Source organism: Python bivittatus, unplaced genomic scaffold, assembly GCF_059951505.1.
Source record: "Python bivittatus isolate LINGU-HERP-01145 unplaced genomic scaffold, Pbiv_v1 ctg000080_np1212, whole genome shotgun sequence".
NCBI lineage: Eukaryota > Metazoa > Chordata > Lepidosauria > Squamata > Pythonidae > Python > Python bivittatus.
Genome location: NW_028277035.1, coordinates 45929480 through 46073658, shown reverse-complemented (window position 1 = coordinate 46073658; position 144179 = coordinate 45929480). Strand labels below are relative to the sequence as shown.

General features: G+C 37.7%; 3 protein-coding genes and 1 long non-coding RNA gene across 6 annotated transcripts; 1 reads left to right on the top strand and 3 right to left on the bottom strand.

Moving 5' to 3' along the window:
* Positions 1-13169: 13169 nt before the first annotated feature.
* On the bottom strand, positions 13170-35292 carry RBM5 (RNA binding motif protein 5). Its single transcript, XM_007423985.4, has 25 exons — positions 35145-35292; positions 34365-34418; positions 30842-31052; positions 30405-30566; positions 29577-29646; positions 29046-29119; positions 26927-27010; positions 24247-24307; positions 24027-24092; positions 23122-23282; positions 22583-22680; positions 22071-22158; positions 21413-21490; positions 19750-19813; positions 19235-19326; positions 18722-18800; positions 18183-18274; positions 17576-17737; positions 16968-17114; positions 16811-16882; positions 16448-16627; positions 15905-15979; positions 15243-15340; positions 15027-15156; positions 13170-13816 (listed from the first exon to the last, which is right to left on the bottom strand). Exons 2-25 carry the CDS (start codon positions 34379-34381, stop codon positions 13691-13693), a joined length of 2487 nt encoding a protein of 828 aa, XP_007424047.1. The 5' UTR covers positions 34382-34418; positions 35145-35292; the 3' UTR covers positions 13170-13690.
* A 7055-nt stretch (positions 35293-42347) lies between these two features.
* RBM6 (RNA binding motif protein 6) lies at positions 42348-107133 on the bottom strand. 2 transcript variants are annotated; one of them, XM_007423986.4, is made up of 21 exons: positions 106960-107133; positions 102666-102761; positions 90238-91546; positions 89494-89583; positions 88112-88181; positions 80100-80173; positions 59066-59140; positions 58145-58205; positions 54894-55187; positions 54513-54673; positions 51255-51352; positions 49861-49903; positions 49161-49218; positions 48672-48763; positions 48438-48584; positions 48025-48114; positions 46267-46521; positions 44978-45052; positions 44449-44546; positions 43509-43638; positions 42348-42624 (listed from the first exon to the last, which is right to left on the bottom strand). In XM_007423986.4, exons 2-21 carry the CDS (start codon positions 102707-102709, stop codon positions 42499-42501), a joined length of 3390 nt encoding a protein of 1129 aa, XP_007424048.1. In that variant the 5' UTR covers positions 102710-102761; positions 106960-107133; the 3' UTR covers positions 42348-42498. The 2 variants fall into 2 exon arrangements, with proteins under 2 accessions (XP_007424048.1, XP_007424049.1); XM_007423987.4 differs by having other exon boundaries at positions 54894-55181.
* A 1309-nt stretch (positions 107134-108442) lies between these two features.
* On the bottom strand, positions 108443-116734 carry LOC148216688 (uncharacterized). Its single transcript, XR_015794832.1, has 3 exons — positions 116625-116734; positions 114979-115399; positions 108443-114601 (listed from the first exon to the last, which is right to left on the bottom strand). It is a non-coding gene; the product is annotated as an uncharacterized LOC148216688 (long non-coding RNA).
* On the top strand, positions 116729-135001 carry MON1A (MON1 vesicular trafficking associated A). 2 transcript variants are annotated; one of them, XM_088133994.1, is made up of 6 exons: positions 116729-116967; positions 124388-124531; positions 126486-126953; positions 127751-128516; positions 130557-130704; positions 131015-135001. In XM_088133994.1, exons 2-6 carry the CDS (start codon positions 124408-124410, stop codon positions 131075-131077), a joined length of 1569 nt encoding a protein of 522 aa, XP_087990120.1. In that variant the 5' UTR covers positions 116729-116967; positions 124388-124407; the 3' UTR covers positions 131078-135001. The 2 variants fall into 2 exon arrangements, with proteins under 2 accessions (XP_087990120.1, XP_087990119.1); XM_088133993.1 differs by having other exon boundaries at positions 116735-116967; positions 130980-134999.
* The last annotated feature ends 9178 nt before the right edge of the window (positions 135002-144179 follow it).

Genomic DNA, 144179 nt, shown 5'->3' with positions numbered 1-144179 from the left:
CACTTTGGGCTGAGTGGTAAGGAAATGGCTCCCGGGATGCCACTGACAATCTACTTCCCTTTAGGACTTAAAATGAACTTCCACTTCCAGGTTGTAGTTGCCAGAACATTGGGTGAATACTAAGACCATTTACCAAATGGAATTTACCACTATGCATGAAACTAACTCTTTGATAAATTAATTATCTGTCTTGTCCTACCAAATGGTTAAAAATGTTTACTACATATCTGCACATGTCTGGAATCCAGAAGAGCAGAGGTCAATTGTCTTGATTCACCATTTGGAAACACAACACAGATTATTGGTCTCCTGGTAGAAATGCATCTCCAGAAGCACTGACATTGCTCTCCTTTCTCCTAAATGGAAACTCTTAGACTTTGCCTACTGGAAGAAAAAAAAACTTCCTTGTCCTTTCTCCCAACATGAGGACAAAAAGCTCAGAGACGTAGGCTTTCTCCTGGAATGTGTAGCTTCTGTAATGAACTTATCCTCTTTGTCCTTTTAGACTTAGTATCTATCTCTAGATATAGTTAATGATTTGGTTCTACTCAGGCATGTATGATCTCTTAAATATGTATCCTAGTAAATAAACTAGAAATGCTTACCAGGATTAGCTCAAAATTTCCCTTCACTTGTCAGACACTTGATTACATTTGTTGTTAAAAAGTCATCTGGATACTTCCATGATCAAATGTGAGACTGCATTTCATTGTTGTCATGTGATCCGCAAAAGAATATTTCTGCTCAGGATCTGTAGGAATGCAAATATTATTTGCATTGATTTGATTATTTCCACTGTGAACAATTGTTTTTAACTCTCAATCTGCAATTTCTGTATGATTTATAGATGTGGCTAGTGTTAGTTAAGTTGAATTAAATGTTTGGTTTTTGAAGGCTGTCCAAGGGAGTGGACTGTTTTGATTGAAATGATGCCAGAATGTGAGAAATTCTGACAGTTGTATGCAAAGCAAAAAGAAACATCATTTTTTTTTTTGCTTTGCAGTCATGGTTGTTGGAGATCTTAAATAGCAAAAGTGACATGGTTAGTCTTTAAGGTGCCACAAAATTCTTTGCTAAATAGCTAGGAAATCTGAAGAAAATAAAATAATTTTTGTTTGTTTGTTTGTTTGTTTGTTTTTTGTTCCCCACAATAAAGTACTTTTTTTTAAATACATGTCTATGGCAGTAGGTGGAAATATGATGCTTGTGTGGGTTGTTTTATAAATACGCAAAACAGAACACACCACTGAGTGTTCTTCTCCAGAGCTCTGATAGTTCCCTGATGCATTAATTATGAGATCCAGGTATGTATAATTTAAGATGTGCTGAGTCTCTTTTCCTTTATATTGTAACTTTACTTCACTGAGATTTGCACCTGAAGGATGTTTTGGGGAAATCAGAATCAGTTTTCCCTAAACTTATCTGCAGTGCCAGTAGAACTACTAAGTTATGGCAATTACTAGTAACATGTTGGTAGTTTCTATTTTATAGGTGACTGTACGTGTTTGCCATCCCTACATAAATCAGTGTATTGGGTTTACTTGATGACTTGCCCAGAATGGTTGGAAAATTACTGCTGTGTTTATTAATGAGGTTTGAATTGAGAATGCTTCTTTAGTTTACACCTTGCTTGTTTGAAGTTTCTAAGTTTATTTGTTTCCAGTACATACACTATGTTTGATGAATTTGTATACAGATTTAATGAGGTCATATGTTTTAAACTCTTTTATAGCAGTTTAAGAAACTCTGGATCCCAGATGAAATCAGATGTTTTCTTAAAGTCAACGACAACTTTTTTCCATACTTTCATGTTTTAGAAGTTTGTTGATTGATGTCTATATTACAAAAACATGGTCAAGGATTCAGTTTTTCCATAAAGGAAACTGGTTTGGCTTAATTGAGTAATTGCATCAATCACTATGGATTATTACAAGGGAATTTCATTCATATACACCCTGTCATGTGTTATTATGTGCCTTGTGGTTGTCAGCTGAATCAATAAAGAGAATGTTCTTGTACAGCAGCATTTCCCAGTCGTGTGCTCTCCTCACATTTTGGACTTCAATTCTCAAGAGCCTTAGCACTCCTTAGGATATCATCCTAGCAATGACTGCATACACAGTTTGAACCCACTTCTGTGACAGACGAATACCGTGTTGATTAGACACGGGATCAACAAGAGTTTTCCCATGACAAAGAACTTGAGAAACTTTTCCCATGACAAAGAACTTGACAAAGAATTCCTTTTCACTTGTTGGATCCATGAAAACATCGTTCTAAATGTTCAGCAATATATGTTTACATTCTTTCTTTTTTGGGAGGCAGGGCTTACCTAAAGAAAAGCCCTTCTGCGTATTTTTTAAAACAATTGGAATTTGCAGTAGGGGATGTTTGGAGATAAATATGGAAAGTAGCCAGCAGGCACCTTCTGCATTAGGTGAATGTAAACCAAGGGTTACATGATTTTTTGTTGACAAACATATAGCAAGAAAAAGGAAATTCAACCCCTGCTATTCTCAGAGAGAAAAATAGGCCCTGGGACCTGAGAATACCCTCTGTATTCCCTCCTTCTGACTGGAGGAAACCAGCTCCTTCCTACATGGGGAACAGGGAAAGCCCATTTTGGGGTGGGTCAGGGGCATGACTTGGGAAGGGACATGCCAAGGGTGGAACAGACAGAACCAGGAACAAAGAATTTTCCAAGGGTCTCTTTGGCTTTGGGGAGGGAGTGTTAAAGTTGAAAGGTGGAGGAAAGGGGTAGGAGCTTTCCAAACCTACACACACACTTCTACACATTTATTGCAATATTTAATATATATGGTAGCCTAGCTTATGCACAAACCGTTCTATCACTTCTGGACTCATTTCTATTCCAGGGAGGAGAGTGGGAAGAGGGAAAAATAACACATCTTGGATTCTAGCACCTTTGCCCAAACTGTCCTCGCTGACATCAGGTCTGTTCTCCAGAAAATACAGTCCTTTCCATCAGCCAGTTTGCCTAGCAGATCTGCCTCTCAGGTCCTGTTTGTTCCTGCTGGCTTTCCAATTGCAGACTCCTCCTCCTTGATAGAGGCAGTAGCACTAGTCCATGCAATGCATATACAATTTCAGGAATGCCCAACAACCTCTTCTTCCATTACCTAATGCTTCAGCCCTTTTCTTTGTTTACAGCTACAAGGCCTGCATCCAGATATTTTAATCACGTATGAAGCTTCTCAGGGTCTACGTGACACTGAGCCTGACTTGGGGCCACAGAAAATCACCTTTAACCTTGAGACCATTGCACCATCCCAAGTCCATCAGGACAACTCACACTGTCACAATTAGAAGGGTTTTTTTTTAACATTTCAGGCTCTTTCCAAGATTTAAAACATTAAAATAACCCTGACCAGAAGACAATAAGCAATGACAGAAAATAGCATCACTCATTCGCAGTGCTTTGCTGTTGAATTTCAGCATTGTTTTGGGGCTTACCCCAGAATGCCAAACCTGAGGTAGATGGAGGAAGAGAACAATTGCCTTCAGCTTTCTCCTGGTTGTAGCAGATGGGAGAAGGCCCAGATCTGGAGTCCTGCCAGCTTAATGGGGAGGTGTGTGACTTGAAACCTTTCCTTCCTACATTACAGCTATTCTGTATCTATTTCATATTAAACCATTGTAATGTATGCATCCAAATTTATTTATATATTTATTTTACATTTCTATCTCACCACCATTAAAAAAGTCTCTTGGTGGCTTACGTAGTCTATAAAAATCAATTAAAACTTTGAGGCTCCCAAGATGGTGCCAGAAAGCAGCTTCTGTAGTGAGCTTCACACAATTCACAGAAATGAAAGACCTATTGGGGATGCTCACCTAGCTATCTGGATCATTCCTACATCCAATCTGCCCTGTAGCCAAGGGGAGTTCCTTTTTACAAACTGTAACAACCGACTTTCTTTTTTGTTATAGAGAAAATGCTATCTCTGTGGTCCCTAGGAGTCGAAAATGATTGGATGGCACATAATCAATCAATCAACTACCTACTTTGAGACAAAGGGATCAATTGATGATGACAACATTGATGGTACAAACTTTACAATAAGAACAAAGAACTCACCAAATGTGAGAATGAAAACAATAAAAATAGAAATTAAAGATGGCATGATAAAATCAGGGGAATGATTTCTGAAACAACTCCTTTAGTAGCTTCTGAAACTTCAGCAAGGAGTGGGTTAGCCTGATCTCTACCAGGAGACTGTTCCATATGTGCCCAATAGGCAATTAACTAGAAACCATTCTTTCTAAGAATCTTTTATTGCTGACTCTAAAGCAAAATAATAGAAAGAGGGATACAACTTTATATCTTTTTGGCTCTTCAAACACATTTTTCTCTCTGAATGAATAAAAGGCAAATCCTAAACCATGAGATTGCCTATAGTTACCATAGGGTGGCAGTTTTATGGTTTGGCTGCATCTGTGTAGAATAAGTAGGTTGTGATATACCAACGGCACTAGATTTATGACTAGTTCCTGGAGCTAGTTTGAGTTGCTGGTTTAGACTGAAAGTATTGCATGGCTAGGCCGTGGCATGCCTTAGAACAAGTGTGGACAGTTTATGAGTGGTCATACCTAGCATTTTGCAGAGAACAAGAGCCAGAGTAGGTAGAATCATAGCATCCATATGGACTTGGCCAGGATTTTTCTTCTTTTTAAATTATGTTAAGCTTATTTTAGGGCTTATGATAAAGGTTTTGTACATTTCCCATCAGTATGCTGCTGGTTTTCAGCGACTGTGGTCAGAGGAGAATCCAGAGAGTGAAAAAAAGGAAGGAGAAGTTCAAGGGCTTAAGAGAGTGTCTTTCCCCAGTTTATTCATCATTTGCTAAAGATAAAGCAACTAGGGGACTGTGTATGTAGGACCTTTTTCTGCTGTGTCCCTAGGGTGGCCAAGATGTTCCCTAAAATGTTCATAAATAATCATGAAAGAGGAAAATAAAAAGCAAATTGATGTCCATGGACATTCCAAGAGTTCTGAAGTTTTACATCTTGTATGCATTGTTATTTTAAAAGTAGTATCGTTACAATCTTTCATAGAACATCTTAAATTCTTATACTGTATAATTTGTACAGAAAGTGGATTACATTCTACGAAATAGTGAGATGCATTCACTAAACCTTTGCCCAGAGCCTGCTTTGAGAGAGGATGGGAACTGCCGATCGGCACATGAGCCAGTAAGAGGGGATGCTGGAACTGCAACTTCAGTGGCACTAAGTCTTCAGCACCTTGTGACCTAATGGTCACAAGGGGGCAGTGACAAATAGCAGAGAGAGTTGAGGATTTATTCTGTATACTCTCTTTTCTCATCACCTTGACTGCTTTTCACCTACGATAATAACCTTAGGTCACCTCCTTCTGCCTTTATACATAAAGTGGTTGCTTCCTGACTCTCCTCCTGGTAGGATGCAGTTAGCTAGGTGCTAGACTTTACCAATCCCCATTATGTATTTTCTCTCAATAAATCCTTCCCATTTCTGTAATAATTATAAATCCTGTTTCACTAATAATCACTCAGATCAGATTCTCACTTTCAGGAATACTCACACACACAGAACACTTAAACCTCCTATAACAGTGTTGTCCAAACTTGGCCACTTTAAGCTGGCTGGGGAATTCTGGGAGTTGAAGTCCACTCATCTTAAAGTGGCCAAGTTTGGACAACACTATCCTATAAGTTGGGCATACTTGTCCATTGGTACAAATGTTTCCTTGTAGTCCTCACCATACTTCTTTTGGCCACCAGTCTTGCTTTATGGCACTGGAGTCCTCTTCTTGGTCTTGGAAACCCACTTGTTGTATCCCATACTATTCTTTCTGGCAGGTACTTGACAGCTTTCCAAGTGTTATTCTTATAGAGCACTTCAGACTCTTCTTCTGCAACCCTTTACCATTTACCTTCTTCAGTGGCTGACATCTTTTTTAGGTCCTTCCCTGTTCAGTGTCCTTCCAGAGTTCTTTCACTTGTTCTCTCTTGCCAGTAAGCATACTCTTCATGGTGTAACACCTTTGTAGGAGTTCTTACAGGGCTTAGACTGTGATGCCTCAATTCCCCCTTCTGGCTCTGCCAGGCACTCGAATTCCAGTCACATGATGAGGATCTCCTTGGAAGGTTGTGATCTCTGCTTATTGTTTGCCTGGACGTGGAGGACAATACATCATAGTTATTCTCATTGTTCCTCTCAGCAAAATAAACAATGTAGTGTATCTTAAATCATTTATGTTGTAGGATCTTGCAGTATTATGAGTGTCCAACTCCTTCACATCTGCAGTTCAGTTTCCCTTTTCTTTTGGCACATAAGCTTACCCTGGGCTGGGCTTCCTTCAGTGCTATACCACATATGGTGCTACATCTGTAGCTTTCAACTGGAACATGTTTTGCAAATAGCTGGCTGTGCTAACTGCTTCTCCCCAGTATTTATCTGCCAATACTGCATCTCGCAGTGTCAGTCAGGGAACAGTTTTCTTCTCTGCCACTCTATTATTTTCTGGTGTACTGACCTTTATGCTTTTACAGATAATCCCTTACTGTTTCAGATACCATTGTATGTTATTTGCTATGGATTCACTGTCTTTGCACAACTGAAGCTTTTTCTCAAATTTATTGCTTACTAAAACCACACATTATTTAAATTTCTCCAGTACTTGACTTGTTTTACCAACAAAGTAGCAAAATATGAATCTTGTACTGTATACTCATTTATGTACATTTGGATATATTTGCTTCCAACTGGTGTAGTGATATGAATTGGCCTACAAATGTTGCTATGCACTAGTTGTAAGGACTCCTTTGTCTTTTTTTTCTTTTCACATTCATTGGCTTAACATCTATTTCTTACTATTGTACAACTTGCACATCAGTCTTGCACAAGGTTGTAACTTTAGTCTTTTGGCTGAACCTTCTGATTTACAAATAGCAACTGGGTTTTCTAAGCTTCATCTTCCTGTACCATGCATTTATTCAATGTTTGTGATCAGAATTCTTAGCTGTTCTTGCTTTTTCATCCATGCAGCCTAATTCAAATAGTCTATTTTTTTGGAAAGTGCCTCTCATAAGCAATTCTCTGTTCTCAATCACGTAAGAGTGATTTTCTTAAATCTTATACCATTTCCCTTCTATGTGACATATTTTACTAAAAGCAGACTTGTCTCCAGATCTGGGACATATAAGCCATCTTTAATCATTAAACTGCACACCTCTCTTTTACTTAATGCACAGTGGAATCTTACAGAGTCTCTCACAGCTGAGATCAAACAAATGGCATCTAGTGCTTCATGAACTCTCCCATTATTTGCTTTATCTGCTCTTTTACACTAGGTTAAGGGGAGTCATTGCTTTGGAATGCAGTCTAGCATGTTTGCATTGTCTCCTTTTACAAATGATTTGCAAAGACTCTGAGCCATTTCTAAAAAAGCATTTCCTGCCTTTTCTCCTGGTGTTACAAGATGATGGTTGACTGAAAGCTGCATCTTTTCCTTCAGAATTATACAGATCAGAGTCTTGCAAGAGAGTTACTATGAAATGTGTATCTGTTTCCTCTTTCAACTCTATTGTATGCATCTAATGTTTAATATTAAGGCAACAAGTATTTCTTGCTTTAATACACATGCTTTTCTTCTCAGGTTGACTTGCAATACCTTATCTTTGATTTATATGCAGGTGTAGATTCCCCCCATCCTCCAAATGCTTGTTCATAGCTTTCTGACGTGATAAGCTTTGGACACTGTGGATCTTTTCTCATGTAAGTCTGAGACAGTTTCTGAATGTCTTTGGCTTGATCTAAATCCCTTAAATATACAAGAATGGGATCACTCAAGGCCAGGCATATAATTCTACCTGCTCTGTCATTTGCAGATCCCACGCTATATGATCCTTCCCTGCTTCTGTGGGTCTCTCCTTGTCCAGTACAAAAGTGATTCCTTGTGACTTCAGGAACATTTTCATCTTGAATGACTAGAGGGAGAATTCTTTTCCTTCCAGCTTCTCCATAAGCTAAATCTTTATTAACTCCATTTCTAATTTTTTTTCCCCTCCTTTAAGCTTTTCTTTAGCTGCTTAAGAAAATTATCCTTTCTCTCTCTATTACAAAGTCTCTTTGCATATTCATTTCACTTTTATTGGAAGTGGAATAGTCTGTGCATGTGTGCATACCTGAGAACAGAAAACTGACCTGCGTGCTGATTTGTGAAGCAGGCTTTATAACTATAACTGAAAGAGACTTATTTAAGGAAATACATCATAGACATAGGCAAAGCCTGGTAACAAACTAGCTGCAACCTACCCAAGAAGAGAGTTGGACAGCATGTGCTCTATGCACGTGTGCTTGAAACAAAGGCAGAAGGAAGTGACCTGAAATTAGCAGTATCTTAGACAAAGAACAGTCAGAGCAACAAAGAGTTAACTTTCCATCTATATCCCACTGCCTGTAGCATTCAGTAGGTGATGAGGTGAAGACTAGTCACATTCTAACACATATATTTAGAATCTTGGCTGCAGAATGAATGGAACTTTTGTGCTTAACTTTGTCTGCATTGTGCCATTTGAATTCATGGAGCTGACCTTCCATTTGATTTGATAGTTAAATGTATAATTTTGCAGATTTACATTAGATTTTGCATTTTCAAGATAACTTAATCCAGAAGTTTCAAAATGCTGAAGCTATGGAATTCACCATGGCTAATTTCTTAAAATTTCAAAGTACAGCAGAACAAAATTGATGCATATCCATTCTCAGTCTACCTGAAAATTTCAAATTACTCAACTAATGAGTTCAGGCTTACAAAATTTAACATGAAACTGTATTTTCATATGTCTATGATACAAAAAATATTAGGCTGTACAGTAATGTTTGCTTTCTGTTCCCACAAACCTTATTTTAGTAAGTTTAAGATTTAAATCGATCAGGATTGTCACTGAGACTATAGAGATAAGTTTGTTGGTTAAAATTGACAATTATTATTTTCTTGGACTGCTATGGACATTTTCTTTAGTTGTTGGATAATGGGCAGGGCCTTTTCTTAGAGCACATGCCTTGGTGCAATAGGTCGCAAATTCCATTCCTGGTCAGGAAAGAGGCCATGGTTTCAAATGAGGTATAGATGGATAGAATCAAGATCTTCTGGTTGGACTTTGTGCAAGTCATAGTAGAGGTTTCTTACCCCCTCCCCAATTGTTTATCATAGCAATAAAAAGGCTTTTGTACAGACACACATGCACATACATCACTCTAAATTAGGCTGAAAAATATCCAGAGTAGATGTTTCAGAACAAAAGGACTGCAAGAGGACTTCTAGAACTGAAAGCAAATCCCTGGATTAAACATAGTTATACTTTAGTTCCATTGTTCTATAAGGTTGTTCCCTGACCACAAGCCATTGTTTTTCACCTAACTCTGGCAGGCCTTGAAGTATCAATAAAGTAAAGCTTGCAAACTTGCTGTTTTATCTGGCACTGATTGAAAAGAAAATCACTAGAATTATATCAACTAACCTTGAAATGGCCAGTTTCACGTACATCCAGTTTTTGTTTACTTAAGTCAAGTCTTTTCTCTTCCATATGCATACACTAGATGACTCAAGTTGCTGGAAGCAAATGGCAGAGCTCCCTTCATCTATTAAACTACCACCTAAGCTGGAGAAGGGAAGAACAGACTTACAAAGAAAGGGTTTGTTTACTTATTTAATTCTTAAATTTTGGCACGGAAGAAAGTAGAAATTAAAGCAATTTTTGCTTCAGATGTTTAAAAATGAGCTGAAATCAATCATCTAGTTTTTGGTAAAAGAGGGTAGGGTAAAAGAGGCTAGAGACTTTTGGGTACTAAAGAGATGCAAGTGAACAATATAATTTATCAAAAAATACCATATGACACTGGCTAATTTTAACAAGTTTGAGTCAAGCCACCATTCTGGAATATAGTTTGCCCCATTCATGATGTCAAGGATAGCAGAGACCATATTTAGTGGTGGATCTGTTCTATGTTTTGAAATACTGTTCAGTATAAAAACAGTGAGGAAGTAGAGGAAATTAATTTATTATAATTATCTATTCCATCAATGTGCCACCATGATTCCACTTTTTTATAGCATAGCATGAAAACACAAAAATAATAGTTTGGAAAAGTAAAAAGATAAAAAAATAACTGGATGGTACAGAAGTACAGTGCAGTGGGATAGTGAAAGGCAAATGCTGCTCTACAAGTTAATTTTCTGGAAAAAAAATAATTGCCTGTTCTATTTTAAATCCTGAGATTGGAAACATAAGGAAAGCCAGGGTTATACATGTCAAGATACTCTAATCTTCTCGTGCCACCTATAGGTAGAATGAGAAAATACTAACAATTCCTGACCCAAAGGAGTGGAAATCTATGTTCTGAAAATGGGGGAAAAGTAAGACAAGTTTTGGTAATGAAAACTGACATGGGCTAGGGCTTCATGAACTTCTCTGAACATGGATTTGGAAGAAGTGGTGACACCACATTCTTGGAGAGAATTAAGGTACAAGGGGAAGAGGTTTTCATTTTAACACTACCTTATCATGCTGACAGATAACTGGAAACCTAAACTCCCAAGTGACCAGCTATTCATCCCTGCAATGTGAAAGCTTTGCAGCAATTTGTGTTATTTTTGAAGCAGCAAATCTGCTCAGTGAATCAGGTCCCATCTTCACTGTAGTGGACTTCCAGACTTCAGGTCAGTGGATTTATAGTTGCCTTCAAGGCAGGCTGGAGGGCAAAATATAAAATAGTGCAAAGGGAATATAAAATAGTGGCACCATGAAACAGTATTTATGGACTAGCTTTTATTGATAATGCTTTATTAACTGTGATTCATGGCAAAAATAGCTTTTGGTAAGAGCAATGATTTCAGATTGTCTATAAATTGCCTTGAAGCAATCTTACTCAGGTCCCTAATAAACTTCCATTCAGGGAGCTAATGGGTGAAATCTATTCCTAAGATCCATCATTGGAGCTATACTGTCATCTAGTGGGGATTTTGTATGTTGCTTCTGTACAAGGTCCTATTTTGTCCTCTGTTGATAGAGATTTAAAATATGTATTTGTGACCTCTTTGTCGCAGTTTGTAGATGAACTATTCAGTGGGTGTTTTCAACTTGATAAGGAACAGCACCAAAAACAGCCATCTCATCACCTTGCTGCTCAGTCATCTTCTCAATGCGTGTTGTCTTTTTCATGGACAATTCATTCCAGTATCTTGTAGCACAGGTTCACTTATTTAGCTCTTTTGAAATGGGATGGAACCTAATTTGCCCTCCCATCTTCTTTTAAATACATGTCAAGTTATAATTAGGCCATAGATGTCAGGCCAATCAAGTCATTACCCAAGATGCTTGGAGGAACTAAGGGGATGAACTAGTAAGCTTGGTGGGCTCAATGTTACTGTGTCTTAGACTATGGGGCTGAAAAAACTTTCAGCAGTATTGGAACTTTTTTTAGATTGGTAAACATGCCAGAGTTATCACACCAAACTGAAGGATTCAAATTTTCAGGACCCTAGTCTGGTAAATTATCTGATTAAACATGGTTCAGTGATCACACATGCATTCAAATCACATGAATACCACTAAAGGCTAGAGAATCTATTTTTTTGTTTCCCCTTTCCCTAGGGAATTCCTATGTAGGGGGGGGTATTCTGACACCAAAACAAGCAGCCACTCGTTAACCCAAACCCCACACACCCTCAACCCCACCACCACACACCCCCAATCCCCCCCCCCTCAGATCTCTATAAATACCCACAAAAGGGTCACACCACCCTGGGCACAGAGAGAACTGCTCCTGTCTGTGCTCCTGCACTCTGAAGATGCCGGTCACAGGTGCTGGCAAAACATTAGGAAACAAAACTTCAAGAACACGGCCACACAGCCTGGAAGACCCACACCAGCCATCGTATTCCGGCCATGAAAACCTTTGACAATACAAAGCCTATATATCTTACATTATCTAATTATGAGCTACAGCTCATGGCTCTATAAAGTTCATGTGTGGGGATGTGCATCAGTAATCTCGAACAATTTGAGTGTATCATTTTCTTTTTAGCATATTAGCATTTGGAAAGTAAAGTACAAAGTAAAGAAATATCTGACTTTCAGATGGCATAAACTAGCAACAGTGATGTTCTGGAGAAATATATTTACATTTTTATTCCTACATTGTAATGGTACCATAATGTAGAGGAAGGAAAGTCGTTCTGATGGTGCTTTGATCTGTGCTGGAACACCATGGATAGTGATAACAAAAGGCAAACCACTATACGGAGTAGCCCCAAATTATATTAGAAATGGAGTCAAAATCACCTAGAGATGAAACTGAAGAGCCACTCAAATTGTCATAAAGCAAGGTAGAATAAATAGAATACCCAGGGTTCCTTTCCATGACCATCCTCCCACATCAACTGTTGTTCAGGGCCTATCAATACACCTTGTGCATGGCCAAGGAGCAGTAAGCCCTCTGTATTCCTAAAGAGGCTCAGCACTGCAAACAAGTTTTTCCTGCACCACAGATGCCATCCAGAGTAAAAATATTGAAGTAGCAGCATCCTCCACACTCCAAAGAATAAAAACCAATCAATCATCCACCAGAAGCCAAAAGAGGCCCGCACCCTTCAGAGGGGGGGAAAATGGTAATTTTCCTGACTGAAGTACAGTAATCTCTTCTTAAAACTGTCATGTTGCAAACTACCTGTGCATGGGGAATACTGAATCTGACCACAGTCTCCAAGGGGGGGGTCATTGCACACCCCAGCTCAGACTGAATGAACACCCTGAAGAAAATCGAGCCCCAAACCTCCAGCCTCTCCCAGGAGGCCAAGCAGATGCAGCCTATTTAGCAACCCTACATCTCATTTTCCTATGGGAAGAGCAAGGGTACCACAGGCTCTAAATGAGATCCCCCACAGCTTAGAGGAAAAACAAGTCTGCTGCATCTGCTGCTTCTGTCTCTACATGTAACTTTTCTATGATTAAAGTTTCTATCTAGTTTCATTGGTCCAGCACTGTATTTTGTTGCACAGCACCCCTGTTGATCAAGACCAAGCCGGTCCCCACGCTCATTCCTGATTTTCTGCTTATGATTAAACTCATTTATTTCACATCACAAAATAAACCCACCTTCCCTATGGAGAAACCAAGTTTGGTTCAGGCTTTATTTCTTTTCGAAAGAAGTCTGGACTGGCATCTAGAATCAAAATCTTCAAAAAATCTATACAAATACATATCTTACAAAATGTACAGGAAACTTTGCCAAAAATGAGAAACAATACAAAGTAAGCAGAGTACAGCAGTGTCAAATCATATTAACACTTCCTCAACTGCTCCACAGGACAGAAGTGGCTTTTAGATTACACAAAACTCTGAACACAACACATTAATTTACACTATTTACAGAAATGTATAAAGATGCAGTATCTTCTTTTTAATTCGTTGGGGTTCTTCCAACATGAAGCCACAGTGCTTGCGTTCTATGATCTATCATGTACCAAGGGAAGCATTGCATGCTGGAAGGAAAGGAAAACCTAAAACAGAAGTGATTAACTCCAACCCACAACTAATATACTGCAGTGCCTCCAAGGCCTTAAAGGTTTTAACAGTCAGTTTGGAAGAAGAGTGAAATGTTAAGCTTCCAATATGGACAAAACTTATTCCATTTCAGTGAATCGGGCAAACATAGCTTTCCGTACTGCATCTTTGTATGAGTCAGCTGTAGAAACACCGTAAGAACTACCTTTTGCTCCAAGCCCAGCTCCCCTCATTCTCACTTGAGCCTGCAAAAGAAAATAGACATTTTAACAGCTTCAAACAGCAGCTTGAACATTGCCCCTATAGTTGTATCTTGCAGACTTCAGATATCTGCGTACGAAGAAGGCATTATTTAAGCTCATTTTAGTAAAGTAACTAGAACCTACTTTTTCAACAGTTATTAAGTAAGATCTTTGCTAGCTCAATGGCTTCCAGCCTATGGTTTGGAGACCAGTCGTGGTTGCGAAAATTAGTTTCTGGTGTGGGCAAAAACAAACTAAATTGAAAAGCAACTCTATACAGTGGTACCTCGGGTTACGAATTTAATCCGTTCCGTGACTCTGGTCGCAACCCGATTTGTTCGCAACCCGAAGCAAATTTTCCCATAAGGTTCAATGTAATTACCGTTAATCCGTTCCGGCGTCCGCGGACCACGCGGCAGGGCGGAAAAACGGCTGCGGACTGCGCAGCAGGGCAGAAAAACGGCCGCGGACCACACGGCATAGGCGGAAAAACGGCCGCGGACCACGTGGCACGGGCAGAAAAATGGCCGCGGACCACGTGGCACGGGCGGAAAATGGCCACGGACCACGTGGCACGGCGGAAAATGGCCCCGGATCCGGTTTGTACCCCGAGGTGGAGTTCGCAAACCGAGGTAAATTGTTGCGGCCGGAGCTGGTCGCAACCCGAAAAGTTCGTAAGCAGAGGCGTTCGTAACCGAAGGTACCACTGTATAGCCAAAATGTCCTGAGATCATCAAATTTTGCAAGATTTTACTAGCAGTCACTTGTGTCTTAGTAACCCACAAGTGCTATATTACCAGAGGTCTTTGCTGACATTGTTGCAATCTGTGTGAAGAAAACAGAAGGGAACCACTGTCCTAATGATGCATTTAATATGTGGATTTTTTATCAAGCACCTGGAATTAGAAACTACATTACTGTCAAGATGATCTTAAAACATTATTTGAGAGAACAAATCAAAAGTATACTCAGAGAAGGCTAGATTCTATATAAAGTAATTTACTAGTTTTCACTGAAATTAAAACAAAACACTTCCATTAAATTATAGGATAATCTTCCACAGCAATAACTACCAATATGGCTCCTGATGGTAGCACCCAGAAGCCAACAAGATCTTTTTTTTTTTAACTGATCAGCAAAATGTTTAAAAATCTCTATTTTCTAAAGTTTAGCATATATTAAATTCAGTGTTCCAATATAGATTTATGCTCACCTCAATTGGGGCTGTGATGCCTTGACATTTCCTTCCTAATCCTGAACCTTCCCTCCACCCCATGGCCTGCAGCATTTTGTTCCCAATATTGCTATGGTCAATCCCATCTTTCGTGGGCTGTTCATAATTCCTGCAGAAAAGCAATAGTTAAAGCTAACAAAAAAAAATCTGGGGAAAATGTTCCAACAGTAATTGTAGTATCCTTCAAATACATACACAGTGCCTGCATCAAACACTTTTTTCCGCTTTGGCTCAGGTGGCTCTGGGATGCCGTATTTCTCACGTCTTTCGGCTGCCCTGTCTCTGTATTTCATCTGAAATTAGATAAATTCCATTATCGCATACTGTTATCCTCTTGCTTTGTGGTAAGAAAAACATAATAATTGAAGCAGGAAAAGACACAGGAAACATTCAGAAGCATTTGCTAATAGGAGGAACCTATTCCTTGCTGCCACTAGGGTGATTTTCAGAACCATGATTTGTTACCAAATTTTATGTTGTTAAAAAACAGCACTAAAAAGAGCCATATTAGAACGTTTTGAACGTAACAAACACAACAATAAAATGGTTATTCATGGCACAGTACAGAGCAACCACCTATCAGCATTTGATTAAATAATTCATCTAACATCTATACCACAAAAGACCAGAAAGCATGGTAATGTTATCTCCTGTGTGCCCCAATCAGTGTGTCAGTTGACAAACTAATATCTAATGTGTCTAAATGCCACAGGCAAGAAATCTGTGTTCCACTAGTTTCAAGTATGTTTAAGTTTTGGCTCAGATTGTTTGTTTTCCAAATCTGTGAACTGTAGCCAAGTTTGTGCGATGCTTCTGCTTGGAAAGTAAACTTGATTCTTTGTATTTATGGTACTAACCTCTCTCTCACGCATTTCCAAGGCTTCAAGTTCTTGCTCAGATAGCCTAGATCTCCTGTATATGTCCATATTTTGCTATAAAAAGAATAATATAACCAATGAACCTGATAAATTAAGACTGATTTAGGTAGCTAGTAGCATCCATAACCTTTCTGATGTAGAGTACTCGAACAACAATATAAACTTATATTATAAACAACATAAATTAAATAATTGAGACCATTAGTTTCCACTCATATATTTAGTAATGTTCCTTTTCTGGTTGAATGGAAAATTAAAATTGGTAATCGCATGTGTAGACCTCTGGGGGTTGCACCCAAGGCATTCCAGAGTTGCAAGCAGCCCAAAGCCTCAAATTGTGCATTTCTAATATCCCCTTCATTCTATCAATGTTGCTTGCCCATTTTGTATAGCACATTACTCCAGCTGCCTAGTTGCTGAAAAAGTGGCACACAAATATAAGTATGTATGTAAATAAATATGTCAATACATTCTGTAAAATTTCTGCAACATTGGGTTTATTGATTTGAAATAGGTCATTACCTTATGCAGGTCAGAAAGCTGCTGATGCCTGACGAGAGCTTCCTTGTTTGGAAACTGTCTTCTACATAACAAACATGCTAACTTTTTCCAGTCTGTTAATTTTTCTTCCTCGTTCTCCAATCTCTCCAAGAAATCTTCCTCATTATCACTATCCCCGCTGTAAGCAGCCACCAAACCACGCTATAAAATAATGATGAACATTTATAGTCAATAAATTACTGAAAGGGGCAGCAGTGAATAAACAGACTGCATCAAAGAACAGCGCATGATACAGGATTCAGTTTGGGAAAGCAGTGTCAAGCTCCTAAATATTTCAAACCATTAAAAAAGCACACAAGTGAGTATAGATTTCTATACACTCACTTTCAATGGATTATCATCATCACCATTCTTTATCACTTCTGTTATTATTTGCTGTCTCTCAGACAAGGTGCCCTAGAAAAAGAAGAAACCTGTAAATCCAAAGTCTGCAAAGGATGGACTTCTTTTGCATTCCCTGAGCTAGCAGTCAATGTTTTACCTTTTTCTCAAAGAGAGCAAAACCAGCATCTGCTGCTGCAGATTCTCTTCTTTCTTCTTCTCTTGCATTCAGAGGCTGAAAGCTGTTCTTGAAGTTCTCCTTCTGTTTGTTTAAACTCTTAGCCCAACGTTCCATGTCTTTAGCAATCTGAACAGGAAAAAGAGTACGTTGATTTAGACTGTGTGTATATTAAACCAAAATTAACATTTGTACTCCATATACTTCTTTTTCTGCCATCATAGCATTTCAGGTTATTTCTACATCAAGTGATCTTTGCAAATTATCTTGTGAAAATAGAAGTATTTGGAAATCTTTGCTATAGCTAACTTTCAACATGTGATCAGAAATTACAACTATTTTCCTCAGCTCAAACAGCAGTATCTCTGAACTAGCAATTAAATATAGTACAGTGCTTCTCAACCTTGAGAACTTTAAGATGCGTGGACTTCAACTCCCAGAATTCTCCAGCCAGCATGCTTCTCTTGTACACACATTTTCTCTTCCTATCCTTTATACTTCGTAACTTTCCATGGGATTCTTACATAAAAATGTATAACCACTTGTATCAAACAGAACTTAGGAATAGCAACTTTCATTTTAATTATCACCTGCTGAGCAGTTTTACTCTTGGGTTTCTCTTTCTTTTCTTTTCCTTCTTTAGCTGAAGGTGCATTAGTTTGCTGATATGATGTGCCTTCTGCCGCAGGCATATAGGTCTCTTTCTCACCGTCCCAGTACAGATACTGTTGTGTAACAGCATTGTAATAATACTGAAAAGAAAGCAAATTATTTTTCTCTCATGTTGAAAAAATTACTTTCTAACAAAGAACAAAGTTGAAATGAAGTTATATTAAGGAATTAATCTGCATCCATAATTTCTGCACTTAGGGATTACATGAATTCGTATTATTGAAAATCTCTATGCAGCTAGAGATTACTTCCAACGATACCTGAAATGAATTTGATGCTAAAGGCCTGCTAGTTAAAATGATCATATTGTACCTTTGAGCAAAAAAGGTATTTGTATGCTCCAGAACAGCAAACAAACAAGGTCCATGTACATTCTAAAACTAGCTGTCCAAAACAATGGCAGGTGTGTAAACTGGATTCTTACTATTACTAGACCAGTATCGCACAGCATATTGTTTCTCAAAGTCTCTGACTTCCAACTGAAGAATATCTTTACTCTTCAGAGAAAAAAGGAGAGTTGTTTACCTGAGAATTTGGATCATAATACAGTCCAGTCACAGGATCATAGTAGAAACCTGACGATTCATCATATTGATATGTTGAAGTATCTGGAACAGCTGTAAATTGAATGGATGAACTACTTAGAAGTTATTTGAATTAAACCACTGCTTTTTTTTAACCAACAACGTTATTTTGAATTCAAGAATGTGAGAAGTAGCTAACAAGCACAACATTTAATAGATACTGACAGATCTAAATGCAGGACAGAGAAAACATTGTCTTAGAATTCTGCTCATTAGTGAAACAAACGGTTTCTCTTTTGCTTCATCCCTTCAATGTCTATTTTACTTTAGAAAGTATTTTAATTCCCCTCCCCTCCCCTTTTCCCCCCATACACTCCCCAATCCTCCAGACAAGTAAGGGTTAACTTCTGGATTTACATCTCAAGAAAACAGTACTTTTTTGGAGTAACCTTTTCAATATAAACATTGAACTGTAAAGGAAGCAATAGTTATTTTCCACTATTTAATGCTTCATCTAGCAGTAGTTCATCTAGCACTTACCATACTTGGTGCCAGGAATTATACCAGTTGGAGAAGTGGATGGCACCTGAGAACTAGTACTTGGCTGCACAGCCTGTGTCTGGAGAATGAAACCCATGTCAGAAATTTAGAAAGCCACAACATTCATTCAAGAATATATAGATTTTCTTCAAGACACTTTTACATTGAGAATAAGCAATTTATGTTTATGTGTGCTTATTCAAACACACAAACACAGCTTATGCAAAATTTATTATAATTGCAGCAGGTCAACAGTTCTTAAGAACCCTAGTTTTGCACACACAAGACCTACATTCAATTTCTACTCAATTACTACCTCAGACAAGTCAAGACTTCTCATCTTAATTCATTTATCAGTATCTGTATAACAACTGAATAGGTAAGAACTGCAATTTAAAGAGTGCTATGAAAATTAAGATGAACACAAGGTGGAATTTTTGCATGAGTGTACATGCACTAAAGCTTTACACTAAACCAAGATTTCTGCAACAGAAGACAACAATATTTATTTACCGGAGTATCAGCTGAATTGGTCTGCTGATTATATAACTGAGGGCTCTGGGAAACAACAGCTGCCGTAGTTGTAGCTGCAGTAACTGGACCACCTGCCAACACACAGCTCGTGAAACATTCCATGCATATCTCAAAATCTAAAATAATACTGCTAGAACTCATTGGTGACTTGATAATAACAGAATGGGTTCCACTATTTCCTCAAACTCACACATGCCTCTATTTCCAGACTGTTTTAAAATGATTTAGCAATTTCATTTCCTGGGGGAAAGATTACCATTAACTATTATTGAGTATCTGCCACAATACTTCATGCAGACAAATGAAGTTAACTCAAGTCCCTTAGCTGGGGTCTTACCTGAAAGATGAATACTGCTCTAAAGACACACCTGGCAAAACTATCAATTTACCATAATTCTATTCTATCCAGAGTTGAATCAAGTCAATTCAGACTGCCCATACACAATTATGGAGAAACAGAAGTCTGTTTCTGTGACACAAAAAGGAAAAGTTACCAGAAGTTGTAGTTGTATCTGTGTCCAGCGTTCCTGTTTGATTCTGGTAAAACTGCTGGTAATCCTGTGAACATTACGCAAAGAATTAAGATAAAGTTATCCTTTCATAATATGGAATCCTATAGGGAATTGGGAGAAACCTCATCCCAAAAAGGTCAGTTACACAGGAGTTAAGAGAAATAACAAAATCCAACCTGTCAATCTAGGGAGTGGGCAGCAATCAGACCCCAGGAAAACCAAATGCTGAACAGCAAATCAGAATAATCCTTCTCAGGTGAACTTTTAAGGGAAGGGGGCCAGGATTATTTTGTCTTTGTTCTATGCTTTTCTCTCAGGTGAGAAAAGCTGACTCAAAACATGTAAGCATGCCTCAATTCCCAGAGATGTGGGAACTGGAGATCCAAGAAATATATAGGAACTTAAGAACTAGTGGAAGCTAGATGCAAATTAGAAATTAATTTTTATTTTGTGCAAAATGATTTGAGCTACACCTTTTTTATCCTTTAATTTATTCTGCTCGTGATGTATGTTTGTGTGTGTCCCTGGCTGGAAAAGCAGCTACTGAGATTAGCCTTGCAGACTCAACTGTTTTCTTGTATATATGCGTATGTATGTGTGTCTGTCAATCTATTAGTCCTTTACATCATTAGTCTTGTATACACAGGAAAGCCTTGCATCTGTTATTAAATCAGCCCTCTCATTTTGACAGGGAACTTAGTCTTTATCACATGCCCAGTTAAACTACTAAAAAGGGTGGAAAGGGAGGTTTGGCATTTCCCAATGCAGAGGAATTATCTCTGGAGTAAGTTACAGTGCCAGCATTTACCACGTTGTGTTTCCCCAGGAGCTGTGGAAAGGTAGAGAAAGATTTTAAGTGGCAGATCTATACAGCCCCCCTCATGGGAGCCAGGAGGTCCAGTCCATGGGCATGGATGTGGAAGCACACCCAATTAAGAATTCAAATCAGGTGAACAGAAGGAAAATTCCCCCTATAGCTACCCTTCTCCAAGCATTCCTTTGTTCTGAAGTTAAAAAGACGACTATCAGAAAGAAGGCCTTCTCAGTTGCAACCCCTTGGACACAGAATCCTCTTCACATAAATTCACATAGCACCAACATCAGATTCCTTTCAGGGCCAGGTTAAGAGATGATTATCATGATTATCATCATCATCATCATCATCTAAGGCCTTTTAAATTTCTATCATTTAAACCTTATTTTGGTTCTTCACCTAGTATAGCTTTTTATTTTGATTGGCTTTTGAACTGCATTTTTTCATGTTGACTTCACAATGCTCCTTGCTATTGGCTTTATAGTACAATACTGTGTATTTTAATAGTTAATACATTACTTCATTTTTAAAATGAATGAAGTTAACAGAATTTGGCAATCATGTCATACATATAGCAAACAAATAAAAGTACCCTGCTCAACTCCCAAAGCTATCTCTATATTCCTATCAGATGGGGCACAGGAGAAATTGTATAAAAAGAAGCCTGCTTTATTTTAGGGGACTTTTCACTGCCTCATCTGCCCAAATTCTCACCCTATGTCATAAAGTTTAAGAAGTCCTTTCAATCCTCCTAAGAGGTAGTTTAAAGAGTGCACAAAATTTTCCTCCTGAGAACTTTATGTCATAGTTTCTAATACTATTTACACATACCTGAGCATACTGATTATAACCATCCTGCCCAAGTTGAAGGTAGTTGAAGTCAACAGTGCCACCTTCTCCACTCTGAGGCTATAAATTAAAGAAGTCAATTAAACAGCAGATACAACAAACAGACTGTTCAAATGGATGCTGAAATCACTGCTGAAAATCTTGCTTGCTGAGAGATTCCTAACTTTTGAGACAGGTGGGCACATTTGGAATTTTTAGAGCATGGTCAACATAAAGGCTAAAAACAAAAATAAAAAAACACACTTATTCATTAAAAGGCAAATTGATGAGGTTGCTCCCCAAAACTCCCCAGCCTCCCAGGATGCTGAGACCTCAATTTAGCTCTTTTATTCCCCCTCCCTTTTCCTGGATATATTTACAAACAAAGCACTGAGCTGCAATCCATTACCATTTTTATTGCCTAGGCATTCCTCTGAGGAATATTCAGGACCAAAGCATTGATGGAAATAAACCTTATGTTTGATTTTATCACTCTGTTTTACAGCATGCTAATTCTCACTTTTTAAAAGAAAAAGAAGAAACGTTTAAAAATTAAAATAAAATCAGATAGACTCCCACGGAGTCTGGAAGGACCAAGAGGAGCATCCGTGGATGATATACTGGAACTCAGGAATTAGCAACTTTAAAAATCAATTCCTACCTGGGTTGATGACCACTGGGCAGCAGCAATGGCTGTACTAGCAACAGAGAAAGCACTGACACGATTGCCATCTGGGAGAAGCAAATCCCTGAAAATAAAAAGACAGTTAAATCCATTTCACAGGCAACTTTACCAGATATCATAAGGAGCTTCAAAACAAAATTATTAGCAAATTACAGTTTGCTTCAAATGTTGCCTGACAACATTTGCACTGGTTTTCCCTCTCTATATTTTCTGGAAATCAGGAACAATGTTACCCAGAATAGGAACATAACTCTGGAGATGTTTGTTTCCATTACTTATCCAAATAAATGTTTAAATTCAAACATTTAACTGAATTCAAATGCTACTACTAGGAAATAGGACTTCCATTTTTTGATGTATATACACAGAAAACCTGGTTTTCTTTGTAAGGCTTAACAGTTAAGACTGACATTTATGCAATAAAGCAGCAACATAAATTTCCAATTGTACCATTTGAAGATTTGAAAGACAAGTTTAGTATAGCTCACTTTCTAGCACTTTTTGCAAAATCCACACCAATTGTTTTGCCATCTATTTTCAGAGGTGGCTGAAGACTCTGCAAAATCTGCAACAGCTGAGAAGCATCCTGGGAAAAAGTAATTGTTGGTATGAGACAAAGTTCAAATTGATACATACAATCATCAAGAAGGAATTTTAAGGAAAAAACTCAACTACTGAAACTTTGTAAGAAAAAACCCCCAGCACATTGCATTTATTCATTCAATCCAGGTAAGAATTTGTGTTTAATTATAAAGGGAATTCAGAGCTTGACATTAAAAAACACTGGCTCAGGACATTAATAATTTTTTAAATTAATATTATACCCTCTATCTGGGGTTTATAAACCATGTACATATTTCTATCAGGAAGATAAATATGAAGATATTTGATTTCATTACTTATGCAAATAAAAAAGGTGGCACATATTTAAACTGAACTTGAATGCTACTACTAGGAAACATACATAAAAATCTAATACTGAATACACACAAAATCTGATACTGAAATAAAACAAAATATACCTTACCATGGCTGAAGACAACTGTACAAAAGCAAAGCCTCTATTCTGCTGGGTCTGTTTGTCTTTAATAAGGCGGATATTATTTACTGCCAGTGAAGCATATGGTGATAGAGCTGTCATGATTGATTCCACTACTGTATGAGGAGCTATATTTCTAAGAATAAGAGCTGTGGAAAGATGAAGATATTGTTGTAATTTGTTTATCCACGATCCAATAACAAAGAACAGATGTACATAAAAGTCTACAATGCATTATAAGTAAAACAAGGAAAACACTACCTATTTATGAAATTCTGAAAAAGACCAGATTTGTTGATATAATGCAGTTATGCATACGTTAGGTTATCCACCATAATATATAGTAGTACAATCTTTTCCACATTCCCCAAAGTAGGGGTGGGACAGGACAACCATTCCAGTTTAATTAGAATTTTAAAACAGTTAATATGTAATTCTCTTCTCACAAGTTTACAGGTAATGAAGTGGCTGCAGAGAAGGCAACACTAAAGAATGTGAGGAAGAACTATCTGGTGTGGCTGCTGACTGAAAGAGGAGCAAGAGCAATAGTGGGAAAAATGAAAATGTACTCTAAGAAGTGACAGTAGAAACTAACCAAAAATGAAAAGAAGCAGAGAAAAAGAAGTTATTGCAAAATTTAGCCCGAAGAGAGAGAGGTAGGATAAAAAGGCAAAGCTTAAATGTGCTCTTTACAGACAGAAGAATGTCATACTTCCCATAAATTGCCAGGTTACTCATGTTCTCCACAGCTTTTTGATTTTTATCTCTTGTGAATTTAAGTTGAAAATAGCTCCCAACAAAAAAATCTGGGTTGACTTCTGCATAAATGCTCATAAACACATACCTTTGCTAACCTATTTACAATACAATGTAACACGAGGGAATTAACTCACTGTCACAGTAGTAATCTACAGACTGAACAGCCTCCGGTCCTCCAGGTGGCACTTCCTGCTCTGAATCTTCATAGCAAAACAGGAGGAAAAACAAGTTTAATAATCAAACCCTTGTGTTGTGATATCAATAGACCTTTACCATGTCAGAAATGGAATTACATGCAGTTCAATTGTGAAATAAAAAAATATGTTTAATATAACTTATTCAAACAGAACTTACCAAATTTATCTGCTCCACAACGGAAGCATTTTAGTCGCCTCCTGAAGTTGTAAAGGCAGCACTAACAAATAAACAAACCCATTACATTTTAGATTATACACCTGATCAAACATTCTGTAGGACAGACCATATCTATAACAAATTGTTTTTAAAATACACTGTGATGGTGGTTTCATGTCATTACTGCATAGAACTAGTAGTGTCCGTTTACTACTCAGTAAGGATAGCACATCTTGAAGTCAGGAGTTTGTTTTGGCATCCATGAGCTTGATGATCAATTCAGCTCCACAGTCTGTTATATCCAGGACAATTAAAAGAGACTAGCTAGATAAAACTAACACTAAACACCATCTTGAGGGATGGTTCAATTCCTGGTACTACCATTTTAAACATTAAGTTCTGCATATTTTTAAGGTCTTAATTGTTCAGGGAGCATCCTGAAATATGAGAAATGGTGTTACAAAATTATTTTATTTCTAAAGTCAATACTCCGAAAGCAGCTTCAGTATTAAAATATAATTTCTGCATAAATGGAACAGATTACTGTAACAAATTTTAAAAAATCACTCACAGATATTATTAATTCTAATATTTTAATTACCAGACCTTAAATATTAAGTAGAGACAAATGGACATGGTAGGAGAATTAAGAGCTGCAACCCATGACTGTATGGTTATGGCAAGCTAGGTGCAAGCTGACTTTCAAGCAGGAATTTACACTTGCTGTCAGGAAGAACTCTTTGCAGCAGAAAATGCTTAATTCTTGATTTAAAGTTCAGGACCTCTTTTTTCTTTACCATTATATTAGTGTTCATTTAAACTCAAAGGCAGTAGAAAGATTGTTTCCCTTCTATGGGTGAATTTAAAATCTTAAATGCTGACCTATGTAAAAGTGCAACTGCTATTGCTGACTGAAAAAGAATGCATCTTGAGATTTTCCCAAACACAGAAGTAACCAATGCAATTTTCAAGTATCCTTCTTCAGACATTACACAGACCATATGAGCAGATCACTAAGAATTTATTTTACTGAAAAGTAGCAGGCTTAAGACGGGTTGAATCTGAATCCGTACTGTCAATTAATGAATTTGGGATAAACACTAATCCTATTCACTAGTATCTATTTAAAACTCTAAGCATCATTTCCAATGTTATAAGCTTAGGGGTGCAGGAACTTCCTGTTCTAGTGTTTCATCCCGAGCTCAGGAGAAAACAAGATGCTTCTCTGAATGCTGTTTCAAATGTTTCAGCATCTTTTGATTGGCTAAAAAAGTATTCAACCACAGAGAGGGCATTTAACTAACAAAGCAAGCTAAAGTTCCATCCCTGCTTCCTTTAACTAATAGACAAAGAAGGAAAAACAATTTATCCCAACTGCCTACTCATTTACAAAAAAAATTCATGGGGGATGGGGGAGGCGGAGGAGGCCCTGGGAAGGGCTGGAGCAGGCCACACTTGAGTTGGGGGAGGCTGGAGGACGGCTTGGGAGGCCTGGTGCAAGCTATGAATGTAGGAAGGTGGGGGGGTGGATAGCACGGCAGGGTGTGATCACAGGGAGGCCAGGGGGTGGATGGCGTGAAAGGGCGCGAGCAAAGGCAGGCCGGGGGGGGGGGGGCTGGCGCAGTGCAAGTGCAGGAAAGCCAAAGGTGGACAATGTGGTAGGGCACAAGCATAGGAAGGTTGGGGGAATTTACCAGTGTGACTTGTGACCTTCCTTGCTGGCTTGGAATGCAAACCATTGACTTTGCTTCTGGGAAGATTGGCAAATGGCGATCACTTGACTGTGGGACGCTGCAACCGTCATAAGTGCGAGCCAGTTGCCAAGCGCCTGAATCGTAATCACAGGAACACTGCAGCCAGAACTTTGGGGACTGGACGTTAAGTATCACTTGTTCAGCACTGACGCAACTTCAAACGGTCACTGAACAAGTGGTCAGTAAGCGAGGACTACCTGTAGTCAAATTTATGTCAATTATCTTTTTTTCCCCTCACTGTGGAAAAAGTAGAATTTATCAGTTGCCCTTTGTTTGTTGTATTGTATTTTACTGATAGATTACTTCAAGTCAATACACTGAGAAATGTGTTTTTGCTATGACATCGCTCATGGGCTATAACGAAGTAAATCTAGTGCTGTTTCTTCAGTCCTGTGGCTGTGCAGGCAGGCTCTCCAGGCTGATAAAGGATACTCAACTACTGCATCCATTGCTTAAGAAAAAAATGTTTTTTTTATTTGAATGTATAAGCCGCCCAACTCCCATGGATTCTTTTTATCCCCTTTGAGAATGTTTTAGTAGTTGATTGGTTAAGTAGCATTATAGCAGAGGGACAAAAAACAAGGGAGCAATAGGTTTATTTCAAATTCAGAAGTAGCAGAAGCATCCTGGCAGTGCTCACTCTTTCTTATTAAACCAGTTCTCATTATTTTAAAATACCATATCATGATACGGTAATAATCACAATTGCTATTTCCACATTAACGTACATGTTTTTATTAAACACTATTTCTTTTTAACACTTCCTATAACTTACTTCTTGCTAAGCTCTTTAATATTATCTGAGGTTAATCTACAGATATTTTATTCCTTACAAGTCTTACTAGAAGTGAATAGTATGAGAATGGCTAACTAGAAATTATTATGGAATCTATTAAAAATATGCCTTTGCAAGAACACTGCCTTACCTTGTTGCAAAGCCAGTCTTCAAATTTAGGTCTGGGATTGCTGTAATGCATTGCAATTTGCTTCCCTTGAACCAAGAGTTTTTTCTGTAAAAAAAGCACATTTAGTTATTCCAGTATCACAGAACATGCGTCCATTTTCCCATGGTAGAGCACACTTCGGAGGATTCAGTGCTCATGAATTAAATGGACAAGATATGGGGAGGATGCAGAGAACCAACCACCGCTTCCTACACTCTGCCCATCCAATCCTGCAGGACATGGGCAGTAAGAAAATGGGATGTGCAGTAAAAGCAAACAGAATCAGGGAAGGTTGATCAAGCTGCCAAAACTAAGTGCTGACATGGAACCAGGAAGTGTCTCTAAGGAGACCGAGATTCCTAAAGACATAGCGAAACACTGCTTTAAAATATTAAGTGACTGCTTCACTTCTTTCCCCAACACTAGAGTTTTAGAACTTCAAAACATATGAATTGCTTTCAGTTGTTTTCTTCATGATGTGCCCTTGAAAGTAAAATAATTCTTGTCAAGACAACCCTAATTATACTTCTAAGAAGCTAGATTAAGTCAGGAACTGAACACATGTTCAGCATAAATGTTTTCTAACAGATTATATGAAAACTTGTTTGGAAAAAGCTACCGTGTGAAGAATAGGAAGACACAATATCCTAACATTTAATAATCAAATTAGACTGCCACTGACTTTTTGTCAGTACAGTAATTGTTTCGCTTTCAGTGCCCCTTCACACTTAGCAGAGTACTGGATTACCTACTTAAATGTATAGAAAGAAGCCAAGTTTCTGAACTTTAAACTTTGTTCCTAAATATCCAAAACCTGTATCCCCTCTAAATCCTGCAAGTCTTTTATAGCTCTTCATTCAGAGAGATGCACCTTTAAATGTGTCCAGGGGGTGTGTATGTTGAAGAAACAATGATCTAATCTTAAAACGAGAGCTGACTTCAGTAAGTCAAATTCTAATAGAAATAGTATTAAGAGCTTAAAAAGATCTAACAGGCCTATGGTGCAAATTTCATCTTTTATTGCTAGATTAGGAAAATGAGAAAACGGCCCAGAACTGGAATATGCACACAAACAAAATATGTTGGCATATTTACAATGTATCATGTTTGTCTGAGAGTTAACAGCAACAGGGCCACTAGGGAGGCTCAACTAGTTTTTCCCTAACACTAGCGTGGTTATGTTGGAGTGGATTTGAAACTGATTCAAAATGAAAACTGATATAGCTTTGTATATATTAAAATTGTGATTTCACAATTTGCTACCCTAATTTGTCTAGGTATTCATTTATGGAACACAATTGCATGCTATAGAAATCATACAGAACAGCTGTTGCATGCAACAATTAGCTATTCCTTCAACGTAACTGTTGTGGTGGTTGGCCATGGTATGGACTTAAGACAAATGTCCTAACATTTAATAATCAAAAATAGCAGTAAAATTCACATTAAAATCTTTTTCAGACTTTGTAATGAAACAATACCTGCAGTTTTGCTCCTTATATTTTTAATTGTATCAGCTGCACAGGTCTAGCTTGAAAGCAATTCAGTAAAGGAGTAGTTCTGCTTTGAAGAACTGCTGAATTAAAATACCAAAGCATTTCAATGCCTTGGAAATATACATTTTAATTCTTTAATAAGTTTCTATGTTTCTCGTTTACATTGTTCATACTCATTTTATAAGCCCCTTACTTGCCTTTTAGAAGCATTACTTCATTTGTTAAATCATACTAAAAATGTATGCCTTTTCAGTTAGTTTTTTATATAATCTGTAAATTTCATTTCACAGCTACTGATAGCATAAATCAGAAAAGTCTCTAGCTGAATATGTAGTAAGTTTTAAGAAATAATAGTCAAAGACCAATCAAATTAAATGCTTTGAGGTAGCATACTTTTTATAGAAGGTAGATGGTCAAAGTGTAGTTTTGTGCAATGCTATGCAATCTTAACAAAAATTTTAATATATACAAAGCATTTCATTTTAAGGAAGTTATGATTTTAAGACAAACCACTCCTTCATTCAGTTTTTTATTTATTCCTTTTTAAAAACTGTACAGACTTGTTCCATGTTCAGGAATTATCTAGACTTTGTGAGTGAAGCAACCTGATTGGCTTCCATCCAGCTGGTAGCATCTTGAAAGTGATAAAACTCCACGAAGGCGAAACCACGGCTTACACCTAGAGACAGCATTCAGATATAGACGGGATACTTGTGTTAGTCAGTTCCTTTAAAACAGGTGAATCTCTCTCCAACTGCTTCATTACTTCATGACAAAGCAGTTTTATAAATGCGACGTCAACTCTGAATTTGCTTCTTGTTTTGCCATGGCAAGGAAACCAAGCTGCATTAATAGGCTACTTTCCACTTGAACGAGATCCATGTTTAAAGATAACCATGCAATGGATTACTAAAATTTATGAATCAAATTTATGGTGCTACTTACCGACATCTTTTTTAATATACAAAAAACTGAAGACTTCTTCCACTATCTATAGCCTTTCAAAAGGCTAAATTCCTTATCCATGGCAAACCTTTCATTTTGCTTTGTACTTGCAGGTGAAGGGGAGTTTTGGAAAATGTTTTAGGCCTGGGGAAGAGGAAGGCTGTGCCAAAAAATTAGGTTAATGCTCTCACCTGTCTTTCTCTTCATCAATCTCACATCTGCAGGCCGAGGGCCTTCACAGGATTCAATGATCTCTCGTATCTATAAGCAATTTTAGTAATACCGTTAGCATTCACAAACTAAGCAAAATTAGAGAGAAGGAAAACAACTAATAGCCGGGTATTAATATGACTTCCAAAATGTATAATTATTCGAAGTACTACCTTAGAATTTGAGTTAAGAGTAATCAAAGAATTTCACAGCTAAAATAAACTAGGAATCCTCAGGAAAATAGATTTGTACATCGTTATATGGTCCAAAATTTATAGATGCTATTCTTCAGCTATGTAAACTTATCCCTTTTATGTAGATGCTAACCATCTATGACCAATTTCTAAGATACTTCAACATAGAGATTTTAGATTTTAATTCCAGAATTTATGATACAATGATCTGCTTCTGAACCTCTTTGATTTACTGCTGCCAAAATAAAAACCTCTAAAATGAGCAATCCTCTGGAAATCATTTGGGGGAGGGACTATAATAAGAGGCACACAAAGGATTTCAACAAAGCTCTTCCTTTTAATCTGGGGAGTAGCTAACAACAAGTCTCTCTCTCCCACAGAAAAAAAATCCAGATTTTTTTTTTTTTAAGTGGCAGGGGAAATAATCCTCCTTAATTGCAAAAAATGTGGATACAAGGCATGGAGACTAGTTTCAATATTAATAATTGTTAAACATTCACTTCTGAAATATGAAAAAAATGTTAAGAATATTAAGACACCTTCAGTGCTGTACAGTCTATTTAAGAATTATTCTGCAAACTGAAATGTTTAAATCAACAATAAAATGTTACTTACATCATAGTCCGTAACAGTAATAGGGAGCCCACGCAACATGATGGTCTTGCTTTCTTTTTCATCATTTATGTCATTTCTATAATCATGTTCTCCGTAGTCTCCATCAGAATGATAACCATCTTCCGATTTATCACTATTACGTCGCTCACGTTCACGCTCTCTCTGTCAAATAATCAGGCAATTTAAGAAATGTAATACAGCAATGCAAAATTAACTTCACAACACTTTATTTAAAAAATTAAATTAATTGTGACTGCTGGGGATTACATGAAACATGCCTGTGTAGTTTGCTTGGCAACAAGGAGATAGTTTGCCACTGCCTTCTTCCACTTATTGTTAAGTCCAACCAGAAAATATACCACTGATTAATTTAGCAAAAGAATACTATACACTTATTATTTAACCAAAGTCCAAAGTATAGTAATCAGCTATCTCACCTCAGGGCTGTCATAATCTCTACCATCATAATCTCGGCCATCATAATCCCGACTATCATAATCCCGATAATCATCATATCTGTCGTTTCTACGCTCCTCACTAGATCTTTTATAGTCAGAATCCCGTCGACGGCTTCTGGAGTCCCGATCATCCCGATCTTCCCTATCTATGATAGATCCGTATCTTCCACTCCTTTCAGTTCTGCTCACGCTGCACAGAGAGTTTGTATAGTCAAAAAACTTGAAGGCTACAACATTCATGCAAGGATTGTATAATAAAAACAGACAGCCAAACAGTATGATACAAGGAAATTGCCATATAGTTGGAAACATCTGCCATTTTTGGAATATTTAATTACATTTTGCATGCATTCCTTTTCTTCTAGAAAGCCTGTGAATCTCAATCAAGATAACGGAGTTTCTATATTATATTAAAACATACTGATTTGTCTAGTTAGGACTTATTATTGTGTGTGTGTGTGTGTGTGTGTGTGTGTTTTAAATTTCTTCTACATTTAAAAAAGATGTTATATAAGTTCAAAACCTTACACTTATTTAAAAAAAACTTAGTCTGCAGCCAAATATATGTAAATCTTTTTGTCTATTTTTTTCATTCATTCCTACCATTTTTACTAGTGCTTGTTTGTTCTCAGGGATGCTTTATTTCAGCTGAATTTCTGAGAATTGGATCCACTTCATTAGAAAGATGTAAAAGGTTTCACATTCAGAACATTTTGAACTCATAATACCCTACAGGATCTAAGCAACTGTTTAAAGTTTGAAGTGAGTGAACACCCACTCTGAATCAAACAAGTAAAATTGTGGTTGTTTTATCCTGTTTTTATTTTGCTTTATCCTGTTTTTATTCTGCTTTGAATTGTTAGCCACCCAGAGTCACGTATATGAGATGGGCGGTCATATAAATTTATTAAATAAATAATAAATATAAGAAGAAGTTATTATATAAAAAACTAAATAGTTTAAAAAAGAAACCTAACTTGTATTTTTAAAAAAACCACTATATCGTGAAAGGAAAAACTGTAATAAATCCTATACTAAACCACCTAAAAAACCAAAGAGACAGAGTAAACCCTAAGGAAATAGGAGAATATGTTTGAACTCAGGCAACTATAGGTCATTAAACAAGCTAGGTACATGTAAGTGCTACTGTACTCATAGTGAAACATTTCAGAAAATTCTGGAACCTCCAGAATCAGTTCCTCCACTGGATAGAACCAATCTTCTTCTTCCAGGGATGGTCCAGAAATTTCCATAAGTTAATCCTCTGAACTGGAAGTGGTTCATGATGATCTGGACATGGTCTAGCCCCAAACTAATTCAGGATGAAATCTCTTATTTCATCCAGTGCACCAGAATGCCAGAAACTGCTTCCAGTTCAGTAGTTCTGGAGGTAAGCTTCCAGAAAACTACCACATCAACCCCAAAACTACAGGACCCAAATGGTCCAGAGCAGAAACAGAACATTCTGTTCTCAGAACAGTAAATTTTGCACATTCTTACCACAAGCCATGGAAAACAAATTGATAAAATTTTAACTGCAATAAAATTGAAAGGATATCTGCATCAATCATATTTAACACCTTATACATAAAAAAAACACTTATGATCTGATTCATGTTAACTACTTGATAAGGAGGGGGAAACATTCAAAATCTGAACAGCTTGTTCTCGTTTTTTCCAAACTAAGAATAAAATCATCCATAGTCCAGTTTTGGCCTAACAATGGAACAAAACAGTATTTTTTGACTGTCTCCAACTGACTTTTAATTCTTTAGGGTCCCTCTTTAATAAGTACATGACCTAATGATAGAGTAGACACTGGTTACACTCTTACTGTCACTGGCTGAAGAGAGGTAAGAGAACAGGTGGGATGAGGGAAAGATAAGCACATGCTGAAATTGAGAACCATTTTGAATACAATAAAAACACTGCTACTTGCCAAGTACATTTATTGTTTTTAAATTCTTTACACTGGGTCTAGTACAGCCATGTGCTCTCTTTTTCAGGAAAATAGTCAAATGCAAAATTGTACACTGTATTTTACAAATAGCGTTTCTATCTGTTCAGCTTTCAAACTACTAAATGTGAAAATAAGTTTGTACTCTACAAGTATGTGCATCAGAAATAAACCACAAGACAACAGCCTCAGAATCTATTTTGTTCACAGGTTACATCACAATGATTTGATTGCACTAATTGTTGATTCCATTAATTAGTATGGGAATTTTTCAGATACTCTGTTATTTCCTTGTCTGAATTTTCTATAGTCTGAGTGGTTGAGAGCACTCTTCAGATTACCAGCCCATTTTACCACCTCTTAAGATGAAAAATAATACAAGTACAAGACACTTATTTCTAGTTTCTATTATTCCTCATTACTAGGTATTCCAAAGTAGACTGTTTTGTTCCATGTTCTGAAGAATCTTTAATTTTTTTTTTTTAGTTTCATTCACACCTCTGCTGGAATCATTAAAAATCATCCAATTAATTTTGTTTTACTGAACATGTAAGTCATTAACACAATGTAAGTTGGCATTTCCATCCTAAAATACATTTGTTAGTAGCTGTTTTAATGTGATATAAAAGCTTTACTGCTATTTATTAACTGATTTGTTCAAGAGATGTTGGGTGTTTTAAAGTGCCATGTGTCAGGAGTTTGTGGGAATAAATTTGAAAAATAAATAAATAAAATCACAATTGAACCTTGAAACTTTATACTTCGCTTGCCATGTATTCCACTGAATATCCTGGAACTCATTTCCAAACATGCATAAGTCTGTCCTACTGAAATAGTATTCTCTGGACAAGGTAGCAATGAATGGTCAAGATAATTCTGCAATTTTATTCATAACCTTGAATAAACTGATTTAATATTATTTGGCTCATAATTCCTTGTTAAATATTATGTGGCTATGAAAAAAAATCCATCTTTATCATTTTCTGCCGCCCCAAAATAATTACATACATCCTTATCCATCATTTCAGCTGATACGAAGAATGCATCCATTTACATATAACAGGTATTACCATTTTATCTTGTTTACTCCAATGTACAGATTAACAGCTATTTCTTCTCTTTTCCTTTGAGAGGAAGACGACAGTGACTTATGGCCCAAAAGTTTATAAACTTTTCATTAATTGGTTTAGGAAAACACTTGTACCTTCCCTACCCCTAACTCAATGAATCTTGATCTGAGAAGAAATAATATAAGGAGCTCAGACTGACAGAGTGAATATTCATCATTTCAATGGGAATCATGAAGAAAACTACAGACTGAAGTGGTTTCCTTCAGACTCAGGTAAGAAAATAGTAGCCTAATCTTTATTAAACGGGCAGAATACATTCTGCTTTCCTCTTCATGCATTTAGTAACTGAGCTCCTGAAGGCCAGAATATTTGTATACTGCAAATCAGAACATCAATGCTGAACTATCAAGTTTCAATTTTATTCATCAGTCTACCTTCAAAATATAATCTGAATATTTAAATCAACATCACATACCGTTTGTCGGAACCCATCTCTTGCCTTCAATTCTTGATTAATCAGAATATCAATCTAGAAGTTTTTTTAAAAAATCAATGCATGATGTTAATTTTTTAAAACAATGGCTACATAACCTTGCTATGAAAAATATCTTTAAAACATCGTATATGCAAATTAAAAATGGCCGTCCAACTTTAAGCCTATGCTGCCTCTACGAAGGAAAAAAAGCTTAGTCAATGAAACAAATTGCCTACATTAAAGCGAATCCAGACATGCTCAAAGTCTATTTAAGGGGCACAAGCTCGCATAAAAATAGCAACTGGGTAAATTAACAGCGAAAGAGCCTCTACGTTCTGCGGTATTTCTTTCTACACAATGTGCAGGGTGGCATTTAATGGTGGCTGATTCTCCTCAGCCTCTGCCAGAAATACAGAATCAACCTCACCTACAAAGACTGGTAACTGGGAAAACAAATATGCGACTTGAAGAGTAGATATGCTCACCTGCCCCCCCCCAAGCCCCGAATAAAATAAGACAGGCGGATCGCCCCACGGACGACTCATATCGGGATCAATCAATGGCGGGACCCGCCCTCTGCAGAAAATGGACCGCAGGGCTCCTTTAAGCACCTGCCTCTCCCAACTGGCTTTTTTAAAAAGGCTACAAAGTGAATTAAAAGCCCAATGACGTCTTAAGAGCCAATTTATCATCGTTTGTCAAAAAACCAAATACGGATTCTTTACATGCTTTGTATTGAATAACCTTCCTCCCGACATAAGCTCCAGGTTCGGTACTCACCGTGAAAAGAATAACGGCTCACTGCCACTGCAGCAGCCGCAACAACTACAACAAAAAAGCGCCACAGTTTCTCTGAAGGACTGTAAAATGGCGTCGCAGTCGGTCTCGCCGTCTTCTACCCACAATTCTCGGCAACCACCTCCTTCTCCTGGAAGCTTCCAGCAACCAGCGTGCGCAAGCGTCGATCTTTGATTTCGCGAAGCATGCTGGGTGATGTAGTACGTTTCACTAGACCTCCAACGGGTGTCGCGCGGAAGAAGAACTCCGAGAACAGTTGAGATGGTGTTCTTGCGTTTGTTTTCGTCCCATCAGCATAAATTCTAGCTCTTTCTTTCTGCATCAGTGCCTGTGTGCTCGCTTCCTAGAGTTGGCCGGGCAGACAACCATCTTGTGAGACTGATATAGCTGGCAATCCCGGCCATTTCATAAAGTTACGGACGTAATATGAGAGGCCCTTTGTGGTGAACAAAGGCGTACGTTACTGGCACGCGACAGATTGACTTGCTGTTTGGGTGGCCTGGGCTGTACAGTGCAGATCTTACTACATCCACGCACATTGCTACCTGATGCCCGTTTCACTGATATTGGAGCCTCGCTTTAATGCAAATGAAGTGGCAGACTTTTGCTAATGGGCACAAGGGTTTTTCTGTTACCCCACAGCAACTTTTACCTGCGTTCAATGTGCCCGGTTTTTATCATTGGTAATTAATAGTTACCAGGAATGGAGCATGACTGGGGGCAATTTGCCCTTTAACCCAGGTGCAGAGAAATTATTAAAAATCGTCTAAAAAACTGAGTTAACATTCCCCCACCAGGGTCCTGTTTCAGCTTTTTATCTTTAGCAATGTAATTACAGTATCACCAAAATGAATGCTTTAAATAAAAACACACACAGTATTGTTAAATGGCACTGTTAATCAGAACTGAGAAAACTTATGATCAGATACTACATTTTCTTTTGTATTAATCTGCTGCAGGGTCACAAACCATCTCAATTTTTTTGACTGCCTGTGGATGCTTTTGTTTCAGACACAAGCTAACACTGAACAATAGCCATTTTATTGCTTTGGCACCAGAATTTCAGGAGGTTTTGAGGGTGGCAAGCTGCTCATGAGCTTTTCTTCCTAAGTCCTGTTCCTTATTTACAAGAGTAAATATGAATTGGCCTGGGGAATAATTTCTCATTGTATCCAGATAGTTGAATGTAAACCAGATTTTAAAAAATAATTCTAAATCACGAAGTACCCTGGCTTGACCTTAACTTGGCAACAAGTAGTACAAATTTTAGGTGAAAGTACTAGGGAAGGAAAATATATGATAGGGCCAAAATGCTTTTATTTTCTACTCTATTCCACCAAACATGTTTAACCCAAAGGAAGAAAACTCTGAATTTAAAAGTTCAGCCCTATTGAGAAAGAGAGAGAGAGAGAGAGAGAGAAATCCTCTGCAATGCCCAGCCTTCCAACCTTGTAAACCATTTATAAATTACTTGAATGAGGGCTTAGAAAATATAAAATCTGTAGATGATACAAAGATGGGTGTAGGATCAGCATTCAGTGGGATCTTACTCTTAATTATTTTATTAAATTTAGAGGCTGTCCAAGGCAGCTTATAGTTTAAAAATGAAGGAAAAATACTATCAAACAAGGCAAAAGAACCATGCACGTATGGGGGAAAAAAACTATATAACAGAAAACAATTTTACTCCAGAGCTTGGGAGAACAGCTATAATATCATCAGGTGGGAGCCATACAGATCTTTGGGGGTGGTTGAGGGCAAGTGCCATGCCAAGAAGGTGCATTTCCAATAGGTGACACTGTTTAATCAAAGGGACTTGGAGTGAACCCACTCTGGTCAATCTTTCCAGTTGACCAGAAACTATCAGACATAGGCAATTCCTCAAATAACCAGGCATTGAACCATGAAGGGCTTTGTATATAATAATCAACACCTTGAATTGCACCTGGAAGCAACTGGCAACCAGTGTAGGTTGCCCATTTGGTGACACATGGGCATACAAGTAGTTCTCACTTAATGACACTAATTTGGACTGGAAACTCCATCATAAATCAAAAAAGCTGTTCTCCCAAGCTCTGGAGTAAAATTGTTTTCTGTTATATAGGTTTTTTTTCCCAGACATGCATGGTTCTTTTGCCCTTCACTTTTAAACTGTAAGCTGCCTAGAATCATTTGGAGTTGGGCAGCCTCTAAATTTAATAAACTTTGTGACTATCTGCCTGCTTCCCCATTGACTTTAGTTGTTGGAAGTTGGCAGGGAAAGTTGCAAATTGCAATTGTGTTATTACGGGGATGCTACAATGGCCATAAGTACAAGGACCAGTCATAACTACCTGTGATGGAATGGAATTATGAAGGCCAGGCTCAGGGAGAAAAACATTTTCTTTCATCTCCTGAGGAGCGTGAGAAATATAAGAGGATGAGACTGGCACCTCCCTGAGGAATTCACAATGTTATGGCTGGCATTACTTGGGAGCTGGGGTTTCAGTCTGGGAAGATTGATGTTAGGCCTAGCCCAAGGAACTCCAAGAGACCATGTAAATTCAGTCCAGCAATGTTTATTAGCTACAACCTCTAGCAAGAATCTTCCCAGACTGAAACCCTAGCTCCCAAGTAATGCCAGCCACAACATTGTGAATTCCTCAGGGAGGTGCCAGTCTCATCCTCTTATATTTCCCACGCTCCTCAGGAGATGAAAGAAAATATTTTTCTCCCTGAGCCTGGCCTTCATAATTTCATTCCATCACACTACCACTTTTTCAGTGCTATCATAAGTTTGAATGGTTGCTGAAAGAGTGGTTATTAAACGAGGACCACCTGCACATTGATAAATCATTATAAAGTGGAACAGGTAGAAACCAACAATAGGAATTTCAACAGGGACAAATACAAAGTCCTACATTTGAATAAGAAAAGCCAAAGGCATGAGTATAGGACTGCAGGGAGAAATCATATTGGGCATCGGTATGTGCAGAAAAGATACAGGTGTCTTGGTGGATCACAAGTATCATAGTATCAAAATCAAGAGAAGTTACTGTTCCTCTCTTATTCTGCATTTCTCAAACTATACAGCTCTGGGCGACTTATTTAGAAAGGACACTGACAAATTGTATCCAGAAGACATCAGCCAAAATGGTAGGAGCAACATTTGGAGGTTGTTGGGTATATTTAGCATGGAGAAGATTGCAGAAGACAGGAAAGCAGTCAGCAAGTATTTGAAAGGCTGTCATGCAGAAAATTCAGCAGAATTATTCAAGAGACAGGACAAGAAATAGTTTAAATTACAAGGAAGATTTTGGTTGGCCATTAGGAAGAATTACCTAACAGTAACAGCTGTTCAATAAAGGAACAGACTGTCTTGGGAGGTGATGGATTCTCCTTTCCTGGAGAGCAGATGCTGGATGACTATCAGGGATGCTGTAAAATTGGATTCCTGTGCAGCAAAGGTAGCTATACTAGGAGATCGCCAAGGTTCCATCCAACTCTTATGTTCCAGGATTCTACTTGCTGTCTCCAGCTGAAACTAATCCTGGCAATTCCACCCCCTCCCAATGAATAAATCCCTACAACATATACTTAAGAATGTATGCGCATAATTATAAAGTTTAAGCACTGTCCAACTCTAACTGACTTTGGGTGGCTCACAATATATTACCATAAAAAGCCCAATACAAACCAAAACAAGGTGGGATGCAGTCACTATGTACAGACGTAAAATAACAAAGACACACCCAACAAAGGGCCCCATCCATCTCAACTCAAGGCCTGGGAGAACAACTAGGTCTTCAAGGCTTTATGGAACACCAACAGGGTGGGAGCCACATAGATTTCAGGGGGATTTCATTGCAAAGGGCAGACACTGCAACTCAAAAGGGATGCTACCTGGGTCCCAATAGACGGCATTGTTTAACTGACAGGAGATCAAGGAGCATTAGGATGGATGTACCACCTCCACCTCAATCCCAATTCTGTCACAGTCATCAACAAGTGCAAGTGCAAGGCTGTCTCAGTACTGAATCCTCACCTGAAACCCCATTGAAATGGGTCTAGATAATCTGCTTCCTTCTCTGCAACTATAAACCATCTTCTTAACTTTTCCCAAAAAGAGAAAGTTGGAGACAGGACAGTAGTTGTCTAAAATCATTGAGTCCAAGAGTGGCCTTTTGAGGAGAGGGCATACCACCCCCTCTCTCAACGAGGCCAACACCACAGCATGGGCCCAACTACAGGTCACCTCCCTGGCTGCCTTAATAACCCAGGAGGGTTTTGGGTCCAGTAAACAGGTGGCTGAACTAACAGAGCAGAAAACCCTGTCCAGTTCCTCAGATGCCACCAACAAAAACTCATCTAAAATCATATCACAAGACTGAGCCCCACACACCTTAGTCAGACCTGCCCAGTCGGAATCCAGCTTGAAGCGGACCTGAACAATCCTATTTGCCAAATTGCCCGGATACTCTTCCCACCAGCCCTGCAGATGATCCAGTGGCCTATCCCTCCCCAGCAGCGACCGGGTCACCCTAACAAGGCTGCTGGACAGCTACTGGCAGATGCAATAACGGTGAAGAAATACTGATGCTTCAATGCCCTTATTGCCATGAGGTAAGAATCTTTATAACTTTATAATATGGCAATCAGTTCCTCTCACATAAAGAAACATTCAAGTGCATGCTTTGAATCTCATGCACAGATGCTGCTGTCTCTTAGCATAAACATAAGAAATGGTGAGCGGGAGAATGGAGGTGGGAAAAGGGGCAGCAGCACAAGGAAAGGAAAGTCGCAAGGCAATGGCAATGAGCTAAACAGAGAAGGTGAATGGGCAGGGAAGGAAGAATAGAGAAGGCCTGCTTACTCATTACAAAACAACATTTCCTAGCAGCCGTGATCTTCCCAAATTGAGAATCTAAGGTAACTCTCTTAGGTTCTAGATAATAATTTGGGAAAAAAAGGAGAGAAAAAAAAATGATTTTCAATGTTTTTCATGTTTTCTCAAAAACTACACACAGAAAAGGAAGACCTTTTAAAATTTCTATTATTAATACATTTGATCCTCAGAATTTTATTATGTGGGGATTAGCATAGAGCCTGGCATTGCGTGTGGTGAAAATTAACCTATGGCAAAGGCTTCTGAACAGATTTATAAAGACTGCAAAAGAACAGAAAAGCCTTGTCATCCATCCAGACTGTCAGCTATTTTAGCGAATCATGTAGTTTGTCCAGGGGCATCTGCAGCGGAGGAGCCAAAATGGCAGGTGAGATTGAAGCCTTCTCACTTTGTGCATGTGTCAATTGAAGCCTTCTCACTTTGTGCATGTGGGGCTTTGATTGTATAGTCATCCTGACCATTTTTGCTTGCAAATACCCATAGAAGAGAAGGTGCTCTTCATCATGCTTTTGTCAGAAATAAAATTATAAAACTGTTACACAGTTGTGGCAACCATAGCTCATCTGATCATGACAACACATGCTGATCATTAGATATGGACAAACCCAAAAGTTCGGTTTCTTGTCTGGACCATGCAGATTCCCAGCCATTCCAGGAGTGGTTCAGTAGCTTTCTAAAAGGTGATCCTCTGAACCAGCAGTAGTTCATGGTGTTCTCGAAAAAAAATTGTTGGTCGCACAATCAGCCAGTTGTTTAGACTGGATTTGGCATTTTTATCCACCTATCGAATCCTTCCCAAGGGCCTGGGATAGGCAGATGTTGTTGTTATTATTATTATTATTTACTGTATATAGCAGCTCAACTCATAAATGTGACTATTGGTAACTAACAGAATATATGAAGAACAAAAATAACCAACCAAAATAAAACAACAAAACCAAAGAAAGACCAAGGACAAACCTCAATCATATTTGCATTCCCAACCATTGCAAAATTGACCAATCCAATACCCTTGGCCAATGCCTGGGGGAGGAGCCAAGTTTTCAATGGCTTATAGAAGGCCAACAGGATCGGGTTGCTAATCCAAAGGACAGGCACCATGATAGAGAAAACACATCTTCTGAGTCCTACCAGATGACATGGGATCTGGAGCAGACGAACCCTGCTGGATCTCGTAGAATGGGTAGAAACAATTGTAGATACGTAGTCCCATAAACACCCTGGCCCTGTGCCATAAAGGACTTTATAGGTGGTAGATAGCACCTTGAACTGCACCCAGAAGGCAAGTGGAAGCTAGTGCAGCTCACAAAGTAGTGGTGTTATGTGACTGTATTGTGATGCATTATAACTATCCTGGGGATCAGTTGTAGTTACCATATAGCTTTCAAGGACAGCCCCATATTCAGCATATTGCAACAGTGCATGCAGGAGCTGACCAAGGTATGAGTGATTAAGAGTAGGGTTTGTGATCCAGAAACAATCACAATTAATGCACAAGATGGATGTTTGCAAAGGCCCTATTGGCCACAGATGCTCTTTAAGAAGGAGATGAGGGTCTCAGAGCACCCCCAAATTGCACACCAATTTTGTCTGGGGGAGCGCTATTCCATCTAGAATTAAGATCCAGGGAACTCACAGCTACTTAGTCTTGCTAGGTTTAAGCCGAAACCTGTTTTTCCACTTTCCCCACAGCTTCTAGAATCTGGGAAAGGATCTTGACAGCATCGTTTGGTTGACCGAGGTAAAAATGTTTAGCTGAGTATCATCAGCAAATACTTAACCCCATGCAGATGGATGGCCTCACCCAGCAGCTTCACGGAGATGTTAAATAGGAGCAGAGAGAGCAGAAAGCCCTGACAGACCCCACAAAGAAGAGATCTAGGGCAAAAGCTCTTTCCTCCTGCCCACACCAACTGACACCTACCCTGGAGGAAGAATAACCACCACAGCACTGTGCCCTCCCACCCCCAACCCCCAAAGTCAATCCAGAAGGATACGTGATCAGTAGTATCAAAGGCCAGAGAGACTGGGGGAGTTGGGCAGGATGGATGCACCCCCTTGATCCCTCCAGAGATTATTAAGCATTATTGATGTTATCTCAGTATTATATCCCAATCTAAAACTCAAGTGAAAAGCACCCAAATAATGTTCCTTTCATTGCTATAGTATTTTTCCCACCAAATTTATAATGGGTGGTGATAGAATATAAACTGAAATATAAAACATCCATATGTATCCAGAAAGGTGTAATTTGGTACATCTAGTAGATTTGTCTCAAAAATCTTGGGGGAAAAGAAGCCACAAATATTTTTTCTGTTTTATTTCAAAAACAACAAACAAACAAAACACACTTCAGCAGCAAAAAAGAAAAAAAGATTACAAAAAAGAGAACAGAAAGAAGGGGCTGGAGGATCCAAGATGTGTAGGGTATGGTGTGATTCCTTTCCACACTCATTCAAGTTCCTTGTAGCGGGCAAACATGACTCTCCGCACAGCATCTCGGTATGTTTCATTAGATTGCCTTCTACTGGGCCTCCCCTGGGTCCCTAAGCCCGCTCCTTTCTTCCGATTTTCTGCCTGGAAAAAAAATATGTAAATTTCATTGAAACAGCTATACTTTTATTGTTGGAGAAGAAATCGTTTTTTAAAAAATATTTCAGTCTCTTTCTATTAACTATAATGATTAACTATATTTACTAAAGAAATTCAGTATTACTTGCCTTGCCTACTTATCTGCAAGAGAGGAACATTCTATCTTATAATGCTGTTATGTTTACTCCAGTCGAGAGTTTATATCTGATGTGCAAGATCAACTCTGTGCCTGCACTGTTACCCAGATTTCAGCATATCTACTCCACTCTTTCACTTCAACGAAGTTCTCAAGGCAGCTAGTCTTATTAAAACAAAAAACAACCCTCACATACCCAAAAGCCATCAATCCAGAGTCAGCTAGACAAGGTATTTTCTAAAGGGGAACTCTTTACTTGTTACAGTAAATTGATACTTAGGAGTACTAGATCGACTTCTGGGGGCAATATCCTGGATGCTGTAATTATGGGGAAAAGCTTGTTCCACCAACCATATTTCATTTGCCTTTAGGTTATTGTTTTCTTCTATTGTTCTATTGTTTCTTCTTCTATTGATATTGTTTTCTGCTTGATTGTTTGCTTGATTTTTTGTCTCCTTGGTAGTTCTACAATACCCTACTCAAGGAACTACAAAGGAGAAAATTGCACCCCCACCAACACTGGCAGGGCAAGTTACTGTATATAAGACAGGGAGCAAAGCCCACACTCACTAGCACTGATGATGTTATCTCGTTCGATAATGAAACATCTGCAATCAAGCAACCAAGCTCAGAGAGCACCAGGTCTAACACTGCTTAGCTCTTTGCGATAAGCCAAGGTCTAGATGCTGCCTGTTCAGTAAACTGCATTCATTTGTAAAGAGAGGAATTTTACCTCTACTGGTGATGTCATGCCTTGTTCATTGCGCCCTAGCCCCGAACCTTCCTTCCAGCCCATAGCCTGCATCATTCGGCTTCCTTTGTTATTGCTCTCCATTCTTCCTTTATCTGTGGGCTTATAATCACTGCAAACAGATAAATGTGAAAACATTTTAAGCACATGTACAACAGTATGTTTTATATTCATGCTTATAGGTTAACTGGAATCTTAGGAGCCAGGCTGTCATGTGTACTTAGATTTCTCTTTCAGTACATGCATCGGCTAACTTCAGTCAGAAAGGCATTACTTCTGTAATCCAGTACATTTTAAATTTACATAGCCAGAATCAGGGAATGTCAGGGAATGGGGTAAGTAACTCATGTTAAATGATTTTGTGTATGCACATTTTTTCTTAACAATACAAGAGTTCTATTGGATCAAACTAAGCCAAGCATTCATTGCAAAAATTCCAGTGAATAAAAAGGCTAAGAGTAAACACACACACACACACACACACACACACACACACACACACATAGCTGAGCTTTATCTTCAATATAAAGATACTTTTAAAAATGAAACACAGCAATTAGCAGGGTTAGTCAAGCTCATCACTCAAATCTCACATGGCCTCACTAAAGAATCAAAGCAAGCCATTCTCTCTCAATGTTATATTTTCATTTTTAAAGTAAAAAAGAATGCATTAAAATAATATACTTTATTTAACATATAAAATAAAGTATACTATACAGCTTTATTTGTTATAAAAATGTCTATCCTGTTTTATCATTAAATTCCCAAAGTAGGCTACAATTCACAAAAACAATCTGAATACTTAAATTATATACATTGTAAAATATGTTAATTTCAAATATTGATTTTATTACAGTCACATGTCATTTAAAAAGACATAGAAACAGCTGTAAGGACTTATTTCATGAGGCTATGTCAATACCTTTCAGAATTTCTGAAGTGTTTTGGCCGTTTTCTCTCTGGAGATTCTCGTTCCTCAAATCTCTCTCTTCGATCACTTCCCTTTTCTTTAAATTTTCCCTTTTTATTAGAAAACAGAATTACTAAAAATACTTCTACTGATGTTCCTTCCCTCCCTGGTATGGTGCCTTAATTGAAAACCCATGTATGCCCCATTAATCTAAACAATGAAAGAAAAATCTGCAGTCCTCATTACTCTACCAAATAGCTTGCTTCATCTTCCAGATCAGTGTTATCACCCAAGAACCTAGATAAGGTATCAGGGTGAAGGAGGGGAGCAGGCGCAGTTTGGTTGGCCACTCTTTAGGTTCACTGGCACCTACAAGCACTACTCTGGATATTACAGGGTGGATTTTCCTGCCTTCATCTAAGTACATGAATACATCCAAGAGATGGGACACATAGAGGTTTAGTGTTTTGTTCATTTATCAAAACCCGGTTTCCTCAGCCACATGGCAGAGGAAATAAGGCAAGCATAATTCTTCAGTCACCTCTCGCTCTCGCTTCTCCAAATATGCCAGTTCTTGCTCTGATCGCTTTATTTTCCAATGAATCTCTAAATTTTGCTGTAAAACAAAAACAAAAACAAACCTCTCTTAAAATGTCTCACTTTATGCTATGAAGTTTTATTCTAATTATTTAAAGTGTTCTAAAATGTCTTAACCAATGATCCTATTTTGAGAGTGGCAAAATATTAGGATTAGCAATAGATATTTGTGAATAATGGAAACTAAACAGCAAATTGTAATACTAAATACCACCAAAGTTCTACAGAATGCATAATAGAATAAGAGGGAATTTATATCATGCTACTCATTAAGGCTACCATGTTTTTCTTTCAAGAAGAGACTTCTCTTAGTATGTTATCTTTGTATTTAACTATTCATTCTTCATTATTTGAATTATATGAATGTTCTGATGGGAGGAGTCAAAATCAACTGCTTAGAGATTCTTTGTTAAAGAGAATGCCCTACATTTTTCCATCTAACTATTCTGATCTTTCTTAAAAACTCACATGCTTCCTCTCCTTTCCAGTATCACCCATGATTGGAACTGTGATCAGCAATAATCACAATTTACTTTAAATCAAAGTTAAGATCAAGGCTTAGAATAATAGAGATTTAATTCTTTGTCATACTTTAATTCTTTGTCACATAATACTGAAAATAGTAAGAAGCAATTCAATTAAAATTAACAAGGGAAGGTGTGCATGTTATATCTGAAGGAAGCACTTGTAAAACATGAAACTCAAATTTTTCCACTTTCCAGAAACCATTTAATGTTCCAGTCTGAACTACAGTACTTCTCTACTTACATAGGGACACAAGAAAACAATTCTTAACATAGCAAATCTATTTTCCCAATCATTCTAAATCTTGTGTGCTAGAGACAGTTTATGTTTCTTAATTTTTTATTTTTTGTTGACATAATAAAAATATTATCCTCAGTTATGAATAGCACAGCTACTATTCTTTACCAAAGATTCTACAAGTTCCTATGGCAATCCCAATTTTCACTCAGCTATCAAAGCCAAGTCCTAAATCGGCTAAGGGAATAGCTGGAAGAGACATTCAAGTCTATGGATCTTCAACCGCAGGTGTCTGGGTAGGTTCCTTCACTACTTGCAATGTTTGTGCAGTAAGTATGGCTCAGAACTCAGGACTGACATGCTTTATCTGAAAAAAATGTTTAATTTCTGATTGAATTTCTATCTAACTTGCCTACTAATACAAAGTTATGTGCAACAGACTCTCCTAGAACTTATTGCCTCCTTTCTTACTTTATGAAGGTTGGATAGTTGTTGATGCTTAATCAGGACCTCTTTATTTGGAAACTGCCTCCGGCAAAGTAAACATGCTAACTTATTCCAGTCTGTCAGCTTATCTTCATCACTTTCAATCTTCTGAGGTCGTTCCTCTTGCTGGACTACCGGCCGTGGCGGCTGTGGCTGTGGCTCTTCCTCCTCTTCTTCCTCATTGTCACTATCTCCACCATACTCCCCTAGAAGCCCTATCAGAGGATTCACCACCTTTGGCTGTAGAAAAAGGATAAAAGAATGAGGCCCACATGCAGAACCGAAGCAAATCCAGTCACCGTGTTTGGACCTGGATGCCTCAAGTGACTAATGTTACATCAAGGATAATAATGCTTCAGTCATTTGACTAATGTATGATATAGAGTAAAAAATGAATTATACATTAGAAAGAAAACCCCAATTCAAATTCTACTTTGCCATGAACTAATCCAGTGGCATTTCTCTAGTATCTGTAATATAGGGGATGTAGTCATAACGTAATGACTTGAGATCTGAAGTGGCTAACAGAATTACGCAAAAACAAATGCAATAATTTTTTAAAAATAAAACACTGTTAAAAATTATCTTTTTAATAAAAACAATGCAATCTCTTCTTTCACTAAAAGACTAGGCTAGATGAAGGCTAGCATATATGGGCTGCAAAAACCAAGTGATGCCACTAGATGGCATCAAAAAATATAAAAAACTATATCTAGTGACCAGATATAGGATTTTTGCAGCCCAGATATAGTAACCCTAGGCTAGATCCAATACGGTGACTTTTGTTTTAGCGTGATCAGGAAAAGTTTACATGGGAGAGCATTTAAAATATGCTATTTCTTATCTGTAATGTGAAGTGATGCAATTCATTCTGTCAACTCAGGGACCTCCACTTAATTTGGCCACATGGGTAGACACAAGACACCACTACTATCTCTTATGTTTCACATATCACACTTCTATTTACATATCTTCGCACATGTACTGATAACTTGTGTACTGTCTCCACAGTCTCTATGCCTTAAATATGTTGAATATGCCATAAGTCATAGACTGAGAGCACAACTGAACCTCAACAACCAAAGCAAAAAACTAGGCCTAAAAGAACAATCATATTAACATAAAGTCACCATTACTCCTTGCTCATTTTTCTTCAATTCTATTAGAGGTCTGGCTGAGATGAGAGATGACCCGTGCTTTACATTTAGTACTTCAGGAATAAACACAAAGAGTGAGAGTCCACCTACAAGATACAGTAACACAAGGATTCCTGTATCTGTACACAAGATACATGGGTCTTTCACCACACCTGTACCTTCTGACTATCCTATTACCACAAGCAAAAAGATGGAAAATTCAGACTACAAATTCTTGTAGTTTAAGAAGCCTCACTTTGTAAAGAGGTTGTGGCTTTAGGGAGAAACCTCTTGAAGAATTCAAAGCCTTGCTAAAAGATTTTGCTTTAGATGTGCTCTTCCTAAACCACTTGCCTAGAGACTGTAAAATAGCTATAAAGTATACAAACATGTCACTTCCCTACATCCAGAACCTACAACAGCCAGGAGTCCTGAGACTCCTACCTCTGTCCAAAACCATGATGGAATAAAGAACATATACTTACAGAAATCTGAGTGCAGAATATTGTCAGCAGTACAATATGCTTGCATACTCTCTAAAATTATTGGATAAAAATTAAATCTTAAGAGAAAGTATTGCAACAGTTAAATGACAAATTCTTCTTACTGGAGGAGTACTTTCTTCTTTTTTCAATATTGGAGGTAGTGGCTTTTTAAAAACATCTTCTGCAGGAAACTTGTCCTCTTGGTGCTCATTCTGAAACATTAAGTGACAATTAAAAACTTGCTTACAAGTTTTTACAATTGCTTTACAATTGCTTGCTTTACAATTCCATTGCTTATATAAGTATCTTTGCTTCTCTGTCGCCATTGTTTCTAGTTACAAGGACAAGTGTAAGAACAACTTTTTTTGTACTTAGCTATTATATTTATATTTCCAAGGAAAGAGATAAACTAGGCTAGTCTGTTATTCATCCAGGTTGGTTGAATAGAAGTCCAATCCTTTTTCATTTTTAGCACTTTATTTTTGAGATATGTAGATTAGGTAATTCATAACAATGATCTCATAACAATAACTACCTTGGCTGATTTATTTCTGTGTCTTTCTCTTCTCTCTCTATTATCTCTACTGGATGTCTCATCTCTTTCACTTGTCCTTTCTTGGCTTTTATAATGCCTCACACTAGGTGGTGGTGGTGATGCTTCCCGACCCATTGGTATTTCTCTCTGCATAGAAAAAAATGGATTTCTTTTTAAGGAACATTTCATAGTAATGAAGAGAGAAAATGAACTCAAGTATGCATACAATCTCACTTGAGTATTGGGATCATAATACACTCCACTTATGGGATCAAAATAATTTCCAGTATCTGGATCATAAATGAATGTAGACACATCAGAAGAAGCTGAAAGATATAAGAGATATAAGGACAACTGTTACAACTTATATCTGCCTAGAGTTACTCCGGGGATTGAGGCAGCTTACAAGTAGACAGACAAGTAGATAGATAATCCTTTAAATAAGAAAGACATAGTCTAATATATTCTGGTTGGCGAGACAGGGTCCCAAAGATTCCACCTAAGATGATTAATATATATTAAATGATTAAAATTATACTTTCTTGCCCTTTACCCCAACACCTGCCAGTTGAGGTAAACTGGTCAACCTTAAAAGAAAGGGAAGATGTCCTGAATACAACTGAGCTGTCAGATTCTGAAATATGAAAAGATGCTATAAGAACTATATGACTCTGATTTCAAGAAAAATATTTCATAGTACAATCAGATTAAAAGACATCTTACACTCTGATTTTCGTTTCTGTATATCAGTGCCTCTCCTGTCATTCATGCCCCGTTTGCCCTGAAATACAAGTAGGATTTTAAAATAAGAATCTATAAAACACAAATTTGCACATACCAAGTGATAAGACTTAATAAAGTATGATCAGATACTTATCAGGTCTATATAATACTCAGAAAAGTATCACCTACTGAAATCAATGCCCTCACTCATAGAATGCCTCAATTGTCATTCCTAGAAAGGCCTAGTTTTCCCATATTTGCAAAAAGCAGGCAATTCCTGCTCCTTTATAAAGACAGCAGGAAGAGTAGAAACTTGAAACTGTAGTGTACTGTAATGGCATCTCATGGCAATGGTATCATCATAAAGCTAGGAATCTTCTTATTAGACACTTGGAATACAGCAATTATTCTTTAATTTTGGAAAAGTTTATTTTCTATCTATACGCTTATTTTTATGTTTCAAACACATGCACACACATACACATGGGTGTATATATACACATTTTAATTGTTCGGAGTGTTAAAGGGCATCAACTGTGAAGTTAATAGATTTCTCACATTCCTTTTCTGGTTACACTCTAGAACTCACTGTAGTAAATTAAATATAAAAATATACTTATGTTTAGGCAACTAAACATTTGAAATGCTGAATGGCAAAAGCCAATTTTCACCAAGTGCCATCATAGATTACAAGCATTACCTGGTTAAAGCGAGAAATATCACCTTGGTCTCCATATTCATTTCTAGCAACAGTAAAAAGAGGAATATCTGTGTTAAAACTATTTAAAGGTTCTAAAAATGCTACATTCAATAAGTGAAGTATGCTTCAGTTAAACTCCAGCAATTTCATTGGACCAGTTGAACTATAATAAGCTGAATGAAAATACTGTATACTGAACTATTGTTGAATCACAGCTCAGTGCAAAAACTTTAAAATTCTAACCTCACAAATCTTCCATACAGACATCAACTCACAATTAATCCAATATGTCTTGATTTTACCATTTTAATTTAAATTACTGTTATTATTACATAATCTAAAACCAGAAATCATTGTCAATCTATTACAAATTACCCAGAGATCTACACAGAAGGTCCAGATCAACTTTTTGACTTTGCTGTGGAGGATATTTTGCCACAAAACTTCCATGAACAAAATAATATTGCTATTAGAGTTATATCTTACTTTTCATTCAAGCAGCTACTGTCCTTGTTAAATTTACTCTCAAAATAGCTTAGATGTAATGTATGGTCATAGCAATTAATTTGTTAGAGAGATACTATGGCTTGAACACAACACCATGTATTGCCAAGCACTGGCCAGGTGCAAAACAAGTGGTTCTTTTAGATCCAGAGGCAATGAACACATCAGCAGGTGAGGAGATTTTAAGCTTTATTGTTACCTCTAGCAGACAGATATAAACAGAAATACAAAGATATATAATATAAAAGCATAGCATACTAAGCATAACATACCAAGCAAGATGATAAAAACTCTTCCCCTACTGTCAGGAGCTACCATAAGGTGACAGCGGAGAGACCCCAAGATGGCTTAGATAACACAGCTCCTGGTACCAAGTCCTGGGTCTGTGCTCCAAGACTCAAGGGCAAACCTAAGGTTTTTATCAAATTCTGGCACTGAAATCTCATGACTCTGTTTCCATGGCACGAGGCTGTGGGACCCCAACCTTGACCAGATGTTACACCTGCTCATCATGTGAACCAAGAGCCTGGGAACTGTATAGATAAGCTAATGTTTAATCTAAACAATCCTGAGAGTTTTCTCCCCCCCGCCGCCACTTCTAAGTAAAAGTGAAAAACAAGCCAGCTAAACATTATTATAACTCAGAGTGAACTTTCTTAACATGTGCAGGAGAAATCAAAATATGTCACCTAAACTCAAAATAACAATTGTTTCCACATTGCCACTTAATAAGGACGCTCAGTTCCACAAAATTATAATACAAGTATGCTAATTTATGAAATATATGGTTGTCGAAACTTTCTTTGCTTGCACATTAAAGTGTCTGACAAAATGACAAAATTCACAAAATGAACTCGTAACAGTAAATGATTTAGTGACATCCCTATTACCTTCTCTTTCCTGTGGCTAGGTTTACATCCACAGCACGGCCATCAATGCTGATTGGTGGATCTAGGTCTTGCAAAACTTTCACTAACCGGCGTGCCTCCTGTAATGAAAAAAAGCCAGGAATAAGCAAAAAGGTTGGCTGGAGGCATTTAGCAAGAGGTGTACTGCCATAGGTTTGTTCTGAGTGAACCCCTTGATCCTGCTGTTCATCAGGCTTTTCTGTCATTAACTGCTCCGAGGCATAGTTTCTGTTGATCAACCTGGCATTCACTCCTGAGAAAGCATAGTAGCATTCAGGACAAAACATTTTGGAATATTTTCTTATGGCAGCACTAAAAACATTTGTGTGAGATTATACAAGTAAGCGAAAGCGAACAATTATATGGTGGGGGACAAATAATATTGTGTCCTTACATATACAATTGCTGTACAGGATTCAGACTTGTACAGCAAAAGGAGCAGGCAAACTGAAAGCACCTGGAGGAGAAGGAGACAAGTAACAAAAAGCAGGTTGTTGTCTTTTCCTTGGTGTGAAGAGTCAATATACGGACACAGTAAAGGACACTGTTTATGTTAGAAGGTGCTAGTATCAGTAGATAGGGCCAGACTGGAGCCTCCTTAGAGAAGTAGAATTTAAGGTCAGCCCATAATAAGGTCACCCCATGTTCTTATCAGATATTACATTCCAGTTGTAAAGGCCATGTTATAATTTACATGGCTTTTGTAATTCTTATGTATCATTTCAGAGAGTATATAATCTTGTGGGCCTTGGGGCTCTTCTGCATTCCTTTGGCAAGGAGCCCACTAATCACTGTAGTTGTGCATGCCAATAAACAACATGTATGCATCTATCTCCAAGCCTTTTGGTTCCTTATTTAAGTGAGAATTTTTCCCACAACAGCCTGGAGTAGCTGGCAGGATCAGAAGGTCAAGAGCCAGAGCACTTCACTACATTTGGCACATCCCTGCTACTTTTGCAGGTTTGCAGTCTCTGTTTTGCCCTTTTGCCTCTCTGATCCAAACCCTTTGGAGATATTTGACTGGGATTTAGGTACTGGGGAATCTTCAAAGGGACCCCACAAGAGTGAGTCTAATACTCTGGATGCAAATCCAAGTGAGTTGCGACTCTGAATATCAAGTCCCTAGCTCCTGACATCTGACTAAAATGATGATAACTTTTGAAAAGTAGGAATCGACTGTAATTATAAAGTCACCAGAATCCTAAATTAGAGGTCTCTGTAGTAGTTTGAATAAAGAAATGCATTTTAAAAAAGAGGAGGTCTTGAGCACTTTGACAGCAAATTCATTCATATCCCCAGAAGATCTCCTCCTGCATAAAATATCCCACTTTGCCTCCAGCAGTTCCAGCAGTGGAAGGTGTCCCCAGAAAAGAGGATGTGTTGGACTCAAGTGCCACAGCCTCATTTCCACGTCATGACAGGGGAATGGAAAAGGAACAGAGGGAGATGACAGCGGCCTCAGAATTCTGGAGTGTGCTTTTATTGTGGGCAGACCGGGCATTTCTAAATCTGATTGTGGTTTCATTAAATTTGCAGACCCAATTCAAGTTCAATTAAAGCCCAATGCTCAGCTGCCTAAAGTACCCCAGTATACCTTGGGCCAAGCTACTACAGAAGGCATACACCGAGTCATTCAATCAGTATTGAAACAGGGTATCTTAGTCTGAACATCCAGCCCTTGCCATATCCCATTTTGTCTGTTAAAATACTTTTCATCTTTCCCCAGCCCTGTTATGAATTAGTTTATGACTTGCAAATTTAAAAAAAACAAAAACAAAACTGAGGCAGAGCATTAGTGCAAACTGAAAACCTCTCTTTACGCTCACTGACTACATAGGCTGTACCCTACATGCAGCACATGTTCATGATACATAGTTCGACAAGTAAACTCTTACTGACACTGTGAGTAATCCATTTAAAAACCACTTAACAAGTACCAGTCTGCATCTAAGGTTTACATTTATTAACACAGAACCTGCAATATAAGGAGCTCTGTTACTATCGGCAAGTCTCAAGATATTTGAACTAATTATGGCACACTAGCTTCTCTATAATATTTATCATCTCCTTCACAGCAGTATCAAACTGCATTCTGAGCCACTATAAAAAGCCAATTTAACTTTGTTTTCATGACATTAGTATATGCACACCAAAATAGCAGATCTCATAATGTTCCCTCTAGTTTTTCCGTGTTTTCTCTAATCCCCAATGAAGCACCATCAATAAAGAAATAAGCCTCTGATATTAAATTCCAATTATAAAATACTACACAATCAGAATTTGTCTGAATTAATATTCTAGGCAACTGGCTCCTATGGAACTCTTAGTGCAATGTTTGAAATCAGCTACAGCAGAATAAGTTAGCAGAGCTAATACTGAAGATAGATCATTTTTAAGAATTCAACAAACCAGCTAAACTAGGCTCCAATACAGTTACAAAGATCAGACTTCTCTTTCCCATGATAGGAAGCAAAATATTATGCAATAAGCAACAGTCTCATAGTGCAACTAAAAATGGTAATTTTCTATACTGAACCAGATATTCATATCATGTGTTCAGTATCCTATCATTGCCTGAGTTCACATATTACAGAAAGCCATAACGAAGTATGCTTGGTTTGGGATTAGAGCAACGTATAAATACAGCCATTTTCTTTTTCAATGATATTCAATCACATCTAAGTATTGCTAGCAATAGCACTGGATTGGAGGAAACTGGAACAGCCAAGTTAACATAACAATTATTACACTTTATGCTTCCAGAGAAGATTCTATATTATCCTACACAGTTCAGCCATAATTCTTTGTGCTTTTTTTTACTCCTTCTTCTCCAGTAGGGCCACAAGAAGGAATTGGGAAATTTTCTTATCAGTAGCTTACTGTTACATCTAAACAGTTTAGGAAGCAGGCTTATTTTAATAAACCACAGCTAATGTTTTGAATATAATACTGTGCTTTGAGAGAGGGAAAGGAGAAAGTGCAAGCCTGAAGCTTGCAGAGACTTATTCTTACATTGCTAAACCATGATTAACTGTTGTGTGCAAATGCAGCCACTGTTCGATAGATTTGGATACAGAAGCCTGAAGAACAAATTTAAAAGATGTAAACTCACAATTACACAAGACATTATAATGTACATAGACTACCACAAGGAAATAAGAGCTTAATATTTCATTAATGTTAATCCTAACTAAATATGGGGGGTGGGGGGAGGGTGAAGCGAGGAGAATGTCAACATACAGCATGAGAATCCAGTTCAATGAAACCATAGGTGTAGCCCATCCGACCAGCTTTGTTCTTCATTACCCGCACACTTGAAGTAGAGAGACGGACATATGGTGCTAGAAGTCCCACAATTACTTCTGGTGGAGTGAAGCGAGGAATGCGTTTTAACATAATTGCTGTGAAAAGTAAAGCAAGGAGAAAAAAGAACAATATGTACACTTAATTTTTTCTAAGTTTGGTTGAGTTGAAAACTACTCTGTGAAGAATCAATGACACTGAACAGCAAAGGGTGTTAGAGATTATTAGGATTTCAACATCTGTGTTCAATTTACACAAATTTAAATCATCTTTATAGAAATAAATTAGACAGTGAGGCTACAAGTACAATCAGCTTACTTTTACTCTCATCCTCCTGACGTTTATTTTCCACAGTGTCTCTCCTTGAACCACGATCTTGGTTTTCCTTCCGGGGCGGGTACATTTCAAGGTCCCTTTTCTTTTCTTGTGTGGACCACTGTTCCCTGCTTTTATCCTTCTTCTTGGGTTCAGATTCTTGAGACTGGCATTGCAGCTCAGAAACTGGCTTCTGAGGAGGCTCCTGTGGTGGAGCAGGATCCTCAACAGATTCCCCCTTTGAGCTCGGTTCTTCAGGTAATTCTTCCTCCCCCTTTTCAAGTTTTTCTTCTGTTACTAGGAAAACAAATTCATTGAAGTCATTTCAGCAAGAAACACTATGTTAACACTATTTTTTCTTACTGAGTTAATCACAGAATATTTAAATATCTTATTTGGCTGATTATAAACTTTCCAGTTAAGAACACAAAAGTTTCAGACTTGTACTAATCAGTGAAATGTGGAAAAATTTCATTGTCACCATCTCCCTGGACCCTTACTTTGCTTCTTTTTTCATTTGTCAGTATTCCCCTAACATCACAATATCACTGAAAAGTCTCTGGTGGTCACAATACTATACTCTTAGTCCAATACACAAAGAAAAGCAACAATAAGAGTTGTGCAGATTGAAGGGCTGTCACAAGTCCAATCCAATGGACTTACCATGAAGGCCCATCTTCTTCAGCAAAATCAGGACAACTGAAAGTGGATATTTGCCTCTCACTCATTCCTGAGGCAGTGTTTAGAGTTCTTCTGAGAGGGGACAGTCCTTTTGGCAGGAGGATGCCTATTTGGAATTATTTGGCAACGTTACAGATATCTCCTAGGAGAGCCTTTGGGTTGGAAGTGGCCAAGATGGTTATGATTCTAGTGGAGTGAGCCTCAATTCCCTGTGAGGCAGGTTTATTTTGTGCCTTGTAGCTAGTTTGATGCATGTGTTAATCTACCTGGAAAGTGAGGCTCTGCAGCCCAGGTGAGGGTGACAAAAAGGTACTAGGAGTGGGATCACTTGATTGCCTCTGGCACTGATGAGCTGGAATCTTGCCCAAGGTACTGAGTTTATACAATTTATCATTTGGCCTGAAGACTATAAAGGGTCATGAAACATGGATGGTTGGTTCAAAGAATGTATGCAATTTGTTGTTAGACAGTTGCCTTTCTTTGTTTTGGTGGGGAGATCAGGCCCTTTTCTGTCTCCAGAATTAAATCCAAGTATTATAAGATGTACACTAGTTCTTCTCTTCACAAAAATGTTCTTCTCTTCATTAATCAGGAACCCAGATCCTTAAAGATTTACATCTTTCTTTCCCCTACTCAGTTGAGGGCATCAAATCAGGAAACTATCCATGAAAGGGCATGTGTATATTCCCCAGGAAATCAGGTGGCCTATTATAGTCACCAGATTACCTTCATTACTACTCTGGGAGTCAGTGACAGAATGAATGAAAGGGCCTGTACCTGTAGAAGGCATCCTAGTATTTGACTCTCAGGAACTTCCTCTGTGAATGGTGGATTGGGAAGTGTTCTTTTCCTAGAGGCATTCAATGATAGTTTTCAGAGTTTTCACATGACAGTTTTCCCGCTTCAGTTTCAAAACAGTGCACCAGCTTTTATTCTTCTTGGGAACGATGAAAAAGTAAACCTCTGGCATCATGGGACCTGCCTGATCACTGTTATGCTCAAGATATAGTTATTGGCCTTTAGTACTAGTCAATGTTTGACTGATTTGTATGACATGTAACCTTGTCAGATTGTCTTTAAAATGCACACATCTAACATTACATGTCCAGACATGGGCAAATTTTGTTAGCCATTTGCCCACAGGATTGCATCCTGTTTTTATAGAAAAGCATTTCCCTTGGGTTGGAATTGAGGATGTTGTGGTTTGTTCTGAGGCCTCTGCCTCTCTCCAAGATGCTCTGCATCTTATATGGTCTTATGCTGCTGGTAGGCACAGTGGGGGGGGGGGGTATATAGGAGTGGCAGTTCTGGTTCCTTCAGGCCTAGAATCTTGCAGACTCTGAGCAATTGTCGAAAAACTGCTTTCTGAAAAAGCCTGGTGGATTCAAGACTGGCTGTTAGTTCTCTTCCTCATCTAGGGACATCTGTCCCACCTCTCTAATTTATTAGTCCTGAAGGAAAGTATCTGAGCTGTATGTCACATGGGGGGAGGGGAGCTGGATATTTCTCCCCTCATTTGGTGGCATGATGCTGTCATCCTGGTCTTTGTTTCCTGTAGTGGTTGTCTAGTTAGGAATCTGGTGGATCTGGTGATCTGGTGAACAGAAGGATCAAGGATGGATATCTTTCTCTGTCTCCCTCCTCATTCTCCCCACATGGGCTGCCCAGCTGGAAAGCCCCAAGGTTGCATTTCCTGCTTTTTCCCTCTCTTCTGGGTGGGTAGTCAGTGTATCAGGTTCAAAACCCCAAGGCTCTGTCTTGGCTGTTATTCCCTGGTTATCGCCAGAGGTCTCTCCAGGGATGTGTAATAGCATGGGGCCCTCAGGGGAGAGAGACAACCTGGCAGAGCCAGTTGAGTGGTTCTAGTGCTGTAGTTCTCACTGAAGGGCGGTGGGAGAATGGAAGTCTAGCACCACCAGCTTCTGCCTTTCTTGTGCCAGGCCATCTAGCTTCTCAGAAGAGGAGAAATGAGCCCACTAGAGGCTGAAAGCAATTGGCACTAGGGTCTCAAAAGGCATAGCATTGGTTGTATTTCCATGCTGGCTCCCTTACATGGTCCCAGGTGACACAGAAATCCTCTGATGTGTCCATGAACAAGTTGCTGTCTATGTGTTTGCTGGCTATGAAGCCTCTAAATTCTACTAAATAAGTTAAATAAACACATCAACTAAGATCTATTTAGACCATGGTAGTTTTAGCCACAGGGCTGGCTGGTGGAGCTAGTGGTCATGTATGCTATTTGGAGCAAGTTAGAGCAGAATTCGACAAAAGACCATCCCCCTCCCCCAGGAAGTAGACTCAGAAGTTCTCTAAGCCCAGTCTCAAGAGCTAGTGGGAGAAATAGTCACTTTCAGATCCTGTAGTTCTGCTATAGGAAAACATTCATTCTCTTGTTTATTTCTTGAATGTTTACACCATTTAAAGTTAACAATTTGCATTAAAAAAACAGAACCTGATCTAATATTAATGATAATATTTAATAGTGTATACACCAAAGATCTTTATTCATTTCAAATTCATACATTTATTCTGGTACCAAACCCAACTTAATACAGTAACAACAGTAGACTCACCATCTCTTGGGAGTTTACAGAAATAACAGGATGAACGATACCCTACTGTGGACACTTTACACTGCAAAGAAAGAAAAATTATATAAGGAAAAGAAACTTGTGTTCTGCCCCTTTATGCTATTCAGCTTATAAAAACAGAAGCAGAAAGATAAATTCTGATAAATAAGCTTACTGTTTTACTAAAGCTCAAGCTACACGTTATAACACAATGCATGTGGGTCACCAATCTACATCTGCAAGGTAATAAGCTGAAAGTAGCATGCTATGACTTCAAATTAATCCTCCTAAAAGGTGGAAAAGGAAGGATGAGGACACGGATATAGTTTTTCAGCTTACATAAATACCTCTGAAATGCAACCTGTGATTCAGAAACAAGTTATTCAGAAGAATTCTCAACTCAGGAAGACTCTAGTTTATGCACATACCTCCCTTCTGCCAATGGGACAGGCTTGGCTCCAAGGTATTGGTTTAGGAAGAATCCACATTCAAATCTTTACTGAATATAATTCAGTGGGCTATATCTAACGTTAAACAGCCAAGACTCCCTCTGGATTGAGGTGGGGAAAAATCTCATAAGTAAAGCAAAACAAAATTAAGCTAATTAATAAACAATAGACATATAGGTTTCCACATATACAATGGATCTTCCATGTATGGAAATACAGAGGGCAAAATACAGCAGCAAGTGCAGGAAACAAACAAATCCATGTTACCAATGGTTTCAGATGGAAAGATACAGTTGAATATAACTCATTTTATCCACAAAGGCAAGCTGTGTGCATCCCTCAAGAAATCTTAGTGATGTGAGATTCCACTTGAAGAATCAGCAAGTCATTTAGGAATATTTTCATCAAGCTATGTTTAATTTCTTTCAAACTCTCTGTGAATAACTTCCCATGAGTTGTATTTCCACATACTCACACGCTTGCAATGCCAAAATTCAGGGGATGGACTATATTCAAGAGTGACTTGTTTACCACCAATCATAAGGTGTCCCTGTTGAAACCAGAGAGAAAAATTATTAGTTCCTTAAACAAAATAGACTAAATAAAGAGGGGCTTACTAGGGATAGTGTCATCTAGCTGACAAGTATCTGAAATATTGGGAATCAATGAAAAGACCAAAGAAAGGGATTCTTTCTTTCCTGTATTCTAAGCACATATACCCTAGATTGCTGTGAATCTATAGGGCAAAACCTCAGACACAATCTCAGTAAAAATAGATTGAGCAACAAATTGCCATTTAGAACAAATATACATGAAAGTGTTACTAACGTGCCAGACAGAAATTGTTGAGAAACTGGAAATCAGGTTAAATTTTAGATGTATGCCGATTAAGCTAAAATAAAACAAATACAATGGCAAGGCTATTTCATACTCTGATCCTAAATCATTAGTGTATGTCTGCCTAGCTTTGATTTCATTGAAATACCATTGTAATACTGTTGCATGGCAGGCAAGGTGTTTTATGATATGGGGCTGATATATTAGTATTTCTTATTCTAAATTCATTTGTCAATATAGTAAGTTATTGAGATGTTTTGTACAAATATTTTCACACAGACTTTGCTGTGCATAGGTTATATGTTAATATCTGATGTTTGGTTTCCATACTATGTCTAAAATATACTCTTCAATGACATCATCATAAATCTACCTTTAATTCACATCTGTTAGAAAACATTGTTATTCTAATAAGAAAGGGCAAAAACAAATTACTTGTTTTTCCAGTTTACAGATGTTTTCACTTTTTCTTTATTAAGCTTACACAAAAGGGGAAAATTTATCATGGTCAGCATCTTACACAAAATGTCCAAGGCTATATGAACTAAATTAACAAAATTAAAATTATTAGTCCAATAAAATCTATAAAAGGAGCAGAAAGTAAAAGTAAGCAGATCATGATTTCCTGTCAAACAAAATTTCCCAGAGCTCTGGGATATCACCATAGTGAAAAATCAGACACATAATACCTCAATGGAAATTTTGTTAAACACACTTATCCAGAAACAGATAGCCCTTTAATCATCTTTCTTCTGGCAGAGATAGGAGTCTCCAATTCTCTAGAAAGCTTATTTGTGTGATGAAAACAAAGAGATGAAGCCCAGATATGTGGCAGCATCTACCCAACCTTAGCTGATTTCAAAAAGCTAAGGAGATTTGGACTTTGTTAATACTTAGTAAGAAACAACCAGGAATAATATTTTATAACAAAATAATTTTTACTCCAAAATTCTAAGAGCGAAACAGGTATAAAAATATCCATTGACACTACAGTGAGAATAGCTGCAAATGAGCAATAAGAATTTCACTCTCACTTCAGATGTATAAAGAGATGCCAATAGGCATATTTCAACTTGTTTGCATAATCCTTCCCTTTTCCAGTGTGAACCCAACATGAATTAAAGCAGGATTTTTGGCAGATACACAGGAGAGAAGTAGTGGGGGATGAAGAGAAGGAAAACATTCAAGCTAGGGGATAATAATTTGGCCATCAGGCAGTTTTTTGGAAATGTGGCTGGGATCATGTAGATTTTGAACCCCAGTTGTTGCTTAATATACACAAATAAATTCCATTAAAAGGTTTGGATATATTCCACAAACATTCCTGTTCATTTAGGAAGCACTGTGATCATGTCCTCCTATAGTATCCCTTGCTAGACAGTCACTGAAAATGGTAGCATTAAACATATGTCTAGAACTATAATTTATTCTGTAAACGAATACATACTGTATTTATTTAAGGTACGAACTATTTTAAAGGTCCAGATAAATATATTAAGCTTTCACATTTCAAATTCCTAACTCTCTCCCCAAGACTAAGAGGCCAGGCCAGAAACCACTCAGTAATATTATGTAACATCAATCATGCTCCCATAGGCCATGCAGAGAAAAATGCTGATTTTTAAAAAGTGGTCCTCAGAACTAAAGAGACTGTCTTAGCCATTCATGTTTCAATAACTGTTCATTTAGCACAACAGATTTCAATAGATATTTCTATCATGCTACCATATTACCAGCTTACATTTTTTCTCAAGAAATGTCACTGGAAGTAATGAGAATTTAGGCAGTCTGATTATCAACCTAAGCTAATTTCCCAACTGGGGCTCTGCTTCCAGAGATCTGGTATGTGTGTGCATAGGTATATAGACACAGACCAAGTATATACATTTCTGAAACAGAAATTGATAAATAAAAATGGGAACACCATATCAATACAGTACCCACAGCTCCTGAAAAAAAAAATCAGTGCAAAATTAAATATATTTGAGAAGCAAGTCTTGATCAACTCTGTCAAATTAACTTTCTAGTACGTATGCTTAAAATTAACCAAGGATTGGAGGATGTGTGTGTGTGTGTGTGTGTGTGTGTACGTAAAAGAAAATGTCAAGGAACTTAAACTGAACCTCTTGAATCCCCGCCCCCCCCCCCCCGCAACTTTAGAATGGTTTGTAGAATAGTTGTATATGCAGAATTATCAAGAATAAAAGAACTGGAAATGTGGTTTTGGATACCATGGTTCTCAGGTTCAAATTCTATATGAGGTATTTAATGTTCACACTTGCAAGATCTTCTTAAGGGCTACCTTCCAGTCATTCCACAAAGCCTACTTAGAAACAATTCTGAGGCTTAAAAGCATTCATTTTATTAATGATTATTTTTATTAAGCCAGAGCACAGGAATGTATAGTCATCCATACAACTCCAACAACATCAGCTCTAGCCACCATGGCCAACATCAAGAATGAACTGAGTTGTAGTCCAACATCTTGACAGCTACCAGTTAGCCATCCTTGTCAATTTTATTAAACTTTTCATATTTTTTTAAGTATTCTGTTGTAAATCCCCTTCACCGAAATAGATATTTTGACTAAAAAACACAGATAGCCAAATTAAAACCTTTGACTTCACATATCAGCCAAAGGCACAAATACACTGCCAGCTTCAATGTGTGAATCTATTTCTCCCAACAGTTCAGCTAGGCACCTGGAGAGATAGAGAACAATTAATCCTATAGGCACGGTGTTCAGGTTTCAGTCAGAATTAATTGTAACAGTCACCTCCAATACAGCTATGTGTAGGTAGGAAGAAATCAGAGCATGTTCTGCTAAAGAAACTGACTGAAAGCTTTTGCCATACTAACTGCACAGATGCATTCACTGATGGGAAATAAAAACTACTGAATGCTTGGAAATGTAGCTCTAGTTATATCCGAGAGTAACCGCTTGCTATTGAGACTTTGGGCACTGCTCTATTGGCTGTTTCATAGTCTCAGGCTCCTGCACCTGAAGCAATCAGATTTTATATGCCCACTAATCTCATTGAGTGAAACCTTCTTCTATATGGAGTCCTTTATTCAAACCCAGTAAACTTTTCAGATTTCTTCACTAATTTAAAACCTTTTTATTGCTGACCTTTCTTTCTCACTGTCATCACTTCAGAATGATTATAAACTTTATTTCACAGATAACATGTATTGGGTGTTCACAATAATTTAGTCTAGTGTGCTTGTTGAAGGCTAATGTTCTATATAACAGAAAAGGAACAAAGAAAGAATGTCTCCTGAAGCAAGAGCTCATATTTTAATTTCAATTTGGTTTTTGTTGTTGGAATGTGGGCTGGGCACACCAGTCTCAGTGTGGTTCTCAGCCCCAAAATAAGTGTACATTTCTTACCCAGAGTATAAGCCACAACAAACCAAATAAAATATGCCAATATACCTCCAATTAAATACAATAAATAGGAGGGGTTTCTTTTTCTTTTCACAAAATAGACAGTTGTGTTTTAAAAAATAAAAATTCCATGACTGGTATCTTTATACACTTTCTGCAACACAAGTGCTATAATGGAGCCTAATAATTTGTTTCATTTTGATCAACATTTCTCAGATATAGCTGTACATTTCATCTTCATGATTCATGTGCAAGTCTAAGAATACCTTTAAATAACTAATGTAAATTTGAAAAATAAATCAAATATATCTTGCATTATCGACTAATGATACATCTTTTTATGCATCATCAGTCAATTTTTCTATCCAGCTATTCCAACTCAATAAAAATGTAGGAGCATTTCTTTGTAAACAAATTTTTATTGAAATTAGGTCAAGGCATATCATACATTGTTAATCTACCAAGATTAATGTTGTTAATTATCATATTATCTTCATATATTCTGTTTGCCATGTTCTTTTTATACATATTTAAACTGTGATGTGCCAGTTTAGTTACTCAGCTTCTTGTCCTTCACATTTTCCTATACAGGAGGTGGATTCCAACCTTGAAACAGCTGATCTCCTGAAACACAAAAAATATTAAGGATAATATAGCCATATTATCTATTAACATATTTTAAGTTAGTTTGTATTAACAATCATAGTTACTACTTACCAGACGGCAGTCACCAGCACCAAGCTTTTCTTTGTTTAAAAGAATTACTTAATAGTGGCTGTGTAATCAGTGCTGCATTGCTTATGGATCCCACATTTTAAGAAGTCCAACTCCATTAATCAGTTCACCAATTTCTCATCATAATGAGAAGTCCCAAAGCAAAATACATCTTTTATATTCTGAAAATCATTTACTAGTCTTAGATCAGAAACAGTTATTTAAATACTTATTTCTACAGTTTAAGAGCAGCTTTAGAAAAGAACAGTTGAGCATGCTGATTAAAATTAACATAATTAAGTTTTATTTTCATATAGTATCTTTCTGCTTCTACCCCTAACCTAAGCAAACACATTTTCCTTTTCTTGATTCTCTTTCTTCATTTCCAAAACTGTCTCCAGAGATTTTTGAAGCAGATTTCAGAAGCTGTGTTTTGCCTTTTATTTTCAAATAAGTATTTTGGTAGTAGTCATATTTATATACATATTTTTTTCAAATGGCAAAAATAATTACTAGAAAGTAAGCTGATCTCTCTCTAGGTTGCCAAACATTAGTCTTCATATTCATTACAATATATTAATGTCAAGGGCCAAACTATATATTAGGTGATATATAGCAATTCCTTTTTGTGGTGGAAAGCATCTTCAGAATAATTTAAAACATCAGAAGGGAACACAGGAGGACCTGCCCCTTTCCCAATGCACTGCAATTCCTCCCCTTTATTTCCCATCCTGTGTCAGTACAGATGTTTTTCTTGGAAGTTCTACATCTGCTTTTCACTACTTCCCTTTCATTCTCCTTTGGCTATTCTCACTATAAATGATATGTGAACTGTGCTATCAGAATCCAGGATACTAACTTGTAACTCCTTTTGCAAGCCACTGTTAAGAAATAAACATAAAAATCTAGCTCTGTAAAGAAAGCAGCTGCTTATGATTAGCCAGAATCTGCAAACCTTCTGACTTTCTGATCCTTAAAGAGGCATGTAACTAGTGACCTACCAGTAGGGATCCCAAGAGCCATTAGAGTCTTTCAAAGCTTTAAGCCTTCCCAATGGACTAACTTTAATCTCTGAAGAGCTAGCTTTCTGCTCATTGCATCTCTCAGAGTCCTTCTAAAATTCCTCTCATGGCATGTGCATATAAAATGAGGGGACAAAGAGAGGGCTGATGTTTGTACATGGAAATAACTCTGACAGGACTTCAAAAGAGGTGCTTTGTATCCATTCTGGCATGTTGTAAAACACCTCTTCTTTGGCACAGTCCCACCGTATAATTCTTGGGTTGTAGCCAGTGCTCTATTTACTGTAGCAATTTCTTATGTAGAATAAGTCCTTCTTAATCATTTTTCTATAGTTATCAGTTAAACTCTAAATATGAAACAGCATATGGCATGTTTAAATCATGTTAAGAAAATTTTATTTTTCACAAAGTTTATCCTTCCTCCATATTTCAGAATTCAAACATTAAATGGAAAAAAGTTAATCTTCATACTATGTTTCTTTGTGTTTGCTCATATGCCATCTCCCTTAATGAGACTTTATCATGGTTCTCAGCAAATTAACTACTGCTTCCTTTGAACTTATCAGACAGATTCCCCTCAACATCCTCACAAAGAAATACCTTCCTGATGGTCATAATTTCAGCCAGAAGGGTTGAGGAGCTGGGTGCTTTCTCAGTGCAGACAGAGAAAATACAGCATGTGAAAATCGAATCCTCCCTTTTTTCTTCAGTAGAAGTAAGGATAGGGTTTGCACATACTTTCTCTCTCACCTGCAGCTCTCACCCAACCTTCTATGCCAGGGTTAAAAATCCACAGTCCAGCCTCTCCTTTGGTGCCTCAGAAAGCCTCTTCCTTGATTGCAGTAGTGAAATTCAGTGGCAAAATGCTTACATTCAATGGCATTTTTGCAAAAATAAGGAAAATGGGTGTGCTAAGACCTTCCCTGCTTTATAAACCCCTCTCTCTTTCAAGGATAAAGGAGTAAAGTACGGGAAAACAAAACTATTTCATCAGAACCCAGTTTAAAGGCCCCTGAACAAAAATATATGAATTATATAGACTGATCACTATTGAAGGACAGTTTCAACATTTCTTTTCATTACGTTCATATGACATATGGATGATAACCTGGACGAAGATGTACTTGTTTCAAAACAATGTCCAGGCTGCCTTAATATGGTATCCTATTCAAATGTAACAGTATAGATATTAGTTATTTGAAATGAAAAAGATCAGACATTAGTACAGATAGCTACTACCACATAAAAGTTACTAATGAAGTAATTATTGAACTTTTTTTTTTTTTGCAATTTCAGGAACATATGTAAACATAGATTATTCAAATAAATATTTAGTTCAAATTATACATGATAGTTTATGTCATTAGAAACTATTTCTGTTTTACTCTTTATTACAGTATGAATGGGATTGTTCCTATTCAGTGTACAGGAAGGGGCATTTTAATTCTTCACTTCAGATTGATATCCCCCCCTCCCTGAAAAAATCACAAGACACATTATAGAGAAAAATCATATCTAATAATAGTGGATGGTCTCATTTTAAGTCCCTAGATGCTCTGGAAAATGGGATGTGAATTTATCAGAAATTTCTGCAACTAGAAAGAGAAGGGTCATCCCATATGTGTTCTCCTATAGTTATAATGAAGTGAAAAATAAAGGTGTTGTTCCTAGTGAAAAGTTTAAGCAACCCTGACCCTACAAAAAATGGGTACAATGCCACAGAGGATCTCTTCTATAAGAAGTATCCAGGCACAACATCCAAGGTTTATATTGTTTTATTAATGGGATAAATTATATGGAGCCCTTGGTGTTCTCTGATGTGTTAAAAAAGCAATTAAAGATATAGAAATATTTTAATACAAGCTATCAGCTGCTGAATTCTCAGAAAAATAACATATCTTCCCTTTTGCTGGTATAGAAGCAGGCAGGCAAAAAATTAATGTTCAAAATAGAAGAAATCTACCATTTCAGTTAAACACAAAAATGTTCTGGACTTCCTCCTCCATTAACTCAGTTACAGAAAGCACTATTTTTTAGGGAAAAAAACTGAGGAAAAGTTAGGGAAAGTTAAAAATACAAATGTTTGCCCATAATTGTCTAATCAGTCTCATTTTCCTACATCTGAAGTACTATCAATTTCTACTTATTTTTATAATTTTATGGAGTTCAGAAAATTGGGCTTATCCTTCCTGAGACAAACTCCTCTACCTTTCACAAGTCCTTGTGTCTTTTTTTTTTTTGCAGGAGGCAAATATCATTTAGAGAAACAAAAAAACAATGGTCAGGTATGAAGGGTTGAGCTTCTTTTCTGCTCAGAGCAGTGGTCCTGATCCATAACTGGTGACTATCAATAAATGGGGTAGAATACACATTTATACACCATTATCTTTGCTCTGATTTGCATTTTAATGCTTAATTTCAGTTCACCATTCAACAGAGATTTGGCTGAAGATGTGAAGATGTTAGCACTGTTAATTTTGTTTTTCAACTACAGCTCTTTAATTCCAAAACTGCAAAAAGATCTTTAAAATGTTGAACTTTAATATTTTACATTCCTTCAATTTAGAATCCAGGCAATGGTGGGAAAGACAAAATAGCTTGTATGTACAATATTCTGAACTCAGTTTGTAAATGAGATGTGTCAATGAGTTTTAAGCATCACATAGATTAAGTCTCCAGAAAGAACTCACAACCATGTGTTTTAAGGAATCTCTTTTAACTTCCATTGAGTTATAAGCTAGAACTAAGGGCCATATAATTATGTAACAAACCTTTAGCATTAGCTTGAACCCTAGTAAGCCAGGCTGAAAGGATTCCAACATCTCTTGGATCAGCAGTTAAGCTGCTGACATCTCCTTTTGTTATTATTGTGTACGTCTAACAAAAGACAATAGTTAGTAAGAGATACAGAGATACATAGCCATTTTGATCTCATGAAGAAATCAGCTTATTTCGTACATTGATCAAGGTTTAATATTCAATTCTGATTAACCTGAAAGAGTTGCATAGTTATCAGGAGAAGTGTTCCCCTCAGGAGCTCTTGTCATTACCTTCAGTCCAACTTTAGGGGACAAGTATGATAGTTTGGAATTTTACCAATATGAACCTGAAAATGCAACATAAGCCAGCTATAGATTCTGAGATAGTGTTAATTTTTATATCTGTAAATAAAGTTTATTGGCTAGCTGTATATATTTTGAGGTTTGAATTAAGCAAAAATGACATTTTTATTCTGCTTCTGACAAAAGAAGAAATCATTCTGCCACTCCAATGATTTCTTAACAGCTAACACTGTCTTCAAAAAACCAAAATGATGCCTCTATACATGGACACCACCAATGGAGTATACAGAAATCAAATTGATTATATTATTACTAAAAGGAGGTAGAGGAGCTCAATTATAGCATCAAAGACATGACCAGGTGCTGACTGTGGAGCAGATCACCAACTGCTTATGTGCAAGTTCAAAGTTGAGCTAAAGAAGAAGAAAGCCAGTCAGTTTCCACAATATGATCTTGAACATATACCCACTATTTTCAAGGAGAACATCAGGAATCGCTTTGAAGTCCTGAACCTCATTGGTAAAGAACCAGAGGAATTATGGAATGAACTTAAATATGTTATTAAGGATGAATGTGAAAAGAGACTGCCAGAAGAATGCAAACTGGATGTCAGAACAAACTGTGGAAATTGAAGAGAAGAGAAGCCAAAGCCAAGAAAGACAAAAATCTCAGAAAGGAATTTAACAAATATTTTCAAAGGTATTAGAAGAGACAAGAAGTAGTATTACAACATCTGTAAAGACACTGAAGATAGAAACAGACATGGAAAAACAAGTAAAGTCTTTCAAAAGATCTCTGAATATAGAAGGAGGTTCCAACCTTGAATTGGCAAGCTGCTAAAGGACGCCAATGGACAGATAGTAAGTAATTCAAAGGAGATCAAACTCCCCCCCTCCTCAGAGTGGACAGATTGCTTAAACAAGCAAGGGGGGAAATAAAGAAAAAAGAAAAACAAAGTGATCTCCTTATACAATCTCTCCTGTTCCTGACACATCCCCCCCCCCGAGAGATTGGAGAGGAAGGGACTACAAGAGAGTAAGCAAGCACACAATGGGGAATACACTGGCTGTTTGCATAGTGTGCTTGCAGCTTCCAGCCCTGAGCGTGCTAGGGGCTACCAGTGCCACCATATTCCTTACAATGTGTATTTTCCATTGTGTACCTGCTTACTCTCTTGTAACCCCTACCTCTCCAATCTCTCGGAGGGGGGACATGTGAAGCACAGGAGAGATTATATAAGGAAAGCACTCCCCCCCCCCTTGCTTCCTTAAGCAATCTCTCCACTCTGAGACTCTAGTGCAAGCCCTGGTATTCCCTCAAAAGCATAAGTTGGATTCTGAAGAAGCAGGACAGGCAGAGTATTGACATTTTTGAACTTTGGTGTTGGAGAAGATTCCTGAGAATACCGTGGACAACCAAGAAAATGAACCAATGGCTCATCCAACAAATCAACCCAGAGTTCTCACTCGAGGCACAAATGGCTTAAATTATCCTACTTTGGACACATTATGCAAAGGCTAAGCTTTCTAGAGAAGGCTCAAATGCTGGGAAAGGTGGAAGGAAAGAGAAGAGGATGACAGCAAGGTGGATGGACTCAGTTACAGTGATGAGTGCACTGTTGGAAGACTTCAAAGACCAGATTAGGGACAGATCGTCATGGAGAAAATCTATCTATGTAATTGCTAGGAGTCAAAAACAACTTGATGGCACATAATCATCATAATCTGACAAAAGACTAAATAATCATCTGGCACTCTTAAGTGGACTCGTGACTTTATGACATATCACACTGCTGATATCATTATCTTCAGAGCAGTTTTTCAGCCAGGACATGCTGAAAGTCAGGAAGAACCTGGAAAATCTACATACAGGTTATCCATGGTCTTTTGGATCCAGATGTAATTTACTCTGTTAAAAAAGTCAAAATTCACCTTATTATGCCTTCTCTCCTCTTGAACAACATGTTATAATGCAAAGGGTTTTTTAAATTAAAAAAAACAACACCCTTTTAAAATATTATCAGGAATCAAAAGGGGAATCTGTTTATTTCTCTAATGTCTTGAAAGAGCACTATTGTGGCATCTGTGCACTTTTTCTTTTCCCTCTATAGCTGAGCACTGTATAGAGATTACCGCTTTAAGCCATTACAATGTTAAGAAATGTATTTGAGTGATGAAAGAAAACAAAGAAGTCAACATCTATTAGACTTATCACAGACCAAACAGCCATCTGAACATAGCCAATGTGTATTAAAGAGATATAAGAAGAAAAAAGTACCAAATTTTCCCTTGTATCACATAAAACACTACTAGACTGTCTTTTAACACAGAGAGAGAAACAAGAAAGAGCTGAATGAACCACATTATATTAATCAGTTCCTAAAAGTTTCCTTCATGCAGTATATGGGACTCACTGGGAGCCAGGCGGCATATAAATTTAATAAATTATTATTATTATTATATTATGTCACTGTCAAAAGATTTAGTGAACTATGCAAGGAAGCCACTTAAAGTATTTTTAACATAACCTACAGTTGGTGATGGGAGTCAAACATGAGATAGTTAAAACACAGCTATTTATAATAATGTAGAAAAGTACCACTTCACAATGTTATATAAATATGCCACTATATGAATTTAGAGAATGTTATATTACATAAGTATATTTGTAAATCAACTTAGATTTCAAGAATAATGTGAATATGATACATAAGAGATATGCAAGATGATATTACTTTTAAATTATCCTTCCAAATGTCACCATTCCATGGAGCACATGCAGTATCCTTGAAGACTAATGCTAGGAAATACTGAGGGAAAGAGACCTGTGCCATATCTTCTTAAGTTATGATACAAAAAGTTATTAAAGTGCCATTAAAAGATGACATAACAAAAAATAAGACACCGTTTACCATGGATGCCATGAATCATCACCCTAAGTATCTTTACATAAAAGAAATTTCAGGCAAGAGAAATGAGAGTACTGCAATTTTTCCAGTCGTAAGTTTTATAAATGTTATTAGCAAACTTGCTTCTCCTACGACACAGGACATTTACCAATCCAGAGCCGGGTGGATAGACTACAAATGATAATGCCAAGTGTACTTGTGTATATAAATCAGGAAGTTCCAGTTGATACACATAGTGCCAGAAAATAGTTTTTGATATATACAAAAACTAAATGTTGGTTAAAATCTCTGCGTAAAAAGCAGACTATGATGTTACTTTCTTTTCCAGCCATCAAGAGCTACTAGTTTGTTTTTTTAACAGGAGGGCAAAGCATTCTATGAACAGGATAGATTTTGCATAGGACTGTTTTTCTGTTTTACTGTTAGACATTTTAAGCTGAAAAAAAACAGTTATATCAGCAATTATAGCTAAGCTAACAGCCTCATGAATTTTCATTTCATACACTGATATGAACCAGGCATTATAATTTCTTTCTGTATTCAAGAACGCCCTGTGCTAGAACCAGGTTGGTCAGCGTTCTATACTGCATTCTTCGAAAATATCTCAATGTATTCATGCTTTTAAAGCTCTAAGTGGCAAACAGCCAAATACCTAAACTTAATTTAATTCCATATTGCTTAGTTCCTGTACTTTTACTGAAGAAGCAGTTTAAAGGGGAAAAAGTCTTACTGAAAGTGTTAAACATTTCTATACAAAGTCCACTGTAATTGCTCCTGTTCTTAGGTAAAAACAGACTGCATTCATATTCTCAGTTTGGTACTAATAATTAATACTATTTTTATATTAGCATCCATCAGCAATAACTTCATCAAAAGCAAAGCCATTTCCTTTTCTAAAGGTTAAGTCAAATGGGGATTAATTGAACTGTTGGGGGTTTTTTGCATCATTTGTATACAGGTAGTCCTCGATTTATGACCACAATTGGGACCGGAACTTCCGTTGCTAAGCGATGCAGTCATGAAGTGAGTCTCACCCAATTTTATGACTTTTTGCAGCAGTTGTTAAACGAATTGTGCGATCATTAAGCAAATCTGGCTTCCCTCACTGATTTTGCTTGTTGGAAGCCCCCTGGAAAGGTTGCAAATGGTGATCACATGACCACAGGACCCTGCAACCATTGTAAACACATGTTGTTTGCCAAGCACCTGAATTTTAATCACATGACTGTGGGGAAGCTGCAACAGTTGTAAGCACTAGAACCTGTCCTAAGTCACTTTTTTCAGTGTCACTGTAACTTCAAATGGTCATTACATGAATGATTGTAAGTCGAGGACTACCTGTATGTAGTAAACTGACAAACAGTTGGTGGGCTATGGCCAAGGAAATGCACCAACCTATCCTGCGACAGAAGGAATTTAGGACAAGATTTGGAAGCATGCACCAAGATGTCACATATTAGAAGAGAAACAATAAGAAATTTTAAAGTGTCAATAATTCCTAATGTAGGGGAATGTTATTTCCAATTCAATTCCATTAAATATGTCCATGTTACAAACCCAAACTGGATTTAAAACATATTTTTCACTTCAAGAAAAGTATCAAATCAGTGTAACATTTCATAGTGAGAAGGTACAAATACCACTAGTGCTCTGGTCCTCTATTAAAAGTTCTCTCAGAGCAGTATGTAGAGAGATCATAAACTTTAATTAGTCCCCACCACAGTACAACCATTTTAATCAGTTATGCAAAGAACCAAATTTGGCTAAAGTTGCTTAATCCAATAAGGACTTATCTGAGTCTAAGGGCACTTTTCCACCTTTACTATTTCCACTCCCAAAATGTCTAGAAAGCATTCTGAAGCCAACCAACTGCTTAGCTTTTATGTATTAAGGATTCAGTATTATGGAATCGGTTCTGCATACTAGCTTGGGAGGGAGGGAGGGAGGGAGGGAGGGAGATATCTTTTTAAAACTGGTTTTAATTTACCACCTGGTTGTCACATTACCCATCTCACTGCCTATATGAGAGAACAGCACATCATCCTATACCTCCACAGAAACACACAGCAATCAGAAAAGCTGGATAATAATCTACAGAAAAACTAAATTAGCAGAAAGCTAGAGAAGAAACAATCTTGAATATGTGGATGCCTATCTGCTTCAACAGCAGCAACCAAACTGGAAACAATTTTGACCCACCATTGCTTATTTTAAATGTTATAATGGTAACATGTTTGGACAACCTGAGAAGGCATTATGATGGACTTCTCCATCATTCTTCATTCATAGTGCAGTTTCTGCAGAATTCTGCAGAAGAAATAACAGGTCTGATTGGAGAACAGTAGAAGGAATAAAAAGACTAAGTGGCAATAGATTTTCTCTCAGTTATATCGCTGAAGGATCTTTCTTTGCACAAAGAAAAAACATGCAACTAAAACTTATTTTGACAATGCACCAATATATTATCACCAAAACAATTATATATACTACCACATGTAAGAAACTCCAAGCACAGAAGTGGTTGAATGCTTTTTAACATAGTTCAACACTGCAGAGATTCAAAACTTCCTTCCACACATAGGTCTTAACAGACCTTAACAGACCCCTCAACAAAAGCAGAGAGGGAACTTGGCAACTTCCTTCTGTGATGGCATTCCACAATCTTGACACTATCAGAGTTTTCAGTATCCATCTACCATACCACAGCAGTCACCCATGCTTTATCAAGTATATTCATATCCTTAAAGTATTCTAGTTCTACACCTATGGGTTTGAAAAATAACATCAACTTGAATTAGCCCAAAAATAGCTAGCTAAAGAAGACAGTTCTTGACTTGAGCTCCAGGCAAAACTCTGACAAGTACCAGACTAATAACAAGAGGCACAAATCATTAAAGTAATGCAAGCCAGTATCTTAAAACACTGCCCTGACACTATGTTCCAGCTCACTGAAAAATTTATAATGTAACTCATAAAAGACTTTAACTTCATCAAATAACCCAGTTCATTCTCATTTACTTTTCAACAGGCCATCTACTGCCAGCTTATTCACTTGAGTAGCTTATTTCAGAACTGGATGAACCTCATAAAGACTGAGAACAGTTACATCATTCTTTGCAGACTAAACACACGTTCTTTCTTTAAAGAGGCTAGGAAAAACAAACAAAAAAAGTTTCAATATTTCTTCAAATTTATGTTTCTTCAAAAATACTATTTTCTAGCAGACATTATTTTTCTTCCACTGAATATTTCAACACAGATGAAACCATTTATGATTAAAATTCCTCAAGACATTGCAATACTAAGCTAAAATTGAGTATGATGCATTCTGTCTATTTAATAAGCTCAACACAAAAATTAAATTAGTTAAAATTAGTTATTTTCTGTGTAAAACAAAGCATGCTCACTAGATGTTTGCACTGCTCCCAACTGAATCCCAGCTAAATGTGCTTACATTTTAATGTGGGCACTTTACAGAACTCATGTTTGTTACTCACTGGTACTGCATATATAGCAACAAAACATTCTCAATGATACATTTTCACAATTGCTGTTCAATATTATCACAATACTCATGTCAACACCCACACACACACACAAAGTTTAGAGTGGAGAAATGTTTATATTTTTATGCTGGAATTTAAACAATTCCAATCTGGATTTTCTAGCTAGTTATTTACTGTCCGTTTTACAGAACTGTAAAGTACTTCCTTTTCCATCTAATAAATGTGTTCCAAATTTAAAAAAATACAAAGATCTTTTTATTTGGATAACGTCAAAAAAGTTAATATATGTTCATTCCAGAATGTAAATACATGATGTCAAATCTGTTTGAAAAATGGACCCATCTTTAGGGAAAAAATGGGTGAAAATTAAATGAATTAGTTAATTAGTGAGCTTTGCTCAGTCACTCATGCCCTAGTTACCTCCAGATTGGACTACTGTAATACGCTCTACATGGGGCTGTCCTTGAAGAGTATCCAGAAGCTTCAACTGGTGCAGAATGCAGTGGCACAGGCAGTTACGTATGTTTCCATGAACAGCACTGGTTGCCAGTTTGCTTCCAGGTCCAATTCAAGGTGCTGGTTTTAACTTTTAAAGCCCTTCACGGCATGGGACCGGGTTATCTGAGGGACTGCCTCTCCCTGATTACATCTGCCCACCCCATTAGATCTGGCAGAGAAGGTATGCTTCAGATCCCGTCTACTAGGGACTGACATCTGGTGGGTCCCAGGAGGTGGGCCTTCTCTACCATGGTGCCTGCCTTATGGAATATTTTCCCACTGGAAGTGAGGTTAGCTCCATCCCTGTTAATGATCCGTAAGTCCTTCAAGACCTGGCTATGTCATCAGGCCTGGGGGTCCCAGAGGTCCAGTGAGTCTAAGATGGCTCCATCACTGTTGTTAGTATTTACTCTGTCCTGTGATTGGTGGTTTGTATATTTTTAACAAGGACTGTTTTATATTTTTAATAATGATTGTTTTTATATATTTATTGTTTTACTTGTTGTATGCTGCCCAGAGTCACTACTTGTGAGATGGGTGATCATATAAATTGCTAATTAATTAATTAATTTATTAATATTACGGGAGTAATCTCCCACCTTCCCACATACATGGAATCCTAAATATTTGCTCAGGCCTGAATCTTAGGTGCATGTAATTGTAAAAGATGCGAAAGCATACAGGAGTTGCAGCCAGTCCTTTCATTTCCTTCCTTGGGGCTCTTTTCCCCTTGCATCATGATTCGCTAAACATCTTGTTACTGAATCAATAAACTCCAATTAATTTATTGATAAAATATTATCCTTGGGGTACCCCTACCCTTGGGGTTCTACTGGACTGACAGATAACAAAACACAAAACAAGCCTCATAAGACAGACAACAGACCATCTCTCATGGTTCCAAACAGTTTTTCATTAAAAGCCTTCTGATGCACCTTTTCGAACTGGAATATGATTCAAAGAACAGACATTCGGTTTCTCTTACTTACAAGCCACATTTTCTAATGCTATTTACTGAATGTATATGTCACATAATGAAAAATATATAATGAGTCAGAAGTGGATCACCCAATCCTGCCTACATAAGTAAACTATGTAATATATTCCAGTGATAAATCTACAATTTCACCTACTTTGGCAAGATCTTCAAGACCTATTTTCAACATAATATGTACCATTACCTGCTAAAAATATCCTTCAATTTTTGTAAATCGCAAGTAATTTGGATATAAATTGAGCAATTAAAATGAACACAGAGAAACCAATGCTGGAAGTATTTTCATCTTTATGCATCCAGCAAATTATGAAGTTTCAAGAACTGAGCCCTTGAAAACAAACAAAATAAACAGCATGAAGTTACAGAAAAAGAACAAACAGCTAGTTAACCTTTTAAGTCTTATGCTTCCATCCATTATTTTAATAAAAATACATCAACAACCTGCCTAGGTCATATTTTTAAAATTCAGATATATTTTTTTTATCCTACTGTGGGAGATAATTTTTTTCCCTAAAGATGAAAAAGAATCACATGAGAAAATTAAATGCCTTCAGAAAAGATGAGCATTCAATAATACCAATTTTCTATTAAGTAAATAAATACTATTAAGTATTTAATTTTCAGGGCTATTATTTAGCAGAGAAAGGAAAGAGTTAGATCCTAATAGGTGAGATTTCTTTAGTGGAGAATGAATTCCACTTAGTACATAGTGATTCACACAAGATTTTTGTACCTTTTCCCAGTAACAAATTTTAAAAACTGGTATCTTGCAAACATACTGATAGGGAAAAGAAACCTCAAAAACCAAGTAACAGACAACTCATAACAAGCTATCCAATGATAAACTTGTACAAATCCTTACAAGCAGCACAACATGCTCAGGAAGTTCAGTTGAACAGAATACATATATTACTATAAGGGCACAGATACCAATTATAGCTCGCACTGTTTCTTCACCCTGCAATGAATGATTATGCTATAGCAAACACAAGAGCCTAAATGTTCAAATAATTCCTTCCATTCAGCATAACAATAACTCAGCAGAAATTTATTATCTTTAGGTTTTGCATTTCCTCATTGCTGCCTTTGTTAATATAGCCATACACCGCATAGCTGGAAAGCCCTCTCTACAATGCTTCTAAAATGCCAGGGGAAATTTCAAAAATCAGTTTCAATTCATTCAGCTAAAACAGTCCAAGCTGCTAGAAAAGTTTGTATTAAGCAAATGTTCACAGTAAATGAAGAGTAGCAAAAAATGGGGAACATAATCTTTATATATAAAGAGAAATTATCCCCAGGTATCTAATATATTCATGGAGAAAATCTATGTGGTCTCTAGGAGTCAAAAACGACTTGATGGCATATAATCATAATCAATTTTATACACACAGACACACATTCACTCCATAGTCACTGAACAAAATCAAGGACCTGGTCAATCTGAGTTAATACTCAAAACTCCACAAAATTTAATGGTAATACAGTATAAAGAAAAAATGTGCTTAGCAGAAATGCTCATTTCCCGTCATCTCTACATTAGTTACAGAGATGGATGTAATTAATATATGATTGTTCACTTGAAAAAGGAAGCTCAATAAAAGAGTTTCACTGTTAGACTATTCAATTGAGAGGAACTCATATATCAGTAAATATTATTGATAATGGCTGGTTTACGCCATGCTTGAATAAAAATTCAATTATCTTTTAACATTTCCTTAATTTTTCTTAATTTCTCCACAATATCATTCACTAAGCTCAATCTTCTTAGAATTCACCTAAAACTGAATTGCCCAACATCAGTAAACTGAGCAACAAAACAGAAGTCATTGTTCAGATTAATTGTGGCTCCAAACCACCAAATCACAAGCTGCAGATTGTGGAAATATATAAGTACTTTTCAGGTTACTAGAAATGAAGTATGATATATCAAACATTAGAAAGAGAATGAGGGAAGAGGAAGTTGCTTCCATTTTTAGGCAGTTAGGTGATAAAAATGGGTATTGAACACAATACTTTGTTGATGGTTCTTATCAGTGAAAGATTTACAAAACACTAGTCATAAGTGTTTTCTTAAACATAAGAAAGTATTTCCTTGCCAGCATTTACATCACATTTTAAGGGCTTACAGGCAACTGGCTGACAGTCAGCTGAAGTATACTGTACAACTATTTGGTATTTCCCAACATTTAAACAAGAACCATTTTGGTGTAATAGTTAAGGTACCAAGTTAGAAACTGGGAGACTGTGAGTTCTAGTCCCACCTTAGGCGTGAAGCCAGAGGGGTAACTTTGGGCCAGTCACTCCCTCTCAGCAGTAGAAGAAGGCAATAACAAACCACTATTGAAAATCTTGCCAAGAAAACTGCAGGGACTAGTTCAGGCTATTGTCAGGAGTCAACCCTGATTCGAAGGCATACACACACATTAAAAAAAAAAAAAAAAACCCACACAGTGTATGATGGGGAAGAAATTAAAATTCCACTTCTTTTACAAAGATAAAGGAGGCTCAGAATTGCAGTTCTATCTGATTCCATTTTGGATTGAGAAGGAGGCAGTGCCACAGCTAATGATTGAGCTGCTAATTCACTAGGCATCCTCTGGGTTTTAGTGACTGCAGTCAAAGCCACTGCAGGTCCAGGAGGATATGGATGTGTTCCTGTTATCAAATAATCATTATGTTCTCCTGGATTTTGGAGATATTATGTCTGTAGGAATCTACTACACCATGAGAACCCTTCTCTCAAGCACATTCTTTCAACATAGGCATATGTAGCACAGAACCATACTCTGTACGGAGTTTAACTGCCATCTTAACTTTGTGGCTCCTTTCATCTAGTAATACAGCTTTTGCATTGTCAGCCACAAACATATCATGAGTCCTCTTTAAAGACCTGAATACAAGAGTATGGACAAAGTGCTTCTGCGCTTCCAGATGGAATGAAACAAAGGGTCTCACTCTCCCTCACCAAGGCCTGGGTGAAACGCCAGGTCTTCACCACTCTTCTGAACAATAGCAGAGTGGGGGACATCTGGATCTCAGGGATAAAATATGAGGCATAAGATGAGGCATCACCAAAATGGAATGATATTCAACTACCGCTCAGAATTGCATAGTTTTCAGTTTCTTTTCAAACTGCTCCAGAACTTTTATATTTGGAGAAAATGTAAAAAGGAGGATGGGTATTTCATCACTTTAACTGTCTGAAATTAATTTTAAATATAACCACATATTTGCTTTTTACTCTACTGGGGAAGAACTATATATTACAACAAATGCAGAAGAAAAAAAATATGCCAGTTGGAAAATCTAGCTATATTTCATAACCTATAGGAACAGAAACTTTAAAATTCTGCCATTTTTTTTAATACCAGATCCTAAATTCAATTTTAGTTCTGAGAATTTGAGAAATATAGGGTAGAATTGTATTAAAATGGGATAAAAATATTTTAATACTGCAATGCTTAAGTATTTTATGATTCTTTTCCAGTTGGTGAAGTTTAAACGTGAACAATGATAAAATGAGATGTGTGCTGACAAAAAGATCTACAGACACTGAAAAGCTGTTCTGATTTATCTTAACTACACTTAAGATTTAATTATAAATCTGACAGATGTTAACATTAACTTATCAATTCAATTTGTTTAAAAATACAAGGTTTCTGACTAATATGAATTTCAGGAGAAATGTTATCATTTCAAAAAAGGGAATAGCTAAAAGCAGCATAAAATATTAGATGATAAAAAAAATCTTTCAACCATTTAGTGTTCATACATGTTAATTTCTATAATATGTGGAAAATACTGGATGTACTTTCTGAAAGATAGCACCTGTATAAGTGTCTTAATTTATCATTTTTACTTATAAAAAATATCAACATAAGAATCTAGCCCACACTGAGTATATATGGGTGGTTTCCTATTTCTAAAAAAAGAAATCTTGAAGACATTCAGATTAACCAGGTGCATTTGCAATAGACCTGAGCTCTCTTAAGTAGCTTCAACTTGCACACAGTCAATATGAATACTAGCAGACAGACAACATAGTTCCATACATCTGCACCAGATGAAATCACATAAACAGATGGAGCATGCAAACAGGATTTTTCACTCAAAGCTGCATATTAGTGTCTAGCATAAAACCAAGACAGGTGCATGTGTATATTCAAGCATATAATTATTTTGCTAACGGGAAAAGAGAGTTTGCGGTACAGTCAAGATTTGCTGTACACAGTTAAGAAAACATCTGAGATTGACTGCTTATCTTGAAATCCACTAGATACACAAACTCACAAGGAGAATCACCAGAACTGGGAGCACTTAACTACCACACTTTGAATCTATCAGGCCAGCAAAGCATGAAGAACTTGTGAGTGTAAATAATTCAGGAAAATCATGAGATTTTGTAGTGAAAGATTAAACCTCCTGGTATTTCTGGGAAACATGAGCATATTAGCTGCCACAATGTACATTTTGGAATAAAAAGTCTTTCTCTGAATTAAAAAAAAAAAACACTAAGTGTCCTCCCACCCCACAAAAATATTCTTCTAGCAGCATTTTCGACCGAAGTGTAAAGCAACCTGGTTGGCTTCCATGCAGGCGATGGCCTCTTCCAAGAGGGAAAACTCCACGCAGATATAGCCATAGTTGTAACCTGGGGACAGCATTTAAATACAGACGGGATTTGCGTTAGTGCCAGAAAGCCACATTTTTAGTAACCAATTCCCCCATTCCCACAGCACAACCCGATTATCACCACCCTAAACTCCCCACAAAACAAAAGCAACAGTTGATGTTTTTTATAGCTAAGCTTCAACTCAAGTTTGGTCTTGATAGTACCATAAACCCATAATCATTTTCACTTATTCTGAATCTACCTAATATAGTAAGCAATTTGGACTTCCATTAAGAAAAGTGTAATAGACATATACTCACAGAAGTAAGATAGCACTTCAGAACTAATCTTATTACAGAAGCAATTAACTATTTCCCAAATTCAGATTGTTGGAATCAGCTTCTAAATCAATATACTAACCATGTGAACCAATAAAACCCAAAGTAGTTTTTTAGTTTATGTTAACTTTTCTGCTGTAGCTAGGAGTCCAGAAATCTATTTTCATTCCAAGTGTAGAATAAAATCAAGAAATTTCAGTCTTTATCTTTGAATTATAATTTAATCCAATCCAATTATAATCCAATCCCATGCTCAGACATACTTAGAGTAAGGGTATCCTAAAATGTTCTTATTCTACTCAAAGTAGTCCAAATTGAAAGTCAAACAATTATTGTTTATATATCTTTCCTAAAGAAATGATACACCATTCTGTATCTTTTTTGGTAATGAAAGGTATTGTAAAAAGGAATACACCTATCTGAAAGAGGAGTCAGACAGGTACATAAAAACATCCTTACCTCAAAATTATCAAGGACTCATAATCATCTAAATTAAAGCCAAGGTTTACTCAAGGGAAGATGTGCCACTCAAGGAAACAATGCAAAGTTTTCATGGCTGAAACTGCAAGAATTTGTTTGTACTAGTACAATTCATAACAAACCAGAGACTGTTGTGTGGTGGAAGCTTCAACTATTCAGACCCTTTTTCCCATAAAAAAGTCAAACCATAAATATGATGCATTCTGTCCTACCTCAAATGTCACACGTGAATGCAAGAGGGCTGTTAAAGTCAACTCTATAGCACAAAGAAGTTAAGTGAGCTCAGCTAAAGTGTGAATATTGTTAGCAACTCAATTTAACATGGATGTATTGTGCATTTATGCTTATCAAGAGGTAATGTGTCCATGTGGCATAGATCCACTATATTTTTTAATTATACTCAAGTTTATATATCTCTTTAATCTAAAAATTCTAAGGGACTAACAATCCCCCAATTACAGTAATTACATTTAAAACCACAACATATCAAATACAATAAATCTAATCCACTTTGCACCCTCTAACCAACTTCAGGAACATGTAGATTCATCAACCCATTCCATCCCCAAAGGCCTACAAAACAGCCAGGTCTTGACTGCCTTCTGAAATACAAACACAGAGGGTCAATATTTGTTCCCAGAGGTCTGGAAGAAGTCCATGACAGAAGGCTCCTCTCTGAAGCATTCCCCATGAAGATACCTTCAACTATCCTATTTATAGGCTGTAATAGGCTTCAAAGGCTGCAATGAACATCCTGAATTGCAACCAGAAGCTTAAAGGCAATCAATGTACCTCCCACAGTAATTGTGTCATATGGGTAAATTGGGAATAACCCATTACCATGTAAGCAACTGCATGTTGAACCAGCTGTAGCTTCTGAATGGTCCTCAAATTATAATAGTCTAGACATGAAGTGAAAAAGATGAGCAACTGTTAAGAAAGCTCCACCCATTTTCATTCCAGAAAATGTCACAACTAAAACCCATGCCAAAGCTGCACAAGACTTTCTAAGCCATAGGTTTCACCTGTTCTTCCACCAAGAGTCATGAATCTCTAGATTGTGAGCCTGCTTTCTACATGGGAGCACAATCCCTTCTAGAGAGTCAAAGTTGGATAGAAGTTTCTGAATAGCCACTCCATCTTGCTGGGATTAAGCCTCAACCTGTTTCTCCCCATACAGACCCTAACAGCCTCCAGATATCAGAACAGAGCTTCAACTGCATTTCCTGTTCAGCCTCAGGTAGAGATATACAACTTTACCACATGCTGACAGATGGCTTCCAGATGTTAAATAATTATGATTTCTGCTGTTTTATATGCAATGCCAAAATCTCCCCAACACTTGGTGCAGAGTTTTCTATTAAAACTGACACAGGAGTGCTGATAAGAATAGGACCTCAATGATGCCCTAAATCACCATTAGTATAACAACATTTAAACCTATAGGATTCTCATCAAATTATATATTTGTGTTTATCCCTATTCCATATTATGGATTGCCGCTGGAAGGGAAATGTACATTGTCATAACAAATGTAAATGTTTTTTCATATTTAAAGAAGCAGGATCTATCATAGTAGAACCATTTTAATAGCATCCTTAGACTGTAATTCTATTAATAATACTGGTATGCTCCAATTTGTTAAGTTGCAGATGAAACAATAATCATGTTCAAAACAACACAAAACTGGAAAATCACTGTAACATCTTTGTAATAATTTTAAAATTAAATTTTAGCTATGAAGAAGTGATGATAATGTGCACTATACTCAACAGAAAGAAGTCCCATGATAGACACCAAAATGATAGAGGCATATACAATTACTCGTGGTGTGGTGAAGTTCTCTCTTTCATAATATTAGAGCTCAGTGAAGCAGAAGGATGGGAGATTTGGGCAGATAAAAGGAACTTCTTCACATAGCATATAGTTAAATTATAGACCCACCACCAGAAGCTGAGATAACTAACAAAATGGCTTTAACAGGGAGGCTGTTAAATTGATAGAGGAAAAGAGTCTCAAGAGGTCATGATAGCCATATATTAATTCTGGAAACTTTCTACTCCTCAGAAGGATGGCAGTATCACAGCTCACCGTGAAGCAGCCACTGACATACTCTATTCACACACAATTCTTTCTGATTTAATTAGAGAGTAAGTTTTGCTATCTGCTGAGATTTGAACTACAAACATGAGAGCAGTTGAAGAATATAACTGAATAACAGCTCAAATTAATAAGACAGGGATTGAAGAAATACATTTATATGTAACTTGAAATATTCATCAGCAGCTAAATCATACATAGAGCATTATCTGTTAGGGTTATGTTTATTATATTAATCCTCAATCTTTTCACTTAAAATGTTTCAGCAGATAATCTTTCAAAGACTAATGAAAATTACCTAGCTTATATTGATTGTATTTCGGATGGATCTGATTCCATGCAGATAAATTTTTTTGAAAAAATTTAAAAAGAAAATATATTCCACCATGATATCATAATGCAACTTTATTTCACCAAACATTTAGTTCTCAAAAATTACTTAAACTGTTAGTTGTGGACTGTTTCACAACTAATCATTTTCTAACTCTGGAACCAAGATTTGTGCTTTCCTACTGTTATAATCCAGTCTAGGACCCTGTTTGCTTAGTTATCAATATATGTGTAGCAGTGAGGCAGGAACAAGGTGTCAATATGTCCATTTTTGTATTCTACAAGCACAGCTATAAATCTTAGGAAAAGAACTGAGCTGCTATTAAGTCTTTCATTTTCTTCTAGGATACCTAAGAAGTGAGCTGCTATCAAGTCATTCACTTTCTTCTAGGATACCTAAGACTAACTGCAGTTACAACAATTACATCATTTAATGCTTTATGTGACACTGCAAGTTTTCTCAGGCTGTACAGAGATTTCTAAAATTGCAAATTGTAGGATAATCACAGTCATTTTAACTAACACCAACACCTCCTTCATACATTATGCTTTGCCTAAATGAAAAAACACGTAAGAAAATGCTTTAGACTTTCATGTAATTGTCTCATGTGACAGCCCGATATCACAGAATCAGAGTTGGAAGGGGAAGCAGTCCAATCTCTAAGGATGTCTCATTAACGTTGGGAAGTTTTTTTCCTAGCATTCAATCAGAATCTGCTTTCCTCTAAATTAAGTCTATTATTCTATTATGTGAACCTCCTGAACAAACAGAAACAGATTTTGAACTATTGTAAAGGATAATCTGGGGCGTTTCCAGTATAGACAGGTGCTTTCTCTCCCATTCCCACTGAGATACTATATTCTTCCTAAAAAACTGATCCTGAAAAATTATTCAGTGCACTGTAAAAGACTACAGTGGAAAAGAATAACCAGCAAATATTCCTTTTCCCTTGTGTATATGCAGGACCCCTTGGATCTGGCCATTAAAGACAGATGCATACCAGATTTCTAAATACTGCAAAAATAGGTAAGTTGCTTTAATGTTTATAAGAAGTCATAAATCAGATTTGTTTTGCGTTAAGGGGTAAAAAAATGACACCTTATCTCTCCTTGAAATTATCTTGATAATTCTTCTAATCATACTGAAAGCATCTTCAAGGTACCCCTCAGTAAATTATCAGTGAAGCAAACACTGAAATTATTCAGGTCAACAGAATATTTAACTTCTGCAATACAGCACATCTCTAGACTTGGTTTTTATTTATTATGCTTTCATAATTGAACATCTCTAGGTGGATTACGAGTAATTTATAACCTTAAATGTTTCTTTAAAAAAAAAAGCAAAGAAAAGCAGTAAAACAATAAAATAGCAAAGTACAATTAATTAATATTCGTTCAGGAAAAATGTAAAATATAAATCCACTAGTTCACAGTAATTGTCATTTAAAATAAATCAGAGTACAAATGCCAGGGGAAAGAGCAATGCCTCTGACATTGAAAATGTATTAACTCGAGGGCCAAACCAGCATTTCCGAGGGAGAGTACGCCAAAAGTGCCACTACCAGAGGGTCTTCATGTGGAGCTACCTATTTCACTTCACTTGATGAAGGCATCCAGAAGATACCCACCAAGAACCACTAGAAAACATGAGCAGGCGCATATAGGAAGATGTATTTTTAAGATATACTCTCCTGATGTCATTCAAAGCTTCAAAAAATAACATCAAAATCTTAAATTGGGCTCAGAAATATACCAGCGATCAAAACACCTGAATAACAGGCACAATTCAATACATATTAAGAACACTAAACACAGACTCCATTTCTCAGGGTTTTTCATCTCAAAAGATTCACTACAAGTTTTAAAATGATATAGATGATATAATAAAAAATAGGAATATGCATGTACTTGCTACACTTTTATAGACTACCCTATTTGAATATGCTGTTGTATCTCCTTTACTTACTACTAGTAATTCAATTTCTGTGGCAGCTAAAATATTTTAGTGAGACAAAATCTTGCAGAAGTAAATTATATTTGATGCTTGTCTATCATAATTTGACCAAAACTATGTCATACACATTAACATAAGGAAATGGGAATGCATTAGCTATACGATCTTGTTCAAATCTAAGTTAGGCAACATCACATCACATGATCCTTTTGACAGAGAATATACAACACCACAAGGACAAGGACAAATTACACCTTTAGTCCACATGCATCCAAAAGAAGACACAGCTGAAGCTGCTGAGGAACAATAATTAATCATGGTTTGGCACTACTCAAAGCAGGTTTATGCACTGTATTTTTTCCACACTTGCAGTAATTTAAAAACCTAGAGATACTAAAAGCAATTTGTGGGGGCTAAGAAGATAGTTATGTTTTTTGCAGCACTGTACAATGTACAATGACCTCATTTGGATTGCAGTATTGTAAGCACATCTCCTGCAGTTTATTACTATATAGTTATAATATAGTTCACCTATATCATATAGTAATTAGTGTATACAATTTACTTCCACTTACCATGTATTACTTACCATGTAAGCAGAATATATGCTTACACAAAACATGACTAACCTAATCTAATCTATTACTGTATATATATAATATAGGAGTATACGGGGCCTTACTTATAAAGCTATGCTAAAAAAAGCTCATATGTGCTAGGGAGACAGACACTAACTTAGTAAGTTATACCAATGTGGTTTTTATTTCTATCTGCACAGAATATTTGCAGTGCTGTGCATCATGAGGCAATGTACAGATCAAGATAACAAAACATCTGGAAACACCCAAAAAGTAAAACTTAGGCCAGACCATGAACAGATTACACAGACCATGGTGGTTTTACTAGAAATTTGATGATATTAACACTTACACAGGCCCAAAAATATAAGAATATAAATAATAATACTAGTCAGTTATGTTAGGTGAACCAGACTGTAAACCAATCAGAACATTATGCTTGACACAGGTGATATAAGAGTATAGCCTTAAAGGGGAAAACAGTTCCCACAATCTACTTTTTAAGTTTTGCTCGTTATTCAAGACAGAAAGGGGAACTTGCTTTGTGTTTGATAAAGACATTGAATTCAGTCTCTGCTTTCAAATAATGAACTCGGACCGAAAAAAAAATCTTGTAAGCAAGGGTATTTTAATTCTGTGTGATTATTCTATTTCATGCTAAGAGCAGAAACATCACATAGATATAAGTTAAGTACACAGTAATTTGTGGGATGATAGCTATGAGTTGCTGTTCTGTACTGGCACAGATTTTTCTTTTCCTAAATTTCTCTACAAGTCAAGAAATGTCTAAAAAATAAGCTCTACTTAGTGCTGAAATACACAACAATAAGCTTACCCTAATTTGTCTTCTAGATGCTTTCAAATCAGATTGCAGCAACAAGAACAGAAAAAAACCCACAATAGCATCTTTTACACTTTTGCCCTACAAGATCTGTAATGCTTGTTTCCCTTATTCTATATCACCATGTTGACTTTTATGAATATTTATTCCATGCCCAGAATATTCTAAATATTCCCTAACAAAAGTCATCTGATACCAGTCATGGACATAAGAATTGGAGCCAGGAAACTGTCAACAAATCATTCTCTGAAATAAAAAGAAATCGTCACCCAGGTATCACAGAATCATAAGTAAAGATTTTATTGATCTGTTTAGAACTATTTGCACCTGATGATGCTGATGACAGAGGAATCTTTAAGGGTAACATGATATCAAACATTAAAATATATCTTGGGGTACATTAACAGGAACAGAGAGTCCAGATCACCGAAAGCAATTATTTACTTTGACCTGGTCAGACCCCATTTCAAGAACGATGCCCAATACTGGCCACTGCACTTCAAAAAGAAAAATGATAAATTGGAACAAGTCCAGCAGAGGGCTACCAAGATGGTGAGGAATTTGGAAACCAAGCACTATGATGAACAATCAAATTATCTGGTTATGCTTAGCTTACAGAAAAGAAAATTGAAGGGAGATTTGATAGCTGTCTTCAAACATCTAGAAAGTTGTTGCAAGGAAGAGGGAGTGGTCTTATTCTCTATGGCCCCAGAAGAGAGGACAAGAACCAATGAATTGAAACTACAAGGAAAGAGGTTGAGGCTAGATATGAGGGGGAGCTTCCCAAGTGTACAAGCTGTCAGCCAGTGGAATAGACTGCCACACTGCATAGTGAATTCTCCTTTGCTAAAGATCTTCAAACGGGCTAGAAGGTTATCTATCAGATGTTCTAGTGGATCCTGCACATGTTCTAGTTGGTTGGACTAGATGGATTCTATGGTCCCTTCCAATTCTATGATTGTAAAAGTATTTTTATTGAGATTGCTATAGAACAAGTATCTCAGAGCTAAGACAATTTAATTTTTTTAAAAATCCACTGAAGGCAAACTTCTACCAGTTCTTGAATTCTATCTTAGAACAAGCTTATCTTCTGTCTTTCAAAGAAATCTAACCTCAGTATTATTGCAGAGTTAGAACAGGTGATTTGCAACAGACTTGCTAAGCCTATTCCTGAAAATGTCCATCCAGTAAAGGCAAGGGAATAGACCACATGACCCAAATGATTCTTAAAATCAAAATTATAACATCAGCAAGTAAAAACTGTAGTGACAAGGTAAAATGGATCACCTGATAAAAAAATTATAGAAGCTTTAATGTAAATCTAACAAACATTAAAAAAATTGAAAAAAATCCCACCTGTAGTATAATCTTTCAGACGCAGGTTTTTCACTGGTGTCCCATCACATGCTTGGAAAGCATTGAGAATCTACAAAAACAAAGTGTCCAGTTAAGTTGTAAAGCCTATATTATACTGAACATTTTAACACTGAATGTTCATTCTGTCTGGTCCCAATACAAATAACAGTGATTTCACATTAATGGAAATGAAAATGGAAAGCTAAAGTATAGCAAAGACTTCGTTACAATAAATTCACCTTTGACACATGTTTTGGGGGTTGTTCCTCTCTTCCATTACCCTAACATAGTACAGGTAGTCCTCGTTCAGCGATCACTTGGTCAGCAAACATTCAAAGTTACGACGGCACTGAACAAGGGGATTTATAACCATTCCTCATAGATGCAGCCACCACAGCATCCCCACGGTCATGTGATCATGATTCAGGCACTTGGCAACTGGCTCACAACCAATCTCAGAGAATCCCAAGGACTCCACAACTGGCTTACAATTACGACAGTCGCAGTGTCCTGCGATCACCATTTGTGACCTTCACTGCCAGCTTCCAACAAGCAAAGGCAATGGGGGATTTGACAGGAGGTTGCAAGTGGCAATCACGTGACTGTGGGATGTGCAACCGCATAGGATTTGCCTAACAGCAGTAACTGGAACTGCCACAACTGCCTTCGTAAGTTGGTGCAGTCACATGATGTCACGCTTTATGACCACGTCACTTAGCAATTATCAGTCCCAATTACCATTGTTAAACAAGGACTACTTGTACTGCTTTCATCTGCCTCTGTACCACAGATTATACTGTGGTATAATCTGTGGTACAGATTACAGAAAAAAGCTACAGACTTTTTAAGGATATTAGTTAATCTGTTTTAACTGTAAAATAAATACAGATTAGACATTGAAGGAATTTGGAACAGCCCAAAGAAAAGACAAAATCTTGTGATCAACACCAAACTACATCGCTGAGAACCCGATCCTGCTTTCTGTTAAATAAGGGCAAAACAAATGTGCCTTCTTCCTATTAAAGCATAGTAGTATTTAAAAAAATGTAGAATAACTGGCACATTTCAACATTTTAAGAAAAGTGGAGATGAACTAGCTTTTAAACACATTAAAATTATGTAAACTTGTCAAAAATCATCATTAAAGCAGCACAGATCTATTTTTCCAAATATAACCACAGTTAACATTTTTACAGAAACAATGTTAAAGCAGTCAAAAGCAAACTGCGGGACCAATTCTTTTTTTCTCTACAGTCCCTGGAACCCCTTTTAACTGCATTGATAAATTTTATTTTTCTATTATTTTAAAGTGGGAAACACAAAAGCTATAATATAGAATTAATGTGGAATATTGCTAGGTAAGCTTCATAGATATAACTTACATCATCTTTTGTAGCAGTTTCAGGCACTCTTCCTAGTCGAATCAACTTGCTTGGCTTGATATCTTTGAGGCAGGTCCTGTAATCCTGGTCCTTCAAAATAAAAATTCAAAAGGATTTAAAATCAACAATGAAGCAGAGGAAACATGCAACAAGCCAAACGAAGTCAAAAGTGTGTAAATCCCCTTAAAAAGTAACACTATAATTCACAATCATTTTCATTTTATAAATCATTTTATCATCAAGATGCTCTAGCAAAATAAGACTGTATGTAAAAGTTATGTCCACCACTAATGGGAAATCTCAATTTATAAGAAACAAATTGATACTAAAGAAATTAAGTGAAGATGTACAGAAGACTCAATGTGATATAATGGTTAAAATATGGGATATAGGTTTATAGGTTCAAATCCACCTTCAGCCACGGAAGCTCACTGAGTTTAGGCCAACTGTTATCCCTCACACAAAAGACTGTTATTATGGGGATAACTTGGAAAAGAGAGAACTATGTTTATCACTTTGAACACTTCAAGAAAATGCAAAATATAAATCCAATTAATAAATAATCTCATGTTAAATACCTACCCTTAATTTACAGATTTAATTATACAAGGAGTGAGATGAGATGGAGTAAGAGAAGGGTTAATTTTATTAGAGCTCACAGCTTTTATTTTTGAAATGTTATCATCATCTGCTAAGTATTTTGTAAATGTGATTAAGATAGAAACTTTCCAACAAGTTGCATACCTGAAGATCTGGTTGAGAATCTTTACAAGATTTCCCATCAGCAAAAGACTTGCCATGTTCATAGTCAAAGACCTGACTTCCTGGAAGACGATGATCTACATCTCGATACTCAATGCCCCTGTAGTCTGTATCCTGCCTTCCAAGGAAATCCAGATCACTTTTTTCTTTTAGTCCAGATGAGTCAGTTACTTGCTCTTCACCCGCAGAAATCTCTTGATTGCTAACAAAGCCCTGAGCAGGCTTATCTTGGTCCGGAAGATTAGGAAGAGGATCGCGGCTATTTTGGAACTCTAGAGAAGATTCAGTCTTAAGATTTTGTCCTTGGGATTCTTCTTCTCTGGCTCTTGACTCTGAATGTGGCAAATCTTCATTCTGAATACTCAAGGAAGACCTCTCTCTAACAACTACAGCCTCTTCTATCTTGCATTCTCTATCTGTTAAAGGTACTGTAGACTGACTGTGATGGAAGTCTACAACGTTTGGGTCTACTGAGGGTATCTCCCTTTCTGCAAAATCCAGTGGTTGTGGGGCATCCCTACCCCTAAAATCCTGATCAGCCTGAGATTTTGGCCTATTCCTGAAATTTGAGTGGGGTACATCTCTGTCTCTGAAGTCTGAATCAGCTGCACCCATATTTCTCAGATCTGTGTCAGGGACATCTCTTTTCCTAAAGTCTGAATAGGGTTGCTCTCTGCCCCTATAATCTTGTTCAGACATGTCTCTTGCTCTAAAGTGTGGGTGTGATCCGTCTCTATTTCTGAAATCTAAATCAGATGTTCCCCTAGCACGAAAATCTGATGGAGCATCATCTCTGCCCCTATAGTTCACTGTATGAGCTTCCCTATCTCTGTAGTTCATTCGGAATGCATCCCTATTTCTATAATCCATAGGAGGAATGTCTCCTCCACTATAATCCATAGACTGGCCTTCTCTATCCTGAAAATTTCCAGGGTATATCTCCCTACCCCTAAAGTCTGGAAGGAGTGGTACCCTAGCTCTGAAGTCCAACTGTGAATCATCCCTACTCTGGAAATCAGAAGGTGAGTAATCTCTGCCTCCAAAATCATGCATATGACCCTCCCCACCTCTGAAGTCACTACGTGGTCCATCTCTACCTCCAAAGCTGAAAGTAGATTCCTCTCTGTTCGCAAACTGAGGATTGAGGATGCCTGGGAGTCCCTGGATATCAAAAGGAAGTGATTCTCTGCCAGAGAAGTTGCCAGAGTGTCTTTCTTGAGCAAGACTATCAAGGGGAGGAGGAGAGTAATCCCTGTTCCACCCGGGAGCAAATCTTTCTTCTTGGCTCCCACTGTAGAAATAAAGACAGTGTTATTCATAATGTCCTTCGAGTTTGTAATCTACACATCAGCATGTTCTTCTCTAACTTTTACAGAGCTGTTCAACAGTAAGATCCGCAGAAGATAGTGATGTTTGGTAGTTTAAGAGATGGTAGTATACGACAGACGTGATAAGTAAACTTGCGCACTCTTATGTCACCATAATTCCCAGAAGAACTCAACATGGAATACCTGAAATATTAATGAGTTAAGGTAACAATCTACATAGTCTCACAGTAAATGAATTTGGGAAGTTAAGAGAATTTAAGAGGCCACCACAATTATCTTGCATGCTCCTTCAGCCAGGGAATATACCTCAGGTCTGGTTTTATCACAATTTTAAAAAGGAATTCTTGTAAGTTCTCTATCATGATAATGAATTCCTTGTTCAACATTCAAAGAAACAGTTATTAATACATGGCATCATTTTAATGTATATAAAATTCTATGTCCTGTCTTTCCAGTCTTTATGTACTACTCATTACCAATTTGGGAGGAACTAAAAGCATACTACACTACTTTACAGCAGAATTACATTTCACAAGTTATTTCACAACTGCATAAAGACCCAAGCAGCAATAATATTGTTGACAGCATTCGTTTGGTAGCATACATTTTTATTAAAAATGTTTATTTTGGCAGCTGGTCTGAGGAATTTTATTTTACCTTTAACATAACATGATTTCTTCAGGGCACTTGACTTATTCCTAGAGAAAAGTGCATTTATAGAAAATATGTTTGAAATTAAGTCTCAGAACTATCCCTAGTGAACTGAGTTTGCAAGAATCTGAAAAAAATCTGTAAATAATCTACTTCAATATATTAAGAACAATAAACATAAATATTTCACTATTTCCCTTTATGCTTTTAGTGAAGTTGTGAAAGAGTTGGCTCTACTCCTGATATAGATGTTTCGTACAATTTCCTTCCTAAGACTAGCAGTTTTTCAGTTACTAAACTGTAAGTATTCAAATCCAGAAAAAAGTCAATTCACCCCAAGGGCGAAAGTCACGTGTTGAGCACTGACATTCATTATTCCCTTTCTCATAAATTGTTGGTTCACTGCTCATACCTTACCACAGGTATGGAAACATTTATTCTTTGCCCATACCATGGTCTTGATCTAAGCTGCGGGGCACCACATATACAACTTGAGAAAGGAAGTCATGCATACCAGGGCTGAAGACTTGACATTAGATCTGTTTTAGCCTTAAAGAATATCCAGCTGGGCACATTATAAAAAAAAATAGGGATAAAATAGCATCAAATAACTTCAGCCTTTCATTTTCCCCCCCTCAACAGTCAGAATGTAATATTCTTTCCAGTATGCCTGTCATACTGAAGAACAGTTATTTATACAGGTGAAACTCAAAAAATTAGAATAGCGTGCAAATGTTCATTTATGTCAGCAAGGCAACTCAAAAGGTGAAACCAATATATGAGATAGATGCATTACATGCAAAGCAAGATATGTCAAGCCTTACTTTGGTATAATTGTGATGATTATGGCGTACAGCTTATGAAAACCCCAAATTCACAATCTCAGAAAATTAGAATATTACATGACATCAATAACACAAGGATTGGAAATAGAACAATATCGGACCTCTGCAAAGTATAAGCATGCATATGTACTTGGTTTGGGCCCCTTTTGCAGCAATGACTGCCGCAATGCGGCGTGGCATGGATGCTATCAGCCTGTGGCACTGCTGAGGTGTTATGGAAGACCAGGATGCTTCAATAGCGGCCTTCAGCTCTGCTGCACTGTTCGGTCTCATGTCCTCATCTTTCTCTTGGCAATGCCCCATAGATTCTCTATGGGGTTCAGGTCAGGCGAGTTTGCTGGCCAATCAAGCACAGTAATCCCATGGTCATTGAACCAGGTTTTGGTACTTTTGGCAGTGTGGGCAGGTGCCAAGTCCTGCTGGAAAATGAAGTCAGCATCCCCATAAAGCTCGTCTGCGGAAGGAAGCATGAAGTGCTCCAAAATCTCCTGGTAGACGGCTGCGTTGACCCTGGATTTAATGAAGCACAGTGGACCAACACCAGCAGATGACATGGCTCCCCAAATCAACACAGACTGTGGAAACTTCACACTGGACTTCAAGCATCATGCATTGTGTGCCTCTCCATTCTTCCTCCAGACTCTGGGTCCTTGGTTCCCAAATGAGATGCAAAAGTTGCTCTCATCAGAAAAGAGGACTTTGGACCACTGGGCAACAGACCAGTTCTTTTTTTCTGTAGCCCAGGTAAGACGCTTCTGACGTTGTTTGTTGTTCAGGAGCAGCTTGACAAGAGGAATACGACATTTGAATCCCATGTCCAGGATCCGTCGGTGTGTGGTGGCTCTTGATGCACTAACTCCAGCCTCAGTCCACTCCTTGTGAAAGTCCCCAACACTTTTGAATGGCCTTTTCCTGACAATCCTCTCCAGGCTGCGGTCATCCCTGCTGCTTGTGCACCTTTTTCGTCCACACTTTTCCCTTCCACATAACCTTCTATTGATGTGCTTTGATACAGCACTTTGGGAACATCCAACTTCTTTTGCAATTACTTTTCAGGGCTTTCCCTCCTTATGGAGGGTGTCAATGATGGTTTTCTGCACAACTGTCAGGTCAGCAGTTTTTCCCATGCTTCTGATTCCTACTGAACCAGCCTGAGAGACCATTTAAAGGTTCAGGAGCCCTTTGCAGGTGTTATGGATTCATTAGCTGATTAGAGTGGGACACTTTGAGCCCAGAATATTGAACCTTTTCACACTATTCTAATTTTCTGAGATTGTGAATTTGGGGTTTTCATAAGCTGTATGCCATAATCATCACAATTATACCAAAGTAAGGCTTGACATATCTCGCTTTGCATGTAATGCGTCTATCTCATATATTGGTTTCACCTTTTGAGTTGCCGTACTGACATAAATGAACATTTGCACGATATTCTAATTTTTCGAGTTTCACCTGTACTAATAAAGACATATACCCAACAATCAAGGATGTGCATCTATTCAGTTCCAAAGCAGGAAAGATATTTCAGACCCAACATAAATATACTTGTTATAATATTCAGTGGCTCCTTAAAGAAGTTTCACCTTTCCCACAACTCCAACACTAATTAAAGATACATTAATTCATGGGGTCTGTGCAAGCCTAGGAAAAGGTGTGGCTTCTTTAAGGAGCCTATAAACTCTCCAGAGAAAATGCATATGGATGCACAGAGGCTGCAAAGAGATGGCAAAAATCTGTTGCACCAGCAGTGTTTATCAGAATGTTGAAGCAAAAACAATTCTGCACTATATCCCTATTACAGATATACTGTTATGATTGCTTAACCCTGCAGAATTGCACTGGTCCTTTCTAGTCTGTCTATATAGGTAGTCCTTGAGTTACAACCCCAATTGGGACCAGAACTTCCATTGCTAAGTGATGCAGTCATTAAGTGAGTCACACCCAATTTTACAACCTTTTTTTGCTGTGGTCATTAAGCAAATCACTTGGTCATTAAGCAAATCCAGCTTCCCCCACTGACTTTGCTTGTCAGAAGCCCCCTGGGAAGTTAGCAAATGGCAATCCCATGACCCCAGGACACTGCAACTGTCATAAATACATGCCAGTTGCCAAGCTGGCAACTTTTGATTTTGATCACATGACTACGGGGATGCTGCAACAGTCCTAAGTGCAAGGACCAGTCATAAGTCACTTTAGCACTGTCATAACTTCAAACGGTTATGAAACAAATGGTCGTTAAGTCGAGGACTACCTGTAAAGGACAGTACATATTCACCACTATCCCTGATTACACTTTATATTGGGGGAACTGATGTACTGGTTAACTAGTTGAAAATGCCCTTGTTTTTGTAAAAAGAAACACCTAGAGAAACAGTCTAATTGTAGTGGGCTAATTTACTTTGGACTATATCTATGGAATCTCAATTAAGTAGAGTTTACAGATCTTAGTGCTTTCTTGTATTGGTTTAGAGAAGTTTAAAATCCAAAATTGTAAATGGAGTTTAACGGTTAACATTCCACAATGCACAAATGTCATTGATCAATAAAAGATGTAAAATAATTTTTCTTCTAGGATGTTTAGACAAAAAGTGCAAAGGGAAATTGCATATAGAAAGCTCAATGAAATATGTACATTGGTATTTGCAAAACAATCAGATGCTCACATCAAAACCATGGTTTTGGAAAACATATGTGAGAAATGTTTGCCAAAGATAAAAAAAATTGTTTAGAGCTGATAAACTACAAATTAACAGGCCACCACCATGACAATTACTATTCAAGTGTTTATAGAATCTAAATATCAAATTACCAATGTCTTGTAATATGCATTTACAATATTTAAAGATCCCTTATCACAGATTTGAAAAAAAGGGTAATACCAACTTCTTTTGGAAGAAATTAAAGAGAGAGATTGAAAGACACAGCCTTGAATGATATATCGAGGGAAGGAGGAGCATCCCAAGGAATTACATCTATAGCACTGCACCCACTGCTATTTTTCTTTTTCAATGGATGGCTTTTTCTTCTAGAGGTGGCTTCCATCAATAAAAAGGGGCAGAAAATGAATGTTGGTGCCATCCCCCACACTGTTTCGAAGAATCATCCTAGCCTCTAGGACAGATTTCAGAGGTATAATGGCTACAGGGGAATAGGATTTGGTGAAACTCATTTGAGTGAACGAAACGTTAGCAGCATTAAAGAGCATTTTTCTCATGAGAGAATACTATTGGACAAAATCCACAAAATTTTAGCAGAAAAATAAGTTCTTGTGACTTCTGAAAGGAAAAGTCTTATCTTACCAAATTTTCTGAATACTTTAAGAAAACCAATAAACATGTTCAGGGACAATCTGGTAAATATTCTAAACTTAGAGTATTTTCAAGCAGTTTTTATTTATTTGTTTAAAAAAAAAGGTCACTGAAGATTTTTAAGAAACTTAGCAACTACAGGTATTACATGACTTTAAGACAATTTGTTAAAGAAGCAAGCTCGAGAGATGAAAACCAACATTGTATGACCAATCTTCCCTACAAAAATGTTCAAAGACCTGGGGAGTTCAAAAAAGGATACCTATAAGGGAGTGGAGATTACCTTTCTCCACATAATTCTCCAGAATTGCAAAAGGAGTTCTGTTGCAGGATAATTTAATTTAAAATTCACACATCTCTGGTGTAAATACCAATGCAGGTTTTATAACTGGAATTATAACAGGAACTGTATTAAAACTATTGCAGTTTAACATTCACAATATATGGAATCAAATACCTACAATAAAATAACCAAATTGCAGGTGGCAATCGATAATGCAGGATTATGAAATTTAAAGTAGACTGACGAACTACAGGTGCATTTCTCTAAACTGGACTATCAGCACAGCAACTCGGTATGAAATTAATGAACACCATGCAACAAATCCTCATTTTTTAGAAGTTTTACATAAGCATGCACCCTCGTTCTTTAGCTGTATATGGAGCAAGAAAGTTTATATTAGTAGTGTATAACAGCACTGGAAATGGGCAAACAGGACATATATTAGAGTTTTCATTCAGGACTACCTTGTGGTGATAAAGGTGGCAAAACATATTTTTTTGCCCTTATCGCATCTGCAGATAGCCAACCACCAACCCTGTTCAGGGTGACTTGGTAGGATGAAATCTGAGGTGCACCTGCAGGACCCTTGTGAAGAATATTCTAGGCATCTGTTGGATAAAATTGTTCAGATTTGCTCTAAGTTGGACACCAGCTTTCTGGCAGGACCTATGGAGTTGACAGAGGCATGTCTGGCTCTGTTACCTGGGTTGAGTTTGCCTGTTAATGCAAGGAGGTGAACAGGTTATGGGCTTGGCCACTGTATTTTAAATCCATGTCTCTCCTGGTAGACAAAGGCCTCCTGGGAAATTATACATGGCTGGGTCCAGACTAGTGAATTCATACTGAAGGAAAGGTGGTCCCACCGACACGTAAAAAGGCAGTGATCCACTCTCCTTGAGAAACCATCACTGGTTCCAACCACATTGCACAATTTTTGCACTGCCTCCATCATACCCTTTTTAGGGAAGGTTGTTGAAAAGGTGGCTACACTACAGCTTCAGAAAGCCCTAATGGAAAGGAAATGGTTTATCTGCAAATCTTTCAGTTGGGTTTGAGGTCTGAATAGGGGACCAAAACAGCATTGCACTTGTGGATGACCTCTGGTGGGGGTGAATGCATCCATCCTTGGTCTCCTTGATCTCTCAGTGGCTTTCAATACCATTGATCATACTATCCTCCTTAACAAGCTCAGGGAGTTCAGAGAGAGAGGCACAGTGTTGCAGTGGTTCTCTTCCTTCCTCCAGCGCCAATTTCAGTCAGTGTTGATAGGAGAGATCTGACCTCAGACCCCTTCTTTGTGGGGTCCCTCAGGGTTCTGTTCTCTCCCCACTACTGCTTAACATCTATATAAAGCTGTTTGGTGAGGTCATCTGCCAGCACAGGGATAGGTATCATCAGTATATACGAATTCACCACCATCTGACTTGGGAGGCATTACTCACGATCACTCATGCCTCGGTCACCTCCCAAATGGATTACTGCAACACACTCAATATACAGCTGCCCTTGAAGGCCACTCGGAAATTGCAGCTGGTCCAGAATGTAGTGGCATGGGAAATTATGGGAGCACCTAAGTGTCTCCATGTTACACCCCTGCTCCATGACCTGCACTCGCTTCCGGTAGGCTTCCAGGTGCAATTCAAGGTGCTGGTTACCACCTATAAAGCCCTTCATGCCATGAGACCAGGTTATTTGCTGGACCACCTTTCTCTAATTGTTTCTGCCTGGCTCACTAGATCTGGCAGGGTGGGCGTGCTCTGGGTGTCATCAAACAGTGCCATCTGGCAGGACCCTGGAACCAAGCCTTCTCTGTCATAGTTCCTGCCCTTTGGAACATAATACCCATTTGTATGTCTTTGGTCCTGATCCTGTTTGTATTTCATAAATCCCTGAAGACCTGGATGTTCTCCCAGGCATGAGGCCTATAGATTGGGTGAGCCCATTGTTGTGGTTTTCTTTGGCATGACTGTGGTTATGTGCTTGAATTGATTGGTCTTCAGTGCTACTGTATTATTACTGTATCATGTTAATTGTTATAATTCATTACTTTTGGTTGGTTGGTTTTTACTCCTATGTTTGTTGCCCAGAGTCATGATTGCAAGAATAGGCAGCTCTATAAATTGATATAATAATTCTTCGGCAGTGCAATTTGATCACACCACCAACCTGCCCATTCTTAATCTCTCTGCTGAACATACTAATACACACCAATCAATAGGCCAGAATAGGACCAGGAAATGGTAAAAGGGAAAAAGAGATACTGTTCACAAGGACAAAAGAGGAATACATATAACATTTACAATTATTTATATGATCTTCAGTATGGATAAATGAAGCAGGATGGAGACCAAGGAGCAAAAGTTAATACGTTTAAAAATGATTTTTAAACAAAGTTAGAGATGCTGTAAAAGGTAAAAAGGAATGAGATGAGAAAGAAAGGAACAGAAAGTTAAATAAATTAACATTGGAGATTCAAGCAAGAATGGGAATAAGGATGATGAAAAACTAAATCAGATAGTCATAGAAAATGCTGCCACACACACATAAACACACAAAAAGAGATCCTGTGAAAGAATGAGGTGTGATTACAATGACAGTCAATAAATCAATCTTTGTCTCCATCAAAACTGAATGACCACAAAGATCACTCTGATTTGAGGATTGACCTGTCAATTCACAAATGAATATCCCCCCCTCCCCATTATGGAAGGTACTGATTTTAACAATCCCCCTTTTTAGCATGTAGTATGTCTTTCTGTTCTTTCCAGTGAACTGAACCCCTGAATTACATATCAGAAGTAGAAATATGTGGAGAATTCTGAATCAGTGACAGGATGAGTTAAGACACAATTGTCCTAACTCAAGTGATTTAGAAAACAATGTGCATTTCCTTATTCAAGTTGTATTACAGCTCTAGGTATAATACTAAAAGGTGTAGAAGAGGAATGTTTCAGGCATTGAAAAGATGGCAATATCAGTACAAGGCAGACCTCCTTAAACAGAGTATTCCATTAATAAGGCACAATTGAGAAAGCATCTCCCTTGTCACCATTTGTCCAACTTATCTGATGGAGCGACTCATAGGAGGGCCTCCAAAGATGTCTAGAGTTTTTGTCTTTAGTCTCTGAAAATTGGTACTGAAATTAAGGTAAAATATACTATAGTCCTTACATACCACATCGCTTTTGGAATCTCCACATTTTCACTTTTCCTGCTCTGATGATGTTCTTAAAAAAACTGTTGCTGCTATATAACATCAATGCATCTAATTATCTTATCTCTCATCAAATAAAATTCAACAGCTAAATATACTTTATTATGTTATATTGTATGATTAACCTATGAGAAACTATATCCAGCTCCTTTGACTCATATGCTCTCAGAAACTCTCTGAGCTGTAAACAACTTAATAAGCTTTCAGACTGCGTCCCTGAATGGAATGCATCCAAGAAAAGTATTCTTACTGCCTCATCAACCTCATATTGTTGATGAAAAGGTTTTTTGGTTTGATTAATTTCCCCTATGCAAAAGATTGTCAATTTCTTATTATACAGATCTCAAGGTATGTACAAAAAAAACCCTCAAGAGCCATGCAAACAATATTCTACAAGAAAGCTTTTACAAATAGTCAAGTTTCAAGCTGGGATAAAAAAATACCACCACCCAAACCTATATGGAATGGCATTCCATAAACAAGATGCTACAGGTAAGAAGTCACTTTCTCATATTCTGCACCTCACAGGACATCGTGGCACTGTAGTGGAAGGTGTGATGTTTTCCTTGTAGTGTGGAAGTGTTATTTTATTTTTCTGTTTTTATTGGCTGTTGTTGAGAGCCATTAGGATAATTGTGTATAAAATTGGTGGCCATACAGTATAAGATCAATCAATAAATAAAAATATACAACCCTGCCTGAACCACCTCCTCAAATCCTTAAGTCCTGAACAATTTGGGTTTGAAGTATCGTCATGCCACTTTGAATGTGGATTGGGAACACATTATAAATCAGTGCAGTAATCACAGTAAGTACATACAGCTATATCTTATTAAGTTATTTCAGACTGGCTGAAGAAAATATTAAGTAGAATCTATTTCTACAATGAACATTATTGGACTTGCTCTTTCTTGCAGGAGCTGCTGCTGAGGATCATCAGGCTGCCCAGAATAGACCAGGATGAGGCGCATGAGACAGTAGCAAGATGGGGAAACTGGATGAATTTGGTAGGGAAGTGCTGTACAAGCAGAAACACTTTCCCACTTGTACAAGTAACCTCTGAACTGAAGCCATCATCAATACCCTTGTGTGAACTAGAAGTATAATCTGTTGTAACTGCTGTAATCTACCATCTCATCACCATCTCTGAATAGCACTTTTCTTTATTTTACTAAATTCATTATTAAAATAGCACTTGCTTTACAAATTCAAGTAACTCTTCGTATTCCGACAAGCCACATCATACTCTCATGAATCTGTGTAGTACTTTTTTTTTTTTGCCAATAAACATATCATTTTAATATACTTGGTTTCTTAATTAACATGAGCAACTACTCATCAAAGAAGGCTTTTATAGAAGAAGATCAATATTTTGCTTAAGGCCAATACGTGTGTATGCTACTTGTATTTTAATGATATACAACAATCCTGAGCCTACAGCACATATTATTTTGTTTTGAATCATGCCAATCCATCCTGGAGCTACTTCACACTTCATCCGCACCTCCACAGATTTGTGCCTATCTAATGTGCGTTTAGTAGGCAGGCTATATGCACAAAGTGTAAGTAATCCCCTACTGTCAATTATTATACATTAATATTTACAACTCATTTTCCCCAAAACTATAAATGTGCTTTTCATTATTACTGTGAGTTTCTGCCTTCAGGTTCCCATTCTGTGAAATAGTGACTGCACAGAATTGCTTTCCTATGTTTTACTAACTAAATTGCAACTTTCTGAGGCAACAAAACATGCTAAGCTATAAACTATGGTTTATCACAGTGGTTAGGTTCATACAACATAATACACTAAAAACAAACAAACCCAATGGGAACACAACATAGGATGATATGTGAACTCACCAAATATAGTTGCTGCCATAAACGTTTCAGAAGTTTTAGAAGCCTCTACGGTAGTGTAAAGTAAAAACTTCAGAAAGCCACAGCATACTAGGTAGCCTCAAATTTATGTCATCAAACTACTTGTTCTTTGATCATATACAAAAAAATGAAATTATCTCTTATTTGACCACGCATAATGCCCTAAGACTAGGTGAACACTTCTTTGCACACTAAGACCAAAAACAACTCAGAAAAGGTTTCAGGCATCTCTATAGTTATGCAAAACTGTTAATGGCATGGCAAAGAATATTCTGAATTTCTCCCTTACATTTTTAAATACAATTTTAAAAATAGTACTAATGTAATTATATTTCTTTCAAAAAGCATTTTGATTACACTTTTATTATGGGCATCACATCCTTGAGTTGGACACTAAGCAATTACACTGAATATATTCACAGACCAAAAGTCGGCCACACTAGACAAACCAAACAACTGGGACAAAATACTAAACTGCTGAATGCTCCCTTTTGGATCTTTCAGCCAAGACACATCTAGAATCCAGATTCTAACTTTTCATTTTTAACATTATTTGTACTTCTGTAAATTCTTGGATTCTCCTAATCTTGTGTAGAGAAAGTGACATTTCAAGCACATAAGAAGCAATACGCAAAAAATCTAGTTTGCTCCTACTGTACATAAGCAGGATCACCTGCAAAATGTTGCCATTTAGATTGTTCCTGTTCAATATTTCAGCCACCTCTTTCCTCCTCCATGATGTTCCATTCAACTTCCCTTCACTATCTTTCTTTTCTGGGGGGGAACCAATCCCTCCCCACTCAAAAATCTTACTTGTGGCTATTTCTAGAAAATGTTACTGCACAATGACTATTTAGGACTGCTATCATTAATAAATGTATTTCATATTGAAATGCTTACCGGAAAGGACCCATTCTATTGGCTGAACGAGGGTTTCCCCACATTTTGTTGCAACAGACAATCAGAAATCAAATTCTTGTTGTTACACTGCAGAATCTATAAAACAGAAGAACAATAAAAACAAATAAATTAAAATTCAATTATCCTAAGTATGCTATTTAAATCAGCAGGTACATTAGCTGATCAGCCTATTTAAACCTTTCATATTTTCTTGAAACACTCAGCTAAAAGTAATTCTGGAGCAGAGAGAGTTTATTTGAGCTATAATACTAAACCAAAACATTTTTAAATTGTCACCACTACTCAGCAGCAAAGCCTAAGGCTTGCAAAGCCTATGTTGCATTAAAGAAGTTAAATTAATGACAGTAAGCACAACAGGACACCTGGATTCTACATCACTATAAGGGCAGACAGCTAATTTATTCAGAGCATAGACTGCTAGGTTGTTAGAGCAATTTAAACGACAAATCAAAAAGGAAATTAAATATCTAATCATGGGTCACATCATTATATCCAAATATAGCATTTGGAGTTACCTACTGAAACTAAATGCAGAGAGATTCAGTATCAGTAAAAGGAAACAAACTTCCTCATAGACAAAAGTTTAACTACAGAATTTGCTACAATTGTTGTGATAATGGCTACTAGATTAGATGGCTTCAAACTTTATCTATGATAGGCCTATCAATATCTATAAGTTTTGATGGCTCCATATATCCTGAATCAAAAGCAGTAAATACCAGGTGCTGGGGAGTATGCTACAAGAGGATTATCACACTCATATCCTGCTTCTGAGTTTCTCAGATGCATCTGCTTCACCATGCATACTCCTTAAAGTGACCAGAGAGGTCTCTGGACTGGTCCCAAAGAATTCTTATGTACTAGCTATGTTATGTCTTACCTTACTCAGAATGCTGCAATTAAAAGATATAATCTAGAAAATAGGCCAACATATTTCTCACACAATTATTATCTTTTGGGCTTCTTCCAGTGCTTATATCAGCCTCTCTAATTTAGTGGTTTTCAGATACATTGGCTTACACTCTTATTATCACCAAATCAAACTAGAGAAGACTGGTATATATCAAACAGCTTTTATCTCCAGTAAATATGGTAAGCACCTCCTCCCCTCCAATATTTGCTTCTTCACAAATGATGTCTAGTTTGCCATCTTCACAAACAATTGATTCCCATTTAATTACATTGTGTTGTATTATAGAAACTTCTGTAAAGGACAAAATTCAAATTGCTTTCTATGGGACAGATTACATGGAAGAATGAAAACCCAGAAACCAGACATTAGAAATACCAACAGAGATGAACAAATACTTCTTTTGGTCTATGTACATTCTATCTTGACCATAAGGTCACACTCTAGCCAAGAAAAAAAATTCCTTAAGCAGCAAGCAAGAGTACACAGCTACTAACTAGAATTCAGTGACAGATGACACACAATCTCTTATTCTCACAAAAGGCATTCTCCTTCCCATATAGAAATACATAGCTTCCTAGTACAGAGGACAAAGAAGAGTAACCAAAAAAAATTCCTAAGTCCACTATAGCAAAAGTGAACTGGAATACACAACACAGGAAGCAGAACAGGGGAAGAAATACTGTAACAAAATCACAGGGTCTAAATATAATGAGAAAATTATTTCAGAGATCTTTATCTCATTTGTCCAGAACTAATAATTGAAATAAATACATTTAATTCTGATTCTAGTCTTTCTTAACAAACTCTAAGGAAATTAACATTGATCCCTTGAGTAGAACCACACCTCCTACCTTAGGCAGTAAGAAAATCACTCCAAAACAGCTATTCAGCTTGTCTCAAATAGAAAAACAAGGTTCAGAGTTGTGGACATGATGTTCCTAAAGTTGAGAAGTTTTTTGCCTTTCCCCAAAAAAGCAGACATGGGTATTGAAATATATCTTTGAGGACATCAGAGAGATTTCTGCAATATTCTAAAGATGACCCTGGGGCCCTAGGGCACAAATGGACCTATAGACACCTACCTATTTTTTTAGTGATATGAAATGGAAACTTTCCTTAAGAATGTTAGGCTAATTTGTGAAACAAAAGGCTTGTTTGCACTGGAAATTTTCCTGCTTGATGACATTTCTCATATTTGCAACTGACATCAATGAACTTCTTAAAAAAATCAATTTTGTTTGTTCCCCCAGAAAACATTCTATTTTGAAATTCTATCATATCATTACAGGTAGTCCTCATTTAACGACCACAATTGGGACTGGCAATGCGGTCGTTAAGCAAAGGGGTCTCTAAACCACAACTGTGCTTATGATCTTACTTCAACTTTCGTGTTACAAACATGCAAAGGTCACGTATGCGAGAATTGGTTGTAAAGTTACTTTTTCATCACCACTCTAACTGGAGGCAATTGCTAAATGGGGACTACCTACATTCCATTTACCAATTGTCTTTTTCCTTTTTTAAAAAAATATTCCATTACTTTAAAAAGGGTTGCTTTCAGTATCACTTTTATTATCAAGAATGCTCCTTGGACCCTTATAATGCCTATCTTAGAAAATGAAAAGGGTGGGCAGCTGTAGCTCAGTGTTTTCTTTAGAAATTTGTCAGAACAAAAATATCTAGGAAAAAAGAGAAAAGCAAAGTAAGGTAGTAGGAGGCATACTGAAAAACAGGAAGGGGGAGGGTTACCTCATCACTTTATCTTTTAGTAAACAGGTGCTTTGTGAATCTCACTAGAGCAGTCATTTTCTGATTAGACACTCCTACATCCAAATTATCTGGTAAATAAAGGTACCTACAACAAGCTCAAGATTCTAATGTATTCAAGACAGAAAAACACACTGTCTATCCCTGCTATAAATTCTAAGCTTACTTCTGAAATGTGTTCAGAAACTTCAATTGATTCATCTCCTGGGAGTATATTTTATTATTTTTTCACTTGCATGGGCTTCTAGTTTGTTTTTAAACGCAGTTCAAAATGTTAATTAACTTTAAAGGTCTGTATGATTTAAACCCAAGGTGTTCTAAAGGTGTAATAGCTCCCATTAGATCCTGAAGTTCCCAATAGATATACAGAAAGGTTCCATTCCTTAACCCTCATTAACTAATACACAAGACTTTATATATAGGATAAGGTCCTCAGCATTGTTGCCTAGATTTTGTAGCCATTTTCCCTAGAAGGGCCATTGCTCTCAATGTTCAACAAAGCTGTGAAAATAGTCTTTTTTTCATTAATATTTAACAGTGTTGAATTTTTAAAATATTAACAAATGAAAGCTATATTTAATTTGCACAGGCAACAAACATACAAAACTTGATAAAAATATATGCACCATATAAATATATTTGCAGACATGTTTTACTTTCAACTTTTAAATATTTTAAAAATAATATTTAAAACAAATTTAACATGAAACAAGTGATCTTTGATAAGTATATTAATAACCAATTTTAAATGTGTCTTAATGATACTGTGTTGAATTAATTTTGGTTATTTATTCAATTTGTATCTGAAATACAAGCAATCTAATTCCCATTAATATAAACATGCTGGCATAAATTTGCATAACACTAATTTTGGGGGGGGACCAGTTCATCCTAACACACACGATGCAAAGAGTTACCATTTTGAAAAGAAATTCTGTCTATACAACAAAGTGGGAACCGGCTGACAAATAACTACTTTAATTAACGATATGAACAGAGTGTGCAGTTCTGATTGCACAACCGAGCCCAAGTAGCCCTGTTAAGACCAGTTAAGTGTAACAGCTCTATACAGAGGCTCAACAACAGTAATCTTCCTAGAAGAGAGAAACTGTTTCCACTTTCTGAACCATTATTTCAATTACTGCTCTGATACACAAACTGCAGCAATGCTCCTCATTCACAAAGGGAACGATCTTGCATAACTCAGATTGGTGGCATAACATCTGGCCCCGTAACAGCAGCAGCGATTCTCCAAGACAATCAGGGAAAGACCGTCGCCGACGCTGCTAATTGAAGAGAGGCTGTAAGATGCGCTCTATCAATTCCGACCTCCCAGGTAACCGCAAGAGACCTCTGTCACCCTCCCTTCCCAAACCATTTTTCTTGGCCATTTATCCGACTCACCTTGGGGAAACAAAGCAAAACCGCCACCCGCCTCTAATTGCTCTGACCCTCAAACGCTGAGAAAGCCGAAGCGTCACCGCTGTATTTGCGGGAGACTAACCTCCGGCCGCGGCCCTGTCAGTGCCAAACGCGTTTCCCGCGTGTCGTATCGCCTCCCAGGCCAGCCCCCCCCCCGCCGCTCCTCCCCACCTCCAGAGCGGGCGACGCGCCGGCGCAGGCAATCGGCAACAGCTGAGGACGCCCCTCCTCGGCACGGTTCCTGAGGTGGGAGAAATGCCCACCGGCCAGGCTCAATCTACCGCCGCTCTCGGGGCCTCCAGCAGAGCCGCAGCACCGAGCGAGACGGAACCGGAAGTTCTGGCACATCCTGCCACGTGACGCGCAGCCCCTGCCGCGTGCACGCGCTGGGTGGGTTACGCCTGACAGACTCTCCTAAATTAAAGCAGCTTGTGTGGCAATTTGAGAGGCTACGTTTGGGTCTCCCCTGAGGAGGTTATGAGGGTCGCCTGTAGAAAACAATGGGGAACCCGAGAATTTTAATAATGCGTGACTGGACAGCGAGGTATCCGGCGGAAAATGGAACTGCAGAGATTTCAGCGGGGCTGCATGAAAGTCAACGCAGTTCAAGACTTTCCATGCAAGAGGATGCTAGAATGGCTCTGCGATGAGCCAATTAAAGTAGATTGATTTTTGCTGCTTTTGAGGGCAGCTTTGTACGGAGAAATTCAAACTATTCTTTCTCTGAACCGTTCATTGTGCCCCAAACAGCAGAACTGTTATGAAATAATCCACAAACTCTACAGTATGGACATGGTATATTGTTGTGACACATTTTAAATGTTTACTTTAAAAAAAGTTATGTATTAAAATGTTTTCTTTCTGCCTTTTAAATCAACTCATAATGTGATTTGGCATTAGATTATACATACACTGAGATCAAAGATCTAGAAAGTTATAATCTGGGAAATATTTTGAAAATTGGAAACTACACTAATCACCTCTCTTAATCTGATGTGGCACTGAACTTTGACTAATATATATAAGAGATCTCATCCCTGAATGCATAATTAACCCACATATGTCCACACCTCCCATCACAATCATTGTTATAAATATCAAAGCTTTCTAAGGCATGGCCTTATAAATGTGGGCTGCATTGTGCTAAATCATCAAATCCTGGAGCAAAAACATTGCATCAGGAATTACCATATCAACTTTAGTATGGCTAGGTTGTCTTACATAACACACTATTATGAATTGATTAATCAAGATTCACTGACTTATCTCCAAAATTAAGCTAGACTCCACTGTTTGCAAACTACATATTGATTCAATGTGTTGTATAGGTGCTGGTAGGTGATAAAAATATTTCATTGTAAGATTGTTTGAGAAGGAGTATAACAACAAAAACAACTGCAATTCCATCCTCTAGGACAAGAATAGGGGACACAGTACTTGCGAGCACCAAGGTATAACTGGAACCATCAAATTCCTGCCACGCCTGGATTTTTTAAAGACCTCTTTTCTATTAATTACATCTGCAATTTGTTCGTTTTTTACTTAGCATGTTATGTACATCTAACCATGCTGTTACTGTTATGGTCATGTGTAAACCCAACCATTGTTCCTTTGTGAGAAATGCACTCATGACTCTCTCCTTGGGTTAGTCAGAAGTAAAGTTTATTGAAGCGTTTGCAAAGGCTGGTGGGCTTCGTTGCAAATAAGAAGCCACACTTCTTACAGATTTCAGCACATTTTATATAACCCTAGGCCGATGCTCAAACTTCCCCACTTCCCCCATTGGCTGAGGTGCTCTGAGGCCACAATCTTTTCCGCCCGCCTACGATTTCTTCCTGGTCCCTCCCACTTCATACATCGCATGTTCATGGTAAATGGGTGATTAGCTATGCAGGGTGTGGTTTTTATTAGGCTAATAAGGGTTGGGGGGGGCAAGAGTTCATGCACTCCTAAAAGATCTCTGCTAAGTATCACTTTGGACAGGTCAAGCCACCCCAAACTGGCTCTGTCTTACCTTGTCTCATCCCAGAGAGATCTCCCCTTCCCCATTTCCTATCTTGTGGCCCCTTGGTAACCATGGCGATGTCTCTTTATCTCTCCCCAGCATTGGGCAGCTAGGTACTTAGTATTGCAGCTGCACTCTTAGCATGCTCAAGTTACTATTTCTTTGTCAATAATAACAGATATTTATCCATCTCTCACAATCCACCCTTTTTCTTTTTATTCTTTTATTATTGACACTTATTAATTTCTGTCAAGCTCTTGTAACATTATTGCAGCTTCCTGTCACCTTTGGCTCCTAACATCTCTGAGTGTGTGATGAGGTTCCAACCCTCCTTCCAATTGGGAAAGCATATTTTCACATTCCCTTTCTCTGGAGTTTTCTGCCGAATCCTCTAAGAGGAACACACTCTCACTGTAAGGTGGTGGTTCCAGAGGCATTTGTTTGGAGATAGCTGTTTCAACCAGCCTCTGGGCTAGGCCCCTAACACAGGGAATTATACAACATCCTAATGCAGTTAAAATTCCTATCACTGCTATCAGGGAAGCTAGTATTGATACCACCATATCTTTCCACTTCCCAAACCAAGATTCTAGCCATCCTGTCAGGGAAGTATCTATCCCTGAATTCTCAGCTAGTTTCTCTGCCAAAGTGGTTAGCCCCTGCAAGGCTTTAGTTATTGCCCCATCAGGAGCGGTGTTATTGGGTATAAACGTACAGCACTTACCTCCCAACATTACACAAACTCCCCCTTTTTCTGCCAATATCATGTCCAGAACCATCCTATTCTCCCAGGCTATTCGGCTAGTGGCATCTAACTGTTCTGCTATTCCTCTTATGGCATCCCTGGTGTAATTTATAAACCTTTGCTGGTTGTAATAAATGTAGTTTATCCAGTCCACATTCTTATTTATGGTTACCCACCAAAACAAGAATGATTCAAATCCTGCAGCTATTTGGTTCCTAGCTTTGAATTCATCAAGAACTCCCCTTGGTACTCCAATAGGATCAGTATAAATTCTATCATCAAAAGATGTTGCTATAACATCTCTTTTTACTCTGTTCCTTTCTAGCTACTGTTTCCTTTTCAAATGCCAGGGTAAATGGAATAGTCAATTGTACAATTGCACAGGTGCCTGTCCAGAAGGGAGGATGTGTGGATCTTAAATTTCTTCCTCCACAATACCACCATAGATCAGCCCTGGGAATTTTCAGGTTAGAGTAATTCTCATGCCCACCAATTATTTTACTTACATTCAGAACATCAGTGCATGTTGTTAAGTCTCCTATAGCTGTGGTGAATCCTACACCTTGCCATACGCTGTAGAGAATGAGGGTGGCACTTTGTCTTTGTCTTTTAATGGTGGAAACAAATGAGAGAGAGAGAGAGAGAGAGAGACAGTTTGTATCTCCCCAAGCAGTCCTTTCCTGGTACAGGGTTATTATACACTTCATTCCTCTTAAATTCTTTTTCCATCCAAGGGGACCACTTGGACCACCGGTTTCCCAGATGCACAGGCATAACAATTGTTTTTGTTTAAGCTTTTTACAGTATACTTAACCCATTCTACCCAGACATTTGCATCTCCATACCCTGTTCCTGCCAGGAGGTACTTCTTATAGTAATTATAATTGGATTAGTTTTTATCACCACAGTTTGGAGCAGGAATTCTCTTCTTTATATCTCTAAGTCCCTTTATTTGGGCGGAAGTGCTACCTGTCCACCCACCAATTTCAGTAGTCCACCAGACCTGGTCCCAATTGGGCACATGTACTTCTCTAAAACTGCATAACTCTTTTGTCTGTCATTATTCCCATAATCTAAAAGTATTGTGAACTTCACAGGATGTTCTTGGAATAGTTCCTCATCATCCCATGAACATTTAATTTGATTCACCTTGATCAGGCTCAGAAGGATTGTCAGATAACTCCATGTTTTCCAATTCTCCTTCTCCTATACCTTAATGATATTTAAATCCATGTCATCACACCTTCTCTTACCACACAACAGTCTACACAATGAGCACAACAGCAATCAGTTATACACTTAAAATCACAAAACACACACATTCACACACATTGGTCATTTCCACATGATGTGTTTCCTCTTTCACTTCTTCCCCACAAAAGAACTGACATTCCACACAGCAAACCACAACCAACCCAATAATGACTAGTAGAACAAACCCCCCATCCCCAGGACACCATACTCCAGCGTGACTTTATTTTCTCTGGAACTTCAGGTCCATCGGGTCCTCTTAAGGTTTGGATTGTCCACTCAGGTTTTGGCTCTTCCACTGGGCCCTTGACTCTGGTATAGTGGGTCCACCCTTTTTCTCTTGTCCTTACAGATGTCTCAGTGGTTAGGAGCACTTGGAACGGGCCTTCCCACTCTGGTTGCAGCTTAGACTCTTTCCAGGACTTGATCAGGACCCAGTCTCCTGGTTGGATATTGTGGAATGCAAATTCTAAGGGGGGTATTTGTGCTAGAAATCCTTTATTTCTGAGAAAAGATAAAGAAGAGGACAACCCCAGTATATATTCCAACACAGCCATACTTCCTAAGCATTAGATCATTCATTGCTTGTGCCCCCCCAACTTTGGCTTCCTTGATGTAGAATAGCCATTAATTCCCTTATTATTTGTTTGTTTACCATTTCTCTTCTGTCTAGGAGAACCCATTTCCCCACTGACAATGGCATATAAACAATCATGTTCAAGATCTTGGTTCTGTTTCTCCTTTCCACAGGAAGGTGGCTGGATTGAGGCAGGAATCAGTAGTTAAAACTAAATCATCTTTTTCATCAGAATTGCCTCATATTTTAGAATCCTTGAATCTGTAAGCCACCTGCCTGCCCTTTGAGTTAGAATTGTTCTGACTTGGTGGGGCTGCTTACCACCAATCTCCTCCAAAAGTTAACTTTCTGCTTTCCTGCACCAAAATAGCAGTGGCTGCAACTTGCCTGTGCACAAACTGGCCATCCTCTGATTACTGGGTCTAATAGTTTAGACAAATAGGCCCCTGGTTGTCACTTACCTCCCCAATTTTGAGTTAAGACTCCTAAAGCTGTTCCTCTGCTCACCATTGCAAACAGATGGAAGGGCTTGTTTAGGGACAGTAAAGCCAACACAAGGGCAGTAATCAAACTTTGTTTTAAATTATGCACCAATTCTTCCTCATGAGGTCCCACCTTTAAATTTTTCAAGGGTTCTTGGTGGGACCTTAAGTTAAAAAAAAAACTTCCTGACTCCCCTATTCACCATCCCCAAATGTCATCAACAAAATTATTCTCTCTTCCGTCTGTAATTTAGGGCAATGCTGCATAAAATGCCCCGGCTCCCCACAATGGAAACATTTTGCTGGGGGTCTAACAGGCCCTGTTCGATTTCCGCATCTCATGTCTCCTCCATTACTTCTCATTCCCATCTCTCTGTCTCTATTCTCTCAACCTCTGTGAAACTAGGCTGAAGCTGCCATAACCCAAAGATGAAGCAGGCACATAAGCAGAGAGGACAAAAGCCAGGAAACTTATCTATGAGATCCCTTCAGGGAGGTAGATAAGAAGGAAGCAAGTCGTTAAGGAACAAACAAAGGACCTGAACCAAAAAAAGGAAGTTGGGCCTGAGCACATGGAAACCCTCACCCCAATCCCATCAACTTGTAAATCAACCCAGCAAGGACTTTTGGGGATGAAAGGGGTCCCAAAGCCCACCCACTCTGAGTCATCTGAGTCACCTTTGGATCCAGACTTAGCAGCTTCCATCCCTCTAGCTAGTGCCTGGCAGCCTAGTTGGGAAGGACTTGGGTAAGTGTGGATGAGCGTGTGTGTGTGTGTGTGTGTGTGTGTGTGTGTGAGAAAGAGCAAATGTACCTTGCAACCAGTAAAGTTTTGCTGTTACTTTAAATTCACTGGGTCTCATGTATTACAAAGAACCTCTTGTGCCTCAGTGTTCGGTTGGAAGTGATTTGTGTGAATCCCTAATTATTTCCCGGCTGTTGACCAGGGCTGTGTGTCTGTCTGCTCCAGCTGCACCTATCTGGAAAACCCAGGTAGAAAGCAACAGGCTGTGAGTGTGTGAGTGAGTGACCATAAGCCAAACCTGGGAGCAGCGTGTGTAACACCTCCCTTTTAACAAATCCTTTCTGAGCTTCTTTCAACAATTCTTCAAGTGGTTTCTCATTCCAAGCATCTATTTTCTGAATCTTTTTCTGAATATCAGGCCATGCTTTGGTAACAAAATAGACTTTTAACAAACTTTGATTTACTGGGTCCTCTGGATTCATACTTCCTCTGGAAGTATATAAATATTTCCTCATTTGATCTCTCAGATGCTGTAAAAACGCTGAGGGTGCCTCTCCTTTTTCCTGTTGTATCTCAAATACTTTATTAAAATTTTGAGACTTAGGCACAGCATTCCTTATGCCTTGAATCATCATATTTCTTAGATCTTTCATATTATTTCTCCCATTTGGATTGCTGTTATCCCAGTTAGGGTCCATACTTGGGAACTTCTGATCTCCTGCTACTATTCCCTCCCCTGGGGGATTTCTCCTATCCCATTCCACAATAGCTGCATGTCTCATTAATCCCCTCTCTTCTCCTCTGAACAGAATACTCATAACAGACATCAATTAGGACCAAGTATATAAATTTGGTCCCAAAAACTGATCAAATGGTTCTGCCAATCCTACTGGATCCTCTATGAGATTCTTCATTTCCTTTTTAAAATTCCTTACTTCTGCAGCCACTTAAAGGGGCATTTACATATCCAATTTGCCCCTGTCCCATAGGTACTTCTCTTAAGGGACACGTTTTCTTTTTCTCAATGTCCTTAGTTCCAGACCCCAAGGGGAAAATAATTAAATCCGTCTGGCATTGTCTTAACTCTGGTTGCAATCTTGGATACAAAGGGGCCGTTGCTGTTTCAGGTCTATCCACACTCTGCCCCTGTTCCATAGGTACTTCTCTTAAGGGCCTTATAAGGGGAAGAGGTCCAGCCTCGTAATAATTTTCCTAAAGGGCCCTCTGGATCAATCTTAAATTCAGGGTTTTTCTGGATCCTCTTAACACATTTTCCTTACTCCAGCCTCCTTCCACAGTGCTTTACCACAAACTACAGTTTGCTAGGCACACAGGTTGGTTACTGTGAACTGCTTTACCACAAACTACTAGGCACTCCCCCACAGTGCTTTACCATAGTTTGCTAGGCACTTCCCGGACCTGAAATCACACCCTCTGTAGACCTTCTTTGTGTTGCCCTCCTGTCTGAGCACCTCCAACAGACGTTGGATTCACCATCAGTGAGTTTAAGGGGCCCACTTTTACGGTTGCCGTTCACTGTTAGTCTCCCAGCACACGCTGGCTACTTTTAAAGACCAACCATTCCAATTTTACAGAGACACCACACCACTTCGCTTTCGCACTCTCTTTGCACTTTACCAGGATTTTCACAATCCCTAGGTGCATCTCACCATTCAGGTCCCTTCCCACAGGACTACCCAACCCCCCAACTGCCCAGGAGGTACTTTCTTTTGCTGTTCGCAATTTCTCACCTGGGTTTGTGCACAAAGTTGCCCGGTTGATTTCTCCGAGGCTCTCTTTTCCGGGGGGTCACTTTACTTCTTCACCAACCTCTATTTAGCATCCTGGGATTCTTCACAGGTACCGGACGAGGGAGCGTTGCCTTTCAGAGAACCACTGAAATCAGCACGGTGCGCCTTCCTCTTCTGGGTCGCCTCCCAGGCTACCCGGAGACCGTTAGAATCCCAGACGAGCCCCCAATTGTGAGAAATGCACTCATGACTCTCTCCTTGGGTTAGTCAGAAGTAAAGTTTATTGAAGCGTTTGCAAAGGTTGGTGGGCTTCGTTGCAAATAAGAAGCCACACTTCTTACAGATTTCAGCACATTTTATACAACCCTGGGCCGATGCTCAAACTTCCCCACTTCCCCCATTGGCTGAGGTGCTCTGAGGTCACAATCTTTTCCGCCCGCCTACGATTTCTTCCTGGTCCCTCCCACTTCATACATCGCATGTTCATGGTAAATAGGTGATTAACTATGCAGGGTGTGGTTTTTATTAGGCTAATAAGGGTTGGGGGGGGGGCAAGAGTTCATGCACTCCTAAAAGATCTCTGCTAAGTATCACTTTGGACAGGTCAAGCCACCCCAAACTGGTTCTGTCTTACCTTGTCTCATCCCAGAGAGATCTCCCCTTCCCCATTTCCGATCTTGTGGCCCCTTGGTAACCATGGCGATGTCTCCTTATCTCTCCCTAGCATTGGGCAGCTAGGTACTTAGTATTGCAGCTACACTCTTAGCATGCTCAAGTTACTGTTTCTTTGTCAACAATAACAGATGTTTTATCCATCTCTCACACCTTGTTCCACAAACCATGATTTAAATATTGAAGATTGAAGGGTTCTCTGGGTGTGAGCATTCCTAAGGATAGAAATCTGACTTGAGCAATGATTATTGAAGCAGGTTGTTTTATAATTAAAACAGAAATTAGGTTTATTTAAAGGCAAGATGTCATAAGGATAGGCTAAGGCTAGCACTTATCTCTTACCAGGAGGAGAGTCCAAGAACATATGCTTCATGCATACATCCCTAGAAAGAAAAGCAGAAGGATATGACTTAAGATTAGCAATCTTTTAAAACAGAGAACAGGCAGAGTAATAAAGAGGGTACACAGAGAAAGTCTTTAGCATTCTATCTAACCCCTACCACCCACTTGTCAGGAGATACTAAATACGGTAGCCAGTGCTATTGTATTCACACATTTAACATTAAAAACTCTGGTTTAGTGTGATGTGTGAATTCTGACAAAGGAGCCACAATTCTATCAAATTTGGGCAAACTATATTTTAGCTTAATTGTAACAGACCTACTTTGGGCAGCATTTTAGATATAGGGTAAATATGAATGTGTATATTATCTATCTAGTTTTTAGCAGATCTTTTTTATTTTATGCATCTTTATTCTCTGTGCAACCTAGATTTATGTCAGTTACTTGACAACATTTGTTAACCACAATTCATTCTCTCTAGTATGCCTCGAGGAAACAGCATCACTTCTAAACTGAAATTCATTAACTGTTTATTTTCTTGTCTGAGTAAGCCATATCAAAAATGCCATAAGCAATTACTGTACAATCCCCCAAATATGCAGATCATGTTTAGTGTATCATGGAAAGGACAACTTGGATGTAGCCTGAGAAAATCCAGACAAGGCTTGCCTAATCCTAGGGTTTGTTTTTTTTTAATATTATGAAGAAATAATGAAATATTCTTTACAAAGCCAAGTAGTTGGAAATAGAATGAAACAACAATAGAGTTTTAGGGAAAATAGCCATTTTAAATGCAGCTACTAAAAATTGTAATAAACTATGTTGCCATGTTTTACATTCTCTTTTAAGCTGGCACAGAAGATCCCAATTATATTTCTTTAATTGGGGCAAGGTTTTGTAATAATTCCTCTTTCATATCTAAAGAGTATCTTCTTTGGAAGCAAATCCCAGAAGAATTTCTTTCCAAGAAAATGTGAATGTGATGCAAAGTACTCAAAACATTAAAATAAAAAGTTGTTTTAGACTTTTTAAAACTTCCTTTCTGTCTATAACATGAGAATGAAAGTTCTCACCTACCTTATAGTGTTGTTGTTGTTTTTTAAGATTAGAAATTATGCATGTATGGCACTTTGAATCCCATATATTTTCATCATTATTAAAGAGATCAAGAATTTCTGGATAGAGGGATGGCTTAAATCTATTCTACGTTTCAGATGTTGGCAGGTGCGGATCACCTAACTCCCTTCCATTTGCGGTGAATCTCACCTTTTGTCTGTCAAAACGGCAAACTGCAGAATTGTGGACTACAATCCCCAAGATGCACTGGGATTTGTGGCATTGAGAAAGTGACCTTTGAAAGGAGAAGTAGGTAGTGCACAGTACTTTCCTGGCGGTAGCTGGAGAAGATAGCATCAGCTGGAGAGATTGAAAGACATGTTCTAGACTCCAATGGCAGAATTTCCTAAGGAGATCGCTGCTGACTGAACTCCTCCTCCTCTTCCCCCGGAGATTTACGTCCTTCCCCTTCTGCTCAGATTTCATCCACAATAGGAGAAGCAGACTCTCACTGACGCTTTCTCTGTTTCAACAGCTTGTTCCTGTCAAAACTGTAAGTACCCTTTATGTTCCTGGGCTGGAAGTGTAAACAGGAAGAAATATGCAGAGTTTAGGCCCGTTGATATTTGTCTTCAGTTTTACATATTCTCAGCACTGTCTTAAGCAACCAAAACTTGCTACTGCGGCGGATGACAATGAAATGCAGCTTAACTGAATTTCATACGCATCCATCTCTTGTGAGATCAGCACCACTTACCAGAGTCTGAAAATTAAACAGAGGTTTGAGTTGTTATTAATGTGCTCCAATAGATTTTTCTCCAAGAGCTATGATAACACATGGTGGAAGGAAAGTGAAGAGTATTGGCATCATGTACACATGCCAGAATTATGTATTAGTTTGAGCTCACAGTATCATTCAGAATGAGGGAGAGATTGTACCAAAACACAAATAATTAATGTAGAGAAATCTGCAATTGAATTGTCTACCTTCAGAACAGTCTAAATTACTAAGCAGCAAACTGGTTTTCAGGATCCTTTTCATTCCCAGGCAAATGACAATGTTATTTTAAAATATTTATAGAATATTTTTAATTGGCATTTCCTCCCCTCCCAAGTTTAACTGTGTTGGCAGCTTGGTATAAAGTGCAAACTGAGGGTGGAAGAAGAGTTCTCTCTAGATACATTCACATGCAAGATTCACACATTACACTCAGACATACACTCAGACATAATTTCTGTAAAGCATGATTTGTTAAAGAAGCCACAATATTGGGTTCACATGTCATGCTAAGCAACCAAATAAGCCACATTTTGGCTAAGTGCAATAGGTAAATCCAGCCACAATCTATTGTAGGAGTATGATCCAAAGACAGTCACCAAAGTTCATGTTCTTAGGGATAAATGGGTGCCTATGCTTACTTAGCAGAAAGTAATGTAATTCTTTCAGGGTATGGCTTGATTTGCCACTGCTGGTAGCAGAGTCTAATTGGGGACACCAACTCAACTGGGGATAGAAATTTTGTCATTCAGGGAAATTTCTTTATTTGTTTAAAGCTACCATATCTGGCACTACACAGTAGCAAAGAGTTATAATTTTCTGTATCGCCTTGCTACCATTTAGTGCTTGCCCAGATTTTTGCTGCTCAGATATAGTTGCCCTAATTCTTTCTCACTTGTGAACTCAAATGGCACTTCAGAAGTAAGGCTTCCATTTCTTGCACAGAAGTTCAACACCACTTTAAACAGAGCTCAGATCTGGTCTTATAAATACTTTTCGTTTCTGTTCTTCATAGAACAGTTTTTTCCAGTCTGTGGAACCAACTTCTTACAAAGAACCTGTGTAGGAGATAATTACTTGGTACACCAGCTCTATAAAATATGATGGCATTAAGAACATAAATGCATTTAAAGAAAAGACTTTGAAATTCTTTGTTTCTATTTGGAAACCACTTTTGGACTTTTTACTTGAAACCAAAATTGAAACCGAAATAAATGCAGTCGTAATTTTGGGGTTTGACAATTGATATTTTTTATAGCTATAGAAATACTTTGTATTAGTTTAAATATTAGAGTAAGAAGTGACTGTATTATATACCTGTACCTGTACCAAAGAAAGTCAGAAGTTATCCTTTTTTTTCTTTTTCTTTGCTTTTTTCTTTTTGCACTTTAAATTTCATTCCTGTTCTGATCTTTTCTCCTTTTCAACTCTTTTTTTTTTCTGTTTTCTTATATTTTATTCCTAGTTGAAACTTTGGAAGTTTCCAAAGTTCTTTGGAAAAAAAAAACATAAATGCATTAACTCTGAACCCCCAGCAGAAAATACACACTAGAAGGCAAGAGGAAAAAAATTCTGAATCATGAGGTAGGAATGGAGTCTAGGGTAACTCCTGCAGCAATAAAGATTTAGTAATTTCTAGATAAGACACTAGTTGGCCTTGAGAAAATGAGATAGAGCTTTACTAATCACAATTTATTGAATTACAAAGTGCCAGAGATAAAAAAGAAACTATAGTGCTACCCAAAAGGAAGACAACGCTGAATTTAAGATGGCTCCTCTGAAATGAAAGAGAATAAATTATAAGCACAGACAAAAATTCTGTGCAATGCCCAACTTTCCGACCCATTTAGGATTGCCAACCAGAGCTGAAACCAATCCCAGAGATCTTTCACACAATAAATACGTGCAACTGATATCCTTGTATATGTGTTTACAGATTTCTCTTTGTGTGTGTGTGTGAGAGAGAGAGACAGAGAGAGAGCGAGAGAGAGAGGAAGAGAGGCTACACTCCAAAAAGAGCAGAGTGAGGACAAAAAAACCTGTATTTAAATTAGTTGTATTAATAACTACTAGTTAAAATGATTTGCCAGTAAAGTAGGTATCTCATTTACCAAATAAATTGATTTCCTCATCTGCATATATTACAATGACTGTATTTTCTTGGGAAAAATAAAGGACAAACCTGAAAAAGGGGCAAATCTGAAAGAGGTTCATAAGGATAAATTTTTTTTAATTGTTTATGTTTTTAACTTTGCTTTACAAAGGAAAATCAAATATTATATGTACATTTATTTTAAAAAGACAATCCAATTTCCCTATTTTTCACATGAATGTGAAAGACTGTGCATTAAGTGGTACCATTTGTATGGTAAAAGTTAAATGACCAAAATAAGGGACAAAAGTGAGTTTTTGAAAAATAAATAAATCTAAAGTACAGCTTTCTGGAATAAAGGTCCTTTATAATAAAGGATGTATGGTCACTAGCACATATCAACGACCATCTCTCAGTCATAGAAAATACACAAGAACACATATATTTCCCTTCCTCAGACATAGCAACAAAGAAGAAAACAAACAGTATGAAGATGGTTTGAAGGAAAGAGGTAATTTCATTGGGAAGGGAAGAGAAAATTGGGGGAACAAAACTAGATAAAAAAAGATTAGGTCAGGAGAAGGAGTAACCGGACAGGGAAGGAAAGAGAAGGGAGAAAAGTTCCATTGAGGCATTACATAAAGGGTTAAATTTTCCAGGCAAACAACTGTCCTAAGCAAATGCTAATCTTCAAAAGCATCCAGGCTTGTCAACAGTAACGTCTATAGCTATAGCTATCTGTACCTCATTTGGAAGAAAAAAAAAATCCTTGTCTATTTTCCTATCAGTTAAGTACAGTATTAGGAAAAAGGTGCTTGAAATTGAGAACCAGCACTGCTAAATAAGGCATATGCTACATACCAGAGATGTGATCTGGTGGCCTGCAAATATTTTTTTACTATAATTCTCTTCACAATCCCTTCCATTGGCCATACTGGCTAAAGCTAATAGGGATGAAAGTCTAAAATAGGTTGAGAGAGCCAGGATGCCTAATGTTGCTATATAGAGACTTATTTCAAAAATATTTCAGAAGTGTCTTGAACCCTGCACAAACACAGCACTTCTCTGCTGCTTATTAAAACTGACCCATTTTTTTTTCACGCTACTATGCTAGTCCCCAAAAAGATGTGACTGCTTTAATGAATTTTCTTGGAGTATTGGTAAACAGTTCTATGAAGGTCTCAACGCAGTGTGCATCTGCTATTAAAAAGGCCAACAGTATGTTAGGAATAATAAGAAATGGTATTGAAAATAGAGGTGCCAATATCATATTGTCCTAATATAAATCAATGGTGTGACCATATCTGGAACATTGTGTGGAGTTCTGGTTGGTGCACCTCAAAAAGGATATAGTGGAGCTAGAGAAGATTCAGAGGAGAGCAACTAAGATGATCAAAGGGCTGGAGCAGATTCCCTATGTTTTATAAATGGCAGAGAGGTCCTGTGTTTCCTCTAAATCCAAAGCATTTCTTCCAAACTATTGTTGAAGTGTGTGTAGCCCTATTGTTTATATCAATGTCTTGCAATATATCAGATCATTTGAATCATCTCGACCAACCTTGGTGACTGTCTGACCAGAACTAGTCACTAAGGTTGTTGTTGTTGTTGTTGTTATTATTATTATTATTATTATTACAGTCAATTAGACCAGTACAATATTAAAAGAAAGGGAAAGACATGACATATGTCCAATCCAAATAAGGGATTGTATATCCAAAAGTATGCTAGTCAAGGTACTTGTCGGTTATAATTAAAAATCATTTACAATAGTTTATGCATCATGGCTTCAATCGTCCTAAAATTACACATTATAAACCATTAAAATTAAGAGTTAATATTGGTTTTTGAGTACATAAATATAGAAACACAGAATGCTTATATCAATTGTTCACAATAATACGTCAGCTCTTAAGAGCTGCTGAACAAAATCTTGCCACCTGCACTGTAACATTACTCCACTCATCTTTGAGGAGAATTTGAAGATATTCAGCATCCGGTCGGCCAGGATATCTGCTAATTGTTGGAGAAATCAATTTTGTTCGTAATTCTCTATAAAATGGACACCGTAAGAGGACATACCCAGTGGTTTCCACTTCCCCAGAACCACATGGACACAGCCTTTTAACCAATGGGACTCCCTTATATTTACCGTCCAGCACAGCTGAAGGGAGTACATGACATCGGGCAAGTGAAAAGGCCCTCCGGTAGTTCACTACCTCTAGCTGCCTGAGATATCTGGCAGCAGCTACAGTATATCTAGTGGATTCTGGGGCCATAAACGATGGAACTTTTTCTAGATCAGCTTGCCTCTCCATGTCTTCCACCCTTTGTCTCAGGTTCAGTTTTGCCTTGTCAAAGCCCAGCTGAAGTAACGAAGGCAGGGCAACGCCTAGCCTTGCAAGATTACACTCGACAGCCTTGGTCCATGAAGAAACAAATTTGTCTTGGAGAATTAATGGAGCAAGGCCTTGAGGGAAAAGGTTAAGTTTTAGCCATAGATTTAAAGATGACAGACAGATTCTTGATTCAACCTTTAAAAGGCCAGTCTCCAGGTGCAAGCAGGCATTTGACACACAGCGAGGCAATTGTAGAATTGCTCTTAAAAATTTGGACTGGACTCTCTCCAGGGGTAAGAAGGAGGAGGATGAAGGTCCAAGGTGTGTCCCATACAACATCTGGGCAAGCGATTTCGCCTGGAAAAGTTTAATTGCGGCGGGGGCATAATGTCCTCCTTTTAAACGTAAGAGTTTGAGGATAGCGTTAGCTGACCTCTGTCCAACCGCGGCTGCATATTCACAATGCGCAGTCCTTGAACCAGTGGCATGTATGACCACACCCAGATATTTAAAAGTAGTCACCTGTTCTATACCGTGTCCATTGAGGTACCAGGATTGTGTTCTTGGTCTTTTGGCAAAGGTCATAACCTTGGTTTTCTGGAAATTAATTTCCAGTTTATCTTTATTACAGTACTGGAACAAGACTCGCAGGGCTCTTTTTAGGCCCACTGGTGTCCTGGAGAGGATTACAGTGTCATCAGCGTAAAGCAATAGGGCAATACTACGATTCCCTATTTTAGGGGGATGATGGTTAAGATTATTTATCCATTTAGTCATATCATTGATGTAGAAATTAAAGAGCAAGGGAGCCAAAATGCACCCCTGTTTAACCCCCTTTTTAACTTGTATCGATTCTGTGAGAGCCCCTTGCACATTACACCTGACCTTAAGGGTCATGTTAGAATGTAAGACACGTAATAAATAGAGAAGTCTGCGATCAATAGAGGCGGCTTCTAGCTTCTCCCATAGCTTGAATCTGGTGACAGAATCAAAGGCTGCCTTTAGGTCTATAAAGGCAGCATATAGTGAAGCCACTCTGCGGGACATATATTTTTCAATCAAATGCTGGAGAACCAAGCATTGATCAATTGTGCCTCTCCCCTCTCTAAAGCCTGCTTGTTCTTCAGCAATCAGATTGTTGGAGTTCAACCAGTCTCTAAGTTTGTCTTGCAGGTGTTTAGCATAAAGTTTGCTAATTATGTTTAGCAAACTTATTGGTCTATAATTTGCAGGGTCATCTCTATTTCCCTTCTTAAAAATTGGGACCACAATCGCTAAGCCCCAGTCCGCTGGGATATTTCCTGTGGAGTCAATATAGGTAAATAGTGATGCCAGGACTGGGGTCCACCACTCCCTATTATTCTTCAGTAGTTCTGCCGGGATGAAATCAGCACCAGGGGCCTTCCCTGTCTTAAGTTGATCAATAAGAGATTTAATTTCGGACATTGAGACTGGCTGCCATTTAGGTACATCCTTCAAGTTGTACATTTTTTCCTCACTGGGGGCGTCTTCATACAGACTCCGAAAGTGAGACTCCCAAACAGCAGGTGATATATGAAAATCTGTTGGAGTATATGTTCTAGTAGTTTGGGAAGCTATTACATGCCAAAATAAGGAAGAGTTCTTACTCTTTACTGCCTCTGTAAGCCTTTCCCAGGTGGACCTAATGTCTTGCCTCTTTTTGTCTGCCACTAGTCACTTGTATTGTTTTTTGAGAGTAAGAAGATGTTTAAGTGCCATTAAATTCCTGACTCCACTCTCAGTTTTGTACATTTTATATGCTGAGGTAAGGGCTTTCTTTGCTTCCACACAATCCTTATCAAACCATGGCTTTGATACAAGGACAGGCCTCTTAACTGAGAGGTCAGGATCTTGTGCCAAGAACGGCTGTAACCTTTGCACTAAGTTGTTATATAATGCTAGTGGGTTTCAAGAAGGGTTGGCTATTATGAGGCCCGATCGCAATGTTTGAATATTTCCCTCTGCTAAAGCTCTCCTTACCTTCTGATCAAGGGATTGGGACCAAACGACTCGATATCTTGTTAAGCCAGCAGAAGAAATTGCAGGCCTGAGATAAGCCCCAGGAGAAGTCACTAAGGTCTCTGAAAATTGGTTTGATTCAAAGATCTGCTTAGCTATAAGTTTATAGGATGTTGCTGAGCAAGCCACTCTATGCTAGATATACTTTCCAATGGCCAGAGGGAGGAAGAAGAAAGAAAGGACATTTCATCTGAAATCCATTGGGCTGATCAGTTCGTTCCTGGATATTTTGCCAACCTTCTCACACGTGGAGCAGAAGAAATTAAAGAAGGTTTTGGTTATATTCATACAACCTGTCGAAGTACAAACTTAGCTAGTCACATTTTAACATGGAGCATTAAGCAAATTCAGCTCTTACGTTTAATTTATAGCCCTTATATTTAGTTCAGTGTTCATGTGAACTCAAGCAACTGGATTGACAGATCAGTTAACATGGGAAAATGACCTGTGCAAACAGACTGTTTAATAGATCTGTTTACATTCTTCATACTAAAAAGATTAATTATACTAAAGTGTTTCTGCTCTGGCAATGCCCTAATATAGTTAGTATAATAGAATGAAACTCAAATGTACTTGATTATTAATTCAAGTTGGAGAGTTCTAAGCTGGATTTAGGGACTATTGGGAGCTGCCTAGAGTCATTATATGAGATAGGCAGCCATGTAAGTCCTGTAAATAAATAAATCAGGACAATAAAGGTTAATAGGTTTGGTTTGTTTGCTTGCAGATCTCCACTAGTTTCTAATAATGGCTGCTGATGTTTATAAGAAGAAGGGTGATGTGCCGAATGGGTCCTTGGTCCCAAAAGATGGACAGCAGTCTGAGAGGTCAGAGAGTCCAACCCCAGGATTGACCCAGGGAACAGAACCAGGTAAGTTACGGTAGACAGTATATTGTGCATTTTGTGTGGAATAATATTATTATGATGCATACACACACACACACACACACACTCTCTCTCTCATGCTTTTCTTTTTTGGGGTGGGGGAGGTAAATAGAGCTATGCCAAACTCAGAAATGGAGTAAGAAGTAGAAAGCCAAAGAAATTAAGGAATGAGACAAGGAAAAGGTAATATAAGTAAACCTAGTTAACACTAACACCATTCATTATACTTCAGTTTACCTTTCTATTCTTGCAAACCATTATTGTTTCTAATATGCCCATTCACTGCTTCATACATTGCCTTTTATTCTTTAAAATTCTCACCTCTCTCTTTTTGAGAACCTCATCAACTCCATTTAAGCACACCTTTCTTAATCTTTCCCCTCCTGTTGATCCGTTCACTCTTTCTTCATGTATTTCATATATTCAGACAGAGTCTGCATGCCCATTATGATCAGTTCTATTTTAGAAGATAGTAAGACCTTCCTCTTTTTCTGATATTTTTAATGAATATCTGCTGTGTGAGTGGGAAGAACTTCTGTACAGTGATAGTTTACTAAGAAGAACAGGACATCAGCCAGAAAGCGTTATTCTTGCTTATAAAACCCAGGCAAGTGATATATTTTCCACAAGGAATCCTCTGTGGGAATCATTCCTAAAGTAAAACCTACATAGAGAACAGCATAACCAGTACAATCAGGAGGAGCAATAAATGCAGCATGCAGTTGCACGAAAATGACAACAAAACGCTAACATTCGAAAATGCCAATACGATTCCTCAAATGCCTAGGAAAGTAAGATTCCTACCTGGTGTCAAAACTGTCATAATGTAGGCATCAGGTTAATTTCTCTGGAGAGAGCATTCTATGCAAACCAGAAAAAAAAGACTCTTTCTCTGATAGCCACCTGCTCTGCCTTACTGGAAAGTTATAGGAGGAGAAGCTGCTTCAGATAGCCTGACCTCAAGCTGTTTAGATTTTATAGGTTAATGTGTGAACATTTTGTATTGGGCCCAGAAATAGATGGGCAGCCACTGCAGATGGCAAAGTTATAAACCTATGATTAGATCAAATCTAAAAATCCACTAAATTCATTCATCCAAAACCCTAGTCTCAGGGTGACATTAAATAATGTGGTCACTTGCCTGGGTTTTATTGGCAAGAATAATATAAATTTTTCCAAGCATATACATCAGAAATATCAGCAATTATGCAAGATAAGATAAAATAAACTACAAAGCAGAGCTAATTTCTGCATGGCACTGGGGGAAAAAATCATCCAGAATAATACATGGGCAGATAATCTAGACTGCTGAGAATAATTATGACAGAATTCCAATCCCATATATTTCCATAGCATAAAAACCACTGTTTCTGATTAATGGGTCATATTCCTGTGAATCTAGGACTCTGTATTCTGAAATTCTCAACTTGATTTCAAATTATTGTTGGGAGCTTAATGCTCTGTTCTTCTTTGACTGCTTTAAAATACTCAATAAATCCAGGCTTCTTTGACTAAAACACTGAATGTACCTAAAGAATATACATGCCCTACTTAAGGAAGAAAGACAGATAATGAATTTCAAGTCCCTGAATCAAAATCAAAGAGTTTCAAGCTCAGATATTACAGTTATCCCATTAAAATGAAATGTTTTACCTTCCTTTCAAAGGAAGAGCATCCATTATGGTTTAAGGATGGTATGGCACATTCATTAAAATAAATGTAATCTACTACTGACCCCTTGTTCCTTAGTTAACATAAAGCACAGAAACAGAAATTTTAGCACAAGGTAAGGAAAGCCTTGATTTATTTATCATCTTGTGCGTGCCTATGCATTGAGGAGCTTTGCAAATCATTCTCTTCTGATGCCTTTGTCACAGCTTAAACTAGTGCCTAGCTCTGTTCTGAAAAACTGACCAATTATTCTGGTATTTTTTATCAGGGGCAGGCCAAGAGGGAGCCATATTTGTTCACACCAAGTCATATGAGGACCTAACCAGTACAGACAATCCAGAATCAGCCCCCAAGAGCCCAGATGAGAGGGAAGAGCCTCAACGAGATGAGATCAAGATGGAAGAGATCAGCAAGGATTTCAGTGAGCTAAGCACACAACTTACTGGTATAGCATTGGATCTGGAAGAAGAGATAAGGCAGAACAATGAGGGCAAGTTGGAACTTTCACCACAAGCTTCACGTCGGGATTCAGTCCTATCAGGAAAAGAAGAAGAAGACATAACTATGGAAGCCTGGCGCATGCACCAGAAGCATATCTTTGTTCTAAGTGAGGCAGGCAAGCCAGTATACTCACGCTATGGGTGTGAAGAGGCTTTGTCAAGTACCATGGGAGTAATGATGGCTCTAGTCTCCTTTGTAGAAGCAGAGAAGAATGCCATCAGATCTATTCATGCAGGTACTAATTCACACACTTCTTCCTGACCCAGTAGGCTACTGTTATTTGCCTGGTCTTGCTTTTGGAAAATAGAATATGAGAAGATATGAGAAAAAGACAGAAGAAATGAGAGTGCAATGTCTTTTGCAGATATCAATATGGCATTGACTCTAGCTGTCTTGGTGCTACTTGCTAACCTGACAGTACTGGGAAATGTTAGACGTGGCCTTTAGTAATTATTGGCTGAAAGTGCTGAGTTTACACAAAACAATCAGAAATGCTTTTGTAATTTGGCTAAATTTGACAATATGCTATTTCATCTTCAGTTTAGAAGCTCACATCAGGTAGGGACTAGATTAACAAAATAGGATGTTTCTGTAAAAAGCAGGTCCAAAGTCAATTTGTATTATAACTGATCGAAATTCATGTCTGAACAGAAGAACATGACTAGACTGCTAAAATAGATGCTGGTGGCCAACCTACAGGTGGAAGAGAATTAGTCAAAACTTCATAGGTAACAACTTTTCAAAACCTAAGAATCTTTTTCATTAATTCTTATTTAGGTCTACTTTTCACAGAACTAGTAAACCTGTAGACTGTACCGCTTCAAACTGCAGGTAGAGGTTCATAAAATATCCCTTGCATGCAAAGACTAATCATATATCAGAAAATGGCTAGAGTAGGACATACAGTTCCCAAGAGTAGCCCTCACTGAAGTTATAACTGCTTTTGAAAAGGGCCTTAGGCTTACCACTGTAACTCAAAATATTGATGTACTTTCTCTCATTCTCTCCCTCTCCATTTTGCTTCTTTGCCAGATGGATACAAAGTGGTCTTTGTGCGCAAGAGTCCCCTGGTGCTTGTTGCGGTGGCTCAGACTCGTCAGTCAGAGCAAGAAATTGCTCAAGAACTCCTTTATATCTATTACCAGATTGTCAGTCTCTTGACATTGACTCAGCTTAACCACATCTTCCAACAGAAGCAGAACTATGATCTAAGGAGACTGCTAGCAGGCTCTGAGCGTATAACTGACAACTTGGTAGACCTGATGGCTAGAGACCCCAGTTTTCTCATGGGGGCAGCACGTTGCCTGCCTATGGCTGCTGGAGTCAGGGATGTGGTGAGTGCTTGCCTCCAACAAGCCAAAGCTAAAAGCCTGGTATTTGCCATCTTATTGTCAAAGAACCAATTAGTATCTCTCGTGAGGAAAAAGGACCAATTCCTACATCCAATAGATCTCCATTTACTCTTTAATCTCATTAGCTCATCCTCCTCATTTAGAGAAGGAGAAGCTTGGACTCCAATATGTCTTCCCAAGTTCAATTCCAATGGTTTCTTCCATGCTCACATTTCTTATTTAGAACCAAACATTGACTTGTGCCTTCTCCTGATTTCTACTGACCGTGAGGACTTCTTTACTGTATCTCACTGCAAGCAAAGGTTCCAAGAACGCCTAAAGAAGCGTGGTGTTCATCATGCTCTCTTGGAAGCACTGCGTACTCCTTTCTATAGTGTCTCCCAAGTGGGAATCCCAGACCTTCGACATTTCATCTACAAATCTAAGAGTTCAGGACTTTTTACCAGGTGAGAGTCCCTTCTGGGCAACACCCTCTTCCAGCTTCTCTCTAGTGCTCTGCTGAAGTCGATAGATGGGATTGATTTAACCTGTGTTATGAAACTGATTTCATCTGTGTTGATGAGATCAACTTAATCTGTGTTGGATAGTATATTCCAATGAGGAAGGCATCCATATTTAGCCTTGAGACATCAAGCTCCTGCTGAATTCATAAAATAGATTAAATTACAAATTGCAATGTATAGTAGGCCTCTAGGAATCAAAAATCAACTCAGTCTTTTGAGTTATAGGTATCTGAACAATTATGCTAATAATTTGTTGATGTTTTATGCTGGCCAGATTTCAAAACCCTGTGGGTGGTCCATCAGATCATGGATACTTATACCATCATATAGCTACTTCAGGGAGCAGCAATGAAAAGTTAACATGGGTAGCCAACTGGTGCTACAAATGACAAAGACAGTGGGGATTATTGCATAATCCTATGGGAACAGCAGTGCCCATGAACCTAGTTTTGCCATAGAGTTTGTTGCCTAGTTGAATAGTCTAATCCCACTTCCAGGAGACTATACATATACTCAAGAGTCCAATCCAAATTGCACCTAAGAATTTATTGTGAAGAGGTAGGTAAATACGGTAGATACACTTTGAAAATATGTTTGTAGAATCCTTTTCCTGACCTGACAGTGGGGGATACTTATCAAGTCTGTCCTTCCAGTCTAGTAGTCTCTTCTGGGATAAAACAAAAAACCTGAACGTTACACAGAGCAGAATACCCTGTTGCTCCACCTAAGGACAATCTGTATACAAATGTCTACATACAGCTTGTGCAAAGAGGTCTCCAGGTTTGTTGGATCACAGACTACACGTTACCTTCAAATGGTGTGCTGAGGCCCACGCAAAAAGTAGACAAGACCAGGAGAAAGAACCAGGCAAAATCAGGGAGAATTAAAATGGATTAAATTAAATTTATATAATGTTTTTCCCTTCTATGACATCAAAACAACAATTTGGAAAAAATATACATACATACATACAGTACATATATACATATACATATACATATATACATCAAGTAATAATACAATGGAGATTTAAATATTAAGTAATTGTTATATAATAAAGGTTTCAGTCTTAACCTCAAAATCAAAACCTTTCATTATATAACAAATACCTTGATGCAAGTTGGAACATGTTCTTTTTCTATTTTTTCCTTCCCTGCTTAACTTTGAATTGAAAAAGCCAAAAAAATTTAATGCTTATAACATTGATATCCTAAATTGTAGCTAATATTGATAGAATATCTTTTTTTTCTTTATTTCCAATACTCTAAGTTATATAAATAATAGAATTTATTTATTTATTTATTTATTTATTAAATTTATATGCCGCCCATCTCCCCCAGAGGGTGACTCTGGGTGGCTTACAATTAAAATTCAAAACAATAGAAACAATAAAAAAATATAAATATCCACATTAAAATAACTAGTAACAATTCTATATAAAAGCTTATATACAATTTAAGATGAAGGGGGGAGTAGTATTGATCATCCCACCAACCAATTCCAACAGTGCAAGCCCCCTTCAGATCCCCAGGCCATCTGACATAGCCACATTTTTACACTTTTTTGGAATGTTAAGAATTTGTAATTATATCGTATAAATATCATTGTACTGAAATGAAAAAAAAATCTTAAAAAAAAAGCAACTTGGCAACAACTTTTGGAGGGGTTCTAAGTCTCTACCTGAGGCTTTGGGAGACACATGTGACCCTAGAGATACAGGTTAAGCACTTCTGTTCTAAACAAAGTCCTGATCTCAATTCTCAACAGTATTTGGTATTAATAGACTTTCAGCTCTAATATTTAGATATTCTGTTTTAATGATAGCTCATCAGAAAATTGGGGGGAGAGGAAAAACATTATTTAGCAAAATCACTGGCTGTAAATTCTGCCAAAGTGAGTGATTTACTCTCTTAGGCAAAGAAATAGTTATTTAACTGACCTTTATGACAAAAAGCATAACTCAATGAAAGTGTGTTTTTCCAGCCCAGAGATTGAAGCTCCCTACATCACTGAGGAGGAAAAAGAAAGACTTCTGGAATTGTATCAGTACTTACATAGCCGAGCTCACAATTCCTCCCATCCTCTAAATAACATCTATTATACTGGATCAAATGAAAATCTCCTGGCTTGGGTAAGAATTTATTTCATTGCTGCAGCTTCTAGAAAAATTGTAGTAAAAGCAGGACCTAGAGCAGAATAACTTTATCTGGGAAACGTATTAGTGTATTAGACCAACTGAAACTTTGCACACTTCTTCACTTACACCAAAGGGCCCAATGAAACATGGCAACAATTATTTATATCAGTAAAAACAGGAGGGTGGTTTGTTTTGTATATCAAGAGTAACATGAGAGGAGTTGCTTTGCTCCAGTTCCATCTAGTAATGGAGATTTAAACTTTTTCCAGGTGACTAGTGCTTTTGAACTCTACGTATGTTTCAGCCCCCTGGGTACCAAAGCAGCAGCTGTCAGCGCTGTCAACAAGCTGATGAAGTGGATCCGTAAGGAAGAGGACCGGCTCTTTATATTGACACCCCAGACATACTGACTGTTGTGACCTGGGCTGCCTGCCTCATGATTACTGAACACTCCAGAACATCTTCTCGTCTCTGGTGGGACTAGACATAGTCTCTCTCCCTCCTTCTCCAGTCTCTCTCTCTCTCTCTCTCTCTCAGAGAGATTCCCTCCCCATAATGAATATGTGGAGGGAGAGGGAGAGGGAGAGGGAGAGGGAGAGGGAGTTCTCTGGGTAGCAAAGCCTTTGGCTCACATGGTGCACAGGGATATCTGAGGAGTCCAACATTTCAAGGTCTGCGCTAGTTTTTAGATATTGCATCTAGAACTGGAATATAGGCCTCCTGCCATCCTATAAGCATTGTTTGAATCTGTTTCAGCCTAAAAATATGATACCCTTTCTACCATTTTCTGCATCTTTTTGAGCCTGTGTTAAACAAATCTTTACTTTTTCTCCATAGCTGACTTTCTCTGCTTTTCATCTTGGGGAGAGGCAATGTTTTCTCACACTTTTGCTGAACATGTGGCAGAGGTATTAAGTTGCCCCATCTCTCTTAATCTTTACTAACTTCCTGGATGTCATCGCTCATTTGCCTGAGGCACTTCCACTTAAAGACTCTGGAATTCTACGTTCTTGTGACACTGACTCTATTAGCAAGCAGAGCTAATTTATTTTTGAGGGGTATTTGAAATTTCAAGTCTTTTATATATATGTTCTGTGGAGCTTATGGGTAATCTACTTCTCCATTTGCATGAATTCCTGCCTCATCACCCTTTTTGGCCCAAGATTTCAGGTCTTTCCTGGGGAAAGGTTGTTTGATGGCTTAGTAGGTCCCTCATAGGACTTTCCATATATAGGACTAGACAAACACACAGAATGTGAAGTAACTATGTAGATAGGGAGAGAGAAAACATTTTTATGTTCCTTTTACAGGAGTATAAGAAAAATGAAAATCCCAAGGTTTTATATGACTCCAAAACATTCAGCAGTATTTTTTACTCTTTACTCTAAGAAGGTTGAGCTCAGCACATTTGAAGAAGTTTACAGATTGTCTTCAAAGTGCTTCTGAAGGACTGAGGAGTTGAAGCAAAGGCAATGTAGAAGTGTTCTCAATTAAAGGCAGCCAGACCCCCCAACTAATGGCATGAACCTAGTAGTCTGGAAAATATTTTATAAATTGTATTCGTTCTTCCCTGTGAGTTTCTCCCTAGAACACACTTATCCAATGCTTGTTTTCAGCTGGACCAAATTCCTGATTTGCGGAGTCCTGATGAAACCATGTCTATGTTGTTATAGGCCATGTATTCCCTTTATTTAGCAACAAAGAAAACATAGCCTAGCAATTGTTTGGGCAACAAGAGTTTCTTAACCCCTGCAACTTTAGGATGTGTGGACTTCATCTTCCAGAATTCCCAAGCTAGGATGCTGGCTGGGGGACGCTGGGTGTTGAAACCCAGACATCTTAAAGTTGGTGAGATTGAGAAACACCAGCTAGACCTCCACATTAATGCTATAATAGGTTATTCCAATTCATGCTGATATATCTGTTCCAGGAATAAGATGGCATTGTGAAAGTGGGCACCCTAAGGTAGAGATTTATGCTTACAGCCCATTATTTAATTAATTAATTATAGGAAATTTGAATACAGTAACGAAGGTCTGGGCCCATAGAAAGCTAGTTTTTCATATGGGATCTTTTTGATACAATACTGAAATGGTGCAACTTCAGAAATAAGTTTGCCATTATCATGTCATTTGGGCTTAAGACTTAGCCTTCTCAGAATGAAATTTTCAACTTCAATATGTAATATATGTACATAAGCAGAGATGAAAAGGTATATGGGGTTTTTTGAATGTTAGAAAAGTTCCTAACAATAAGAGCAGTTTGACAGTGGAACCAGTTACTAAGAAAGATGGTGTGCTCTCCTTCACTGGATGTATTCAAGGGGAAGCTAGACAGCTGTCTATTGGGGTTACTTTATTTGGATTCGCACCTCGAAGGGTTGAACTAAAGGTCTTAAATGGTCTTTTCCAACTCTTACATCTATATGAGTTTGTGTGTTGGGGGCAGAGGGAGGGGAGAAAAAATGATCACCAATGTAATGATAGAGTCCTTCCAGATAGGGCTGTAGATCCATCAACAGGGCAAGATAACCCCACCTGTCACACCCTACATTCTTGCATGTGTTCAACTATGCCAGATCTCTGATTCTACTTGCTTTAGTTGCACATTGAGAGGCTAAATGAAATTGGGACCCAGTGTAATTGCACATGTCCACTGATGGTGTCATGGGGATCATTCTGCTCCATTCTTGGGTCTGTACTTTCATCTGGAAAAGGCTATATGGTGTAATTCAGAAAAACAAACAAACAAACAATTTTTGACAGGTAAAAATATGAAAACCCAATTGCCACAAGATGGCAGCAGAATATCAGATTTGTGAAGGAGGTTTCTTATGGATTAGTACATATTAAAATAAAAATCATAGTAGATCCAAAGTAAATATTATTGTCAAATGAATTTTCAGTATTTATAACATGGATTCAGTGTTACATCTACTGCTACACATTTGAATTTAATAAAGAGTTATATGGGACCTTTCAGATTAACAAATTTACTATAGCATAAGATTTCATGACCCAGTACAACAAATGATAAAAACTGTACTGCGTGCTATAATAAATTAAAGTGTGCAAGACTGTTTGTTGCTTTACTTTAACAAACTAACACAGCTACCCTGTAGGAAAGTATCATATTGTCGGGCAGAGTGATAATCACAAACACTCCTGTTTGTGCAGAGCGCAGCAAAAACTCCAGGAAAATATTAGCCACAATGCAATGTCCATTTCTTGTTTCCCAAAGAAATCCAGTCAGAAAATATATACTAACTGGTGTTTATTGATAAAAATGCAAAATTCCATAAAATGCAAATATCATACAAAATATAAAGAAAAACACATCTTCTCATGTAATGTAGCATCCAAGACTTATTAGCAACACAAGCTTAACAAAATCTCTAGCTACAAACTCTTAGAGAAGAGGTACACTACTTGGTACTTTGTTACAACTACATAGCCCATAAAACCTACATAGTGACTAACACTAAAACAACTAACTACTACTCAGAGAGGCTGAACATTTTCCTCTCCTTGTATTATAGCATTATACCACCCCCACTGGGTAACTAGCATACACACGCCAATAGGTGGCAGTAAATAGCGCAATACACAACACACAATAACAGGTGTTTTTCACATGATCTCTGTAGCCAAAATATTATTTGTTATTGTTGTAAAGATAACGGGATGAATCCTTTCCCATGAGAAAGAAAATCCTGACATATATTTGAGTTAAAAAATCATAGAGATGCCAAGACCCTCCATAGATTTGCTACTTTTGATTTATTCTTTAGAAATTTTAACTTTGAAATTCCAAGATACCAGAATCTCCATTATGAACACCTGAATTGCCCAGTATGAATTCTTTTGTATAGAGATTTTTCCTTCACATAATACTGCAAATAGTACTTCAATTAAGCAAAGTACATCATCTGAATTTCCTTACTGATACAACCATTTCACTTACATTTCACAACCACACTGTTTTACTAACACTTGCTACATTATTTATTCATTTAACTTGCATCAAACATCCCAGTGCTTGCTTTATTCTAGCAAAGTCAAGCAACCTTATTTTAGAGGACATAAGAACAGTTTTTTTTTTTTTAATAAATTTTTTATTTTTTACAACAAACACAAACAAACAACAACATAAAAAGCATTAAAAAAACCATCTTCCATTTTAAACCGTGTGTCAGCCAGTTACCAATCATTTGTGCCATCCTTTCATAATCTTCACTCATCATTTATATAAAATCTCATGTCATCTAACACATATTTATATATTTATCAATTATCAATTATTATTCATTTGTTACTAGTCTATAACACCAGCTTTCATAATAGGATTTATATCATTTTTATCCATTGATTATATATATATATATATATATATATATATATATATAGTAATTTATATCAGTTTGTCAAGTTTCTATTATATAATTTGCTGATCTATTACATTACTATATCTTTTCATCCAACCATTGATAAAACAAATCCCATATCATATAGAATTGTTTATCTTCTTGCTCTCTAATTTCAAATGTTAATTTACTCATCTCTGCACATTCCATAATTTTCTTAATGACTTCCTCCTGCATAGGTACTTTTTCATTTTTCCAATTTTTAGCAAATACAATTCTAGCCGCTGTCAGAACATTTACAATCAAATATTTCAGTTCTTTACTATATGTTTCAGGTATAATTCCTAATAGGAATATCTCTGGTTTAAAGTCTATATGTTGTTTTATCATTTTTTCCAACCATGTGTGGATTTTAATCCAATATCTTTTAGCTTCTGGGCATGTCCACCACATATGGTAATATGTACCGGGCTTCTGATGACACTTCCAACATTTATCAGACTTGTTCTTGTACATTCTCGCAATCCTTGCTGGAGGTAAATGCCACCTATAAAACATCTTATACAGATTTTCTTTATATGCAGTTGACATTGTCATTTTATAGTTTTGAGACCATAATTTTTGCCACTTCTCTAAATCAATTCCGTATCCAAAATTTTTCCCCCATGCGATCATTGTATCTTTAGCCTGTTCTTCCTCCATCTTAAATTCTAGTAAATGTCCATAAAGTTTTTTAATCACCTTTTCATCAGTACCCATCAAAATTTTGTCTAAAACAGTCAGCTCATCATAAATACCTTCTGCTTTAAAATCTTTATCGAATCTAGATTGTATTTGCAAATATGAGAACCAGTTCATTTTTATACCTTGTTCTTCCAACGCTTGCATAGTTTTAAGTTCACCCTTTTCATTCAATATCTCAGTATATCTAACTGTTTGTTCCTTTTTATATGTTATTGAATAAGAAAAGGCTTCAATAGTGGATATCCATCGTGGAACTTTTAAATAATATTGTCTTCTTGTCTTCTCCCAGTTTAAAAACAATGCCTCTCGAATATAATGCCTTCTAAAGTAGCCCTGTGTTTTCGTTCCCTTATACCATAAGAAAGCATGCCAGCCCAACAACAGGTCATGTCCCTCTAAGGTCAATAGTCTATTATTTCTTAAAGTTATCCAGTCCTTTACCCACATCAGATTTGTCGCCTGATAGTATAATTCCCAGTTAGGCAAGGCAAACCCACCTCTTACTCTTGCATCTTGTAGTAATTTAAGCTTTATTCTTGCCTTTTTACCCTGCCAGATGTATTTCAATACAATTTTATTTAAATCATCAAAAAACTCTTTCCCTAAACGAATTGGAATTGTCTGGAATAGATATAAGATCCTAGGCAATATATTCATCTTAATAGTGGATATTCTCCCAATCATTGATAATTGTAAATTCTCCCATTTTGTCAGATCTATTGCAATCTGTCGTTTAAGTTTAACATAATTATCCTCCTTCAATGTACTACATCTTGGTGTAATATATATCCCTAGGTATTTAACCCTGTTTGTGACCTGTATTTCCAAGACTTCTTCCAATTCTTTCTTTTGCCTTGCTAACATATTCTTTGTTAATATCTTTGTTTTATCTTTGTTTATTTTTAATCCTGCTACTTTTCCATATTCTTCTATCTTTTCAATTAATTTAGGTGCTGTTTCCAGTGGGTCCTCTAGTATAAATACTAGGTCATCTGCGAAGGCTTGCAATTTGTACTCTTCCTTTTTGATCTTCATTCCTTTTATTTCTTTCTCTTCTCTTATATTCCTGTTCAACACTTCTAATGTTAAGACAAACAACAAGGGCGATAGTGGACAACCTTGTCTCGTCCCTTTTGTTATGACTATCTGTTCTGTTAAATCTCCATTTATCATAATTTTTGCAGTCTGCTTGTGATATATTGTTTCAATGGCTTGGGTAAATTTTCTACCAAAGCCCATTTGTTCCAATTGCAGTAACATAAATCGCCAATTCACATTGTCAAAGGCTTTTTGTGCATCTAAAAATATCAAGGCCATTTGCTTTTCAGGATGTGCCTCATAGTATTCCAATGTGTCGAGAATTACTCTCATGTTGTCTTTAATTTGTCTCTTTGGCAAAAATCCGTTTTGATCAACATGGATAAAGTTATTCAAATATCTTTTTAGTCTTTCTGCCAATATTGAAGCAAAAATTTTATAATCTGAATTCAATAAGGATATAGGTCTATAATTTTTAACCTGTTGTGGGTCAGCGTCCTCCTTTGGTATAAGTGTAATATATGCTTCAGTCCATGTTTGGGGTATCCTCTTCTTTGTCATAACCTCATTCATAACTTCCAATAGTTGAAGGCTCAATATGTCCTGGAAGGTTTTGTAAAATTCCACTGGCAGTCCATCTGGACCCGGGGCTTTCCCGACATTCTGCTTTTTTAGAGCTTCTGTTAATTCCATCATAGTTATATTCCCCTCTAACATTATTTCAATGTCTTTAGGTATCTGAGGCAATTTCGCTTTCTGTAAATATTGTCTTACTTCTTCTTCTTGTACATTCTCTTGATAATACAATTTTCCATAGTAGTCTTGTATAATTTTTTTCTTGTCCTCATTACCAAAGCAGATCTGTCCTTCTTCATTTATCAATTGATTAATCCTTTTGATTCTCTCTCTTTTCTCAGTTTATAGGCTAGCCATCTACCTGGTTTATTTGCATCTTCAAAGTAATTCTGTTTAGCACTTCTAATTTTTTGTGCCAGTTCCTCCTTTTCCATTAATCCCATTTTATGTTTAATTAGATCCATTTTCGCTTTAATATCTTTTTTTTGCGGGGATTTCTGTAACTCTTCTTCCAATTTTTTATGATCATTCTCCAGTAGTTTAAAAATCTTTTTCTGCGTTATGTTTCTTTTCCTTGTATAATCAATTATTAAACCCCTTGTATAAGCCTTCATTGTATCCCAAAGATTCTGTAATGATGTATCCTCTTTTTTATTTTCATTAAAAAAGAAGGTAAGTTCTTTCTCTATTTTTTGTTTGAAATCTTTTTCTTTTAGTATCCTATTATTTAAAGTCCATCTAAATCTCTTCCGTTGTCCTTTCCAAATAACTACCATTGGGTTGTGGTCGGCCCAAGTACTTGTTTGTATTTCAATTTCTCGAATGTTAGCAAATAAGTCCGCTGACATCCATATCATGTCAATTCTAGACCAAGATGTATGTCTGTCTGAATAAAAAGTATATTGTTTATTTGCTGGATTTCTTTCTCTCCATGCATCTTTCAAGTCTATTTCTTCTATCATTCGAAGGAAGGATTTTGGCAATGTCTTCCTAGTTCTCTTTGTCAATTTCTGTGTTTTATAGTCCAATTGATCATTCATTATTCCATTAAAATCTCCCATCATACAGATGTTAACATAGTCCAATTCAGCTATTTTCATATGTAATTTCCTATAAAATTCTTCTTGATTGTCATTGGGAGCATAAATTGCAATTAAAAGAATTTTAACATTATTATCTATTATTTCAACCATCAAAATCCTTCCATCATCATCCGCATAGATTTGTTCTGCTGGCATTGTATCTCTAATATATAGGACCACTCCTCTTTTTTACATTGTGTCAAGGAAGTAAATAATTTACCCAGTTTTTTTTGCTGCAACAAATATTCGTGTTGTTTTTTGATATGTACTTCTTGCAGACAAATTATATCAAACTTTAACTTCTCTAATTTATGAAATACTTTCCTTCTTTTAATAGCCAGATTAAGTCCATTTATATTGATCGTAATCAATTTTCTTTCCTCCATGTTAGGCTTTATACGAGGGTTTAATTGCTCTAGTAGATCTTACTTCTCGTTGTTCTCTGGGAACACCATCTCCCCCACTTTCTTCTTTTTCTTTTCCAGTTGCTGCTGCACCTTCTTCTTGAAACTCAATTAACGATTCTTCCTTTTGTGTGTCTTCTTCTTTTCCTTTAAAGAATTCTGAATAGAATAGCTCTGCTTTTTGGACTGTATCAACTCTTTGTCTTTGTTCCTGCCAAGTGAACTGAAGACCTTCTGGAATCAACCATCTGTAGTTTACTCCTCTTCTAAGTAGCTCTTTAGTCAGGAATGAATATTGCCTTCTTATATCTCTTACTTTTCTTGGCACCTGCTTCAGGACTATGATTTCTTTATCTTTGTACTTTAGTGTTTTCTCTCTTGCCACCTGGAGTATCTGTGCCTTAATAGTTTTTTTAGTAAATCTTATGTGTACTTCTCTTGGTAGTTTATTTCTCATTGCATATCTCGTATAGACACGAAAAATTTCATCCATCCCATCTGACATCTTCTCTGTGGTTATCTCCAATGCTTCTGCCAGTATTTCTGTCATTATTTCCGCAAGGGTTTCACCTTTTCCTTCCTCTATGTTTTGAAATCTCAAATAATATTCTGATTTATCAATTTCCCATCCTAGCAAGTCACTCCTGGCTTTTTCGACTTCACTCAGTCGAGTATCGATATCTCCAATTTTCTTATCTCTTTGTATGTCTTCATCTTCAATTTTCTTAAATCTCTCTTCATATTTTGTCATCATCTGTTGTATACTTTCATCTGTCTTTTCAATTCTATGCTCAATATTCTCCGTCCTCTTTCCAATCTTCTGAATTTCTTGCATAATTGCCTGTAATGTCACTTCCTTCTCTTTTTCATATTGTATCATTGTCTGAATTGAACGTTGTCTCCCAGGGGGTGAAGAGGAAGCTACTGACGTTGATGGGATTGGGGCTGTTATTTTCTTGCTCATCTTGATGCTTAAAGCTGCAGAAAAAAGAAAAGAGGGAGAGAACAAGGCAAGAACCACAGATACTATTCCACAAAATGAGAATGAAAAACAATAGAAAGGAGATAAAAAAAAACCTGGAAATAAAAGGGAATGGAAAAGGAAAAACCTTCAGGCACTTGTCCGCCTTAATCCAATAGTATACAGTTAAAAAAAATTAAAGGAAGAGGAAAAGAAAGCTAAATTTCTTTTCTTTTTAAAAAAAAAAAGAAAACCAGCTGAAGAGAAGGTAGAGAGGAAGAAAGGAACAAAAAGAGAAAAAAACAAAAACAAAAAGGAAAAAACAAAAAGAAAAAAAAACCAAGGCTCTAGCAAGAAGTACGCTACTGCCACTAAATGTCCAAGGCTCTTGTGACTAAATCAGGCTTTCCACCTTAAACATTTTCAGAATCCACTCTCCGCTGTCTTGTTTATAGTTATTCAGGTGGCACCTATATAAACAGTTTGTGATGCACTTCGCTATCTTTTTAAGAGTCCTTGAATATGAGTAAAACAAGTCACAGTAGAAAAAACAATATATATATATATATCCAAGCCTCTAGGTGGCAGTGCTACTTTCTTTCATTGGCTTTCGCTTCGCTTTTCCTCTTTCCCAGACAGGGAGAGAGGAGAGAAAAAAAAAGAGAAAAGAAGAGAAAAAGAAATATGCTTCTTAAAACACTAAAAAAAAATCTTAGTCCTAATGCTTGAAATCAGAAATTATTGAGTATCAAACAGAAAAGCCAGTCCAGTTGAGTTTAAAAATGAAATAAACCACACTCTGCCAGATTCAAGTCCATAAAAAGGGAAAGTTAAATAACTAAAAAAAAATTTCCCAAAGGCTTAATCTCGCCGCTTAGTCCCACTTTTCTTCACTTTTAAAAATTCACTTTGGATTACTTAGGGTGTTCTCTAAGCAAAATTGAATAATAAAGGTCCATCTCACCCGGTTGACACACTTTCTTCTTCCGTTTGGAGCTGTCCCGGCTTTTGCAGTCTCAATGGCTGCCGCTCCGTCGCTGGTTTCAGGGACTTCTCCCGGATCAACCAGAGATTTTGCGATATCCCTGGGATCAACAGGACGTGCCCTATCTAGTCGCCGTCTCTACGGGACGGCTTAGGTCCTTCGGGACCGTCCAGCATCGGAGATATCAGCTGCGATCTTGGGAGCTCCAGATCGCACACCGTACCGCCGCGACGCCAGCTCCGCCTCCCCTAAGAACAGTTTTCAAACCCTTTTGTTTGTTGGTTCTCTCTTTGTTTCTGTTTCATGTTTTTTTAATTCCTTTTTCTTATAGAAAAAAATGTTAAGGAGTGAGGCACTTTGCTGTATACAAGGCAGTGATTAATGATGTTAACAACTGCATGTTCTTCCTGGTCCAAATTAATATGCATTACAAGTGGCTGCCCAAGGAAACAAAATTTCAGGGGCTTTAGGAAGATATAAAGAAAATCCTGTCCCAGAACCCAGATCTTTAAATATCAAGTTAAAGCAGCAGGTTTACAAACCCTGCTAAGCCGTACTGCAGTTTGTCTGTTCTTAATTTAGCATGTTAAGCAAATATTGCCATTACAGTTACAAAGCCATGATTTATGGCTTAAAAAGTCATGCCAGCACACTAAATCATAGTATATTCAATAAAACACAGTTAAACAAACCCTGGTGGAAGGACATTTTGTTCTCTTCTGAACTTGGGAAACATTGCATAAGAATAGGGAGGTAGCATAGTAAGTGTAGTTTGATCCTGGGGCTAGCTGTGACTGAAAGCTTTCAAGATGTCACCTCTTTACAATGCCAGCTAGAGAACACAACTATGGCCTTCCACCCCACTGAGCTACAAATAATCACATTTTAGTATAACAAACAGAGGCCGTGCAGTTCATTTATGACTCAGTATGTTGGGCAAAATCAAAAATTGGGGAAATAATGTACTAACGCAGTCTCTGCTTCTTTTGATAAAAGATCTGAGTTCTTAGCAGTGAAGAAGTTAATCAGCTCATCAGTGCAATAATGTCTAAGGCATAACCCCAACAGCTGCTTTGTCATCCCAGAACCAGTAGAGAATTATGCTGTCCCTGAGGCATGACCTCACCCACAGGTCTATGCCGGGTGGCAACTGTCTGTACATCCTTTAACATGCAACATTCTAAAGGCCATGATTGGAGGTTTCCTTGCCTGAAGTTTCAGCCCCACCCAACAGTATATACCACTGAAAAACCTCCAGTTGGCATGCATGACTTGCTGGTTACTCCATGCACTACATTTTTTTTCTTTTCCATCATACCATCTGCTGTATGAACATACTATTCTTTGAAACCATTAGTTAACTGTTCAACCTATACACCAGTAGATGGCAGCAAAGAATTAGATTTTGTGTATTTCTCAGCTGCCACCTAGTAGTCAACCAGAACAGTGCAGCTACCAGATAAATGATGCTGAAGAGCTGGAGTCTGGGAAAGGAGTTCAGTGTGGGAGATGTAAACTACCTTAACAACACTGTTTAAAAAGAAAAAGAGTGAAGGCAGGATTCCTGGAAGCAGCCGCCATGTGGAAGGGAATTCCCTGCCTGGAAGGCTATAGAAGTACTACAAGAGACAAGTCGTTTCAGTTACACCTCCAATTACAGGTAGTCCTTGTTTAGTGGCTGCCTCATTTACCAACCATAGTTACCACAGTGATGAAAAAGTAACTTTGCAATCAATCCTCGAATTTACAACCTTCACAGGTTTGTAAAGCAAAGGAAAGCTGAAGTAAGACTGTAAGCACAGTCATGGTTTCACTTAATGACTGCTTCGCTTAATGACTGAGTTGCCAGTCCCAGTTGTGGTTGTTAAATGAGGACTACCTGTATTTACATTACGTCAGGGTCACGCTACTCAAATTCAAGACTTCCCATTCTCTAGGTCAACCCATCCAGTAACCCTTTAGGAAAAAAGAAAAAAAAGTGGCTGCATAAGCTGGGGTTCTGGTCTCCACACAGCTAAAGGAGTCTGGAGGGGCAGGAAAACAGGTCAAGATCAGGATGGAAGGGGGTGGTCCAACAATTGGAGCCACAGGTTTGCCAACACAGAGGACATCATTTAAGGGCATCTTTCCCCATGCGTGTCAGTGCATCCTCCTTGTGCATCCATATCCTGGAGGCAAGGTAAGATGAAAGTATGACTTCCAGAGCAGAGGACCTAAAGAGGGCTTTTGGCTGCTGCTACTGTGGGTGGACAATGAGATACAGGCAGTGGCATGAATTCATGTCCTCTGGAAATGGTTAGTGGGCTGTTCTTGTGCCAGGCAGGGATGTTGTATGGATTTGCTCTTCAGTAGTAGTTTTGTATAAGGCAGTTGTGGAGAAGATCATTGCATTTGGCTATATCCCCAACAGACTCAGACATGGTCTGCTTCAGTATGTTTTGGTGAATAAACCATAATTTGCTGGGTTGAAACATTCCACTAAACCATCATCTATAGTTTGCCAGTCAACCATAATGGCTAAGTTCATACTGTTGGGGTTCTGAAATGTTACTACAAAGCCCATGAGGAGGAGAGAGGATTCATTCCTACCTAGTGAAAAGCCATGAGGAGAAGAGAGGAAAATGAGGGAAACAGGAAAAAAGATACCGGAGGACCGTTCTTGCCCGGTTATCTGGGAACAGTTTGATCCTGTTGCTCCTGAGGAAGCGGACAGGATCCTGGGGACTATGAAGGTTACCACTTGCCATCTTGACCCATGCCCCTCCTGGCTGGTGAAAGCAGCTCAGGAGGTGACATGTGGTTGGATCCAGGCGATGGTTACTACATCCTTGCAGGAGGGAGTGTTTCCGGCCGCCTTTAAGGCGGCGTTGGTGCACCCGCTCCTCAAGAAACCCTCCCTGGATACTACCATACTGGACAATTTTCATCCAGTCTCCCACCTCCCCTTTTTGGGAAAGGTGGTTGAGAAAGTGGTGGCATCACAGCTCCAAAGGGTTCTGGAGGAAATGGATTATCTGAATCCCTTCCAGTCAGGTTTCAGGCCTGGTTATGGAACGGAAACAGCATTGGTCACACTTATGGATGATCTCTGGTGGGAGCGGGATGGTGGAAGTGCGACCATCCTTGCTCTCCTTGATCTCTCAGCAGCTTTCGATACTGTCGACCACGGTATCCTGTTGGGACGACTCAGGGAATTGGGGGTGGGCGGCACGGTCTTGTGCTGGTTCACCTCCTTTCTTCAGGGCCGATCCCAATCAGTGTTGGTAGGGAGCGAGAGGTCCCATCCTCAGCCCCTCCTTTGTGGGGTGCCGCAGGG

Coding starts and splice junctions, on each gene's coding strand:
- RBM5 (XM_007423985.4), bottom strand. Junction 23,283..24,026: donor TGTAGATTACTACTGTGACA/GTGAGTTAATTC, acceptor ATCTTTCCACAG/CTCTTATTCTTAGAAATATA. Junction 13,817..15,026: donor GCATCACAGCCCCAATTGAG/GTGAGCATAAAT, acceptor TTTCTTTTGCAG/GCTCAAGTGAGAATGAGGGG.
- RBM6 (XM_007423986.4), bottom strand. CDS start 102,709: ATGTGGGGAAACCCTCGTTCAGCCAATAGAATGGGTCCTTTCCG. Junction 80,174..88,111: donor TCTGAAAGATTATACTACAG/GTGGGATTTTTT, acceptor TGCTGTCCCCAG/GTTACAACTATGGCTATATC. Junction 58,206..59,065: donor AATTTTGGCATTGCAAGCGT/GTGAGTATGTGG, acceptor CTTTCTTTGCAG/TGTAAAGTGTCCACAGTAGG.
- MON1A (XM_088133993.1), top strand. CDS start 124,408: ATGGCTGCTGATGTTTATAAGAAGAAGGGTGATGTGCCGAATGGGTCC. Junction 124,532..126,485: donor GACCCAGGGAACAGAACCAG/GTAAGTTACGGT, acceptor ATTTTTTATCAG/GGGCAGGCCAAGAGGGAGCC. Junction 130,705..130,979: donor ATGAAAATCTCCTGGCTTGG/GTAAGAATTTAT, acceptor AACTTTTTCCAG/GTGACTAGTGCTTTTGAACT.